The sequence below is a fragment of the Bos taurus genome, chromosome 18 (genome assembly GCF_002263795.3).
Source record: "Bos taurus isolate L1 Dominette 01449 registration number 42190680 breed Hereford chromosome 18, ARS-UCD2.0, whole genome shotgun sequence".
In the NCBI taxonomy this organism is placed as follows: domain Eukaryota; kingdom Metazoa; phylum Chordata; class Mammalia; order Artiodactyla; family Bovidae; genus Bos; species Bos taurus.
Window position 1 is genome coordinate 19933344 of NC_037345.1, and position 144179 is coordinate 20077522.

Consider the following 144179-nt stretch of genomic DNA (forward strand, 5'->3'; position numbering starts at 1 on the left):
CCATGGCTGCAGTCACCATCTGCAGTGATTTTGGAGCCCAGAAAAATAAAGTCTGACACCGTTTCCACTGTTTCCCCATCTATTTGCCATGAAGTGATGGGACCAGATGCCATGATCTTAGTTTTCTGAATGTTGAGCTTTAAGCCAACTTTTTCACTCTCCTCTTTCACTTTCCTCAAGAGGCTCTTTAGTTCTTCTTCACTTTCTGCCATAAGGGTGGTGTCATCTGCATAACTGAGGTTACTGATATTTCTCCTGGGAATCTTGATTCTAGCTTGTCAAGAATCTAGCTTTTCTAGCTTCCTCCAGCCCAGCGTTTCTCATGATGTACTCCGCATATGAGTTAAATAAGTAGGGTGACAGTATACAGCCTTGACGTACTCCTTTTCCTATTTAGAACCAGTCTGTTGTTCGATGTCCAGTTCTAACTGTTGCTTCCTGACCTGCATACAGATTTCTCAAGAGGCAGGTCAGGTGGTCTGGTATTCCCATCTCTTTCAGAATTTTCCACGGTTTATTGTGATCCACACAGTCAAAGGCTTTGGCATAGTCAATAAAGCAGAAATAGATGTTTTTCTGGAACTCTCTTGCTTTTTCCATGATCCAGTGGATGTTGGCAATTTGATGTCTGGTTCCTCTGCCTTTTCTAAAACCAGCTTGAACATCTGGAAGTTCATAGTTCACGTATTGCTGAAGCCTGGCTTGGAGAATTTTAAGCTTTACTTTACTAGTGTGTGAGATGAGTACAATTGTGTGGTAGTTTGAGTGTTCTTTGGCATTGCCTTTCTTTGGGATTGGAATGAAAACTGACCTTTTCAAGTCCTGTGGCCACTGCTGAGTTTTCCAAATTTGCTGGCACATTGAGTGCAGAATTTTCACAGCATCGTCTTTCAGGATTTGAAATAGCTCAACTGGAATTCCATCATCTCCACTAGCTTTATTTGTAGTGATGTTTCCTAAGGCCCACTTGACTTCACATTCCAGGATGTCTGGCTCTAGGTGAGTGATCACACCATCATGATTATCTGGGTCATGAAGATCTTTTTTCCACACAGTAGCATTGATCAGTATCTCATTCTTTTTTAAGGCTGAATAATATTCCATTGTATGGATATATTGCATTTTATTTATCCATTTATCAATTGATGGACATTTTGGTTTTTCCTACCTTTTGACTTCTGTGAATGTACATATATAAGTTCTTGTTTGAATTGTTTTCTCTTGGGTGTATCATAGGAATGGAACTGGTGAATTATTTGGTATGGGTATGGCTACCTTTTTGAGAAACTGCCAAACTCTTTTCCACAGTGGCTACAACATTTTATATTCCCACCAGCAATGTATGAGAGTTCCAATTCCTCCCCATCTGTGCCAACACTTGTTACTATTTATCTTTTTCATCATAGCCATCCTAGAAGACACGAAGTGGTATTTCATTGCAGGACACCAGACTTTTTCACCCTCAAGTCATTCAGTCATTTTCTGCAGGTTTCCCTTGGTGGGTTAATATCCTAACTGATGTGGTTTGTATCATTCAAAGGCAATTCTCCAGTGAAGAAAGTCAACTGTGAGCTGTTAACAGACCACACTTACAACAGCTGAAAAAAATGTGTCCAGTACACTTATTCGCTTAAAAGACTATATTGACAACCTAAATCACTGCAGATGGTGACTGCAGCCATGAAATTAAAAGACAGTTACTCCTTGGAAGGAAAGTTATGACCAACCTAGATAGCATATTCAAAAGCAGAGACATTACTTTGCCAACAAAGGTCCGTCTAGTCAAGGCTATGGCTTTTCCTGTGGTCATGTATAGATGTGAGAGTTGGACTGTGAAGAAGGCTGAATGCCGAAGAATTGATGCTTTTGAACTGTGGTGTTGGAGAAGACACTTGAGAGTCCCTTGGACTGCAAGGAGATCCAACCAGTCCATTCTGAAGGAGATCAGCCCTGGGATTTCTTTGGAAGGAATGATGCTAAAGCTGAAACTCCAGGACATTGGCCACCTCATGGGAAGAGCTGACACATTGGAAAAGACTCTGATGCTGGGAGGGATTGGGGGCAGGAGGAGAAAGGGATGACAGAGGATGAGATGGCTGGATGGCATCACTGACTCGATGGATGTGAATCTCAGTGAACTCCGGGAGTTGGTGATGGACAGGGAGGCCTGGCATGCTGTGATTCATGGGGTCACCAAGAGTCGGACACGACTGAGCGACTGAACTCACTCACTCACACTATGTCAGGCACTATATTAGATGTGCAAAGGATGTAAAGCAAGGCTCTGACCTAATGGAGTTAATCTTTTGCTGGAGAATTCCAACATTAATCAAATTAACACAGCAAAGTAAAACTGACAAATGCAAAGAAGAGGGAGTTGATTCTACAATCTATAGTAAGATTTAACTTAGGCAGGATGGTCAGAGAAGTCTTCCATGAGGAGTTAATGATCGAGGTGTGTTCTAAAGAATAAGTAGGAAGGAACTTGGTAACTAGAAGGACCAGAACAGCATTCTAGGCTGAAGTAACAGTGGTCAGAGGCCTTGAGGAGAAGGAATGTGATGTGTTCTAAAACCTGAAGGGCATATGGGTGTGGTTGGGAAATGCAGGCACCTAGTGCATTGAAGCGGAGAAGGCAATGGCACCCCACTCCAGTACTCTTGCCTGGAAAATCCCATGGGTGGAGGAGCCTGGTAGGCTGCAGTCCATGGGGTTGGTAAGAGTCAGACAGGACTGAGCGACTTCACTTTGTCTTTTCACTTTTATGCATTGGAGAAGGAAATGGCAACCCACTCCAGTGTTCTTGCCTGGAGAATCCCAGGGATGGGGGAGCCTGCCATCTATGGGGTCGCACAGAGTCGGACACAACTGAAGCGACTTAGCAGCAGCAGCAGTGCATTGAAGAAGCCTGGTGAGGTAGGTAGCAGCTACACCTACAGGATGACTCAAGGTATGTACTTTTATTCTAAGAGCAGTTGCAAGCAATGATGGAATTAAACAGAGATAGTGGCATCTGATTTTTTTTTTGTTTGTTTCATTTTGCTTCTTTTTAAAAAAGATTTATTTACTTTATTTTGGGCTGGGTGGGTCTTCATCGCTGCATGTGGTCTTTTTCTAATGAGAGAGAACAGGGGCTACTCTCCAGCTGTGGTGCATGGGCTTATCACTGCAGTGATTTTCTTGTTGCATGGGCTCTAGGCGCGTGGGCTTCAGCAGTTGTGGTGCACAGATTTAGTTGTTGTGTGGCATGTGAGACCCTCTAGGACCACGGATCAAATGGTCGCTCAGTTGGTAAAGAATCTGTCTGCAATGCAAGAGACCCCAGTTCGATTCCTTGGTTAGGAAGATTTACTGGAGAAGGGATAGGCTACCCACTCCAGTATTCTTGGGCTTCTCTGGAAATTCAGCTGGTAAAGAATCTGCCTGCAATGTGAGAGGCCTGGGTTCGATCCTTGGGTTGGGAAGATCCCCTGGAGAAGGGAATAGCTATCCACTCCAGTATTCTGGCCTGGAGAAATCCATGGACTGTATAGTCCATGAGGTCTCAAAGAGCTGGACGTGACTGAGCGACTTTCACTTTGTTTTTTACACTCCAAAGCAGATTCTTATCCACTGGACCATCAGGGAAACCCCTGATTTGTGTTTTTGATATCAATTTCCTTATGGTTTGGAGAACAGACTGGCATTATAGGAAATGTGAATCTTCAGATGAAACGAGTATACATGCCTTGCTGAGATTTTTCCATTGTCTTTGGTATCAGGGGGATGGATTCTTCCATTTGCAGGCCATGCTGACTATCCCTCATGGTGGTTTGTTTCCTCATTGGTTTGTAGTTTTTTTATGGTGAAGTGAGCTTCAGCAGAGCTTATTACCTATGAGAGCCCTGACTGCCTTGGACTATGAAAGTATTCCCACCAGATCTGATGTGGGACCTAGGGTCTCTGCATCGTATGGCTTGGAATTTGAGAGGGCACCATAAATAACAACCCTGTGTCCTATCTGGCTCAGAATCAGTTGGCATAAGCAGAGATTTCCCTACAATAGTATTGGTTTACAGATGGGAATATGGTTGAGGTTGGACAGCAATGGCTCAGATGCATGGAAACAAGAGGCCACTTAAAACTGCACCTGAAAATTAGGCTTACCCACCTAGTCACAAATAACAATAGAAAACTGCTGACTTTATTTGCAGGTGCTGTCCAGACCATTAACTGATAAACAGACTACAAGGTAAAACAAACAGAGTATGCTCTTAACAAGAAGAGATGAAGCATGTAAGAACTCCTCCTACCAAAACTCCTAGTTCATCCCTCCCCACCTTTTCCCCTTGGGTAACCATATGTTTGTTACCTACATTTGTGAGTCCATTTCTGTTTCGTAAGTAAGTTCACTTGTATCACGTTTTAGATTCCACATATAATTGGTATCATATATTTGCCTTTATCTGTTAGACTTACTTCACTTTGTATGATAATGTCTAGGTCCATTCATGTTGCTGCAAATGGCATTTATTCATTCTTTTATTATAGTTGGGTAGCATTCCATTGCCTGTGTGTGTGTGTGTGTGTACCACGTCATCTTTATCCATTCATCTGTTAATGGACATTTAGGTTGCTTTCATGTCTTGGCTATTGTAAATAGTGCTACCATGAACAGTGGGGTGTATGTATCTTTTCAAGTTATAGTTTACTCCAGATATATGTCCAGGGGTGGATTGAGAGCTTTAGTTGAAGTGTAAAATGTCCTGAGACCTAGGGGGAGATTAGAGAGTATTTCTTGAAGGAAGGGAGTCTTGAACTGGGCTTTGGCTGGTATGTCACTGTTTATTTAAAAAATATTGAGTAGCTACTACATGGTGGGCCACACTAGTGATGATAGGAATCGACAGAGGAAGATGATGGCATTCCATACTGAGGTTATAGATTAAGCAAGAGCCATTTCTGATGTGAACACTAAAAGAAGTAGTAGTGAATTATTTAATACGCTTGCTTGTAGCAGATACACTTGGTGCCCTGATATATAATCTTGACACCCACCATTCCTGTTGAAGAGTTTTGCTAGTAGCATCTGAGCATCTTTACCAAAGGCTTCTCTGGCTATGAGGGTAGGTGAGGCAGATATTAGTGCCTATAGGAGCAGCCCCAACCAATGATGAATAAAAGTTGATGTATATCCCAGTATATGTATATCTGGCCCCTTAGGTGGGTCAATTCTGAGATGTGTTTTCCTATGTAGGCATCAACTCCAGTTGCTCATAATGGAAATGACTCATTAACGCCCCTGGATTAACTTCTTTGACTGTTTCACTCCCCCATTGTCTACTGGCACTTCTTGAGATCAAACTCTTTAATCAAATACTTAAACTTACTTTCTTGAGACCTTCTTCTAGACAAGTTAAAAACATTTATCCTTCTATAAAGTAAAAGTCCATATTGTTATTATCTAGATAACAATAAAAGGTTATTCATTATATAAAAACACAATTAAATATCATGTTAAAAAGATAATTGCAAATTCATATTTGTTATATCATTTATCCATCAAATCTATTGAGCATTTTGGTTGAACAATGTTAAGCAAAAATGAATAGTATCAAACTCTGCTCATTGAATATTACTTTCATGTGAATAGTCATTAAGTTGACTAGAATAAGCTTGGGATTTTTGTTTAAATAGGTTTATCTTTCTTCCATTGGAATAATTCTAATAAATTTGTAACAGCATGATACAGTATTTATTCAGCTGCCCTTTATTATTTTTGGGGGGATAGGATTAGGAATATTTAAAGGTTTGTTGTTGATTTCTACCATTTTGTATCTTCCAAATTTTCCTACAGTGAAAATATTTAATCAAATAAATATTCTCTTTGCAAACATTTTTATTTTATTCTTCTAAAATTATGGCCCAAATTACATTTTATGGACAGAATATATAACCAAAAGTTCATTTCCTTGTCATACTTCATGAGAGACAAATCATGTTTCCCTCATCTTGATATCCACCCCACTCCCAACTTTTCCGCAGGATTTATCAAGAGACTTACATATAGTAGATGCTTGATCAATAGATACTGATTTAATTTGTTTTACTGAAAATAATCACTTTAGGTAAGCTTTATAAAATAGTTATTTTAAAAGATCTGGTCAGAGGTCACTCTTTCTAAAATACAATTTCCCAAGATTTAACATTGTAGGAGGGATGGTTAGTTAACCTTTCACCAAAAAGGTTTTCACTGCCCTTCCATGGGGTACAGTTGTTGGAAAGAGGCCACCCTGGCAGGGGCACCTTCCCCCGACTTCCTGCATCAGCTGCCCTTTAAATGTCAAACACAATCCACATGCCATCTAAGGACACTTTGAGCCTAAAGTGCCATTCTGAACGAACTGTGGAAACTGTATTGTCTTGGGGTCACCCATCATGCTTATTGTGAAGTTAGGACTTGGGCGATCCTCAAGTCTATTTAATCAGGGATCAACCTACTTTTGAAGAACAGGCTGGGATTATTTGACAGTGTAGTGCAAAGTTCCCTTCGATGGTGGTACAATCTTTTCATATCCTATTATTCTCAATGTGCATACACACAAATAATAATAATGATAATAGGTATTTCATTAAAGTCCAAATTCGAATACTTTACATAATAAGCCATTTTAATTTTTTCATATTCTATTCTAGACTTTGGCCACAGATAAATATCATTTTTTATGTGATTATAAATTTCCTATATTTTGTTCATTTCTTTTAATATTTTTGGGCAGCATTTTTTTCCCCACAAGGGTTTGCCCAATGCTTTTTAGAAAGATGTTAAAGATAAAATCCTTTTAGCTGGAATGAGTTTGGATCCTCTGTGCTGAAACCATACTTGGGGACTCAAAAAAAGAGCTACTTTTAACTTCTGTTTTCTACTCAAAGTAATGGCCTCCTGGCTCCAACTTCTTTCAGGGATTAATACATTTGGATGATTGTCTCAAGTGGGAGGGTGCCGTAGGAAACCAATTGTAGGGCCTCGGCACTTGGCAATGTTCATTTATTTGCCATTTATTCACTCATGCATTCATTCAACAAACATTCACTCTCTGTTGCCCCCCAGACAGTGGTTGGGATGCTATCTGCAGGTCAGTATTGGAGGCCCGAGATCATAAGGGATCAGGAGCAGGAAGGTGCAAGAGATGAATAAATACTAGAGCTGAGGATGAGTAACCAACTATTCTCAGAAAACAGAGGCACCAGGGGAGCAGAAACAAACAGACGACCCCAAGTACCAGAGACTGGGGCATAATGAAAGGTTTGTAATCTAATCCAGCAGATAGGCAAGAACTGGAGAGACAAGCCATAAATGCTCAGCAGACAATCCAGATCAAAGGGTGGGGTGATCAGGCATGAGGACCACAGATTTGAGGCAATAATATCAGGGATAAATCTTGAAAAGGACAGCAAAGACCTGCCTTGGTACAACTTCTTTCTTATTCTTGGTTTTGTATTTTTTTAAATTTTATTTTATTTTTAATTGGAGGATAACGACAACATTGTGATGGTTTCTGCCTTGGTACATCTTGAATGTCACCCCTATGAAGGCAGAAAGCCCAAGCATGGGACTTCTCTGGTGGTCCAGTGGTTGAGAATTCGCCTTCCAATGTAGGGTATGCAGGTTCAATCCCTGCTCAAGGAACTAAGAGCCCACATGCCTCAGAGCAACTAAGCCTTCATGACACAACTCCTGAGTCTGCACGCTCTTGAGCCTGCATTTCGCAACTGGCGAGAAGTCCACACACCTCAATGAAGAATCTGCATGATGCAGCTAGAACCAATACAGACAAATAATAAATATTTTTTTAAAAAAGAAGCCCAAACATGGTGTATCTATGATCTGCTGCTGGGATCTAGGTGAGTTTTATGGACTTGAGCCAGACCCCCTGGCTTTGAGTCCCATGTGGAAGCCAAGTGACCTCAGGTAAGTTATTTACCCTCCTCAGAGGGCCACAGTTTCTAGATCCATAAAATGATGGGGACCTATAAGTGCTTAGCTCATAGGGTTGAAATGAGGCATAAATAATTAATCCTTGTCCTTAAAAGAGTGCCTGACACAAAGTCAGTACTTATATAAAAGTTATTAAATAAAAGTAATACATAGTGAAAGAATGCATTTCTTGATAATTCTTGATTAATTTTTTTTGGTGTCCATAACCACCATCATTTTTAGAAGTTTAAACATCTGAATGAACTCATAGTCTTTCTGTCTACTTATCTGCATGTGGTTCTAACCATGGCTTCCATCCTCACCATGGTAACCACCATCTCCTACCTATTTTCCCCAGCACTGGGTGCCTAAACTATTGTGTCCTCTTCATTACTGAGCCAGTTTGAAGCATCTTTTCTTTAAATTTTATTTGATCGAAGTCTATTTTATTTGATCTAAATTTTATTTGATCGATTTACAGTGTTGTGTTCATTTCTGTCATACAACAAAATAATACAATTCTACATACATATACACTCTTTTTCATGCTCCTTTCCTTTATGGTTTATCACAGCATACTGAATATAGTTCCCCATGCTATGCAATGGGACCTTGTTTATCCATTCTGTGTAGAATACTTTGCGTCTGTTACTGAAGCATCTTTAGTAGCTGGGCCAGGCACTCAGTTGTCACATATCAGAGCCCAGCACTGGGTGCCTAAACTATTGTGTCCTCTTCATTACTGAGCCAGTTTGAAGCATCTTTTCTTTAAATTTTATTTGATCGAAGTCTATTTTATTTGATCTAAATTTTATTTGATCGATTTACAGTGTTGTGTTCATTTCTGTCATACAACAAAATAATACAATTCTACATACATATACACTCTTTTTCATGCTCCTTTCCTTTATGGTTTATCACAGCATACTGAATATAGTTCCCCATGCTATGCAATGGGACCTTGTTTATCCATTCTGTGTAGAATACTTTGCGTCTGTTACTGAAGCATCTTTAGTAGCTGGGCCAGGCACTCAGTTGTCACATATCAGAGCCTTACATTTTTTGCCTGTCTTATGTCTTTGAGCATTGATACTGAGTGATACTCCTTGGTTTCTCTAAAACCTCCAGATCTGCTAGCTGGTTCTGTACCAGCATGGCGCCTCCGATGATACCTTCCATTCAGAAAGTCATATCTTACTCCAGTCTGGTCGGGGGTGGAGACTTCGATGCAGGGCTCCTCACAGTCAGACTTTACGATGTAGCAAGAGGACCAACGCCACCCCTGCCCTAAGTTCATGCTTTTTTGAGTCAGGCAGGAGGCATTTCTTTGAAAATTCCATCAGGATGCTCTCGCTCCCGGGCCTTTCCCCGGATCCCAAGCCTGCGAAGCATTGCCAAGGAGGCCTCAGCTGCTTGGTGGAAGGCCTTACTCCAGAAAGGTGTCATCATTTCAGTGGGTAACAATGAACAGTAAAAGAGACTAAAGTATCGTACACTGCCACCTGCCGAGGCCCCTGAAGCAAGAATTGTGTGACGACTAAGGAAGAGGGCACAAAATCCACTTTCTTTCCTCTTCTATTTCTTTTACAGAAAGACTCTTTGTTTTTGTCATTCTATGCACGAGCTAAACAGATTACAGTAAAGAGAAATGGGGCAGGCCCAGGTATCTAGGAGATGGGAGAGAATTTGCATTCCAATTGTGGAACACATCAAAAGGCTATTCTTCCTGCCTCCAACTGCAAGGTACAGTTCAGTCTGGAGACTGTTTAAACAAGACCGTACCCCTTCCTTCAAATTCTAGCTGGGGAAGGCTCTCACGATGACCCAAGGAACCCTGGAAGGAAAAGGCAACAGCAGTGGGCACCCAGCTGGATTTGACAGTTGAAAACTGTTTATGTTATTTCCGTATTTTAGGCTGTCCCTATTTTCAAAAAAGAAGAAATGCTGTAAGTTGATTAACAAACTTGGCTATATCAAATGGTGACTTTTGGTAAAATAATGTACTCAACACACCCAACACGCACACACATACCACACAGTGATTGTCTGACTTCTCTTGTGGAAAATGTTGTAAGTTTTCTTTTGAGGAACAGGATGGAAAATGGGGCTGCTGCTAGGTGGTTCCCGTGCCCTCCACCTCCACCCCCCAGATGGTTCTGTCCAAGATGTTTCAGGGAGAGAGTACCTCCTTAAACACCCTGAATCCCATGGAGGGCCTCAGCCCTCATCTGCCCACCCCCCAAGAAGCACTCTGAGGACTTCCCTTGTGATCCAGTGGTTGGGACTTTGCGGGTTCGGTCCATGGTTGGGGAGCTGGGACCCCTCGTGCATGCCCTTCAGCTAGGAAGCGAAGGCATGGAGTCGAAGCAATATTGCAACAAATTCAATACAGAATTAAAAAAAAAAAGAATCTTTCTGCATGCTTTAATTCCAGCTCTTTTTTAAAAATTTCTTTTCCTTTTGAAAACCATAGACTTCCAACACAGACTTCCACTGGGAGCAAAGCATTCTCTGTTGGTTTGGAATAAACCTGAAAATCCTCTCCTGTCTCAGCTCCCCTTCACCACACACACACATACACACTGAAACCCAGCTCCAGTGCTCTGTCTGCACCGTCCCATTTCTGCCCCTTCCAGCAGACTTATTTCATAAAAACGTCAGCTATTAAGTTAACATTATTTAAGGGGCTTTGGGTTTTAGTTCCTGAATGCAACCTAAGCTGGAAGGGGAAAGGCCAGCCATGAAGGCCCGGCTGTATAAAACCTGATCCACAGAGGTACTAAATCAATGACCTGGCTGTGGGCTCCCTGCGCTTCTCTATTTATCATTGCAGCACCGATAAGGATCTGATTTAGAGTGAACCCTACTGAGGGTCCAAGTCCGGCGCAAGCTGTAATATGATCTGCGGGGGAGGGCTGATAACCCGAAACAATGTGAAGAAATCCTGTCAGATAAATAAAACAAACTGTTTGTCCATTAAATAGCACTGTCAGAAAGAGGCCAGGGAAGCGAAACAGAGCTAAGTTCAATTCTTTTATGGAGACACAAAGCCAGGAACACCTGAAGCAAGCTGGAAAAATAACCTCACTCAGAAATAAATGGAGAGGGTGTTGGGGAAGGGAAGTAGTGATCGGATTTAGTGAGGTCACTATAATCTTTGATCTTGGCAAATCCTGTACCCTCCCTGGAGCCTGGCCACAGTCATCTGTGAAACGGGACCCATCGCCTGGTGTTGCCCACCTCCCTGGGTGGTGGATGTGATTCTATGGACGAATTACACAAAATGTGTTCTGAAGAAGAAGGAAGTGACTCCAGGAAGCTCAGAAATGCAGATGCCTACAGAGGATGAACTGGTTACAGAAATGCTTGAATCAGAGAAGGAAGAAGAAAGTCTTCCTTGACTCCAGGGGCAACAGAGACTCAGTGCCATCAACATGGCGGCACCAAAACACAGCTCGCTGCCACCGAGTCTTCCAGTTTTCTTCCAAAGAAGTTCAAGATATGGATTTTAATGGGAAATAAAAATTTGAAGTGTTCACAGTGACAGTTAAGAACGTTTTAGAATTCTATGTGCTTAGTTTAAAAGTCCTTTGTATGTAGTTGAAAAACTATGGGCTACATGTGGCTGTGGTCTGTGACCTCTGGACAAAGGCAAGGTGGGGTTTTTCATGATTCCCAACATTGCTCCTGTACTTCATGCCAGACGGAACTTGGGGACATGAAGGGAGCAGAAAAGCCGCGTCTGTCCTCAAATCCACTGATAGATCTCACCTGTGTGTCAGTGCCTTCAACTCTGAGATGCCATTCTGCTGGATCTATATACCACCCCTCATTGAGCGCTGCACAGATTCTTCAGATAACAGAGATTCTCTCCTACTGGATATATTATGGTTTAACTGTCTCCTGAGCTTTTCATTCCTAGAGAACTTTGGCCCTGTTGGTATTTTTCAACGGAAGCACTGATGGCATTTTGTACAGACACTAAATGTCAATGGCTCCCTGGCCACCAACCACAAGGCTTAAGACAACCAAAAAAAAAAAAAACGCCCCTTTACTTTAAAAACAAGATGCAAAACAACCCTCTGCTCTTTCGCAGTTGCGGAAACCAGAGTCCCATTCTGGTTCTTGAAGAAGACCACAGATGGTCAATGTAACCAGGTCTCTGAGGTGGGCTTCTCAAAGAAGCCCAGAGAGTCTTTACTCTGTGAGTCCTAAGCTTCTTAGAATAATACAGAGCAAGCCAGCAGACAGGAAACAAGGGTTTTCTGGAGAAAAATCTGTGGCTTTGATTTCAACTCCAGGTTCTGAGTCACCAGTGTTATTTCTTAAACAAGCAGGATCCCGCGCATCATTCTGGCAGGCCTGAGGCTATAGCCCAGGGACATTTATTTTTATAGACAGCTTCACTGGTGAATCACTGGGCTTCCCTGATGGCTCAGATAGTAAAGAATCCACCTGCAATTCGGGAGACCTGAGTTCAATACCTGGATTGGGAAGATCCCTTGGAGGAGGGAATGGCAGCCCACTCCAGTATTCTTGCCTGGAGAATTCCATGGACAGAGGACTGGAATTCTCTGTATCCTGGTGAGCTACAGTCCATGCGGTCGCAAAGAGTCAGACACAACTGAGAAACTTTCACTTCACTGGTGAATCTAGATCTTTTTGACAGCTACTGCCTTAATCAAAGCATTAATACTTTCTTGTCTTTCTCAGACTTACTTGTTTTACAGAATCACCTGGAAAGCTTTACAAAATATGGCTCTTTAGGAACCAGTCTGGGAGACTTATTTGATTTGGCTGTTGGATCAAATTTTTACATAACACTTGTGAGTAACGGAGCTCTTGTATCTTTGCTATGTTTTTGGAGTGGTTGATCTGTTTATCCCCGCATTACAGATAGCAAAACTGACACCCAGAAATGGAACATGACCATTGTGTCCAAGGTTAGAATAAGAATCAAATGTCTTTGTCTTTCTCCCAGGGTGTTACCATCACCTTTTCCTGCAGAATCTATGGCCAACTTGCTGCATTCAAGCTGATCTTTGTTGGATAAAATTAATTTTCTGAAGCAGTGGTCATGGGGTATCTCTTTGTATTGAACTGTATTTTCTCTTGAACTTTGTGTTTGTTATTGAGTAATTCTCTTTCCCCATCAGGCAGGAAGTAGTTTCTGTGCTTCCTTGGCTTTGAGGTGATTTCTGGCAGAGCCCAGAAATCCAAAATCTTGGCTCATTGAGTAGCCAACCGCATGAAGATCAAGGAAGTTCCTCAAATCAAGGACGTAGTTCTTAGAGACTAAGGGAGGAGGAGATGGAGGTTCAGCATCAAAATTAAAATAATGAAAAATACAGATAATGTGAAATATTTTGCTTACCTAAGTCTTTAGACCCAGAGTCAGATAGGCAGTCTTTAATTGTGATATAAATGAGCTATTGGCATCTTCAATTTGAACCATTTCAGAAGAAGTTAGTCTTGTACTAAGGAGATAAAATTAAATACATGGAGAAAATGATTTTTTATTTTCAGGAATTCCTTAAATGAAAAAAAAATTATGTTCGTTCAAGTGAATATTCACAAGACCTAAAGAAGGTTAAGGAAAAATAAAAAAGGAATATATTGGTCCATAGAAATGGGAAATCCAGGAATACAAATGATTTTAGGCACAACCTAATCCAGAGCATCAAATAGTGTTATCAGGGGTCTCCTTGACTCTCTCTGTCTCCATCTCTGCATTGGCTTCTCTCCTCTGGTGTCCCTCTGTCTCCTGGGCCATATCCTCCCAGCCTAGCAATTCTAATGCAACCAGCACTTATTCTCATTGGTTTCCCTTGAAACGTAGGCCAGGTCCATCATAAGGAACAAGGTACAGAGAGAACATGCTATTTGGCCAGCCTTGGGTCATATGTGTATCCTGGATCCAGGAAGGTGGGGGTCTATCTATTTAATCTACATAGACAGACAATGGAGATACCCTGACTCCCAAAAGAAAAAGAGAGAGAGAGGGGTGGGGGGGGGAGCGGGAAACAGGACTGCTAAAGAAAAAAGGGGAATTGATCCTGGTCAAGAATGAACAACAGATGTTTCCTACAAAGGGAGACAAGATGGATGTAGGGAAAGGAACCAAGTCCATTTTCTTCTTTTCTGTCTCACATTAGCATTCATTAAATAAAAGCAAGAAGTCAAAACAGTGAAACAAACACCCATTGAGAATAAAACCAAAGAAAAGGCCCTTCTCTGGTAATAAAAAAATGCTAACTTGATATGTTTTTGAGAAGACTTTTTTTTTTTTCTTAAGAAACTACAGTAACTCAGCTTGGCTAATAAAGTGTTTGTCTAGTACATTATGGAAGTCTTTCGGGAGACTATTGAATCAATTAGAATGATTTGTAATTAGCACACCAACCTAATGACCGGGTGTCTCTAAATTGCTTGAAAAGAGTTTGCTCCCTTAAAGGAATTGTATGTCCCCTTTATGAACTTATTTACACTAGTAATATGCTTATTAGCCTCTTAAAATTTTTCCAGAAAATAATTCATGTTCAGATTCTGTGTGAAATATCAACAATTCTGAATTAAGTGATTTTGAACAACTGGAAAGTTACCATATTAATTAGAATGATTCCCCACCCTCCCCTAGGAAATTATTCACAAATGCCTATGGAACAGACAATCACAAACAAGCACTTTTTGGAAATTCTGATTGATATGAAGAAGCCATGTCTGATCCCAAAGCTTAAGAATGTTCACAAATATAAAACAGTGTTAAAAGGGCCATATACTTTTTTCAAAAGTCTTACAAATAAGATTGGGAATGAGCCTAACTGTTTTATAAATTCCCCAGACTTGAATGGGCAAACACTCATTCATGTGGTGCAATTTTAGTTTTTCAAATTTCTAGAACTCAATTTGAGAGCAGGGCCAACCCACAGACATATGGCATTTTGGTCAACAACAGAGGTTCTGAAATCAGGCAAAATCTGGATTCATATTCCAACTCCTTCCTTACTACTGCTGTGGAATCTTAGGCAATTTACTTCCTCTTTCTCAGCTTCTACTTTGTCAGGAAAATGGAGGTGATGGTCACAATAGCTTTGGCGGGGTTAAATTAAATATATCTTGCATATAGTAACCCCATATTGGTTGTATTAATAGAAAGACTCCCAGGTCAACAGTGTTTCAATCCTGGGGAATTAATCCATTTTCATCTTATTCCAGTGAATAACCTGGACCATATAGAAGGATCTCCATAATAGGCTAGAGCAAAGATTGGACAATGTAGAATGTTTAATAGTAGAAGTACAATTTCAGGCAAACCATGTTTGCAGCACCTCTTCAGAGAAACCAATGTTCATGCATTTGCTCATTCATTCTCTTATCCCATAAGTATTAATGCTTACAGATATTAATTTGAGCCTCTACTGTTGGGCTCTATTGGGCTAAATATTGGCAATACGGTAGAGGATAAAACCCATAAAGTAGCCATAAACTCTCAGAAATTTAACAACTTTGGTGAATTTCAACTTGTCATCACTTTTCTTGAGCAATGAAACTTGTGATACTTTGTCATATCCATCCAGCCCAGAATAGAGTATAAAACGTCTTCCCACCTTGTGATCATTGTTCAAAAAGCTTGTCCATGCAATGTGCTTAATGCAGGGCTTGCTCACAATGCCAGAAACAGCTCCATACGTGTAATGGTTTCAACTGCTACTAAGATGATCACTTTCTGATCTGTCAACATTTTTTAAGCACTGTGATGTTGTTGGAAATGTTGAACAGAGTTGGGCTCAGATCTAGGTCTATTTTATAACAGCTGATGATCTTAGGCAAATGACATAACCTGAGGTTCACTTTCCTCATCTATAAAATGAGTCATTTTCAGGGCCTTCTTGTAGAACGAGTGAAATATTGCATAGTATAGGGAATGTTGTAACTGCTCAGTAGTGGCATAATCATCAGAGTAAGTAAAACTTATGTTATCATTTTAAGTTGATATGGTATTTTCAGTTAGACATTTTCATTTAATGCTCAGAACAGGCTATGAGGGAAGGTCATGAACATTATTGTCATCAGTATCATCATCATGACTATTGATAAAATAAGGAGGGGTTCCATGATTTGCCCAAGATCACAGGGCAGTAAGTGGTAGGGTCAGTCCCTTGTCCTAGAAAGCATCACTGGATTTACCAGCAATTTTCAAAGTTGATCTTTTTCGCCTGACGAGTACACTTTTTAGTTGCACCAGCAATTCAACAATGACCAGGACAGGTCTGAACTGGCCCTTCTGGATGCATATTTTGGTGGGGAGAATAAAATTGAAGAACTGGGGACTGAAGAACCCATGCCTCTCTCCATGGACTGTGCCTCGGCTCAGCCAGCTGCTTCCTTCACTGTTTGATCCTCCAACATTCTTTCAGTCTGGCTTCCAACATCATTTAAACCATAGCCATGCTAAGATAGGAGCTCCCCAGGTGGCAACAGTGGTAAAGAACCCACCTACCAATGCAGGCAATATAAGAGACGAGGGTTTGATCCCTGGGTCAGGAAGATCCTCCGGACGAGGGCAACCCACTCCAGTATTCTTACCTGGAGACTCCCATGGACAGAGGGGCCTGGCGGGCCACAGTCCACGGGGTTGCAAAGAGTCAGACATGACTGAAGTGACTTATCAGGCACGCACACATGCTAACATATCTTCATTAAAATACTGATTGAAAAAATGCTGTTTTTGGAGAAAATTCCCTGAAATAGCTGGAGAAAAAATCACCGTCCCCCATACCTCTGGCCAAGCTTCTGGGGAATGTGAGTCCAGCCTTGGTAGGGATTCTGATTTTCAAGAAAAAAAGAGCTGATAATCTGGATTTTGATGTGAAATGAGGCTTCCTTGAGATCAGAGGTAAAGAATGCACCTGCAATAGAGAAAACTCAAGAGATGTGGGTTCAATCCCTGGGTTGGGAAGATCCCCTGGAGGAGGGCGTGGCAACCCACTCCAGTATTCTTGCTTGGAGAATTCCATGGACAGAGGAGCCTGGTAGTCCATCAATGGGGTCCATGGGGTCCAGCAATTGAGCACACCCATATTTTAAAATATTGACTCAAAACGAAACCGAAACATGACTATTGACTGGATGAGGTTTGAGGATTTCTATTTGTAATCTCAGCTGTAACCAGGGTTTTGATTCGTTTTAGAGGTTAGGGAACTGGGTTTTAGAAGAATGGGTTTACCAGAAGAAGAAGGCCAGGGGGACAGTTTCCTATGGCTGGGCTGTAGACTCTAGACTGTAGACTGGGGGCTGGGAAGAGCGCAAGGTAGTGAGGCTGGTGAGGCAGGCAGGGTCTAGATCACGGTTTCTGTGAAGAGCAGTGGGGTGCGGCTGACCCGGTGAGTGTACTGAAAACATGATGTGGTGATGGGAATTGACTGGAAGGGGCAAAAAGGTAGTTGAGAGGCCTCATAAGAAGCTATCTCAGTCATTCCAGCACATGCTTCTCTGATTCTCATCCTGACAGTGCCAACTCTGTACCAAGCCAAGGTAATTTTCTCTTGCATTTTGCTAGGTTAAGATGACTATCCTTCCACTAAGGACATAAGGGAAGATTTCTGGCTGCTTTCACAGCCTCTGACACCTCTCACCTACTCTGGTCCCCTTTTGGTTCTAATTTACTTTTCTCTCTAATTCTTTTCCCCTGTCTTTTCTTTTTACACCTAAATGCCAAATTTTCAACTGTGATGGAATAAGAATTAGGAACATGCTACATTAAAAAAAGAGCTTATCCGTAAATCAAACCTTCTGGCAAACACGAGGGTGTAGGTACGGAGTGTCATTTTCTTTTATATCTACCTAAGGAAACATTTTTCCCCCTTTCTTACTGCTGACATATTTTTTGAGAAATGCAGCCCTCGGGTTGTTGTTCTACACTCTTTGAAGTCACTGTGAATTGAATAAATTTGACGTTTGATGGCAAACTGCCATGAGAATTTAAATAACTTGTGAGAGATGATACTATTATTTTTTACCTATCATTTTGAATTCCTCAAGACCACCCCATGGGATGGTGGGGACACGTATTGGTTAACAGGGACCGTCCCTCAATGGAGGCTTTCACACTTTCGAGTCTCACATAAAATCCATGAGGTCTCAGACAATTCTCATCCTAGAGTCAAAACTTCAAGGTCATCATGTTGACTTGATGTCTTTGAAAGTAAGGGAATTGGGATACATTAAGGAAACTGATGAAGAAACTGTCTTTAATTGATTTCCATAAAGCAATGCTGTATTATAATGCAAAATGTGCCCTATTTAGAGGGGTTATTCAGAGGGCAGTTGAGTCTTTGTTGACTATATTGTGAAGTTATTATTTTTTCTTTTTAAAGTGCCCTCCATTTTCTTTCCCCCTTCTTTGCCCTTACTTCCTGCTTTGGAAAACTGAACAGACCTTGACCTTAAACAAGGCTAAAGGCTAAAACGTGTGTGTACGGTTGGGGGCTGGGGAGACTCAACTTTGGCTCGGCCATTTCATGCAGTGCTGGTGACGCCTGTCTGCTTGGGGCATGACACATTTTCCTGGTGAATCAGGACTTGCAACTGGTCCCTTTGCCACACACTGACTTTTTTGCGTGTTTTTTTTTCCCCCCTAAGATGGTAAATAAATCATTTCTTTCAGATTGGATAAAAAATGGGCCGTGCTGTTTCGCAGCCGAAGTCTTCCAGCTAACTCTGCGTTTGTACTATAAACTATACCAGTCAATTGTACATTCACGTTTAGATCTGGGCCAGATTTATGCCCCTGAGAAAATCCTATTTTTGCATGATTTAGACAAAAAAATGTGTCTGAACAGCGTTACCCAGCCTAATTTATATGAAACTGGGATTCTGCCGCCTGGGGTTTCGGGTCTGCTCTGTGAGACATGTCTGGTATGTGACTAAAAGACCAAGCAAGGAGGAGGCGGCAGAGGGGGACCAGAGCCCACTTGAAAGGGAGACGGCCATCCCCGCCAACTGAATGGGGCGTGCCCAACCAGCTGGGGAGAGAGGCCTCTTCATTGTGCTTTTATATGGGCCCTTGTGTACAACCAGAAAGGCGGCCCGCTCCCCAAGGCATGCTTGGTTGCTATGATCTGTTCCTGGGGGGTTGTGTGCATCCCAAATGGCAGCCCCTTCCTCGCCAGACAGGCGTGGGTTGCTCAATTACCAACGCATCCAGCATCCTGATACTCCATCCTTCCGGGGTCCCACCTGCATCCAAGTCAGTGTGAGAAAGAGGACAAGATTGAGGAACTGTCTGTCGCCAGAACTTAGGGATGGTTCACTGCCCACTGGAGGGATATCACTGGTCTCTTGCTTAGCAGGAGATGCTTGTGGAATTTTGGTTTTGCCTTGCTTCTAACTGTCAAAGTCCTCTTCTAAGGTTCTGGGGGTCTTTAATTGCTGTTCTCAGGAGCCGGGGTTCTGAATCTTTATGACATGGAGGCTGAAACCTTGCTCAACCCACACATCTTATAGCCTTTGGGGGACCCACCAAAGTGTCTGCTTTATGCCAAGCACTGTTGTGTGGATACATGGCTGGGGATCGGCTATAGCGGTAAGCAAGACAGATACGATTCTGATTCCAAAGGGGCTTACAGTCTGGTGGGAAAGGGAAATATGAATCTAATTATCACAAAAGAAATACGTAACTCAAAGGAAAAGCACAGTTATAATGGGAATGATTCAATGGGTGGTCACACAGGGGGCCATGGAGGGGATTTTTAAAGACGGGTATCTTAATCAGGGCACTGAGGGCTGAACAGAAGCCTGAAAAACCACTCCTAGGAGGACTCAGGGATGTTTCCTAGCTCAAAAGGGCTACCTCATGATCAGATAGAGTCAATGACTTGTCCAAGGACACTCAGCAAATTTTGAGCAGGGACACAGCCAGACCCTCTGAGCACTTGAGGATGTGCTTAACCATGGGGCTCTGCAGGCAAGTCACTGATCCCATTACCCAACTTTTCCCACTTAATAGCTCACAACTTGATCTTTTTGAGTCTTCATTTCATCATCTATGGATTGACAGTGATAAGAGCTGCTTCCATAGAGCAGCTACCCCACACCCCCACACCCAAGGCCAGGGGCGGTGGCCAGGAGGAGCAACCCCACGCCCAAGGCCAGGGGCGGCAGCCGGGAGGACCAACCCCATGTCCAAGGAGCCGTGGCTGCGCGGGCGCAGGAGGGCCTAGAGGAGCTATCCCACGTTGAAGGTCAGGAAGGGCGGCTGTGAGGAGATACCTCTCGTCCAAGGTAAGGAGCAGCAGCTGCGCTTTGCTGGAGCAGCCGTGAAGAGATACCCCATGCCCAAGGTAAGAGAAACCCAAGTAAGACGGTAGGTGTTGTGGGAGGGCATCAGAGGGCAGACACTGAAACCATACTCACAGAAAACTAGTCAATCTAATCACACTAGGACCACAGCCTTGTCTAACTCAATGAAACTAAGACATGCCTGTGGGGCGAACCAAGATGGGCGGATCATGGTGGAGAGATCTGACAGAATGTGGTCCACTGGAGAAGGGAATGGCAAACCACTTCAGTATTCTTGCCTTGAGAACCCCATGAACAGTATGAAAAGGCAAAATGATAGGATACTGAAAGAGGAACTCCCCAGGTCAGTAGGTACCCAATATGCTACTGGAGATCAGTGGAGAAATAACTCCAGAAAGAATGAAGGGATGGAGCCAAAGCAAAACAATACCCAGCTGTGGATGTGACTGGTGATAGAAGCAAGGTCTGATGATGTAAAGAGCAATATTGCATAGGAACCTGTCAGGTCCATGTATCAAGGCAAATTGGAAGTGGTCAAACAAGAGATGGCAAGAGTGAATGTCGACATTCTAGGAATCAGTGAACTCAAATGGACTGGAATGGGTGAATTTAACTCAGATGACCATTATATCTACTACTGCGGGCAGGAATCCCTCAGAAGAAATAGAGTGGCCATCATGGTCAACAAAAGAGTCCGAAATACAGTACTTGGATGCAGTCTCAAAAATGACAGAATGATCTCTGTTCGTCTCCAAGGCAAATCATTCAATATCACAGTAATCCAAGTCTATGCCCCAACCGGTAACACTGAAGAAGCTGAAGTTGAATGGTTCTATGAAGACCTACAAGACCTTTTAGAACTAACACCCAAAAAAGATGTCCTTTTCATTATAGAGGACTGGAATGCAAAAGTAGGAAGTCAAGAAACACCTGGAGTAACAGGCAAATTTGGCCTTGGAATACGGAATGAAGCACGGCAAAGACTAATAGAGTTTTGCCAAGAAAATGCACTGGTCATAACAAACACCCTCTTCCAACAACACAAGAGAAGACCCTACACATAGACATCACCAGATGGTCAACACTGAAATCAGATTGATTATATGCTTTGCAACTAAAGATGGAGAAGCTCTATACAGTCAGCAAAAACAAGACCAGGAGCTGACTGTGGCTCAGACCATGAACTCCTTATTGACAAATTCAGACTTAAATTGAAGAAAGTAGGGAAAATCACTAGACTATTCAGGTATGACCTAAATCAAATCCCTTATGATTATACAGTGGCAGTGAGAAATAGATTTAAGGGCCTAGATCTGATAGACAGAGTGCCTGATGAACTATGGAATGAGGTTCGTGACATTGTACAGGAGACAGGGATCAAGACCATCCCCATGGAAAAGAAATGCAAAAAAGCAAAATGGCTGTCTGGGGAGGCCTTACAAATAGCTGTGAAAAGAAGAGAAGTGAAAAGCAAAGGAGAAAAGGAAAGATATAAGCATCTGAATGCAGAGTTCCAAAGAATGGCAAGAAGAGATAAGAAAGCCTTCTTCAGCGACCAATGCAAAGAAATAGAGGAAACAACAGAATGGGAAAGACTAGAGATCTCTTCAAGAAAATTAGAGATACCAAGGGAACATTTCATCCAAAGATGGCTCGATAAAGGACAGAAATGGTATGGACCTAACAGAAGCAGAAGATATTAAGAAGCGATGGCAAAAATACACAGAAGAACTGTACAAAAAAGATCTTCACGACCCAAATAATCACGATGGTGTGATTACTGACCTAGAGCCAGACATCCTGGAATGTAAAGTCAAGTGGGCCTTAGAAAGCATCACTACAAACAAAGTTAGTGAAGGTGATGGAATTCCAGTTAAGCTATTTCAAATCCTGAAAGATGATGCTGTGAAAGTGCTGCACTCAATATGCCAGCAAATTTGGAAAACTCAGCAGTGGCCACAGGACTGGAAAAGGTCAATTTTCATTCCAATCCCAAAGAAAGGCAATGCCAAAGAATGCTCAAACTACTGCACAATTGCACTCATCTCACACGCTAGTAAAGTAATGCTCAAAATTCTCCAACCCAGACTTCAGCAATATGTGAACTGTGAACTTCCTGATGTTCAAGCTGGTTTTAGAAAAGGCAGAGGAACCAGAGATCAAATTGCCAACATCTGCTGGATCATGGAAAAAGCAAGAGAGTTCCAGAAAAACATCTATTTCTGCTTTATTGACTATGCCAAAGTCTTTGACTCTGTGGATCACAATAAACTGTGGAAAATTCTGAAAGAGATGGGAATACCAGACTACCTGATCTGCCTCCTGAGAAACCTGTATGCAGGTCAGGAAGCAACAGTTAGAACTGGACATGGAACAACAGACTGGTTCCAAATAGGAAAAGGAGTACGTCAAGGCTGTATATTGTCACCCTGCTTATTTAACTTCTATGCAGAGTACATCATGAGAAACGCTGGACTGGAAGAAACACAAGCTGGAATCAAGATTGCTGGGAGAAATATCAATAACCTCAGATATGCAGATGACACCACCCTTATGGTAGAGAGTGAAGAGGAACTAAAAAGCCTCTTGATGAAAGTGAAAGTGCAGAGTGAAAAAGTTGGCTTAAAGCTCAACATTCAGAAAACGAAGATCATGGCACGTGGTCCCATCACTTCATGGAAAACAGATGGGGAAACAGTGGAAACAGTGTCAGACTTTATTTTTTGGGGGCTCCAAAATCACTGAAGATGGTGACTGCAGCCATGAAATTAAAAGACGCTTACTCCTTGGAAAGAAAGTTATGATCAACCTAGATAGCATATTGAAAAGCAGAGACATTACTTTGCCAACAAAGGTCCGTCTAGTCAAGGCTATGGTTTTTCCTGTGGTCATGTATGGATGTGAGAGTTGGACTGTGAAGAAGGCTGAGCACCGAAGAATTGATGCTTTTGAACTGTTGTGTTGGAGAAGACTCTTGAGAGTCCCTTGGACTGCAAGGAGATCCAACCAGTCCATTCTGAAGGAGATCAGCCCTGGGATTTCTTTGGAAGGAATGATGCTAAAGCTGAAACTCCAGTACTTTGGCTACCTCATGTGAAGAGTTGACTCATTGGAAAAGACTCTGATGCTGGGAGGGATTGGGGGCAGGAGGAGAAGGGGATGACAGAGGATGAGATGGCTGGATGGCATCACTGACTCGATGGACGTGAGTCTGAGTGAACTCCAGGAGTTGGTGATTGACAGGGAGGCCTGGTGTGCTGCCATTCATGGGGTCACAAAGAGTCGGACATGACTGAGCGACTGAACTGAACTGAACTGAACTGAAAAGAAGTATGTAATGAGTTTGATCATAATTTTTGTTGTTTAGACACTAAGTTGTGTCCAACTCTTTTGCAACCCCATGGACTGTAGCATGCCAGGTTCCTCTGTCCATGGGATTTCCCAGCAAGAATACTGGAGTGGGTTGAAATTTCCTTCTCCAGGGGATCTTTCTGACCCAGGGATCGAACCCATGTCTCCTGGTTGGCAGGCGGATTCTTTACCGCCTGGGAAGCCCCTTGATCATAATACATGTTAGCTATTATTGTTCTTTATCCTATTTGGTCTTTCAGAGCAAGTCTATTAGATTGAAAGATAAAGTACTTCCTCACACCCATCCCCAAATCTTTTATTTTTAACAAAGAGCCACAAATGTTGCCCAATCAGGCAGACACACATTCATTCAAAATGTTTACCTATATAGTTCTTTATAAGGGGAAGGCATCATTTAAGGTGGTAGAAAAGAGAAAAGACATGGGGAAATGCGGTCCCTGAATTCAAGGATGGATTACCTGATTGAGGTGTCCCCAGGTTTCAGAGAATCAGATGTGAGGGCTGGTAGCATCCTGACATGCCACACTGGGGGCTTCCCCGTTTCACAGCTAGGGAAGCTAAAGCCTGGGTCAGGTGGCTCACATCAGCACTATGGTCCTGTGTCAGGTTTCCAGCTTGACCTCCCAAGGATACCAACCGGAGTCCTTTTGTCCTATGAATCTGCTTCATGTCAGTCTCCGCTGAACTGCCCTAGCAGAGTAGCCAAGAGATACTGGCTCTTTCAGGATTAGGTAAAATTGTATTAGTTCATATAAGACGGCAGTATAGGGAAGCTGGCCAGTGGGCTCAGGTTTTCTTTCTGAACATTTCTAAGTGAAGTGAAGTGAAGTCGCTCAGTCGTGTCCAACTCTTTGCAACCCCATGGACAGTAGCCTACCAGGCTCCTCCCTCCATGGGATTCTCCAGGCAAGAATACTGGAGTGGGTGGCCATTTCTTTCTCCAGCCCCTCCCAATCCCCTCCTAATTCCGTGGTGCCCCAGGCTGGGTCCAAGCCTCCCCAGAATGTAGTGGGTTTCTGGACTTACCAATCACAAGTTGGATTTACGTTACATAAGATGATGCATGTCTTAATCTCTTAATGGGGCATGAGGCAAAGGCAGGCTGCTTTGGGACTTCCTAGACAACTCACTTCTTTAACAAAGCAAACAAACATTTAGAGATACCAATTCTGGTTCTCCACAACCGGGCTGGACTTTTAGCTGATGGCTTAGGGGTATTTCCCGCCTTTCCTTGGGCTAAGGTTGTTCATTTCCTAACGGCATAGTAAACAACAGTTTCTTCCTATTTCTTTTACAAATGGATTTTCAGAGATTGGCCTGAGGAGGAGCCACCTTGGACCAAGGTGGTGAGGGGACAGGTTCAGTTGACAAAGGGACAGGGTCCAGCCTGAAGTTCCTTTCAAGCCCCCATTTGGGTATGGCCCAGAGGCAGGGACAGTGTCTGGGGAACTGGCTCAAATCACAGAAAGCTGACTTCCCAGCCTGGATGCCCAGTTCTGCTCGTAGCCTTGTTTATCAGCAATTACCCTGAAAGTCCTTCCTGTAATTAACCCCAGCTTTGCGGACACTGCTATTTGCACATCACTTCCCTCCCAAACACCGCCTCTTTGCCATTATTCCCTGGAAAGATGAGTCACTGAAGAAGATGGCTTATCTCTACTCAGTTTTTAACTAGTTTTGTCTCCCAGAGTCATTTGTTGATGATACACTTCCACCCAGGCACTCCCATCTCCCTTTTTCAACTTCTTTTCTAAAATAACATTTTCTTCCTTTCTGCTTTTACATTTCTTCCTCTCCCTCCCATAGCCTTTCATGCATTCAGGATGTAAGAGAGCCAGCATCAAAGCCCAGAGCCCTGCCGAATCCTCCTCCCCTATGGTAAGCATGCCCTTTCCCTGTCTGATCATTGACTCATAACCACAGAACGTCCCAGGCTCAGGATGGAGGAGAGGGAGGGCTGAATAAGCAAGGACCACGGTCTGCAGCCCCAGAGGAGACAAAAGTAGAGGATTTGTTGAACAGGGCTTTTTTTCCCCCTCCTTTGGGGATAATTGTTTAGGACAATCTGAATTGACCTAGTCCAAGGAGGGGAGGAGGGGAAAGGCAGCCATCCCCTGACCCCCACCCCTACCCCCACCACCATCAAATGGTAACTCCAACCAAGTGAGACTCATCTGCTCAGCCTCCAAATCCCAAGGCCAGACCAGTCCTGGGCAAGAGTTTTGATCGTATTATTTAATTTTAATTCAATTGAACATACATGGATCGATCGCTTACCATGTGCTGGGCACTGAGCTGACAGGTGACAGCCACAGGCTTAGACACTATGGAAGTTAAGTCCCCGTCCTTCAAAACAGAATGTGCAGGCCAAAGACAGCCCTGAGCAACCCCTCCCCGCCACCTCCCCCCCACCACCCGGTTCCTCCCTCCCCTTCTGTCTCCATTAAGCATGAATGGGCATCACATCTGTTTCTTTTCTCGCTGGAAAGCAAGAGGCAAAGACCCTAAAATGGGGACAGACCAGCACACACCTGGGTGGTCTTTAAATTAGAAAAAGTTTTGGCCGGAGTTCTTCATTTGGGTCTGCCATCTCATGCTTTTGATGGCTCTCTGCCCCTGTATGTTGGGAGAAATGGGATCAGGGTTGGGGGGGCTCGGGTTGAGTATCACTGGGGTCCTTCCTTCTCCTGTTTTCTCAAGCTCACACATATTCCTCCCCACTCTGTGTTCAGCCCGATTCTTCACTGAGCAGACACAGCATGGTCTGGGGCCCCAACAATGCCAGGGAAGAGGCAGTGGGGTTTTGGGGGAAGTGAAGAGTAGCCATTTTAATTTCAGGGTTTGTGTATAGTGGCTTTCTTCTTCAGAATCAAAGTGTTTATGTTAGGGTTTGGTATCATGTTATTTTAAGCAGAAGATCTAGGACCAGACTGTCTGGATTGCAGTCTGTTCCGTAGCTGTGTGGTCCTGGAAACTGTGCCTCAGTTTCCTCATCTGTAAAATGGGCATGAGAAGAATCCTGGCTTCATTGGGTTATTGTGAGGAACAGTGAGTTACTGCTCAGCAGTAAAGAATCTGCCAGCGGTAAAGAATACAGGAGCCACAGGAGATGTGGTTTCAATCCCTGGGTCAGGAAGATCCCCTGGAGGAGGAAATGACAACTCATTCGAGTATTCTTACCTGGAGAATCCCATGGACAGAGAAGACTGGCAGGCTATAGTCCATGGGGTCGCAAAGAACTGGACATGATTGAAGCAACTTAGCATGCACACAAGAAGTAAGAAGCCTGGGGTCAGTCACTCTCCCAGAGTCACTAGGTTCCAGGATGATTATAAGGTGTAGATCTTTCGTCTCCACAGGAATACATCTGATATCAGGCTTTCTTGGAGTAGTGTTGATGGATGAGTAATGAAAATTTTTAATGGATCATCTAAAATTCAAACTAATTTAACTGGATATCCTGTATTTTTTATTTACTAAATCTGAAAGCCCTACCTGGAGATTTTCCTCATTGATGACCAAAAGATTAGCTAGCTGTTCTGCATCTCGATCATGGACAGAGGTCTCCTGGGTTTCTGGAACTGGTTTTTCTCAGGAATAATCCAAAGCTCCAGAGCAGAAAACTTAGAACACAAGTCTCCTTGTCATCTCTTATACAGATAGTGGGAGTCATTCCAAAGTAATTGTCCACAAAGTAATTGTCTTCTTAGATGTCTTCCATCTAAGAGGATGGAAGAATATGCCTTCTAAAAGTTTTTTTTTTTTTCTGTGTGTGTGTGTGTATTAGGAAAGCAAGGGCCACAGAAGTGACACAATTGCTATAATAGCTCTGTACATCTGGGGTGTGTTGATGGGTCCTACGAACCATGTGATGTATAACATATATATGTCTTTCATTTTTGTATAATCATATAGAATGTTGAACTGTTTGGAACAATTGCCTGAAGCTTTCCGAGTTTCTTTGGCATTGTTAACTTTTTCTAAGTTACCAAAGGTTCTATTTCATTCATGAGTGGGTGAGATTAGGTAGAGCAAGAATCATATATGAGCATAGTAGGGTGTTTGCATGTTCAGATTTTCTAAGGGAGCCATCAAGTGAGCCTGGCTAGGCTTTTGTGATTATTATAAGAGGTCTGGCTGATAAAAACTATTAGGATTGCTTACAGTCATGAATAAAAAGTAACATTACTTTCTTAAATGCAGTTTATTAAGAGTGTCCATTTTATAGCAAATGCTTGTCACTGAGTCAAGTCATTCTTCATGTGTAATGTCAAGGAGTGAAGCCTGAGTAAGGAAGCTGTTTAGAAAATGTGTGTGAGGGTGTGTGTGTGTCTTTCTTTCTTTCTTTTTTTCTCCAAAGAGAGTGATAAGAAAAATTATTTAGTGTCTAGCCAAAACAGTGGTATAATTCAGATCCTAGTATTTATAGAGGCAAATTAGTCAATGCACCAGCATACTAATGTGATAGACACCCATCTGACAGTGGCAGGGGTGGGGCGCGGGGAAGCAGTGATATTTCTCCAGGTGTTGCTTACACAGACTCAAGGAGGGATCCTCAGGACAGAGCAGCCCCTTGGTTACTAATTTGAGGAAGAAGTTTCTTTAGGTTCTTCAGTTTAGTTCAGTTCAGTTGAGTCACTCAGTCGTGTCCAACTCTTTGCGACCTCATGAATCGTAGCACACCAGGCTTCCCTGTCCATCACCAACTCCTGGAGTTCACTCAGACTCACGTCCATCGAGTCGGTGATGCCATCCAGCTATCTCATCCTCTGTCATCCCCTTCTCCTCCTGCCCCCAATCCCTCCCAGCATCAGAGTCTTTTCCAATGAGTCAACTCTTCACATGAGGTGGCCAAAGTACTGGAGTTTCAGCTTTAGCATCATTCCTTCCAAAGAAATCCCAGGGCTGATCTCCTTCAGAATGGACTGGTTGGATCTCCTTGCAGTCCAAGGGACTCTCAAGAGTCTTCTCCAACACCACAGTTCAAAAGCATCAATTCTTTGGCATTCAGCCTTCTTCACAGTCCAACTCTCACATCCACATGTGACCACTGGAGAAACCATAGCCTTGACTAGACAGACCTTTGTTGGCAAAGTAATGTCTCTGCTTTTCAATATGCTATCTAGGTTGGTCATAATTTTTCTTCCAAGGAGTAAGTGTCTTTTAATTTCATGGCTGCAGTCATCATCTGCAGTGATTTTGGAGCCCCCAAAAATAAAGTCTGACACTGTTTCCACTGTTTCCCCATCTGTTTCCCATGAAGTGATGGGAATAGATGCCATGATCTCCGTTTTCTGAATGTTGAGCTTTAAGCCAACTTTTTCACTCTGCACTTTCACTTTCATCAAGAGGCTTTTTAGTTCCTCTTCACTTTCTGCCATAAGGGTGGTGTCATCTGCATATCTGAGGTTATTGATATTTCTCCTGGCAATCTTGATTCCAGCTTGTGCTTCTTCCAGCCCAGCATTTCTCATGATGTACTCTGCATAGAAGTTAAATAAGCAGGGTGACAATATACAGCCTTGATGTACTCCTTTTCCTATTTGGAACCAGTCTGTTGTTCCATGTCCAATTCTAACTGTTGCTTCCTGACCTGCATATCGGTTTCTCAAGAGGCAGGTCAGTGGTCTGGTATTCCCATCTCTTTCAGAATTTTCCACAGTTTATTGTGATCCACACAGTCAAAGACTTTGGCATAGTCAATAAAGCAGAAATAGATGTTTTTCTGGAACTCTCTTGCTTTTTCTATGATCCAGCGGATGTTGGCAATTTGATCTCTGGTTCCTCTGCCTTTTCTAAAACCAGCTTGAACATCAGGAAGTTCACAGTTTATGTATTGCTGAAGCCTGGCTTGGAGAATTTTGAGCATTACTTTACTAGTGTGTGAGATGAGTGCAATCGTGTGGTAGTTTGAGCATTCTTTGGCATTGCCTTTCTTTGGGATTAGAATGAAAACTGACCTTTTCCAGTCCTGTGGCCACTGCTGAATTTTCCAAATTTTCTGGTATATTGAGTGCAGCACTTTCAAAGCATTATTTTTCAGGGTTTTAGGTTCTTAGTGTTCTCTAAATGTTTTATTTATTTATTTATCTCTTTCATTTGCAAAGCTGTGAAGAAATCTAATTTCCTATTTGCTACATCAATAAGTTCTCATCCAAGTCCCCCCAGTAAATAAGTAAATACATAAATAAACACATGAAGTCATCATTTCTTAATTAGATCCTAGAAGCTATTTTACCAAAATTAAATTCCAATTTCTATTTAGAGTTGCTAGATGCTCTTCCAGCCATGGAGAGCTGGATTCTTTCTAAAGGAAGAATGAGCTGTTGGCCAGTGAATTCTCCAGGCTCTTTGAAGAGAGCAAGTGACTAAGTCGCAGGCATAGTTTGTGGAATGGCAGGAAATCAGTGACAAACTGTGGGAGATTAAAGAAGCTGGGGTTTAAGAGTTAAAAAGGAAGCCACTTTTGGACAGAAACTGTTTCCAACACATGTGCACCAATCCTGGGCCAACAATAATACAATTTGCATTCATCCTTTTACCTGCAAGAAAAGTTATTCTGTTTTCCTGCACTAATGGGATTGAGAATGTACCCTATTACAAATTATAAATAGTTTGACTTTAAAATATCATCTTTCCTTCCATCTAACTTTATCTAGTACTTTGGGTCTAACTCTTGGGAATAAGTCACTCTGGTTCAGCTTCTAGGCTTCGCATGAATCACCTGCTGCACAGGTTGCCTCCATCCCATTTTAAGATGTTTTACTTAATTACTAGGATGAGGAGATGAGATCTCCCTCTGTCCACAAGACGTGGTTACCTGCTAGCTTGTCCTTTTCTCTCCTACCCAGGAGGGCCCATCCTTTTTCTTCTCAAATCCTACTTAATTTTTGCATTTCCTGATTTTTATCTTGGGAAAACAAAAGCCAGCTGCAATCAGTTAAGGCAACAGCTGAAGGATGCTTGGCAGGTAGAAACCTTGCAGGTTTCAGCCTCCTATTGTGAGAAATGAAATGCGTCGTGTCGGGTTGCAGTGACTTAGGCACCTCCCGGCTCTTTCTCTTCTGCCTACACACACACACACACACACACACACATGCATGCACGTCCCTTTTCTCGCCTCTTGCCCAGCATCCCCCTCACTTCCTACAGCTGTATTTCTAATCAGCAGAAGATACATCTTGCTTGGAGCCAACCCTCCTTTTCTCTGCGCATTCTTAACCTCCTATCTTATGCATGGATCACTGGTTAGCTTAGAAATGCGCAGACACAAAGGAGAAGCTGACATTCGAGGTCTGACGGCCATAATGGCTGTTTATAAGCCTAATCCATCACGTTTAGTGGACACCTCCATTTTTGTCCCTCTGAAAAGGTATAAATAATAAAATGGGATAGCTCCAGCTCGGAGGTGCCTTGGTAAATATTTTAACTATTTACAAGATTGCACCAGTAACAAAAGAGGCATCTGTACCATCCACTGAGGGGGCCCCCAGTCATTAAAAGAGACCCAGATGGTTCCTACCATTCAACCAACAATAACATTTCTTGATGGCAGAGCTTTTGTGACATGGTTTACATTTTTTTTTTCCATATCACATTGGGATATTCTGAACCAGTCCCTTTTTCTTCACTGCCCCCAGCAACCTTTCTAAAGAAAATCTCCCTAAATAGGCTTTCCCTCCGAAAAGAATGAGGCTGCGGAGAAACACGGCAAATGTATGGTTCAAAGCCCAATTCAGAGACAAGTCTGAACAATTATAAACCAAGCCTTCTCCATGTCCAAATATTGACATGGGCCCACTCATTCTGTGGGTAAACACCCCCGTGGAGCCCCGGATGTGCCGTGCCATCCTGGTCTCTGTCTTATTTCATCTGAATTTACCCTTTCCTGCCAGGCCTAAAGAGAGTGCAAGGTGGGGGAGGACAGGGAACCTTAAGGATAACTTTGAAAGTTAAAGGTATTTCTTCTTTGCAGACATTATGCCTGACTATAAGGGAGGGGTGGCAGAGGAACTGTGAGGACAGCGCGAAGCTCTTGAAATCATTCAGCGACTAAGAATCCATTTTTGCTTTGAGCCTGAACTGAGCGGGTTGAATCTGCTGTATAGAGCTGCTTAGTAACTGGTGGAAACTTTGGTTCTAAGTCAACTTTTTAGTTACATAGAGATGGCAAAGAGAGATCAGAAGAGCAGGGTGACTGAGGCTCCAGGTTCTGGAGTCTGAGTAAACCCACTGATTTTTTTTTTTTTTAGTTGAAGTATAGTTGATTTATAATATCATGTTAGTTTTAGGTATATAACTTAGTGATTCAGTTTTATGTATGTATGTATGTGTATGTATATATGTGTGTGTGTATATATATATATATATATATATATATTCTTCAGATTCTCTTCCCTTGTAGGTTATTACAAAATACTAAATAGAGTTCCCTGTGCTATACAGTAGGTCCTTGTGGGTTATATATTATATAATGTATATATGTTAATCCTAACCTCCTAATTCAAGTCTCAGTTCTGAGATGACTGTGTGAATTACAGGAGATAATATATTTGGAGCAGGAGCCCAGCACTCAATAAAGGTGACTATAATTAATACTGACAAACCTATCTCAGAAAGATCAAATCTTTAGAAACTAGGAGATGAGGCAAACTGTAATTTCTGTTTATGCTCCCTGAAAACAGCATTGACATTCGAAGTTTCTTTGTTGGGGGTTAGGGAGGGGGACAAAAAATAAAACCATGTGACCCCCTCTCCAGGTCTTTGAGAAGCCTAAATTTTCATTTCTTTTCTGAAGGCTCCATTTAATTTTGGAGCTCCCGCTTTCCAAATTTGGTCAATAAAATTAACAGCCTCCTTTTGAGTGGAACATCACACCTCCAAATGAGCTCAAGCTGGCGCTGGGATTGTCCTGCGGAATGTGAGATTTACATTTCACAGCTCCTGGCCAAGTAATGAATGAATCAGAGCTCGTAAACAAACGATCCTCGCTCCCCTTGTTCTGTGGCCCCCAACGTGGGGTGTGTGCTGCAAAGAAAAATATTTATCCTGTTTGTGTGGCGCTGGGTTCCCCGAATGGCCCACCAATAAAACAACATTATAAAGGGCATTTCACAGCTGAGCTTGAGATTTAATAAACAGATGCAAACAGAAGGCCTTGGAGGTCAACAATTAAAAATAAACCAGCCCAAGGTTCTCCTTGGAATTCCCCTTCTCTATAAAGTCAAGAGGACCAGGCCCCCACAGCTGCAGCAGGGGCAGCTGAGGGGTGGGAAAGGTTTCCCAACCCCAGGGAGTGCAGGGAGATTGTACCTGTTCTCACTGATCATTCCAACAAGTCCCTTTCTAGCAAGAGAGGATGGCTTTGTTAGCTGATGAAACACAACTCATGGACCCCAAGTAGCTGGAAAATGGTACAGTAACCTTGATTGATAACAAATGCTGCATGTCAATGTCTCTATGTTCTGTGATGAAGACATTAAATATTAGAGCCAATGATTTGAAACAGTAGTGAATCAAAGCAGTTGGTTTTGAAATGAGTTTTATACTTAAATTTGAAAGTGTGTGTGTGTGACATTTGCAAAAATAAATGAAGTCACTGAATAAAGGCTGGACAGTTGACCAGAGTTACCCTCCAGTACCGCTTTCCCCCTGGCCCTCTGATCATTGCTCAGATCCAGACTACTCACCAGCATGGGCACCCCTGTCAGCGGTATCTTATTCCACTTTCCCGGTGCCACCTCTAGCTCCTCCACCATCTCTCCTTGCCTCACTTTTCTCTGAAGTTGCAAAGGTGGTAGTACCTGGTTGTTGGCTGAAAGCACTGGTTGAGGATTCAGTGAGGTTATCCACCCAAAGCTCTTAAGACAGTTTTTCTAAACAGCAAGGACTCAAAACTGCTAGTTCTTTTGAATAGTATCTGTATAGTCTTTGAGGCTCACCCTTTCTCCGGGATGGGAGAATTCCACTGTGGCAGGTCACACTCACCTATTTTGAGAAGGTGCTGAAGGCTGGTAAGCCCCCCATACTGACACCCTCATCTTCAGAAAATCCCCAATGCCTTCACAGCTAATGCCTCCTTGCTCCTCCCCACATTCCTCTGCTGATAAGAGGGGAAATGAAGGATGGGTTTAAAGATAACCATTTGCTATAGGGGCAGACCTCCCATGAGGACCCATCTGCATCTGGCAGGCAGCAGGGAGTCCTGTATCAAGTAGCCAACCACACAGAACTCTTCTCCAGAGCTATCCTGAGCATCCTCCTTGTGAATGGTCACCCTGATGAGTCTGATTTATGCATGTAGAAGCTTCCTGGACTCATTTTCCTCACACCAGGGGGATAGGGAAATGAATTTAAGTACTTGGTATTCGGGTGGGTTTCCCAAATGTACCAGGGGCTTCCCACACTGTCTTGTCACTCATCTTTGGGAATTTGGGTGTTTTCTGGTTATTGGGACCCTCTTCCCTTCAAATTAGTTACTTTGGAATTAAATAGACTTGAGTACAAGTCCCTTCCCTGCTTTATTCCCCTCACCTTTTAAAGAAACAGGATCCTTTTAAAGAAAAAGGATCCCCTCTTAAAGAGATGAGAATACCAGACCACCTCATGTGCCTCCTGAGAAATCTGTTTGCGGGTCAAGAAGCAACAGTTAGAACTGGACATGGAACAACAGTCTGATTCCAAATTGGGAAAGGAGTAGGTCAAGGCTGTGTATTGTCACCCTGCTTATTTAACTTTGATGCAGAATACATCATGCAAAATGCTGGGCTGAATGAAGCACAAGCTGGAATAAAGATTGCGGGGAGAAATATCAATAACCTCAAATACACAGATGACACCGCCCTTATGGCAGAAAGTGAAGAGGAACTAAAGAGCCTCTTGATGAAAGTGAAAGAGAAGAGTGAAAAAGTTGGCTTAAAGCTCAACATTCAGGAAACTAAGATCATGGCATCTGGTCCCATCACTTCATGCAAATAGTGACGAAACAATGGAAACAGTGACAGACTTTATTTTCCTGGACTCCAAAATCACTGCAGATGCTGACTGCAGCCATGAAATTAAAAGACACTTGCTCCTTGGAAGAAAAGCTATAACCAACCTAAACAGCACATTAAAAAGCAGAGATATTACTTTGCTGACAAAGTTTCATCTAGTCAAAGCTATGGTTTTTCCAGTAGTCATATATGGATGTGAGAGTTGGACCATAAAGAAAGCTGAGCGCCAAAGAATTGATGCTTTTGAACTGTGGTGTTGGAGAAGACTCTTGAGAGTCCCTTGGACAGCAAGGAGATCAAACCAATCTATCCTAAAGGAAATCAGTCCTGAATATTCACTGGAAGGACTGAAGCTGAAGCTCCAATACTTTGACCACCTGATGCGAAGAGCTGACTCATTGGAAAAAAAACCTGATGCTGGGAAAGATTGAAGGTAGGAGGTGAAGGGGACGACAGAGGATGAGATGGTTAGATGGCATCACGAACTCAATGGACATGAGTTTGAGCAAGCTCTGGGAGTTGGTAATGGACAGGGAAGCCTGGAGTGCTGCAGTCCATGGGGTCACAAAGAGTAGGACATGACTGAGCAACTAAACTGAAAGAAATAGGAAAGTACGAGAAATGTTAGTGAACACAATTCAGAATTAGTTTCTTTCTTTTCTTGATATCAAAGGCATATTTTCCTCTTCTGCAATTATGTATTAATCTTTTTAAGGAAGATCCTCTCTCAGGCACTTTCTCATCCACTTCTTAGTACAAGCCTGGTGGAGGGCTACTATCAACTTGGTGTCACCAAAAAAAAAAAAAAAGAAAGAAAAGTGGGTCTTCAGAGTTGATATAGGCCCCCTCCCAGTCACATCATTTTTAAGTAACAAAATTGGATATTTTTAATGCATAATTTTTATTTTTTCATTTTTATCTAGAACTGAACTTAAAAAAAACTGTAGTGAAATATAGCATTCATACAGGAAAATGTTTAAGCTATCAATGCATAGTTTAACAAGTAATCACAAGATAGCTGCCAGCGTGACTACAAGCCAGGTGAGGATTGAGAACTTCCAGCTCCTCTTTTGTCCCTTTCTGATCAGGATACTCAGAACAGATAGAGCCACTATTTCAACCTTTCTGATAATCATTTTCTTCCTTTATCTTATGGTTTTATAACCTATATGAGTATTGATAAGCAATATGATTTTCTTGAGAAAGACCCTGATGCTGGGAAAGATTGAAGGCAGGAGGAGAAAGGGACAACAGAGGATGAGATGGTTGGATGGCATCACCAACTCGATGGACATGAGTTTGAGCAAGCCCTGGTAGTTGGTGATGGACAGGGAAGTCTGATGTGCTGCAGTATGGGGTTGCAAAGAGTTGGACATGACTGAGCAACTGAACTGAACTGAACTGAAGTAATACAAGCTGCTAGAGATAATACTTATAAGCTTATATATGGTCCTGCCAAAAATAATCATTTTAACTCAGATTTCTCAAATCCCAAAATCTGAGTTCTTTTGATTATACTGGGTCTTAAGCTTTTTTCTTTTCTTTTTAAAAGTAACATCAGTGGAAGATGTCATGTAGAGTTAGAAACCACACTCTTAGATTATGGGTCTAAATGTGAAAATCCACCTATGGTTGCTATGAGCTTTCTCTGTATCATTTTGTTTGTTTTTTTATCTTTATTTTACATTTGAAAACTTCAGCTTTTTTTTTTTTTTCTGTTTACTGGGAATACTTCCAGTGCATGATATTCTCTTTATTTGTTTTACTTTCTGAGTCCTTTAGCAAAAATTATGAAATGGTCATACAGGAAAGATATCCAGATATCCAGATCAGTACTTCTTCTGGATCAACTTGTTTCCAGGGCTCTCAAGCTGATGACCTTTAGGGCAAAATTAATTAATCCATAGATATATTTTATTTAGCCGACAGACTTAATTTTTTTTTCCAGTAAACATGAAAAAGAAAACAGGGATTTTATCCCAACAAATAGATTTGAAAGCTATCTAGAACCATCAGAATATTTGCTAATGCTGGGCCTGTACTATTGCATGTCGAACATTTAATAAAGCAGAGAAGTGGTTGTCCTCTTTTGAGGGACACACAGTCTGTAACTTGCCATAGTCCCCACTATTCCCTGTTGCTCTCCCAAACTGAGACTGAGTATTGGTTGTCATTTATAACAGCCCTTGTGACACTGTTTTCTAGTGATAGAGAAATATTTCTCTGCATCCATGTCTAACAAAGATGGAAAAATAGATGAGACTGGGATCTAATTTATTTTTTGAGCACATTCAAAGACAAATGTGCAATAAGATCTTGTTACTCAGTCCTTTCTCACAAACCTTCAATGACTCCATGTTATCTATTAAATAAAGTCCAAATGCCTTAGCTCAGTATTCAATTAATTTACAGTCTCAATTCAAACCTCCTTAATAATGACATCTCCTGTGTGTGTGTGTGTGTGTGTGTGTGTGTGTATGTATCTTAGTTTCTAGAAACCCTATTTAAACCTAAACTTCTGGTCTGATTTCCACTGCTCATTTCACATGGTCTTATTTTGACCCATGTTGTTCTCTCCTTCTGAATTGTTTTTGTCCATCTTTCTTAAATGCCATTTATCTCCAGTCCCCTCTGTTAAAATCCTGTTCAACTGCTAACTTTTAAACTAAATGATTCTTCTTTTGTGATGCTTTCTCTGGGCCCCCCCTGTCAGTATTAATCATCTGTGATCTTTTGGATCTTCATCTAGGCATTGTCACTTCAAAGCAGTCTTTTTCTGCTTTGACTTGTTTTATACGATCATGCATAAAACAATAGCTAAATTGATTGGCTACTTACTTCATGTGAGGCACTATACTGTATGTTTCATATGTGGCTCATTAAATCTCATAGCTGCTCCCTGAGACTGCTGTGCTTGCTATCCCCATTTTATGGATGAGCAGACTGAGACCAGAGAATACTGAGGTTACAGCCTTGTTAGGGATGCAGTTAGGATTTTCAGCCTGGCACTTTTTTTCTTTAGACCCCTTGTACCTAACCATAGGCAAAATTGTCTCTCTAAACCTCTACTAACAGATAATCAGATGGGAATTGCATATCGTTTCTTTCTTTCCCCCAGATCATCCTAGCACAATGCTTTAAACACCATAAGCATACAAAGAATGTTGAATGAATGCCAGAATCAGTGGCGTAAAAAATGATGCCTATTTGCCTACCATCACCCTTTCAACATTTACCCCTCCAATGTTTCTTGGCTGTTTGAAGGTGGGCATCTGAAACAACAAAGCCAATCATGGTTCTCTAATCTCCTGGTAACACTGGGAAGCCCCAGGGTTGGACAAGTGGTAAGGGACAAGCCAGTCAGCACCCTTCTCTGGGACTTTTCAGTCTATAACCAAGAAACACCAGCAGTCTGTCATCAGTGGCGAAAGCTGTGGGGGGTCTTGGTGACCATGCTTCCTTCCATGCCGAAGAAGTCAAGCTCTGATAGTGCAGGCAGGCTCAGATAGCTCTTAAAAGAGCAGGCAAAGAAAATCTGGAATGTAAAACACTGAGAGATTCTGAATAGCATTCAAAACACTATCTGTTATCATCATTATTGTTGTTCCTAAAATAAGGCTCCATCCTCAACTTTCACCAAGTGTGGAAGGTCAACCTTTCCTGAAATCCATGAGCCATTATATTTTATTTTGTGACTAACCTAGCTTGAATTGCGTTTGTCACTTCCAAAACAGCACTGACGTTTCTAGACCGAAGTAGAATATGGACACAGATATAAAGGGGACACATTGTTTGTTTATAAGCCTACAATGGCATAATGCTCATGAGTTGAAACCTGAAACACTCGCTGTCAATGAACTTGCAAATAAGAGTCATTTCTTACTCACTTCTGTTTACTCAGCACATGGCCTTATGACTGGCACAGAGGAAGATTTCGTAAAAGTTTGTTGAACAAATAAATGGAATACTCAGAATTATGGAATGTTAGCAAAGTGCAATGACGGCATAGAAGGGAAATTAAAAATTCTGCTAGGATGAGGAACTGTGAAGGTTTGGGAAACCAGGGCTGGGGGTTGTATGTGAGCTGTCTTGAAGGATGTGTAAGTGTTAAGTGGGTAGAAAGAGAAGGCAGGATGGGAGTCCAGAGGCAAGTGCATATGTAAATGTGGGGGGCACAAAAGGGCATGGTGAGTTCTGGAAACCAGAGTAGTTTTATAAGATCAGATGAGGGTATTAGAGAAGGCTGGGAGAAGAGGCTGGTGAGATAGACTGGGCTGAGTAATGCAAATAGAGAAGATTAAATATTTACATAAGCTCATTAGTGATACTGTGCGCGTGTGACAAGTATGATTTAGTTTAAACCTCCAAGGTTTAAATACTCTAAGTGCAACTGTGTCTTTTTGAAATTGATTACATGACATTAATAGGCTCTTTCTCAGCTTCAGTGATGATCATATTCATGATTTACTCCCATCTCTCATCCCTGGGGTCAGGAACAGTCCATCCTGACCTCCATCCTTCCTTTTACACCTTCCTTAGGAACTAAAGATTAACTGCTAGAAACCTCCTGGGTTTTGTCCTCTAAAAAGGTAAGCAATTTTGCTTCCAAAGTTTTAACAGGCAAATTCCTCTTATTATGAGGAATAGTAAATAAAAGGATTCTGTGTCACAAAGTTATATTCTTGATCCTCTGCATCATCCGTTACACACAATTCAACAAGAATTATTTAAGAACTTGTAAGGTGCCCTATGGGCTCCCCAGGTGGCTCAGCGATAAACAATCAGCCTGCCAAGCAGGAGACATGAGGTTGATCCCTGGATCGGGAAGATACCCTGGAGAAGGAAATGGCAACCCACTCCAGTATTCTTTCCAGAGAAATTCCATGGACATAGAAGCCTGGTGGGCTACAGTCTATGGAGTTGCAAGCAGTTGTCAGTCTCTCTCCCACACGTCTTCACGTTTGACCTTGGACAGGATCACCTGACCTATTTCAGCCAATGAGATCGGATCAGAAAGGAGGTAGTAGAAATAGAATGGGTCTATGTGGTTGAGAATATACACTTGCACCCACCATCACTCTAAATAAGTCATGCCCAGGCAAGCACCTTTGGGCCAGGAGGAGAATGAGATTGGCCAACCCACAGGCACTTGAGCTGAATAAGTGCTTACTGCTCTATGCCACCAAGATTCTGTGGTTTTGGGTTACACAGATCAACAAGTAGGATAGCTAAAGGGTACAGCAGTGTGTGCTAAGACTATGTCAAGGGTTGGAGAAGCCCACCAGAATCAGGCCAAACTCTCTTTCCTATTTTGTTCCAAGGTAGCCTAGAGATTGGCCATGGGCCATAATGTTCTCTTAAGAATGAAAAAAAGACCAGAAAAATAAAAACCAAGGGAATGAACACCTCCCTAGAACCATAATCTTGTATTTTGGCAATTTCTTGAGCACCATGCCAGGCTCTATGATACGTGCTTTGGATGGATGATCTGATGGAACCTGAGTTCCTCTCTCAACCAGTCTCATGTCCCTGGGCTCTGTTTGGAATAATTGTGAGGCCCAGAGGGGGACCAGTATGCAGACTGTGCATTTTTTGGGTTCCTGTCTAGACCATTCAACCCCAAACTGAAATAGCTGAACTGAACAAGGAGCTGGGTCTGTAGGGGGTTGAAGTCGGGGAAAGGGAAGACTGGGAGGGGGAAGGGGACAGAAAGCTTAAAAATAGTGGGAAAACTATTGCATAAGGGCTTGGAGATAAACAATGCAATAGTTTCAGTGTCTCTTCCCATGACTCACATCACGGGTCTTAGGAGTGTGTGTTGGTTGTTTCTGAGTCAGGAAAAGGTATTCACTTTCCAGCAAAAGCAAGGGTCCCACGCCATGCAGTCTCTGGCTGTCTTATTCAGAGGCCAAGATGGGGTCAGCGTGGAACTCTATTAGTATCAGGAAAAGAATGTGATGGTGGATGACGTGCTCTGAGCTTTAATGCTGGGCAAGTCAGGGGAATAAGTGCTTTGCATAAATTACCGCCCTTTACTTCTGAGGCAAGTGTCACACATATTCCCACTGCACTAGAAACCTGGAGCTAGGGGAAACTAAATTCAAAGTCAAATGGCTCAAAGGACTAGAGTGAGGGTTCAGGATTAGAATCTATGCTTGTCTAAAGACTGAAGAAAGTCAGACACAGAAGGAAAATATCACTTTTATGTGGAATCTAAAAAAGGGGGGGTACAAATGAACTTATTTATAAGACTAGAGTCACAGATGTAGAAAACAAATTTATGGTTAGCCGGGGGTTGGGGGGATAAACTGGTAGATTGGAATTGATATGTGCACCCTGCTGCTGCTGCTGCTGAGTCGCTTCAGTCATGTCCGACTCTGTGCGACCCCATATGTGAAATAAATGTCTAATAAGAACCTACTGTATAACATAGGGAACTCTACTCAATACTCTGTTATGACCTATATGGGAACAGAATTTAAAGAAAGACTGGATACATATATATGTGTAACTGACTTAACTGTGCATCTGAAACAAATACAATGTTATAAATCAACGATACTCCCATAAAATTTTTTTGAAATAAAAAATAAATTTAAAGCTATCATTAGCAATTACACCTTGAAAATTGTTTCTTTTAATGACAAAGCAAGCACACCAAACAGAAACCTGTCAGGGGTTACCACTGTACCAGTTGGCGCCCAGAGGCCCTGAGTGAGCGTCACATGCTCACAGGGAAGTCAGTGGAGGTTAAGGACACAAACAGCCGCGTCTCTGAGGACAGGAGGAGGCGAGAGACAGCCGTGACTCAGGACCGGCTAGTTATCCAGAACGTGGACTCCTCTGCAGGCAGTTTTTTTGTGTGTTTGTTTTCTCCTTCCTCACTGGATGACAGGGGCTGGTGAGTGTTAGTTGCTCAGTCGTGTCCAATGCTTTGCTACCCCAGGGTGGATGGTAGCCCACCAGATTCCTCTGTCCATGGGATTCTCCAGGCAAGAATACTGGAGTGGGTTGCCATTTCCTTCTCCAGGGCATCTTCCCAACCCAGGGCTCAAACCCAGGTCTCCCACATTTCAGGAAAATTCTTTACTGTTTGAGCCAGCAGGGAAGCCAATAGGGGCTGGAGTTGGGGAGGAGGTTGGCAAAAGACCAAGTGGAAGCGAAGCCTCGTGTATCAGCATCACGGAAGAGCCTATACTATAGCCAGCTGTGGCCACAGTGCTACATGGGTCACACCCATGAGAAGGACCTGACATCACTTCTCTGAACAATGGCTCAGGGAGCTAGTACAACATTAGAAGAGCTGCAACTTTAGACTCTGGGGTCTATGCACAAGTTCCCAAAGGTAGGCTAGGAAATCATTTTATCAACAAAACTTTCCATCCCAAAGGGTAGGAGTCATTCTCCTAGTTTTTACTGCATGTTATCTAGGGAATCATGATACTTGAAAATCCTGGAAAATTCCATTGTGATTGTCTGTCTCTTAGGAGGAAGGCAGGAGAAATGGCAGAATCTCAGCAGAAATTAAGGCTACCATTATCCTGTTAGGCTGCACCTAAAATGATTTTGTCGGATTTTGTCTCATTTCCTCTCCTGTTGCAAATCTCTCAGGCATTGGACCTGAGAGTCATCTTCTCTGAGCTTCCTGTTCTGGCAAGAAGTTGGAGGAGACTTTAGAAATCAGGTGAGTCTCCTAGTTCTACATGCCATTCATTAAAACTGCTCCCAATGATCCCAGGCAGATCGCAGGCTTTGATGGGGAACTGAGCCACTGGGCACTTGCCAGCCGCTCATTTTAGTGGTGAAGACAGGGAGTCAGAGAGGAGAAGTGATTGGCTGCATATTTAACAGGGAGATAGTGGAGAACCCTTCCCGGAAGCCAGGCGACCCCACAGCCAGAGCCATGCTCTTTCCACTGTGTCATGTTGTCCCCTCCCTAGTCGCTTCTGGGGTGTGACTCATGGTGAGAGCGAATCCTTGGACTCTGCCCTCCCAGGGCTTCTTTCCAGCAAATGTCAGTTTCCGGTTTTGAGGAATGAAGGGAGAATTCCAAGAAATCAAATGTTTGTAAACTAGAGGACTTTGTGTTGTTTCTAGCTTAACCCCTCACTCACCAGTTCCATTTAAGCAAATAGCAGAGCTAGAAGTAATGGAACATTTTGAAGTGAGTCAGCTAGAGTAAGCAAGACAAAAAATCCTTATAGTCATAATATTGGGGGTGGAGAAAGTTCTAAATAGGTCTGGCACATTGAGTTTTGCCTTATTCTACCTGTGTGGCTGCTGTAACACCATAGAGGGATTTAAGAAATGACATTCTGTCTTACCCAGCACATTCATGTTGAAAACTGCAGTACATCAAGACTCTTTGCTTACAAGGAATAGCAATCAACTGAGACTAGCTCAAGCAGAATGGAGACAGTATTGAACAAATACAAAAGTCTCTTCCAGAACAAGAAATACAAAAGAATCAGGATGTAGCAAATTAGAGACAGAAGTGCTTCCATCTTTTCTTCCAGGGTGCCATGATGTCTTTCTTTTGATTCTCTTTATGACACTTTTTTATTCTTTCCTGTTTCTATCAGGTGGTACTCTTAGTCACAAAGAAGAGAAATTTTAGCTGTATCAGGAGGACAATATGACCTTACACTTTTTCTTTCCTTTTTTCTTTTATCAAAATATAGTTGATTTACAATGTTGTGCTAGCTTCAGGTGTATGGCACTCTGATTCAGTTTTATGTACGTGTGTGTGTGTATACATATATATATACACACATACTCAGTCATGTTCGACACTTTGCGGCCCTTTGAACTGTAGCCTGCCAGGCTCCTCTGTCCATAGGATTTCCCAGGTGAGAATACTGGAGTGGATTGCCATTTCCTTCTCCAAGGTATCTTCCTGACCCAGGAATCAAACCCACGTCTCCTGCATCTCCCTCACTGCCAGGGGATTCTTTACCCTCTGAGCCATCTAGGAAGCTTACACATATATATGAATCCCTTTTCAGATTCTTTTCCCTTATAGGTTATTATAAAATATTGAGTAAAGTTCTTGGTGCTACACAAGTCGGTCCTTGTTGTTCACCTACTTTATATATAGGAGTGTGTATATGTTAACCCCAAACTCTTAATTTATCTCTCCCCGCTCCACCCACAAATAAGATCAATTTTAGCTGTACTGGGAGGGCACTCTGGTCTTACCATTTTCATCCAGTCCAGGCTATGATTATACTTTGGTCACTTTGGCTTTAAAGCAGTGCCGGTGCGGGGCTGTGGGGTGGGTGGGGGGGAGGGGGCAGGGGAGGAAACCTGTAGCTTCTTCCTTTGTGTTCCCCAGGGTTTCATTCTGTACCTCCTCCTCCCATTCTTTCTGGATGCCCAGGAGAGCTGCCCTTGTAGAAGGGGGGAAACTGGGGTGATTGGAACTTTTTGTGTTTCATTTCAAAAGAAAAGTTAATTTTATTATGAGCAGATTATTTTGAAAGTGACAACTTTGCAGCTGGAAACTTCTTTTTTACTCCTTTAATCTTAATAACTACCACTCTTTGGATTGCTTATTATGTGGCAGGCTCTAAGCATTTCCCGTATGTTGGCTCATTTAATCCTCATGAAAATCCAATATGGAAAGGCATCTATGGGTCTCCCTTTGCAATTCAGGAAACTGAGGCACAGGGAACTTTTGTCCAAGGTGGAGGTGGGATTTGAACCCTGGCAGCCTAGCTCCAGAGCCTGTGCATTCAACTACTATGCTAAGTAAGCATGCACTTTGCACATGTCATCTATTAAATCACACAAAAGCCATGAGTGGTCTTCAGAACCATCCTGCAGATGAGGAGACCAAGGATCGGCAAGGTTAAATGGTTGGTCTCAAGTCACAGTGCTAGCAGTCCAAGAGCTAGTGTTGGCTTTCAAGTCCAGCTGAACACAGAGTCTGAGTTCTTAGACCTTGGACTTCAGCTTCTCACTTAGCACTGACACATAGAAGCTGCAGTCTTAGCTGAAGATGTGTGAGAGAATGAAAAAGAAAAAGGGGAAAAAAAGCTGTTTTGAGGGCTTAAAAAAACCAGAGCAAAAATAATAACCTGAAGCAGTACTCTGGAAAGAGAAGAAGGATTTTTTTTTTTAAACCCCAAAAACCTCAAACTCCATTTCGACGTATCTGAAACGGATGCATCAGAGAGAGAAAATCTGTTAGATATTGAGCCTGCTACAAGTTCCCAACAGCTGAAAAGAGTTGAGCTTCAAACCGATCATTGTCAGAAAAGCAAATACAAATTTGTCCTGGAGCAAAATAACTTTCAGAAAATCAGGAAGAGGCGAGATGGACAGTCAGTTATGAACATAAAACTCTTTGTACCCGACCCAATTAACCCTCACCCAAGGCAACCCTGTGCCTCTAAGCTATTCATTTAAGGGGTTTACGATTTATAGGCAGCCTTTCTCAGGGGAGGTCCCGCCTGGCTCTGATTTCACGTTTCACAGCAGCACATGTGTAATTCTGCTGCATCCAACTATGCTATTAAGCCAAGAACAGAAAAGGCATGTTTCGTAGGACGGAAAGAGACCGGGGAGTCCGAAGTCAACTCTGCTTCCCTGCAAGTGGCTGGGGAGAGCACTGTGAGACCTGCCTGTTTCTAATCCCAGGAGTGGGTCCGAGCGCTGGGGTGCTCCACCCTCTGCTCTCAAATTTTAGTCTTCATATTCAGCAGGTGGTATCTTATGACCTCCAGGTGCAGAAATAAACTCAGGAATGCTACCTTTGAGGAGTCAGGAAGACAAGAGCATCCAAGACTCTTCTTGGAGTTGTTTAGTCGCTCAGTCGTGTCTGACTCTTTTTGACTCCAGAGGGAAGACATTCCTAAGAGTTGGTGAGCAAAGGCCTGGAAGTAAAGCAGCCCGAGGAGCTCAGTCTACAGTAGACATACCTTCACCATGACTATAAGAAATAAATCTGTGAGGGGCACCCCAGCACCTTGAAGAGCTCTGTGGTCATTCTTCTCTGTAAGCCAGTCCTTTACAGTAGAGACTCTGGTCATTGAATTAAGAAGCCTAAGTGTACTGGGAGTAACTAGATTGTCCAGTGAAAGGGCCATGTGGTGACACTCAGTGGCCAAAGGCAAGGTGGGGATGGTTTCCATGATGGACAGTGGAGTCAAAGCCACAAGCAGTGTAGTCAGACTCCCACAGAACAATAGTGTTGGTTAGTTGATCATGGCATTTCTAGAAGTGAAATAGGAGGTCTGCTAAATTCTTTCTTGATCAGAAGACCAGCAGAAAAGTTCTAGGTCAAGTGAACAAATCTAATCTGAACAATAGAAACAGGGATTCATGGTCCTTCCTCGAGACTTGAGCCAGTTTATAGACCCAGAACCCCTTAAATAAAGGGGAGACTGAGCTCCTGGAGGGAGGACCCCAGTACACTGCACAAAATTATTCTGTTAATCGTTCTCCCACCCTTCTCCAAAGGGACCTATGGTGTCTTACCAGGCTGAGTGTGTACTGGGGAAAAGAAAATAATCAGACCTTTTAAAGACTACTGGATACTGGCTCTGAACTAACGCTAATTCCCAGAGACCCAAAACTTCACTGTGGTCCCTTACTAGAGTAGGGGCTAATGGAAGTCAGGTGATTGATAAAGTTTCAGCTCAGGTCTGTCTCAAAGTGAGCCCACTGGGCTCCTGAATGTATCCTGTGGTCATTTCCCAGCTCCAGAATCCATAATTGAAAAAGATACACTCAGCAGGAAGCAAAATCCCCATACTGGTGCCCTGACCTATGGAGTCAGGTATATTCTGATGAAAAAGGCCAAGTGGAAAGCTAATATGTGTACCTATGGCTGATTCATGTTGATGTTCAACAGAAAACAACAAAATTCTGTAAAGCAATTATCCTTCAATTACAAAATAAATTTTAAAAAAGAACTGCTTCCACTTAGGATAATAGGAAAGCAAAAGCCATAACATATTCCTGGAGGGACTGCAGAGACTACTGACACCATCAGTCTTGCAAGATGGCCCTGTTTTGTGGTGATTCCTACCACATCCCCCTTCAACCTGTCTGTTCGGCCTGTGGAACAGACAAGAAGACCAATGGATCTTGGAGAATGACAGGATTAAGTTTAACCAGGGGGTGACTCCAATTGCCAGGGCTGTACCAGATGTAGTTTAATTGCTTGAGCAAGTTAACATGTAACTGGGTACCTGATAGGTAGCTATTAATCTGGCAAATGCCTTTTTCTCTATCCCTGGCTCAAAGACCCACCCAAAGCACTTTACTTTCAGCTGGCAAGACCAGAAATACACTTTCACTGTCTTATCTTGGGGGTATATCAACTCTTCAGCCCTGTGTCATAATTCAGTTTGCAGAGATCCTGATAGCCCCTCCCATTACTCTTGTCCATCATATAAATGACATTATGCTGAATGGAGGGAATGCTTCCCTCATAGCTCAGTTGGTAAAGAATCTGCCTGCAATGCAGGAGATTCGAGTTCGATCCCTGGGTCAGTAGGATCCCCTGAAGAAGGAATTGTCAACCTACTCCAGTATTCTTGCCTGGAGTACCCCATGGACAGAGGAGCCTGGCAGGCTACAGTCCATGGGGTTACAAGATTCTGACACAACTTAGGGACTAAATCACAACCACCATGCTGAATGGATCTATGGAGCAAGAGTTAGCAACTACTACTCAAGACTTAGTGATAAGACATTTACATGCTAGTGGATGGGAAATATATCTGACTAAAATTCAGAGGCCTTTTACCTCAGTGTGATGAAATGCCTGCACATACACATATGAATATATATATATATATTTTTTCCTTTTTCATATTCTTTTTCATTATGGTTTATCACAGGATATTGAATACCTTTCCCTGTGCTGTACAGTAGGACCTTGTTGTTTATCCATCTGATATATAATACTTTGCACAGAATGATGCTAGTTTTCAGTGGGGCCCAGAGCAAGACAAGGCTCTGCAAAGGTCCAGGCTGATGTGCAGGCTGCTTTTTGGATCATATGATCCAGTGGATCCAGTGGTACTTGGAGTGGTAGTAGTAGGTAAGGATGCTGTCTGGAGGGCAAGCCCCTACAGGTGAATCACAGCACAGTTCCTTAGGATTTTTGGAGCAAAGCCCAGCCATCCTGGGTGGATAACTACTCCTCTTTTGAGAAAAAGCTCTAGGCCTATCACTGGGCCTTGGTAGAGAGTAAACCCACAACTCTGAGTTGCTAGATTGCCAAATGACCTGAGCTGCCACCATGAACTGACCATCTGACCCACAAGCCATAAAACTGGGTGTGCACAGCAGGCCTCCACTCTCAAATGGAAATGGTATATAAGATTGGACCTGAGCTGAAGGCACAAGTGAGTTAGATGAATGGGTGGTCCAAATACCATGGGCTCTGCTCCTGCTATGCTGTCTTCTCTCTCCCAGGCTCCATTGATGTTCTCATGGGGAGTCCCCACCATCAGTGATCAGCTGACAGAGGAAGAGAAACTTAGGTTTGGTTGACAGATGGTTCTGTGAAAGGAAACAGCTAAAGCATCACAGCCTGTTTCTCATACATGCCCGAAGGAAAATCCTCCCAGTGATCAGAACTTTGGGCAGTGTACCTGGTTATTCACTTTGCTTGGAAGAAGAACGGCCAGAGGTACAATTATATACTGAGGCATGGCCGTCATGTGGCCAATGGTTTGGCTGGATGGTCAGGGACTTAGAAGGAGAATGATTGGAAAATCGATGACAAGGAGATTTGGGGGAGAGGTATGTGAATAAATCTCTCTGAATGGGCAAAACCATGAAGACATTTGTGTCATATGTGAATGTTCACCAAAGGGTGACCTCGGCAGAGGAGGATTTTAATAATTGAGTGGATAGGAGGGTGACCTATCCAAGTGTTCGTGCTTGAAGAATCCCAGGGACAGGAGAGCCTGGTGGGCTGCCGTCTATGGGGTCACACAGAGTCGGACACAACGGAAGTGACTCAGCAGCAGCAGGAGGGTCACCTATCCTGAAGATACCTGTTGTCAATTCCCCCAGCCACCCCTGTCATCACCCAATGGGCTCACGAACAAAGTGGATGTGGTGATGGGGATGGAAGTTACCCACGGGCTCAGCGACAGGGGCTTCAGCTCACCAGGGCTGACCTGGCTACAGCCACTGCTGGGTGCAGTGGAGACCAACACTGAGCCCTGATATGAACCCATTCTCCAAGTTGACGAGCAGCTACCTGGTGCCAGGGTAGAAGTGCAGAAACCCAGCCCAAGTTTCCAGCCTGCTGCCTCGTGGCATCCAGACTTCTGACTTCAATGTCAACTCTTACCTGAGTTTCCAGCCTGCCAGCCTGCCATACATATTTCAGACTTGCCAGCCTCACAATTGCAGAAGTGAATCCCTGAAAATCATTCTCTCTCTCTCTCTCTAGATATATATATATATATATATACACACACACACACACACGTACATATATATGTATATATATAAAGACTTAGCATGCACACATATGTATGTATATACATATTTATATATACATATATCTGTATATGTATATATGTATTTATATGCTGCATGCTTGCTAAGTTGCTTTAGTTATGTCCGACTTTTTGTGACCCTATGGACTGTAGTCCACCAGGCTCCTCTGTCCATGGGATTCTCTAGGCAAGAACACTGGAGTGGGTAGCCATGCCCTCCTCCAGGGGATCTTCCCAACCCCAGGGATCAATCCTACATCTCTCATGTCTCCTGAATTGGCAGGGGGATTCTTTACCACTAGTGCCACATATGTGTGTGTGTGTGTGTGTGTATCCTTCACATGTATGCTTCGATAAATCTATCAGTTCTCTTTCTTTGGGGAACCCTGACTAAAACAGAGTCTGGAGTTTGGGAACTTGGGGAGAATGCCTTGTGAAAATTGAAGTTATGCTACCAAAGCCAGGGAAATACCAGAATCTGGCAGAAAGGCCTGGACCAAACTCTTATCTAGAAGATTCAGAGGGAGCCTGGTCCTACTGGCTGAGTGATTTTGGACCTCTGGCTTCCAAAACTGTGAGACATACATTTCTGTTGTTCTCAGCCACTCAACCTGTGGTGCTTTGTTAAGGTAGGACCAGGAAGCCATGCGGGTCTTGCTGCATTTCTTAGATGGTAGCTTGAACCAGAGGATTCACAGAGGATATGAAAAGCCATGGATGGATTTCAGGGTGTGTAACAAGTCAGAGCTGGAGGATTCTGGGAAGGCTTGGATGTGGGTAGAAGGAGGGGCATGAGTCTGGGAGAATTATCAGGATTCTGGCACCTCCTCATCTGCCATTTCTGAAACTCTGCCCCTTCCAACCCTATTGTATCCTAAGGATACTGTCTGTCTTCAGCAATATTCTTGATCTTTCTCTGCTCAAAGAACTAGAGTCGTATATGGACTGCATGCAGTTATTTTAAAATATAGGATATTTTGTCCTAATGTGGTGATGGCCAGGGGGGACCTGGGTGAGTGCCCTGGACTCTCTACGTGCTGATAGTCAGGTCCCCTTGAAAGCTCTTGGATGTAGCTTCTCCAGCTACAACACCAGGCCTGCTGCTCGCACTTGGCTGCTGAGCTGGCCAGAAAATTACTTTCCACATTCACTGTTAAGAACTACAATGAAACACTTGGACATTTCTTTGGATGTGATCATGAAAGTGAAAGTGAAAGTGAAAGTCGCTCAGTTGTGTCCAACTCTTTGTCACCCCATGGACTATACAGTGCATGGAATTCTCCAGGCCAGAATACTGGAGTGGGTAGCCTTTCCCTTCTCCAGGGGATCTTCCCAACCCAGGGATTGAACACAGGTCTCCTGCTTTTCAGGTGGATTTTTTACCAACTGAGCCACAAGGGAAGCCCAAGAATACTGGAGTGGGTAGCCTATCCCTTCTCCAGTGGATCTTCCCAACCCAGGAATGGAATTAGGGTTTCCTGTATTGCAGGCAGATTCTTTACCAATTGAGCTATAAGGGCAGCCCTTATGTGATCATATAATAGTTTAAATATAAAATGTAAAACTATACAACTTCTTGAAGACAGCATAGGAGAAAGTAGTGTAATCTTGGGTTAAAGAGTTTCTTAATCTATGACACTGAACACATGAAAAATGAGAGAAATAACCCATTGAGCTTCAACTATTGAATGGATAAGCAAAATGTTTGGTAAATCTACTTGATGGAACATTACTGAGCAATGAAAAAGGAACAAACTCTGGATGGACACAAAAACATAGTTGCAGCTTAAATGCATTTTGCTCAGAGAAAGGTGCTCAACCCCAGAGGCTACAATATGATTCCATTTAAGGACAGTCTGGCAAGAGCAAAACTTCTACAGAAACTCAAAACTGATCACTGATTGCCAGGAACAAGAAGATGGGTTGAATACAAAGGCTCAGCATGAAAGAATTTTAGAGTGATGGAATTATTCTGTAAGTGCTGGACACACAATTCCATGCATTTGTCAATGTCTGCACAACTATATGCCACAAAGGGAACATTATTTGTTATAAATTTAAGAAAAAAACACAACGAGGTTGTGGAGAGAACCTGAGAGGGAACAGAGACAAATGAATTAAACTTGGTTGCCAATACATAATAACCACACTGAAGAGAGTGGGGAAGAAAGGAACTAACCTAAGTAACTTTGGAAAAAATAGTGTTCTGACTGGATGCCATAAGGCTAGTGGCAAAAAAACCCTGCATATTTGGACACTGTTCTCTAATTAGTACATTAGTTTTTCCCAGGGGCAGAGTTAGCAATTCTGAAACTACTTTCTATGTATAACAGGGATGGAGAAATAAGAAAATCCATGGTAGATAGTGAGACATGGGTTTCTCACTGTCAGACGAAGAAGTTACATATGAGGAAGTGAAGAAGGCTAGAATAAACCCCATGGTGTTGGTTTAGAGTCAGCAGTATCAGTGAAAAAAAACAAAACCCTGGTTTTTAAAATTTGTATGCAGATAGACAGATACAGAAATTAATATAGATAAGTGTGCACATGGGTTAGTGTACATATACAGATGCCCATATCTTAGCTCTATCTTTTGAGAAGGTATAAAAAACAGTAACATCCCATATCAGTGAGGATTCCTAGTATCTAAAAATCCTTCTCCAGGTAAATGGACAAAAGCTCTTTGGAAAAGAGGCTCGTGGCAGGGTTTGGGCAAGGAACATGTAAGATGAACCTGGAGCATACTGTGGTGCCAGAAACAGTGGATTCGGGAAAAAAAGGAAGAGGTGCGTGTTAAAAGGTCACAAGAGCCAGCTGGAAAAATTCCCAGTGATCAAGGCATTAGGAAAAATGTAAGCTACAAATAAATAATGATTTGATTGTTGTTCTTGTTGTTTAGTTGCTAAGTCGCGTCCAACTCTTTGCAAGCCCATGGACTGTAGCCCACCAGGCCCTTTTGTCCATGGGATTTTCCAGGCAAGAATACTGGAAGGGGCTGCCGTTTCCTGTTCCAGGGCACCTTCCCGACTCAAAGAATCAAACCCAAGTCTCCCACATTGGCAGGTGGATCCTTTACTGCTGAACTACCAGGAAAGCCCCAATGATATGATTGCTGTAACCTAAACAGTGGCCAAGAACCTCCTGCCAATGCGGGAGGCATAAGAGACACGGGTTTGATACCTGGATTGGGAAGATCCCCTGGAGGAGGGCACAGCTACCCACTCCAGTATTCTTGCCTGGGGAATTCCCATGGACAAAGGAGCCTGGTGGGTTACAGTCCATGGGCTTTCAAAGAGTTGGACACGACTGAGTGACTAACATGGACATAGAGCAAATAAAGATATGGGGTATAAAGCACAACTCTTCTTTACAGAAGAATTCCAATTAATAAGTAGGAAGAAGAAAGAAAATAGACCATCAGCATCAGCATCACAGTGAAAACTGCTGTAGTTACGGTATTCTTCCCAATCAAGTATAACTCTAAGCTCATCATGGAAAATCATTATACATTCCCAAACTAGGAAGCATTATAGAAAGTAAGTGCCTGGGACTCTTCATAAAGGTTCCAGGTCATAAAAGACAAGGCCAGGCTAAGTAGCTGTCACAAATTGGAGGAGATTAAGAAGATGTAAAAACTAAATGTGATGTGGGATCCTGGACCGAATTGTGGAACAAAAAAGACATTAGTGGGAAAACTTGGAAAACCCAAAAGATGTCTGCAGATGAGTTGAATATTGTACCAATGTTAATTTCTTACATTGACAAATGTATTATGGTTACGTAAGATGTTAATAAAGCATGCTCAGTGAAGGGCATATGGGAACTCTGTACAATCCTTGCAATTCTGCTGTAAGTCTAAACTTAGCTCAAAAGAGAGAGTTTTATTTTCTGAAGCAACTGCTAGTCAATGTACGTTGCTCAAAAAATTGTTCTGAATTTCTACAAAGATTGAATTGCATGTGGTAGCGGCGACAAATATACCCAAATCACACTGTTGCAAATTAAGGGTACAATTAAGAAAAGGGAACTTTTGGGAAATCCTGTAGGTGCAATCAGCTAAAACTCCCCATAGTGAGAACTCAAATATTGTATTCAGAGTGAGAGAGTGAAATGGGTCTTTTGTATACTTTTTCCCATCTGTAAGGTTATATGAGTCATTTGTTGTAGTTTCAAGTAGAATTCACTTGTTTTGCAGCCAACACCTACCACTTTTTTTTTTTTTTTTTAATGGATTGAAATCTATTCTAAGGCAGAGGGTGGGGGGCGAATGGTAAACAGTGGAATATAAAATGCAAACCAATTTATGGTTTCCAAAAGGCCTACAGAGGCTGCCAAAAATAAAGTTGGTGGAAAACAGTTTACTAAATCACTAAAGAATAAAAAAGGAGGTTATATTACAAATCCTATAAATATTCTGAGAGTGGTAGGTAAAGCATGTTTAATGCTGATGAACAAAGTTTTAGCATGTATTGGAAAAACAGTTTCTAATATAAAATTACCGACGACTGGAAGTTATCTGCAAAATTTTATACCTAAGTGCTTGCAGATGTAATTTATTTTTCTGACAGCACCGCCTGTGTAATGAAAGTTGCTTTTAATAAAACATGAATGCAGTTAGGTTTTGCCAATTAGGTTCAGAGGAGTTGTAATCAGTCTGATTCAAGTTGATATGTGGCTCTTTAAATTCAGTGCTGACCCATAGAATGGCTTCAGTATTTCTAACGTGTTTGTGAAAGATGAACTCCCAAAGAGCTCTGACTGCTGGGGCAGAAGGGAGGCGGCTCTGGCTAAGTTGGTACAAAACCCTCCCAATGTGACTGTGGAGCTGGTGACTGTAGCAGATTATGTGCTCTGGGTTGAGTGTTAACACTTCAATTGACATGAACACAAGCTCATTCTCCATTTCATTTGTTTATGAAAACATGGGCAAACATTTAATGTAAGAAAACCTCTAACATCCATATATCAATGATCATTTATAAATCAGTCAGTCAAAAAAATTAATCCCAGTTATTGTGTTTACCTACGTCTTGATATTGCAGGGGATTCAAAGATACATAAAGAGGTATCGGGAGTTTGGGATTAACAGATGCAGCTATTGTAAATAGGATGGATATGCAAGGTCCTAGTGTATAACATAGGGATCTATATTCAATATTTTGTGGTGAAACATAATGGAAAAGAATATGAAAAACATACGTATATATATACTTGTATAACTGAATCACTTTGCTGTACTCCAGAAATTAATACAGTTTAAAACATTGTTTTTTTTAAAAAAAGATATATAAAGACAAATCCTTTCATCTTGAGCAACTTAATAACTTGTCATGAGAAAAAAACCTCAACACTGCACTTTTCTGGTGGAGGATGAGAACATCTGTATTTTGGACTTTTCATGTAGTTTACCGAAATTGTATAGTCAACAAACATGTATTGTGTTCGTATTATTTGCAGAAGAGAAAGTTCAGAGTGGTAGAAACTTGATTGGAGTAAAAGCCAGAAGACTTGTCTTCTACCAGTTGTTCTAATTTTTCCATTTAAAAATAATGAGAATAATTCTTGCCTTGCCTAACTCCCTATAATGTTTGGAGGACACAATAGAATGGTTTTAGGCAAAGTGCTTTGGAGTTTTAGATCTACTAGGGAAATGTAAATTAATTGCTAAAAGTCAGAATCAGAGAATCTCTGCCTTTGAAATTTTAGGGTTGGTTGGGAAGTTTGGTTGGGAAGGATGCTTGTTGCCCCCTCTTAGGTTATGGGTTCCATGCTAGGTCACATATTAAAGAATTTAATAGTTGTGATCTCAGGCCTTTTGGGTAGTGCTAGTCATAAAGAACCCACCTGCCAAAGCAGGAGACACAAGAGAGTTCTGGATTTGATCCCTGGGTTGGAAAGATCCCTGGAGGAGGAAGTGGCAACCTATTCCAATATTCTTGCCTGGGGAATCCTATAGACAGAGGAGCCTGGGGGGCTACAGTCCAGAGGATTGCAAATAGTCAAACACAACTGAAGCGAGTTAGCATGCATAGCACAATCTCATATTAATACCTGTCCTGCAAGGGTGAGGAAGTTGAGGCTTGGGATGGTGCAGACACTCAGATAAGATCACTAGTTAAATGCTAGTGCTAGCTTAGTAACAGCTGGGATACACTCTGGTACCATATCCAAAGCCCATCTGGTTCATCCTGCATCTCACCTACTTACTCATAAAGCCAGCTTAACTACGAAGAACCCAGAAGACACTCTGCATGAATGGCGCAGACACGAGTGCCATGGGAAAATTGACCAATTCCCTCCCCAGAGCTGTGGTTCAGGGTGCAATTGGTCAGTTTTTCCTCCCAAGTTCCAGCCTGCATAAGCTCTGTAAGAAAAGCTAGTATTTTCTTGCTATCTGCAGCTTCTACTCCCCAGACAGGAACTGAAACACGCCTAGCGGTCACTCATTCATTCCTACCTCAAGTTTCATCTTTTCTGGACCCCTGGGGCACTTCCAGGTTCTGGCCCTGAAACGGAAATCAACGTGTGAAATAGACACACAAAAGCAGCTTCACAGCTATTTTTGTTTCTGCCAGCTTGCCACAGTCCCATTGCCAGCCTATCTCCTCTTCTCAAGTTACTGGACTTCCAAAGCAGAAGAATAAAACAATGTTTTAATCCTTAATAAAGTGGCTCCAGCTCCCAGTTTGGCACTCAGGTAATGCGGGCAAGAAATGGAGGCTAGCTGGCTCCTGGCTAAGCCAGAGAAAGTGTTACTTGCTTAGTTGTGTCCCACTCTTTGTGACCCCATGGACTGTGGCCCCGCCAGCCTCCTCTGTCCATAGAATTCTCCAGACAAGAATACTGGAGCCAGTATCCATTCCCTTCTCCAGGGCTCTTCCCAACCCAGGGACTAAACCCAAGTCTCCCACATTGCAAGCAGATTCTTTACCAACTGAGCCGCCTGGGAAGCCAGAGATGATACCCGTAAATACAGCCTGTTAGGCTGAAGCATCTTAGACTCTCTGGGAGTTAGAATGAAGCATTTTTCTAACTGGAACAGCATTTTGTATTAAATTTATTTTTATAGGTTGAAATTATATGTCTCATTCAGTGCCTTTTAAGAGACAAGTCTGAACAATGCGAAATAATAGGTTATAGAAATATTCAAAATGGCATAAACAGAAGTAGAGCTGGAATTACGTGTAGACAAGATGAAAATTATGATGTTTTTATTCAATGTGGAGTTTGGTATTAATTTTGATTTTTAAAAATATTTCATCAAGCACTATTTTATTAAGATTAATAACACAATGCAACAAATGATTCTTTTATTAATAAGTAATTAATATTACAATAATGCATGAAAGGGCTTTTGTATTATTATTTCCATTGCAGAGTGTTTTGGTGTCCCTATTACATTTTGCACCTGAGGCAAGTGTCTCTGGCCTCCACCTAGTTTGTGAGCGAGACACACAAACCAACCCACAGGGAACAGGTGGACCTTGGAAGACATCTCATGTCCTTCTTCTGGAGTCAACTCAAAGAGGACCCGGGTGCAGTGGGAGGCTGCCTCTCTTGTCTCCAAAAAACCACCCATGCTCTGCTCTGGTAACCAAAACATGTTCTTCCACAAGTCTACTCTGGATGCAGAAGGAGCATTTCTATTAATTTAGTCTCTACATCTGAGACTATGGAAGCCAGTGCTTTTTTCTTTTTAGGTATAGTTGATTTACAATATTGTGTTAATTTGTGCTATACTTTGTGACCCCATGGACTATAGCCCACCAGGCTGCTCTGTCCATGGATTTTCCAGGCAAGAATATGATAGTGGGTTTCCATTTCCTTCTCCAGCGTATCTTCCCAATCCAGGAATCAAACCTGCATCTCCTGCTCACCAGCCAGATCCTTTACCTCTGAGCCACCTGGGAAACCAAGGACTCATTCCCTAAATGTATCTCTCCTGGAATGTGAAGTCAAGTGGGCCTTAGAAAGCATCACTACAAACAAAGCTAGTGGAGGTGATAGAATTCCAGTTGAGCTATTCCAAATCCTGAAAAATGATGCTGTGAAAGTGCTGCACTCAATATGCCAGCAAATTTGGAAAACTCAGCAGTGGCCACAGGACTGGAAAAGGTCAGTTTTCATTCCAATCCCAAAGAAAGGGAATGCCAAAGAATGCTCAAACTACCACACAATTGCACTCATCTCACACACGAGTAAAGTAATGCTCAAAATTCTCCAAGCCAGGCTTCAGCAATACGTGAACTGTGAACTTCCAGATATTCAAACTGGTTTTAGAAAGGCAAAGGAACCAGAGATCAAATTGCCAACATCCGCTGGATCATGGAAAAAGCAAGAGAGTTCCAGAAAAACATCTATTTCTGCTTTATTGACTATGCCAAAGCCTTTGACTGTGTGGATCACAATAAACTGTGGAAAATTCTGAAAGAGATGGGAATACCAGACCACCTGATCTGCCTCTTGAGTAATTTGTATGCAGGTCAGGAAGCAACAGTTAGAACTGGACACGGAACAACAGACTGGTTCCAAATAGGAAAAGGAGTACGTCAAGGCTGTATATTGTCATCCTGCTTATTTAACTTCTATGCAGAGTACATCATGAGAAACGCTGGACTGGAAGAAACACAAGCTGGAATCAAGATTGCCGGGAGAAATATCAATAACCTCAGATAGGCAGATGACACCACCCTTGTGGCAGAAAGTGAAGAGGAACTAAAAAGCCTCTTAATGAAGGTGAAAGTGGAGAGTGAAAAAGTTGGCTTAAAGCTCAACATTTAGAAAATGAAGATCATGGCATGCGGTCCCATCACTTCATGGGAAATAGATGGGGAAACAGTGGAAAGAGTGTCAGAGTTTATTTTTCTGGGCTCCAGAATCACTGCAGATGGTGACTGCAGCCATGAAATTAAAAGACGCTTACTCCTTGGAAGGAAAGTTATGACCAACCTAGATAGCATATTGAAAAGCAGAGACATTACTTTGCCAACAAAGGTTCGTCTAGTCAAGGCTATGGTTTTTCCTGGGGTCATGTATGGATGTGAGAGTTGGACTGTGAAGAAGGCTGAGCGCCGAAGAATTGATGCTTTTGAACTGTGGTGTTGGAGAAGACTCTTGAGAGTCCCTTGGACTGCAAGGAGATCCAACCAGTCCATTCTGAAGGAGATCAGCCCTGGGATTTCTTTGGAAGGAATGATGCTAAAGCTGAAACTCCAGTACTTTGGCCACCTCATGTGAAGAGTTGACTCACTGGAAAAGACTCTGATGCTGGGAGGGATTGGGGGCAGGAGGAGAAGGGGACGACAGAGGATGAGATGGCTGGATGACATCACTGACTCGATGGACGTGAGTCTGAGTGAACTCCAGGAGTTGGTGATTGACAGGGAGGCCTGGCGTGCTGCGATTCATGGGGTCACAAAGAGTTGGACACGACTGAGCAACTGATCTGATCTGATCTGTTCCCTTATCTTCCCCCTCTGGCCATTACTCTATTTTTCATCTGGATCATTGCAAGAGCCTCTTAAACATTTTCTTGATTTTCAGTGTTATCCTTCTATAGGCAAACTTACACCTTCTTGTAGAAGTAAAAAGCAAAAATAGACTATTTCTCTCTTCTTAAACCTTCTCAGTGACTCCACCACCCATGAGACAAAATATAAAACCTTCAGGTGTCATGCAACTCTGTGCCCTCCCCATCAGACCACCAAGCTATCCACCTCCCAACCCACCCAACCCCCATGAGGCAGCTAAACCAAAATCCCTATAGTTCTAGGAATTTCCCACAAGGCCTCAAACTTCTTTGTTTTGTCCTTGCTGTTTCCCATGTATATTTGTCATCCCATCAAGGTGTTTACTTACATTCCTTATTATATATAGTGGGGTTCCATATTATGTGGACATTAGGTTCTAATATCAGAGTGTGGGGCATCAAGCATTTTTTGAAAGAATTATCCTGAAAAATTCTTCATATCACCCGTAATATAGATGATACATGGTTTGGGGTATGAACAAAGCTGGTAGCTCTCCATGTGGAACAAGGACCTGTTTCTTCTGTTGACCATTGGTCAAAGTAGTCAAGTTATATTTAAAAATTCTAGAGACATTTAATTTGTGAGGGGGCTTAGCTTCCCTAGCGATGAAAAGAGAAAAGTAAAAATGAAAGTGTTAGTCACTCGGTCATATCCAACTCTTTGCAACCCCATGGACTGCAGCCCACAAATCTTCTCATACCCTGGAATTCTCCAGGCAAGAATATTGGAGTGGGTAGTAGCCATTCCCTTCTCCAGGGGATCTTCCCAACCTCGAACAAGTGTCCTGCATTACAGGCAGATTCTTTACTGTCTGAGCCACCTGGGAAACTTTCACTTTCACGAAATGAGAGCATTAAATTAAATCGTCACCAGAAATTGCATTCAGTTTAATATTCTACACTAAGAATTAAATACAAATGCCTGGCAGAGAAAATACAGAGATGCTATGTCCAGGGTTCTAGGCAGTTTGGAAGGCTTATTAAAAAATATTTAAGTGTAGCAGTATAGAGAGATTTTTACTCACTAGAACTTGATAGATCTGGGAATTCTAAGTAGGCCAGCTTGTAGAGTCTATTCCCCTCCCCCACAAAAAGCAGTTGAAGGAGGGGAACTCAAAGTTATTCTTCTTCGATGTATGCCAGGGAGAGACATGGGTTGGGAATATGGCCTTTTGAAAGGTGCTGAAGCCAGAAAGGAGTGGAGGGGTGGGGTGGGACAGCAAGATGGTGACAGACTTCTTGATACAACACGGAGCCCCTCCATACTTCCTTGGTCTCCAGGAAGATTGCCAAACTTACTAGCTATCAGATGATTGGATTTTTAAGGAAAATGACATAGAAGCTACAGTGTGGCATAGGTCTAAACCAAGCTGGCAATTGGAATGAAGCAAAAATTCAGGAAAAACCCTCTTAAAACACCTATGCCTAGAAAATTGCAAGAAATTGAAGAGGGAATAGAAGCTTAGCTAAATTCTGGGTGATTCAGATCAGTCTCCAATACCCCCAGCCCTTTCTGAAACACGCCTCTGAAACAAAGTGGGGCCAGGAGAGTGGGAGCGAGGTCTTGGAAAGCTGTGACTTTCTCTCATCCTGTTGAATTGATTTTCCAGAGTAGTGAGTTTCAATTCCCTCCAGACTACGTCCAAAGGGCGCTTTCTGTTCATGAGAAACTGTAGTGCTGGAGGAAACACAGTTTTAACTCTTTTTTTCCCCCAGAACTGTTACGACATTTTCCATTTGTGAGTTGTGGTTATGTTTCTTTCACGCTGCGTGCAGCTCCTGCTATCTGTAATGTAGCTCTGTCTTCTTGCTTTCTGCTTTCTCCTTAGACAAAGTCTGTAGTCCGGGGTAGGTTCTCCTTGTGGACAGGGTCTCACTTGGAGCTCTGGAGTCCATCAGCCCATCAGTATGTGTATCATATTGATTGAAGGGAGTCTTTCAATCCATCAACATGTGTACCATGCTTATCTTCCATTTTACATTGTGAAAGATACAAAGAAATAGCAGACATAATCCGTGCCCTCATATGTCTATTACTCAGGCAAACTTAATCATATAGAACAATAAGCAGACAGATAATAGATTTTAGGATTTTACAACTGGACAGAACCTTTGAAATTATCTAATACATCACTTGTTTTACAGGAGAATTGGGAAGGTTCTGGGACTTGTCCATAGGACCACATCACAGCAGAAGCAGAATCAGATTCCTCCTCTTCCCTCACCCCCCTCTCCATGCACTCCAGATCTGAGGCTGATTCTGTTAGACCACGGACAACACTTGACTCGTAGTGTGATTCCCTGATCTTATTCATTAAACATTTTTTTAAATTGAGGTATAGTTGATTTACAATGTTGTGTTAATTTCTGCTGTACATCAAAGTGATTAAGTTATATATATATATGGGTTTCCCAGGTGGCTCAGTGGTAAAAAATCTGTCTGCCAGTGCAGGAGATGCGGGTTCGATCTCTAGGTTGGGAAGATCCCCTGGAGCAGAAAATGGCTACACAGTCCAGTGTAGCATGAAGAATTGCCCAGAGAATCCCATGGACAGAGGAGCCTGGTGGACTGCAGTCCATAGGACCACAAAGAATCAGGCATGACTGAGGACTGAGCACACATGCACACATAGGAATGTATATATTCATTCTTTTTTAAAATATTCTTTTTCCTTATGGTTTATCATATAATACTGAATATAGTTCTCTGTGCTATACAGTAGGATCTTGCTGTTTATCCATTCCATATATAATAGCTTTCATCTGCTAACCCCAACTTCCCACTCCATAATTTCCTCCATCCCCCTTCTCCTTGGCAACCAGTCTATGCTCTATGTCCACAATTCTGTTTCATGCATATGCTCATTTCTATCATATTTTAGATTCCACATATAAGTGATATTATATAGTATTTGTTTTTCTCTTTCTCACTTACTTCACTTACTATAAAGTCCATCCAGGTTGCTGGAAATGGCATTATTTCATTCCTTTTTATGGCTGAGTAGTATTCAATTGTGTATATATACCATATATGGTACATGTCCTTCAGTATCCTTCATCTGTCGCTGGACATTTGGGTTGTTTCCATTTGGGTTGGTTGACTTGGCTATTGTAAAGAGTGCTGCTATTCAGCAGAGCCACGGACCAAACTTGAATTTCCACAGATGCTGGGAAGATCATGCATTGACCAACATAAGACATATAACTGTAACTCACCCATCCTGCTCACACATCATTGTTGTTGTTGTCCAGTCACTAAGTCGTGTCAGACTCTTTGCGACCCCATGGACTGTAGCATGCCAGGCTTCACTGTCTTTCACTATCTCCCAGAGTTTGCTCAGATTCATGTCCATTGAGTTGGTGATGAGCTTCCCGCTCATTCCCTTTCCCCTAAAGCTTTTTCCTATTCTTTTCTTTTAAATATATAATCTTCTAGGCCTATCTTTAATTTTCCTATTTTTTGGTTGAGCCACACAGAGAGATCTCTTTCTTCATTAAAAAAATAAAAATAGACTAGCAACTCGATTGATGGCATTGTCCCCAAACCCCGTGTCAGGGATTGCTTGGGGTGGTGCAAATAGCAACAAATTACAGTGTCCACAGGGGCCACCACGCCACCATCCAGCTGCAGGCACTGTGCTCATTTGACCAAGTAACCACACAGTACAGCCAGCTACTCTGGCTTTTCAAGAGAAGTTGGTAATCTGTATTTTGGGGTCAAATCTTCTAATCAAAAAAATACTGACCCATCATTTTAAAGGACAACACAGGACAAACAAAACACATCTATGTGCTGCATCTATGTGATTACTCATCCTCCCTGAGGCCACACTTCCCCACTTTCCTCTGGTGAAATGTAAGCATCTTAGTGCTTGGAGAGAGAGACTGAAAAAAAGAGTTTCTGCCCCTCTGAGAAGGGAAAGACGGATGGTCTTTCGACGAAACAGGAACAGCAGAGAGAAAGGAACACAGTCTTTGAAACAGAGTCATGTTGAAATCTCAGATCTTCCTCCTTGCTCTTGGTTTTGGGCACCAGCAGTCTTCCTCATTGAGTTGGGTTCCCTAGGAAATAGGCCCTGGAACTGTGATCTGTGTGCAGGAGGTGTGAGAGGGAGTGCTCTGAGGAGCACTGTGAGAGGGCAGCAGGCAGGCTGGGCAGAGGATGCGGTGACGCCAGTGGCCTGAGTTGACCCCACAGGGAGCTCTGGACAGGGGATGGTCCTAGAGAAATGTCCCCAATTAAGTTAAGGGGTCCAGGCCTTTATACTCTCACACTAAGAAGTCATAGGTAGGGGGCTGCCCCTGGAGAAAGGAAAAGCAGTCCCCTTCCAATTGCTGCAAGGGGTAAAAACTCTGTGAGAACCTGCAGAAATGAGATGGGGACGGATGTCAGGGGAGATTCAAGAGGGAAGGGACATATATATATCTAATGCTGGTTTGTGCTGATGAATGGCAAAAACCCATCACAATATTGTAAAGTAATTATCCAAGGTGAGCAGTCAGCACCCTTGGCAGCAAGGAGAATGAATTACCTTCATCTTGAAAAGAGAAGCAGTTCTTGGAGAGACATCTCAGCATCTGCTTCGACCTCCAAGCCTCAGTTTCCTGTTTGATGTGACAGGAATAAATATCCATATTTTCCTTGGACATTATACAGGTAAGATAATGTACTATAGGCAGTGACCAGCACAGGACTGGGCACATAGCCAGCACTTTATAAAATATTAGCAATACCTATGAACACAAAGTCATTTAAATTCAAGGATCAGGAACAGTACAAACAAAGGCTTGGAGAAGAGACAAGAATGACAAGTTTAGGATATTAAGAGAAGCAGAGAGTTAGAGGTGGTGGGTCTAACATGATTGACCAGTGGGAATACAGTGTGGATTAAATGGTTTGAGGCAAGGTGATAGAGATTTCAAATTTAACCAAAAGAACCAGGACTTGTGCAGTACGCATCGAGGGTCAGATATGACTATACCTGTGTGCTCAGCTTGAGACCGTCTTCCTCACGTGGCAGAAGATGACCAATGGGCAGCCGGCTGTCCTGTCTCTATACCTAATGAGGCAAGTGGCTTGGGGTGGACAGAAAGAAAGACTTATTTCAAATGGAAAATAGAAAGATGGTGGTGCTGCTTCCTAGGATGAGACATTGGTTACCCTAGACCTATGGATTGACTTGGAATCTGCTTTTTTATTCAGCGAGGTGGAAAAGTAACTTGAAACTTTGACAATTTGGTTGGGATTCAGACTTCCGTGGTGGCTCAGATGGTATATTGTCTGTCTACAATGTGAGAGACCTGGGTTTGATTCCTGGGTTGGGAAGATTCCCTGGAGAAGGAAATGGCAACCCACTTCAGTCCTCTTGCCTTGAGAATCTCATGGATGGAGGAGCTTGGTGCAGGTTACTGTCCATGGGGTCGCAAAGAGTCGGGCACAACTGAAAGACTTCACTTTCACTTTCTTGGAGGAGATTGCTCTGTTCTATCATGTCTCCAGAAGGGCGTGCATGTCCAGGACACAGAGTTGTTGTCTGCAGCAGAATATATGGAGTTCTAGGGAGAAGCTCAGAGCAGCCTGTTCTGTGAAAAGTTCTGGGAGCACCACATATTGGGAAGAAGTCAGCTCAGAGTGAGACTGGGCATCCACATCCATCTTGTAGCCAGCAAATAAAGGTGTATTTTACTGTTCCCACCCTAGGCTGTTCAGAGCCAATGAGATGGACCATATCCCATTTAACAGTGGCCACAGGTATTTCCTGGCAGAGAGCTCAGGTCTTGGTTATACACGAGCAGGAGATTACACACAGAACTCATTTATATACAGTTGATGAGACCTTGGAATCGCTCAACTGCAGCAATTTCTTCTTTTTCTTAATGTACCTCTTTTAAAATGTCACTTTTGATCTTGGATTGGAAAATGATTGGCTTGGAAGAGCTGATCTGCTTGATTCCCAAAGTACATTTTTAAAATATTAAGGGTATATAACTGTTGAAAACGTTCCTTCTGCAAAACCCAAGTAGCACTCTTTCTGCCAATCTCCACTCCCTTAGAGCAGCCCCTTCCTCTCATAATGAAGAAACCATTTTTTTTTTACAATGTTCATTATGAAATAAGGAATGGCTTGAATTATCTCACTCTGCAGGGACTTCCATTTCTCTGGAATATTCCACCTAATTAGCTGCCTCTACTGGTCAAGACTCAAGAAGATCGCCAGGGGCAATCTTGATACATTAAAAAAGTGCTTATAGCTCTTCTAACGATATCCTGAGTGAATATTTGGAATATGTCATATGTTTGCTGTTTAGTTGCTCAGTTGTGTCTGATTCTTTGCGACCCATGGCCTGTATCCTGCCAGGCTCCTCTGTCCATGAGATATCCCAGTCAAGAATATGGAATTGGTTGCCATTTCCTTCTCCAAGAGATCTTCCTGACCCAGGGATCAAACCCACATCTCCTGCATTGGCAGGCGGATTCTTTACCACTGAGCCAGCACTTCATGGGGCTTCCTACATGGCGATTTACAGAACCTGCCTGCCAATGCAGGAAATGTAAGAGATGTGAGATTGATCCCTGTGTCAGGAAGATCCCCTGGAGTAGGAAATGACAACTCATTCCAGTATACTTGCCTGGGAGAATCCCATGGACAGAGGAGCGTGTCAGGCTACAGTCCATGGGATCGCAAAGAGTCAGACATGACTGAAGAAACTTAGAACAGCATACTGCACACCACTTTGTATATTTGCTTCAGCAAATAAAATGTGGATGAATAGATTTACTTGATCAAATAAAGAAAATGTTGAAGAGGAACTTTCCAAACTTATTACCTGCAAATTTCTAGGAATGATATTTCAAATTAATACAGATGCACCTGGAAATTTAACCAAGGTGTTTCAGTGTGAAATATTTCCTGTTACCTGTCTGATTTGTATGCGTGTGTGTGTCTGAAGTGGACACACTGATGTTTGTGCTGTCTTATAGTCCAGTAAACACAATCGTGAGTATTCTCTGGTTATCCCAAGTGTGCAGATTCAAATGTGGGACAGGAAATTGAGCTTCAGGGAACAGAGCTGTTGCTTTGACAAGCATTAGCCGGCTTGCCAGGGACACAGGAGCAAACGTTCCCACCCCCTTCCCCGGATAGCCTGGAAAGATAACGGGCACATCAGGTAGTTACTTAAGTGGGACAGTTGGTGTAGGGTTACTGGCGTCTTTTCCTTTTAGTGCCCAAGGGCAAAGAGCATTGTTAATGATGCTTACACCGGAAAACAGGTTAAGAGGGTTGACACCAAACTCTTGGCGGTATTACAGTTTAACACTCGGTGTCCTCTGACTCAATGCGGAGATGCCACTTCACGCTTTGTAGCTTCTCAGAAAACTGAAATTTAGACGTCTGTAGGCGGGAGGAGTGGAATTGATGAATCATCTGTAGGGAAAAAAAAAAAAAAGATGAAATACATCTTTGTTTCTTTGAACTCAGTAATACCCAGTGCCTGAAATGAGAATGTCTTAATTACAGAGATTTCAAAGCAAAACCATAGCCTGCAGAAGGCAAGTGTGTTTTTACTGAGCATATTAACAATACCTTGAGAGTAGGTGCTACCATATTCTGAACACAAAGGATGTTTATGGAATTCAGTGACAGCAATTCTTGAAAACCCGAATTGTAACGGGCTGTAAAAAGTCTCACAGGACGTGACTCCTATGATCACATGTAACAGATCATTCTTTGCTTATCCATCCTTTATCAAGAAAATGCTATTTCCCCATGGGAGCCAAAACACAGCCTCCAAAAAATACAAAACACATTTACTGAAATGCATGTTTAATTTTAGACAGAAATAAGGAGAACCTTGAGTCTTGTTCTTTTCTACAATGAAGCTCATGCATGCATGCACCTCCAGGCAAGAACACTGGAGTGAGTTGCCATTTCTTCTTCTGGGGGATCTTCCCAACCCAGGGACTGAACCCATGTCTCTGACATCTCCTGCATTGGCAGGCGGGTTCTTTACCACTAATGCCATCTTGGAAGCCCGATTGAGCTCATATGTTGTTTTAAATGTGGTGCGATGGGTAAGACAATGGGTTTTGGAATAAAAGTTCTCTCCTTTCATTTATGTGATCCTGGCATAGTCATGATGTCTCCTTGGCAAAATGGGAGTGATATTGTTTCATTATCTTAAGGAATAAATAATACACAAAAAGCTGTTCACAGTCTAGTGCCTGGCATATAGTAAGTTCTCAGAAAATGTTGACATTCCAAATATTATTATTTTCAGGTCTACAGGGCATCTTCTAAAAGAAGGAGGGTAAATTTTTTTTTTTTCCATTTGCCTACATTCCTCTGCAGAAGAATCTGAAAGCAGTCTGGAACCTTTAAGAGCATCTGGGCCAATTCATCTTTTTACACCACACACAAAAGACCCCAAAAAACTAAGGGCCAGAGCATTAGGTTCCAAGTCCTGATATCCAAGGCAATAATCTTTCCCCACATTCCTGACAGGTTTAAGTATGGGATACATAAATGTTGTCAGAAAGTGGGGAAGTTAAGCCTTGGTCATTTCAGCTGATAACAGGGGTGAGTGTCAATACTGACTGTTTTACTAAAGTCGTTAGATGGGTCATTGCTTTAAAAGTTGTTTGTTTAGTTTTCTCTGGTGATCCAGTGGTTAAGAATCTGCCGATCCCTGGTCCAGAAAGATCCCACGTGGCACAGGGCGACTAAGCCTGTGCACCATGACTACTGAGCCCTCACTCTAGAGGCCTCGGACCTCAACTACTGAAGCCCCTGCACCGGGAGCCTGTGCTCCACAGGAGAAGCCACCAAATGAGAAGCCCACGCGCCACAGCTAGAGAGTTGCCCTCGTGCGCAGCACCGAAGACCTGGCGCAGCCAAAAAAAAATAAAAGAAAAAAAAGTTGTTTATGCACTGAGTTCAGATTATATATAAGTTTTTAGGTATGTGTGTCTGACTACCTCAGTGGGTGTAATTCATGCAGGATATAAACACTGACAGAGCGGCAGTCTTTGTCTGGATATCACAGTTTTCTTGTTTAAAAAGTAGTAGTAGTAGTGTTAGTTGCTCAGTCGTGCCCGACTCTTAGTGACCATACGGACTCTAGCCCGCTAGGCTCCTCTGTCCATGGGATTCTCCAGACAAGAATACTGCAGTGGGTTGCCATGTCCTCCTCCAGAGGATCTTCCTGACCCAGGGATCAAACCCAGGTCTCCTGAATTGGAGGGACATTCTTTTACCATCTGAGCCTGGCCCCAGATTCTTTTAGACTGACGCTTATGGGTGAAGATAGACTCTCACTAAAAAGCTCATGACAAGATAGCAAGAGATATATTTTAAATAAGAATATATTTTCCATGGAGTTTGTCAAATCTGCTAGTTCTGATCATACAAACCAAGGAATTAAAAATACATATTTGTAAGCAATGTGGGTAGATATTTCTAAATATGACATTTCTCCCAAAGAGTAGATCGAGAGAACAGATCTGAAACATTGGACACCAGACAAGTTAACTAAAGCTAATAAACACCAAGACAAGAGGAATAATAAGGTCTGACGCATTCTTGAATTTGAAAGATTTAACTGATGCAGGGCTGATCTAACTGTTGGCATGAACTCGTTCACCTCTGTTAGTTTGCAAGAACACAAAGCATGTTTGTTTTTGTTTTAGTCACAAAATTGTGTCTAATCTTTTGTGACCCCTTTGACTATAGCCCATCAGGATCCTTTGTCCATGGAATTTTCCAGGCAGGTATACAGTGGTTGCCATTTTCTTCTTCAGGGGATCTTTTCGACCCAAGGATCAAACCCAGATCTCCTCTGTTTCCTGCAGTGGCAGGAGGACTCTTTACCACCGAGTCATCTGGGGAAGCCCCAGACATGTTTAGACAGCCTCATTAAAGTTGTCACAAATAGCCACATCCCATATTTGGGAATCCAGAAATAACATCATGAACAAATCAACGCACCTCTAAAGTCTCATTATATCTATTTAAGATACATAATCCAAAAGTTCACATGTATCCCAGTGTTTATTGCAGCACTGTTTACAATAGCTGGGATATGGAAACAACTCAAGTGTCCATCGACAGATGAATGGATAATGAAGATGTGGTACATATATACAATGGAATATTACTCACTCATAAAAAGGAATGAAATTGGGTCATTTGTAGAGATGTAGATAGACTTAGAGTCTGTCTTATAGAGTGAAGTAAGTCAGAAAAAGAAAATCAAATATTGTACATTAATGCATGTATATGGAATCTAGAAAAATGGTACAGAGGAAAAATGGTCCAGTTTCAGAACAGGAATAGAGATGCAGATGTAGAGAATGAATGTGTGGACATGGCCCAGGGGAGTGAGGGGGTTGTGGTGGGATGATTGGAAGATTAGATCTGACATAAATACACTGTGCATTCTCAGTTACTTCCACCATGTCTGACTCTTTGCGATCTCATGAACCATAGCCCGTCAGACTCCTCTGTCCGTGGGATTCTCCAGGCAAGAATGCTGGAGTGGGTTGCCGTGCCTTCTTTCAGGGTATCTTCTTGGCCCAGGGATCAAATTTGAGTCTCTTGCATTGCCTGTATTGCAGGCAGAGTCTGCCCACTGAGTCACCTGGGAAGCCCCATAAATACACTACCATGTGTAAAATAGCTAGCTAGTGGGAAGTAGTGGTATAGCACAGGGAGCTCAGCTTGGTGCTCTGTGATGACCTAGATGGGTGCAATGGGGTGGGGGGGATGTCCAAGAGGGAGGTGATACATGTATACATATAGCTGACTCACTTTGTTGTACAAGAGAAACTAATACAACATTGTAAAGTAATTATACTACAAAAAAGAGAAGCAATTAGCTGCAAGTAAAAATCCCTAGCCATCAAACACTTAATGTCTCAAGAAATTTGTAGATAAACTCTCCAGAGCTGGTTCAGCAGCCAAACCATGTCAGAGCATTGGGTAGGCCTCTATGGAATTCTCTTGAACTGTCTCTTATGGTCTTAAAGATGGCTACCGTGACTCAGTCATCATGGTTGAGTAAGGCAGACTCTAAAGACTGTTTCCTTATAAGCCCCTGTCTTTTTATCTTAGCAGAAACATTTCCCCCTGAAAAGCTAGACTTCTCCTTATGTGGGTCCACGTCCAGCTTCAAGGAAGGCTGTGAAAAAGAGTGATTTGCCAAGCCAAAATGGGATGGCTGTAAGGAGATGGAGCAGTCATGTTTCATTCCATAGAACTGGACTCTAGACAAAATCAGGGTGATGTCAAGAAAGTGAAGATGGGCTCTTGGGTAGAAGCCACCATATTTGTCTTCTTAGTTTTTTCTTGCAGCCTCGGGTCAAGGTGTCAGAGAAGCTTAAAGGCAGAGGCAGGAAAAGATATTTTTGCAAGTTAACTGCCCATGATAATGGGTGATTCCCAACTAACTAAAATGACAGATTTTCTCCTGTAAGACAAACACTATCCAGCTACTTTTTCAGTTCTTCTTCACCTATAGAGTTTCAGAGGGTGTGTTGAGTTTCAGGACCTCCTTGCTGTAAATCACACTAGTGAGCAGTCCTAGTAATGACCACCTTGGAAGTTAATCTATGACTTACAATCCAATATGCTTTCCTCTACACAGCACTGCATAACGGACATGGTTTGGGGGAGAGAACTGAGCTACTAATGATTCTTTGGCAAAAGCTGAATTTCTCTCAAAGGCTTGAGGAATGGCTTCAGAGCAGGATAACTTCCAGTGACTGTACTTAATTACTTTTCTGTTTATTTTCCTGACATTGATTTTAATCATTACATTAATTATTATTTAATATTAATTATTTAAAATTGGATAATGGTGGGAAAGAAAACTAAAATAAAAATCACTCAGAGATAACTACTCTTACTATGTTAACATTTTTATCCATTTTCACATTGTTGTCATCTAAGTCACTTCAGTCATGTTTGATTCTTTGCCATCCTATGAACTGTAGCCCACCAAACTCCTCTGTCCATGGAATTCTCCCGGCAAGAATACTGGAGTGGGCTGCAAGCTCTCCTCCAGGGGATCTTCCTGGCTCAGGGATCAAACATGTATCTCATGTCTCCTGCATTGGCAGGCAGGTTCTTTATCACTAGCGCCACCTGGGAAGCTTTCACATTTAAGCACTTAGGTTTCCATATGAATTTATTTAAAATGGGGACCAAGTTGGTAGCTCAGCTGGTAAAGAATCCACCTGCAATGCAAGAGACCCTGGTTTGATTCCTGGGTCAGGAAGATCCCCTAGAGAAGGGATTGCCTACCCACTCCAGTATTCTTACCTGGAGAATTCTCATGGACAGAGGAGCCTGGCAGGCTGCAGTCCGGGGAATCGCAAAGAGTCAGGCAAGACTGAGCACACCACATACATCTTATATTTTTATTTCTGAATTACTGTTGGATATCCTATTATGATAATTATCTCAGTTTAACAAAATGTTCCTAGACAGCTTGATATTTAATGGGTGCTTAAAATTCTCTTTTAAAAATATGACTGAATTAAACATTTTCCTTTATTTTGCAGTGTGTTGGTGCTTTTCTAAGTTTCACTTTTATAATAAGTTACACTGTAAGAATATCTTTACACACAAATTTTTAATTGTAAATTTTATTATTTCTTTAGGATAATCCATTGCAGTAGAATTACTAGGTTAACAGATGTAATATTTTTTATTTGAAGCAGAATATAAATATCACAAATTTCCTTCTTTTAAATTGACATTATGACTTATATATATGATTATATATATATATATATATATATATATCAGATATAGAACACTGTCATAAACACTTTAGCATCTCAGTATTGATTACATATTACAAATCACTTTCCAGGAAGTTTGCTCCACTTCACACTTTTTCCATCAGAATATGCCATCATCATTCTCATTAAATGCTTGCCATCACTGACTCCTGAGGTAATAGCTTAAGATTACCTGTCAATTTAGTGAGCAAAAGATTATTTTACGTTGCTTGCCATTGTCTTTCTTAGCTATTTGTATGTCTAGTGTGAATTGTCTTTTCTTACCCTTTGCCATTAAAACTTGGCATGTTGGTGGCATCACAATTTTGTAAGAGTTCTTTAAATTGAGATTGTTAACTCTTTGCCTCGTGTTTATTTAAATACCCATTTTCAGTTTGTCGTTTGACTTTTAATTTTGTTTGTGTTGCCTACTGACAAAAAGTGTAATAATATATTTTCAGATGTATTTAGTCTTTTCTTTCATGTCTTTCGTTTTTTCTATTGCTTTTATGCTCAAGAAGTCCTTGCTCATCTTGAAATAATTTAAGTAATCACCTACAGTTTTCTTTCAGAGGAGAAAATTATTTAAATGATCTCAAGATCGTTTTTTTGAAATAAGTGCTTTGTTTCCCATTCAACCCTTTTGTCCATGTGTAAATTATTTTAGTAATGGTGTAAAAAGTGGTACTAATGCCCCATGTGGCTGCCTTTATATAAACTGAACTGTTTCAGGGTTTTCTCTTTTGTTCTTCTGAAACTGGCCATTGTAATTATTTTAGGTTTGTAATATATTTCAATATTTGGTAGGGCAAGTTTTTCTCATTGGTGTTGTTTTCCATATTTTCCTCCACAGGTCTTGCCTGTTTATTCTTCTAGATGGAAAGATGAAAACCATTATCATTTTTCTCCCCAAAACCCTGGTTGGCAATGAGCCTATGCAAATATTATCTTCTTAGTGAGAAGCAGCATTCATCTAGTTTCATATGCCAAAACCCAGTTTGGCCAAGACAGCACTCACAAAATGCTCCGTGGTATCCTCTGTTCCAGCCTCTTATGCAATAGGTTGAGCACTAGGTGACTGTTTCTAGCCAATGGACTGTAAGCAAAAATGACCGAAGGTATTTCTAAGACAAGAAAGTTGTAACTTGGAGCCCCTCTCTCTTTCCATTTTGCTGAGTCTTGGAAGCCATATGTTGACATGGCAGCATGATGCCTTAGAGAAACCCTGAATCCTAGGGTCAGTCTTAACCCACAGCAGGCCTTTCCTGAATAAGAAATACACAAAGTTTATTGTTGTGTATCTTTTTTTTTTTCTGTAATTTTATTCTCTTCTTATAAATATCAGACCCTCTCATTTCCATCTCTCTTCCTATTACACTGAAGTATCATCTTGTATTCCCTCTCTCATTCAGACCCTATTTCTACTCCATCATCAAGTCCTGAGCATCAACCTTTGATATTTACTTTAACTCCAGTAATTCTCACCACTCTCATTGCCAAAACCAAGATGAGTGGGCTTGAAAGCAAAGAGTTTTTCACTGCGGGATTACATGAAAGTTTTCCCAGGTGTACATAAAAGAGAGTCCAAAGCAACTGATTTCCCTGTTTTCTTTCTCTGAATGGATCTGCTTGACAAGGATGCTGAGATTATTTAGTCTTGGTACCCCTCCTCTCACATCTTTCCTTCCACAACAAAAAGTTTACTCAGCATCCATTTCTGAGCTTACCGTAACACCTCCCCTGGGGCGTGGAAAATCCCTGAGGTTCTTTGGTGAAAGGAACGAAAGGAATGCATCCAAGGACTGGGAACCATCCTTGATGAAGTCAGATTGTCTCCAATTCTCCGTGCTCAACAAAGTAAAGAAAGAACTAACTGAACTGATAGATCCTTGAAGCATGTTTTGAAGATCGATCAGCTTGTCATATTTTGGTATGTAACTCAGAGGTAGTTCAAACCAATGACAGATTTGCTACAATAAAACTCTTTTCATTTCTATTTACATATTTTTGTGAATACTTTTCTTAGCACTCGTATCAATAAAAATAAGAATTGAGATAGAATTGATGTTGAACTCTGTCTTGTTCTAGCAGCAAGTAAAAACCATTCAAGGGGAAAAAAAAAACCCATTAACCACCCGAAGAGATGCTTTTTTAATAAAGTTTAGTTTTTTATATCTAATCATTATTCAATAGCATTTGAAATGTGTTTATATTGTTGTAATCAATTGTGTGTTAGTAATTAATAGTTGATGGTATTATAATCAATTGTGTAATACGTTTGTGTTATTGTAATCAGTTGTGTATTATTATAATTAATTCTGCATTAGAATTTCTAATAATTCAATCAGAAAAATCACTAGTTAGAGGTTTTATGACCATAGGAATTGAAAAAATAAATCCCAATATTCACATGCATTTTTGATGTAGAGAATATGCTAGAATAATCAATAGAAGAATTTCAAATATTAAAATATATTACATCAGGATAAAAATTGCAGGGAGATGTAATGGAAATCAGAATAAAAATATGAGTTAAAAGATAAAGATAGAATAAAATATTTGTCATAGAAAAGCTTGTTAATGTGCTTTTAAAATGAATGCACACAGTAAATGGTGTTTAAGCTTTGGAATTTAGTTTCAACTGAATATCTTGAAAAGAGTAATATATTTAAAGTTTTATTTTAAATGGTCAATATTTATAATGAGCAGAAATTACCTTTTTGGTAACTATTTAATACTTAGGTTGAAAAATTTCAGATGTCAACTTAAAAATGTGGGGCTGTATTCATAATTTTTCAAAATCTTATTAGAGTGAACCAGAGAAAAATGTTTGAAGACTATCACCCTATAAGAAACAGATGAACCTATTTCCATGGCAGGAATAGAGACACAGAGGTACAGAACAGACTTGTGGACACAGTCGGGGAAGGAGAGGTTGGGGCTAATTGAAAAAGTAGCCTTGACGTACATCCCCCACCATGTGTAAAACAGAGAGCTAGTGGGAAGCTGCTATACAGCACAGGGAGCTCAGCTCAGTGCTCGGTGATGACCCAGAGGGGTGGGATGGGAGGTGAAGGAGAGCGGGGCTCAAGAGGGAGGAATACATGTACACGTGATTCACTTCATTGTGCAGCAGAAACGAGCACATTATAAAGCAATGATACCCCAATGGGAAAAAAAAGAAACGACTCTTGTCTGTTACATGTGCTTCTACAGTTGCCCCTCGTGGTTCCCTCTGCTTCTGTGCTCACCCTTCCCATGCCCAGTTTTTCAGCTTTCAATTCTCTGCTCAGCTCCCAGAGTGTTTTTTTTTTTTTCCCTTAAAGCTGAATCAGATGATGTTACTCTTCCACTCACAAACTCTCCAATGTCTTCCCATCAAATACAAACTTCTCACGGTCTACAAAGCCCTTGGTAGGTTGGCATCTCTTATCTTTGACTCCCTTCTCCTTATTCACTGGGCTCCAGTCATTTTGGACTATCTGGTCCTGGTACAGGCCAAGCTCTTTTTGCTCTCTGCCTATGAACTTGCTCTCCCATCAGCTTTAAGTCCTGTTTCTTTCCATCACTTAGCTGACACTCAGAAAGATTGTCTCTAATAATTTTATTACTTCTAATACAGTCATAACTGTAGCAACCTGCTTTGCAGGAGTGAAATCTGACAGCATCTGCCCCAGAGCCCTGGGCCCAGGCCACACTGTGTATCTTTAACTTTCTGCTTCAGGCCTGACATCAGGAACCCACTTTGCACACATGAGTGCAACACTTATTCCTCAGCGTGATCTTTGACATGTGGGGGTTAGGAGCACAGATCCCCTCCTCAGTCCCTCACCAGATAAGGCTGAGGAAGATTCTAGAAGCTCCTCAGAGGCTCCTAGGGGATCCAGTCCACAGCCTCATATCAGCATTCCTTCTTTTTCTGTGTTGTTCTTTCCAATCCCTTGCCGAGGTTCTCTGAACTCAAGACCCACAATAAATTAGCTGTGCACAAGACCTGTCTCAGGCTCCTTGGATGAGCCTAAGGCACTCAACAAATGTTGACTAATTGATAGATCTGTATATGAAAGTGAGGGCTTGCCATTTGCTGCAACAGAGTCATTCACAGTCGCCCCCTAATTCTGGCGTGTGATGGTGTCATGATTAAACACTATTAAAATAGTTCCAAATTACAAACGAAAAAAACAGGCCTTCTGGAATTGTTCCACAGGTTGGATTCTCAGCTTTTTCAGCAGAATGCCCTTCTCCTGCCATTTAGCTCCATCAATTCCAGGCATTGATTTCTCACTTTCCTAACCAACTAAATCCTCCCATTCATCCAAAACATCCCTTACTGGTGGAAAATCCACCAGGCCAGCAATAGAAACTAAGTATCACCTCCAGCATCAGTTTCAATAGGTTGCTCTTGGCAGCCTGGAGACCTGGATGGAGGGACGTGGGGCTGTGTGTGGACTCGGAAAAGCTGTCTGACTGCTTAGCCATGTCAGGTCAACGAGGACCTGGGAGAGGGGGTGGTGACAGTCCTGCCCCGTGATTGCCCTCCATACACAAGGCTGTCTGCTGAATTCCTTAACTGTCTTTCATGCTTCTTATAAACACTCTCCTTGAAAGCAGAGTTTAAGATTATTTTTATCAAATCATATATTTTGAGTTCACTAAGGACAACTTTAGACCTACTCTGTCCTAGCATTTTGCCTTTTACCACTATCATTTCAACATCTGCCTGCCCCCTAGCTCTCTCTTGGCATCTCAACCAGGGTTGTTTTTTTTTTTTTGTCATCCTCCAAAACAGCCTGCTGAGCTTAAAGAATTACAGTATTTGGTCCAAATAACCCAGGAAGACGCCACATGCATTTATGTGTTGTAAAAACAGAGGCTCCTAGAATAGCATGTTTAGAAATTAGAGATGGCAGACATCTACAGGTCACTGGTGGTCCTGTACAGGTTGGTTCAATGCCTGGTACTTTTACAGAATTTCTTTCAATATTTCCTATTTTACTAGATAACTATTTTACTAGAAAACTCCATTCACATCTTCTATGCAAACATATTTGGAAGGTCCTGGCCTCATTTGAGCTTATGTCAGTTCCTTGTCTTGACTTTAGTTCTCAGAATATTTTCAAGAGCATTGCCAAGTTACTCCTTTTGAACAACAATGAAAATAACACTTTAATGTGTTATTTAAAGTATTTAATGTGAATACTTACCCAGAAGGTGGTTCACCAAGGCAGTTTACAACACACCGAAAAGTTGGAAACCATCTGAATGTTTAAAAACAAAGGAGTGATTAAATAAGCTTTTGTACATCCATGACATACAATACTAAGCTGCCATTACGAATGAAGTAGATGCAAATTTATCAATTGTAAGTAATGACAATGAAGACTCAAAAGTGACAAAAGGATATTACAAAATAGTATGTCTTCTCAGCCCTGAATTTTGTAAGAAATGGTTGCTGAATGCTGAGATTATGAATGTCCTTGGCTTTTCTTTTTCTCTTATCTATACTTTCTAATTTGTCTATACTGAACACGTAGTGTCTTGTTATAAACAGAAAAAAAAATCATTTTAACAAGAAAAAAAAAAGACCTTAGTCATTTTTTTTCTTTAATTTTAATGCCTGGTTAAGAGTGGTCAAACTCCTTGAGTTCATTCAAAGACAGCCACTGAGATAGGAACTTTACAAATCAATATTTACCTTCCTGCTCACCACAGCGTGTGCTAATTGATAACTCCACTGAAGAATTTTCTGGAGTTGAATTGCCAAAGCCCCAGTAGGAGTCTTGCCTGTTTCAGTAAAAATGTCTTCCAGTGTTGTTAATTCTAGTTACATATTCTGTGTTCTGACTCTTTCAAGCTCTGGCAGGTTTGTGCCCCATTTAAGCGTCTGATATCCAGGTGCAGACCAGGTAAATACCTGTCCCCAAAGCTCTGCAAAGGCAGGGCTGCAGTCCTCAGGCTGCTGGCAAACCCAATCCCTCACTTCGTGGACAGAGGAGAAAGCTTCCCCTCTGAGGTTACCCCCATGGGGTTGAAGCATCTCTCCTGTGTTCCCCTGAGCTTTTGTTTATATCCCTTCAAACAAAGGCTCAGAAAGCCACCCTGGCAAAAAGGTGTGTCCAGCCGTGAGCATTTCTCCAAGGACTGCTGTGCTGTGTGTAATGTAATTCTTTCCCCTGGCCCTCACACCCTCTTTCTAAAAACCCGACTGATTACAAGTGTTGTTAAAAGTTACTGAACTAGAAAACAAACCACACTGGTTGTTTGTCACTAATTACAGATGGTACTGTGTTGGGAACAATTGTTCTGGTACCTCCATGTTTCTCTGACCCTCCATCAAAAAGTGGGCTGTTTCTCTTTGGCCATTCATAAGAAAAGATTACTGACAATCTAGAAACTTCTATCCGCTTTCTTTCCCATCCCAAACTAATATGAAACCATTTCTCAAGTATCAGCTTTTCAACAAAAGTCTTCAGTGGATGACCTTGCATCATGAAAAGCAATGCAGCAAGTTGGATCCTGAGATGTGCGCTCTCTCCTGATCATATTCCAGGGAAGGATATTGTCTAGGGATGATTTGAGGGGAGGATAGAAGAGGTCAGTGTTGTTCAGAATGCTCCTGTTTGGAGCAGGAGCCCATAAGTTAACACCATTGATTCTCCTCCTTGTCATTTTCCTGTGTGTGTTTCATGGTTAAGCAGCTTAGCAGGCTCTACCCTCTGGGTCTGCTGCCATCTTCAGAAAATCAGAATGAATTGTCTGGAGAAAACAAGCTGGATAGACATAATTCATGGTACGACTCTCCTGAGATGAGTCAGAAGGTATTTTTATTTTGTAACCACTCGAAAGAACCTGCATTATCAACAGCACAAAAATGCCGCTCACGTGCTCCATGTAGACCAACCTTATTTGACATGTTCATCAACCTCCAAGCCTTTAAGATGCCAGGCCACCCTTTCCGTGGCAGTCATCAACCTCAGGTGATCGCTAAAAGAAGCAGAGAGAGAGGAAGGAAAAGCCCTGTAATCCTCCCACTAAGGCTGGAAGAGACGTGGAAAATGGGAGAACACCTGGTCTCGTGCTTGCTCTGTGTTTGTTGTGGAAACAATCTGTTCATATTTAATGAGAAATGACATAAGAAAGCGTTTGTGGTTATCACTCTAGCTACTTGATCTCAAGAGTTGGACTTTCTCAGGTCTGAATGTAACTTCAGGATTTTAGAAGCAAGTGTACTGTGTAAAAGAAAATCGAGCTTACTGAGATAAAGATTGCCCACAGAACTGGGCCTGTGACCATCGTACCAGGGACATCTTGTCGTTGTGCCAAACCTCCATCTTTTCAGAACACTCCATTCTTGCCAAAGGGCCAACATCTTATAAAATGCTTTAAAAACATTGTATTTTAACAATGCCGAGCAGCAAAACGGTTTGCTTTTAATGGCCATCTGTACAAAGTCTCTTTTTATTTAGGAAAATCTATTTTAAATTAAATATCATAAGCCCACGAGCCATAGCAAACAATATTTTTGACCATATGCTCCGAATTAATATGCCAAACATTGCAACCTCTATTTTCTTCATAGAAAGGGGCCCCACCCTGATGTGGGGATGGGGAGCCTGGAGGGTAGGAATTTTCAATAAGGGCCCGAGGATAGGATGATGGCAAGGAACCAGCACCAGCCTTCCCAGCTTTATCCTTCTTCTGAATTATCTCAACACAGACCCACTTCCCTTTTAAGAAAGAAATTCCCTTCGGTCCATTTTTCTCCCTTGTCTGGAAACCTCATACCCAGGAATCCTAGCAATGCTGGCCACAGTTTAGATGACTTGGTAAAGTTGCTATAATTCCTTTCATCTGTTGCTTGCTTCATTCCTGGGTGATAGGGTTTGAAAACCAGTTCCTTTCATCAGGTGTTGGGCAGAAATGGAAACTCGGGGCTGAGGTCCTAGTGTGGGCTACTTCGCCCACTGCCCCCAGGGGACCTCCCAACTTGCCCTCCTCCAAATTCCTTCTGTAACTCTTCCATGCATGACGGTCAAAGAGTAACAAGGCTTCCTTGGGAGCCTGAGCCCCATGGCCACCAAGAACGCGACGAGCTGTTTGGTCCTTGACAAGGTAGGGAAATTAAGAGGATTCATGTAGAAGGGGGCTAGCTGCCTTTTGTCTTTGCAAAGGGAGCATCTGATTGTTTGGGGACTGGTTTCCTGGGAGCTATGGTGCCCTAAACCCAAGCATAAAAATCTGATCTTTTATAAGATCCTAGGGCTGGGCTGCACGTGGCTGGCACCTCTTCTGCAGGGGTGGTCACACCAGGAGTTGCTTCAGGCACTGGAATTGTTTTTTGTGTGGAGACTTAAAAATCCTCCAGCATGAGATTTGACTTTTTTGTTCCTGCTGCCCATGTTCCCTCCTTCCAGTAACTCCTTCCCCCTGTGTCCCTTTCTCCCATCTTACCCTGTTTCCTCTGTTTTTTACCTGCTTTTCTTTCCCCTCACTTTTTTGAGTCTCTATCTATACAACTTTGGGTGTTACTATAATTATTCTCAATATCAAGAATTATTGGTGACATTTTGATACCCACCAGGCACCATCAAATTTATAAGCGTCATTGCCAAACCTTACCAGGGGGACTTGGGGGTCCTCACCCCCTTGTTAGAGAAAATGGATTCTGAGTGAGGTCAGGTGAAATGCCTGAGATTACACATACCATAGTAGGAGGTTCTGTGGAGTTCCAAAGTCCATATTCTTTCTTCCACCCTTTAATGATAGTCACATTCCATGTTTGATCTCTTTCTTTGTAAAATGAGTTTTATGGCTCCATAACATTATTGGGTCTTTCTAACTGGGCTGTGTATTCATCCATGCATATCCCCCTTAGCGCTCTCCCTGTACTCTGTCTTCTAAGTTATAAATCATCTCCTGAGCCACGCAGCAGATGTGTTAGGAGGACAAGCTTTGGAGGAAGACAGAGCCGGGTCGAGTTCCAGGTCAGCAGTAAATAGAGGTTGCTGAGTTTTGATTTCATTTTCCTTTAAATGGGGTATTGTGTGTGTGGAGGTGGGGAGTTGCTTAAAAATAGGACTTCCGTCTTACTGTTGATATGCAGATGACTGAGACATTAGGAGCTACATACCTTGCCCAGGCGTGGTACACGATTAGTACTAATTTACTCCCTCTCAACCTCATCTTGAGACCTGCACCCCTTCACACTCCAGCCTCACCAACTGTTCTCCTTCCTTTCAAGGGCCCGGGCTCTTCCTTGAACACGTGTTTAGGCCATTGTTAGCGCTCACTTGACGTTTGCCTTTCTATCATTTTCCAAGGTTATATGCAAGTAGTTACAAGCAAAAGGAACAAAGTTTGGTTAATTTAGGTAAGAATAAATTCCTCAAAAGGATATTCCTCAAAAGTCTGCAAAATTAAAAAGAACCCAACATCCAGGCCATGGGAAAAAGGAAAATCAGGACGGCTGTTTCAGTCTTTGTTGTTGTTGAGTCACCAAGTCGTGTCCGACTCTTTTGCAACCCCTTGGACTATAGCCCACCAGGCTCCTCTTCCATGGGATTCTCCAGGCAAGGATCCTGGAGTGGGTTGCCATTTCCTTCTCTAGGGGATCTTCACAACCCAAGGATCGAACCTATGGCTCCCACATTGGCAGGAGGATTTTTACCACTGAGCCACCAGGGAAGCTTCATTGCCAGGTAATTAAGTGTCCCCAAACTCAATGGCATGAAACAAGAACAGTCCTTTATTTCACTTATGAATCTTCAGCTTGGACAGGGAAACCCCTCCATCCTGTGGGGTATCACCTGGCATGGCCCAGATGGGAGCTGGAGGTCCCACTTTCAATATGGCTCAGTCACATGGCTGGTAGCTGAGAGCATACCTGAACAGGGGAGCTGGGAGCCTTGGTTTCTTCCCACAGGCTTTTGAGGTTCTTTACAGTATGCCTAGGCTTTTGGTACTAGCTTCATTGTGATGAGCCTGGAACACAGAGGGTTCTGGAAGGCAAGTAGCTAGGTTCCATGGTAGCTAGGTTCCAAGGATCCCAAGAAAGCCAGCTGAATGTTATATTGCCTTTTGGGATGTAGCATCAGAAATCTCAGAGTATCATTTCCACTCATCATAAGGCCACTCACTCAGGTTAAGGGAGGGAGAATGGCCCTACATCTCAAATGGAGCAGGATCAAATTCACATTGTAAGAAGAGCAGGTAGGAGTGGAGATACTACTGCAGTAATCTCTGGAAAACAAAATGTGTCTCAGCTTCTCTGGGGAAGTTTCACAGTTCTATGTACTGTCATCAGTGAGCTCAGCATCTATTGCTAGTGTTCTTTTGTGTCTGATTTAAACTCACCTTCTAAGAGGGAGAGTCTGATTGGCCTGAACTGTGTCATGTGGCTTCCCATGGTCTTTAGATTGGAAGGTGTGATGGGGATGCCCTCTGGGATCACGGGACATGAGAGAGGTCAGTTCTGCAAAGGAAGAAGTACTGAGTAGGTCAGAACAACTTATGTCCACTCCCCCTACTTAATGCTCAGTTTAAAGGTCACTTCTGAAGGAGGCTGTCCCTGAATCTCTTCTTATTCAAGAATGCATCTCTGCCTTGAGCTGTCTCATATAAAATCTTCATTAGTTTGCTAGAGCTACTGTAACAAAGTACCACAGACGAGTGGCTTCAGCTACAAACATGGATTGTCCCACAGTTCTGGGGACTAGAAATCTAAGATCAAGGTCACTCAGGTTGGTTTCTACTGAGAAAGCATCTGTACCGTGCCTCTCCTCTAGCTTCTGGCCATTGGGTGGCAAACTTTGAAGTTTTAGATGCATCATCTAAACTGTGAAGCTTGTAGATGCATCATCCTGATCTCCAACTTCATGTTCACCCGGCATTACCCCTACTCTCGTGTCTGTGTTAAAATTCCTCTTAAAATAAGAACACCCGCCATATTGGATAAGAGGGACATTTTACTTCAGTATGATCACATCCTAATTATAACTTCAGAGCTTCAGTGACTTTAAAAGGTCACATTCTCGGGGCTTCAGAATGAAGCTAGGACTTCAACATGTGAATTTTGGAGGGATGTAATCCAACCCATAGCAAATTTATATCGAGAGAAGCAAAGCAAATAATTTTTCAAACACACATAAACATGTATTTATCCATGGCAAATAGATGGGGAAACAGTGGAAACAGTGTCAGACTTTATTTTTCTGGGCTCCAAAATCACTGCAGATGGTGATTGCAGCCATGAAATTAAAAGACGCTTACTCCTTGGAAGAAAAGTTATGACCAACCTAGATACCATATTCAAAAGCAGAGACATTACTTTGCCAACAAAGGTCCATCTAGTCAAGGCTATGGTTTTTCCAGTGGTCATGTATGGATGTGAGAGTTGGACTGTGAAGAAAGCTGAACACCGAAGAATTGATGCTTTTGAACTGTGGTGTTGGAGAAGACTCTTGAGAGTCCTTTGGACTGCAAGGAGATCCAACCAGTCCATTCTAAAGGAGATCAGCCCTGGGATTTCTTTGGAGGGAATTATGCTGAAGCTGAAACTCCAGTACTTTGGCCACCTCATGCGAAGAGTTGACTCATTGGAAAAGACTCTGATGCTGGGAGGGATTGGGGGCAGGAGGAGAAGGGGACGACAGAGGATGAGATGGCTGGATAGCATCACTGACTCGATGGACATGAGTCTGGGTGAACTCCGGGAGTTGGTGATGGACAGGGAGGCCTGGCGTGCTGCGATTCATGGGGTCGCAAAGAGTCAGACACGACTGAGCAACTGAACTGAACTGAACAGAACCTAGTCAGGTTTAAACCTTTTCCCATATTTGTTTCATATTTTTTGTGAGGAAACAAAACGTTATGGAGTTGAAGTCGCTGAGTATCCCTCCCCAGTTCCATCCCCCTCTCTCCCTCCCCAGAAGTCACCATCATGAGGAATGTGTATGCATCATTTCTATGGATGTTTTAACATCTGAAAAGGACCTAATATGAGAGAATCCAATATGCAATATTTTGAAATTTTTAAAAACTTTAAATGATTTCAGTCTCTTTGTGCCCTGTTAAGATTTATTGATGTGAATACATATAGCCTTCATTCATTTTTATCTACTGTATAACATTCTATTCTATGAATGTAAAATAATATATTCATACATAAAGGCCATTTAGGTTGTTTCCACAAATTACACTGAAACAAACCCTCTTGGACTTGTCTCCATGAGCATCCAAGTGGGAGTTTCTCTAGAGTGCCTGTACATCTTCAACTTTTCTAAATTTTGCCAAGTTGCACTTCAAAATGGTGATCCCATTTTATACCCCTACTGATGATATCTGAGAGTTGCCAGGCTCTATCTCTCCACTGACACTTGATATCATCAGAGATTAGAACATTTGTCAAATGTATAATGGTTTTAATTTGATTTGTCTTTCCCTGTTAATTCTGGAGGTTGAACAGCTTTTCATGTATTTTCTGACCATCTATATTTCAACCTGTTTATCATTAATCTTATCCAGTCAACATTCTTTGCTCTTTAGACTTTCTGGATAGGAAAGGTGCATTGACAATATCATCTCATTCTCTCTTATGCCCATTCTCTCCTCTAGTGTGCACAGTTCTTCCCCCTTTTTTCCTCAGATCTCACCTCAGAGTCTTACCTAGTATTTCCCAAAGTATATTTCTCAGGATTTAAATCCTTGAAATAGCTCACAACAAAAGGGATCTGTGATCAATTAAGTTTGGGGGAAAATTGCATGCTATACACTGTACATTTGGCATGTTAAAGGCCCTGAAAGGTCCTGCTGAGAGAAACCTGTTAAACTTTCTCACACCCAATGCTTCTCGTTTAAGTACAGGGTCTTCTTTTGAGTAAAACTTATGATCATCTTGTAAAACTAGTATTTTCTTGAATAAACACCCTTGGATTATTGCAAAATTTTGATTAATTTCCAGAGCTCTAAAAAGCTGGTTTAGTCAATTTTCTCTATGTTACTTTTTTGCCCCATTGCTTTTATAGAAGAGCAGATTTCTGGATTCCTACCTTTTTGGAAGTCTCGCCTTTGAGAAAAAATATGTTCAGACACACTTGGACTAATGCTCACTTCTCCTTTCTGTGATACCATCCATCAAAACTACATTTCTTTATTCTTCTCTTCTCAAATCTCTTTCCATTCAGGGTCTCTCTTCAATCATTTTGGGCCTCCAGGTAGCTTCCTAGTGTCCACACAAAATGACTGTAATTATGCGGAAAAGTAATACATGGTTTTTTCTTTTCTAATTGTATTATAAAGTTCAATATTTAAAATTTTTTTATTAAGTTTATTTACTTTTTTTAAAGTTCAATACTTTTTAACACACTGGTTGTATATTCCCAGTGTTTGTTAATAAGTGAGCTATTGGACTTCAGGAAACATTTTCCTGTAGAAACAACTTTTTACAACAGAGTTGATCAAACTTTTATGTGCATGTAGAATCACCTGGGGGCCTGGTTAAATAGCAGATTCTGATTCAGTAAGCCTGGGAGGGAGGGGGCCTGTGGGTCTGCATTTCTAAGTGGAATACCCATGGATCACAATTTGGGTAGCCAAATTCTATAAGGTTGTTCACCATGCAAGTATTTCCTCTATGGGAAAATGCACTAGGTTCTTCTTCTTTTTTTAATTTATATATTTGGCTATGCTCGGTCTTCGTTGCTGCAAGAGATTTCTCTAGTTGTGGTGAGTGGGGGCTACTTTCTGGTAGCGGTTCATGGGCTTCTCACTGCAGTGGCTTCTCTTTTTGTGGCGCACTGGCTCTAGGGCACACAGGCACAGTGGGTGGCACAGGTGCTTCGTTAACCCGCAGCAGGTGGGACCTTCCCAGACCAGGAATCAAACCCATGTTTCCTACACTGGTAGGTGGGTTCTTTACCTCTGAGCCACCAGGGAAGCCCTGCACTAAGTTCTAATGTGGGGACAATGTGTTCCTGAAATACCAGTTACAGGGACAATGCATGGGGGAAAAAAGCTTCAGATTGCCATCAAAACTACAGGTCATCCATGACAGAGGTTAAGAAGACTTGTATGGGTTGCTGTGTGAACCAATATTTGGGTGGTCTTAATGCAAGAATTGCAGTATTTGTAGCTGATTTTCACATTCACGTGAATGTGCTTCTTGGGAATCATTCCATCCAGCAAGGCCCAGCTCTGTGGTGAAATAAGCAGTATCTTGTGCACACCAATGTTCTCAGACCCTCTGGCATGGTGCTAAGAGGAGCTGAAAGTGGGCTGAAGGTTTGATTTCCCAGATTGGGATATCTGATGCCCTGGTGGTCCAGTGGCTAAGATTTCACCTGCTAGTGTAGGACACATGGGTTTGATCCCTGGTCCAGGGGGATCCCACGTGCCGCAGAGCAACCAAGCCCGTGCGGTGCAACTACCGAGACAGCGCGCTGCAGCCACTGCAATTCCAATCCTCTAGAGCCCGTGCTCCACAAGAGAAGCCACCACAATGAGAAGCCCTCGCACTGCAACTAGAGAGGGCCCCACTCGCCACAACTAGCAGTTAAGACCTAGCACAGTCAAAAAAGTGAAATAGGGTAGTAGGCTTTCCACTGACCTTAGAATAAACCCCCAAGCCCTGTTCATGGGCTGCCACATCCTCTCTGACCCCTGCCTGTCTCTTTGACCTTCTCCTCTACCAGCCCCTCCTTTGTTTGTGGCATTTGGACCCCCTGGGCTTTCTCTGTGCTCCTCAAATATCTTAAACTTTCACCTTTAAAAAGATCCCACTGGTTATTTGTCCTTGCTGTTTCAAGTCCCTAGGGAGATAATGTCCCAGATCTTCACCATGTTGGCTCTCAGCTCAGATGTCCTCTCTCCAGGGAAGCATTTCATGACCTGTCCATCTGCCATTGATTGACTATCCTCATTCTATTCATTGCACTACTACTAACATAAAATATCATACATATGCATAGAGTGGAAGCTATGTCCTCTTACCAGATTCCTATGCCTGGCTGGGGTGCCTACTCCCTAACTGCTGTGAGTTTTGACTGCTATTGGCCCACTCTGCACCCTTCTCTCAAGGCTCACTCTTTGTCAACAGGAGTCACCCAGCCCAAGGATGTAGAGGACACTATGACAGTAGACACTGACCCTACATGACAGCTTGCAATCAGTGACCAACTCGTTATTGTTCAGTTGCTAAGTCGTGTCTGATTGTTTGCGACCCCGTGGACTGTAGACTGCCAGGCTCCTCTGTCAAAGGGATTTCCCAGGCAAGAATATTGGAGTGGGTTGCCATTTCCTTTCCCAAGGCATCTTCTCAACTCAGGGATCAAATCTGTGTCTCTTGTGTTAGCAGGCTGATTCTTTACCACTGAGCCACCTGGGAAGCCCACACCCAAAACCCCAGGCCTGGTGCAGTGCCTCAGAGGGTGGTCACTCTTGGGGCTATGCAAGCTCTAAGCTTTCCCAGGACCATGTTGAGGCTGGACTCAGCTTTGCTCACCTTCATCTCCTTGCCTCTTCTGCCCTCTATACCTCCTTATTAACTTCCTGTAAGTCTCTTCTATGGTGTCTTAAATAAATCTTCATAAAAAGATGTCCTTTTCTTTATAGGGGACTGGAATGCAAGAGTAGGAAGTCAAGAAACACCTTGGGTAACAGGCAAATTAGGCCTTGGAATATGGAATGAAGCAGGGCAAAGGCTAATAGAGTTTTGCCAAGAGAATGCACTGAGCAAACACCCTCTTCCACCAACACAAGAGAGGACTCTACACATGGGCATCACCAGATGGTCAACACTGAAATCAGATTGATTATATACTTTGCAGCTAAAGATGGAGAAGCTCTATACAGTCAGCAAAAACAAGACCAGGAGCCGACTGTGGCTCAGATCATGAACTCCTTATTGCCAAATTCAGACTTAAATTGAAGAAAGTAGGGAAAACCACTAGACCATTCAGGTATGACCTAAATCAAATCCTTATGATTATACAGTGGAAGTGAGAAATAGATTTAAGGGACTAGATCTGATAGACAGAGTGCCTGATGAACTATGGACGGAGCTTCATGACATTGTACAGGAGATAGGGATCAAACCATCCCCATGGAAAAGAAATGCAAAAAAGCAAAATGGCTGTCTGGGGAGGCCTTACAAATAGCTGTGAAAAGAAGAGAAGCGAAAAGCAAAGGAGAAAAGGAAAGATATAAACATCTGAATGCAGAGTTCCAAAGCATAGCAAGAAGAGATAAGAAAGCCTTCCTCAGCCATCAATGCAAAGAAATAGAGGAAAACAACAGAATGGGAAAGACTAGAGATCTCTTCAAGAAAATTAGAGATACCAAGGGGACATTTCATGCAAAGATGGGCTCAATAAAGGATAGAAATGGTATGGACCTAACAGAAGCAGAAGATAATAAGAGAAGTGGCAAGAATACACAGAAGAACTGTACAAAAAAGATCTTCATGACCAAGATAATCACAATGGTGTGTTCATTCACCTAGAGCCAGCCATCCTGGAATGTGAAGTCAAGTGGGCCTTAGAGAGCATCACTACGAACAAAGCTAGTGGAGGTGATGGGATTCCAGTGGAGCTATTTGAAATTCTAAAAGATGATGCTGTGAAAGTGCTGCATTCAATATGCCAGCAAATTTGGAAAACTCAGCAGTGGCCACAGGACTGGAAAAGGTCAGTTTTTATTCCAATCCCAAAGAAAGGCAATGCCAAAGAATGTTCAAACTACCGCTCAATTGCACTCATCTCACATGCTAGTAAAGTAATGCTCAAAATTCTCCAAGCCAGGCTTCAGCAATACGTGAACCGTGAACTTCCATATGTTCAAGCTGGTTTTAGAAAAGGCAGAGGAATCAGAGATCAAATTGCCAACATCCGCTGGATCATGGAAAAAACAAGATAGTTCCAGAAAAACATCTATTTCTGCTTTATTGACTATGCCAAAGCCTTTGACTGTGTGGATCACAATAAACTGTGGAAAATTCTGAAAGAGATGGGAATACCAGACCACCTGATCTGCCTCTTGAGAAACCTGTATGCAGGTCAGGAAGCAACAGTTAAAACTGGACATGGAACAACAGACTGGTTCCAAATAGGAAAAGGAGTATGTCAAGGCTGTATATTGTCACCCCTGCTTATTTAATTTATATGATTTAATTTATATGCAGAGTACATCATGAGAAACGCTGGGCTGGAAGAAGCATAAGCTGGAATCAAGACTGCCGAGAGAAATATCACTAACCTCAAATATGCAGAAGACACCACCCTTGTGGCAGAAAGTGAAGAGGAACTAAAAAGCCTCTTGATGAAAGTGAAAGAGGAGAGTGAAAAAGTTGGCTTAAAGCTCAACATTCAGAAAACGAAGATCATGGTATCCGGTCCCATCACTTCATGGGAAATAGATGGGGAAACAGTGGAAACAGTGTCAGACTTTATTTTTTGGGGGTCCCAAATCACTGCAGATGGTGATTGCAGCCATGAAATTAAAAGATGCTTACTCCTTGGAAGGAAAGTTATGACCAACCTAGACAGCATATTCAAAAGCAGAGATATTACTTTGCCAACAAAGGTCCGTCTAGTCAAGGCTATGGTTTTTCCAGTGGTCATGTATGGATGTGAGAGTTGGACTGTGAAGAAGGCTGAATGCCAAAGAATTGATGCTTTTGAACTGTGGTGTTGGAGAAGACTCTTGAGAATCCCTTGGACTGCAAGGAGATCCAACCAGTCCATTCTGAAGGAGATCAGTCCTGGGTGTTCATTGGAAGGACTGATGCTAAAGCTGAAACTCCAATACTTCGGCCACCTCATGCGAAGAGTTGACTCATTGGAAAAGACTCTGATACTGGGAGGGATTGGGGGCAGGAGGAGAAGGGGACGACAGAGGATGAGATGGCTGGATGGCATCACGGACTTAATGGACATGAGTTTGAGTGAACTCTGGGAGTTGGTGTTGGACAGGGAGGCCTGGCGTGCTGCAATTCTTGGGCTTGCAAAGAGTCGGATACAACTCAGTGACTGGATTGAATTGAACTGAAGAATCCTCGTCTCAGACCTTATTGCTAGAGAACTCAACTTGGACAATCTGTTTTCCCCACTAGAGTCTAAACTCTAACCCTCCTCCCTCCATAGGAGGAGAAACTCAGTTTATTTTATTCACCCACATTCTCAGCACAATGCCTATTTCCTAATAGATGCTCAGTAAAGAATCACTGAATAAATGCTGAATGAGTAAATCTGGTTTTCCATAATCAGCTTCAGAGTAACCCTAACATTAGGGTTACAATCCACCCATCCACCCAACTCCACAAAAGGATATACTGGGCCGTATTAGAAACACGTGAATATGCCTTCCCGTGAAGTGCACTGCAAATTTGCTTCTCTTATTTTTATCCTTATGAAATGTGAACCCATAAAAAGCTGGGGGTGGGGTGGAGATGTCAAATCCCACCCCACAATACGCCTCCTTCAAGTATCTGATTACACAAAGTCCTCAAAGAATATGATTAATGTAACTAAGCCATATTCACACTCTGACATTCTTCCCAGCCAAACACATATTTTAACCTCATCCAGTCCCTTTCAACAAATAAGCTGTTTTGAAAATGATTTCCAGGGCGATGTCTGTTGCCATAGGAATGACATTAAATGAAAAGGACAGAAAATATAGAGGGTGATAAACTGCTTGCTTGGATGACACACTTGACTTGGAAGCCTGTGTTCAAATGAGGCATACATGCCAAGATTTTTATGAAAGACAAAATTAAAATGTATCACTATCAAGCTGTAACTGACAAGGTATTGTGTGGTGGGCTGTTAACATACTGCTCCATATATTCATTGTTTGTCATTTTACTGGCCCTGACAAAGGTCTCTCGGTGCTGTAAATCACACCATTAAATCTGCCACGAGCAACAGAGGCTGTTGGAAAGAAGAGAAAGAAAACGTGGTGATGAATCTTGGTTTCTGATACACGCCGGGTGAGCGATCCTGTCTTCCAAGGAGACTTCTCCCTTTGGGCTGACACTTTTATAAGTGTCAGATTGTTGGCTTTTGACCCCTTGAAAAGAGAAAAAAAAAGAAAAAGAACAGCGAAAGCTTGGTCCCTCCCCCTACTCTGTTTCCAATTGTGTCTAATTCTGCTGTTTAAGAAACATGCCCAGAAACTACTCCCCACCCCAGCCCTATGTATGCTTTTTGGGGGTGCAAGATCTCAGAGACTCTGGGGTGCCCTGTGGCTGGCGCTCTGCTAGAGCTGGCTTTTGTTGGTTACATGGGGGTGTGCTTGGCTTGTTGCTGTTTAGTCGGTTAAGTCATGTCCGACTCTTTTGCGACCCCATGGACTGTAGCCCACCAGGTTTCTCTGTCCATGGGATTTCCCAGGCAAGAAAACTGGAGTGGATTGCCATTTCCTTTTCAGGGCAATCTTCCTGAACCAGGGATTGAATCTGTATCTCCTGCATTGGCAGGCGGATTCTTTACCACCGAAGACCATGCTTGGGTTACCACGAGACTTTTCTCTACACTGGTTAAGACGTGTTTGTCCTGGAACTGGTAAATTTATAGTTTCTTCACACCTGCAGCTGCAGACCAATGTGATGTGTGACACCAGTGACTGCAGAACAAGATATCAAGCAACTTGGTACTGTCTCTTGGCTTCGCTGAGCCTCAGAAGTCTTGACTTCTTGACCTGCCCCTTTCTCTTCTTTCCAGATGCTGATGACACAGAAACATTGCCTAGAAGCTGGCCAGTCTGAGTGCTAGGGTCTGGGGAAAGTTGAAAAGTAAATCAAGATCTAAGTTGGAATCATAACTTCAAGGCAATGAGATGTGTGATTGGGCAAGTTATTAAATCTCTGTGGACCATAGTTTTCCTCATCTGTTTAGAAAAAGGGGGTGTTGGATTTCAATTACTTCTAAATTGTCTTCCAGGTCCAGTTTAGGGACCTGGAAGACAATTAAGGGACCAAGAGAGACTGTCTGGGCCATTTGACTGCCTCTGGCAAAGGCTTGTCTGTATTATCCAGAATACATCTCAATCAGGGGAGAGTCTAAATGAAGGACAATCAGGCAATGTGGTATTCTCGAAGGGGAAAAAAGGAAAAGAAAAAATACTACCTCCAGCATCTAAACTTGGGAGTGGGAAGATGAAAATTCAATCACGGGTTTGGAGTGGGAACAGTGTTTTCAAGATTCATTAACTATGACAGAGCTCCCTGCCAGTACTTCTCTGTAATATCTGCATTTATTTTTATAACACAAATGGATATTTTAGGCAATAGAGTTTAAAAGATCAGACAGCTTTCATCTACACACTTTGGTGCAGAATATTTTTTCCCAAAATCTTCTCTGCTAAGAACCACCTTTATGCTGTTTGAGGATCACCTTGTACAAAAATTAAGAGGGTTTTTAACATTTTTGAAACATATAATTTTTGTTTTGTTCAGAATTCTGTACATGCAGGCTTCAGATTGAGCAACCTATATATTGAGTTTGTAATAATCCTATAATTATAGATTTGAGAGAATGTTAAAATTGCTTATAATTGGGAAAAGTCTGACCGGTGAACCATGCCATCCTTTCATCGACTCCCTGTTATAAGCAAGCCCCACCCTAGCCTTCAAACTGCTTGGAGAAGCTCTTTTAAGATGCTCTTGTGATAAGAATAGACAAATAGCAAAGTGTGAAGTTTATATTTGGAGTTTATCCCTAGGCCTTGGTTCTGTTTCTGTAGTTAATACTGATTTGCCACTTTTCCAACGGAGTTAATCAGTGCTGGCTACTTAAGAGAACAGGTTCTAGAATCTGCCGTAGTTGAAGTCACAGCTCTATCGTTTCTTTGCTGTGTGACTTTGGGGGAGTCATTTCACCTTTCTGAGGTTTATTTTTCTCATCTCTAAGATATGGTTATTACAATTCAATGAGATAAAGCATGCTATACTTGATTTACTATGTAACAGGGGCATGATGAATTTAAATACCATTAGTTACTATTATTATTCACTGTAATTCTAGAAAATTCATGCAATGTTTCAAAACTTTGATCTGTTCCACCTATAAAAAAATGATACATATGCTGTCAGTTTTACAAGACTGATATTAAGTCAGCTGTAAAAACAGGACTCAAAGCAATTTGACATTTATGAAGTATAGATTAAAATAAAGAAGTGATGATTATTTTGATTTTATTTGGTCTTGTGTTCCAGACCAAGAAATCTTCAAGTGAGATAGAATGACAGCTTTAGTTATCACCAGATTCCTTGAAATTTTTTGAACATCATCAGATCAGATCAGTTCAGTCGCTCAGTCGTGTCTGACTTTTTGCGACCCCATGAATCGCAGCACGTCAGGCCTCCCTGTCCATTACCAACTCCCGGAGTTCACTCAGACTCACGTCATAAAGTACTAAGAGAAAAAAAATAAGTTACATCTAATATCCACAGCACTGGTCAATTAACAAAAGCTTGAATCTATGGTCTTTTTCCTTGTCAATTGTGGACAATTTTGTACTGAAAAGTTAAAAGAGATCTTTATGTTAGTAGGAAAAGATCCAGATGTGTGACGTTTCTAATCCTTATGCAAATTAAAACTATTAATATTTTCCCACGCTTAAGAAAGCTCCATCAAGAAAGATTATCTAAACCTATTTCACAGCATTGAAATATTCAAATATATTTAGAAAAATAGAGTATTCAAATTTATTTTCTATTTTAAAAAGTCAAATTCATATCTATTTAGACCTTTTTAAAAAACCAATAAGAGATGAACATGTCAAAAGAAAAAAAAAGAGTGCAAAAGGATATATATTGGGTTGGCAAAAAGTTTTGAATGAACTCTTTAGCCAACTCAATAATAAGCCAAAGGAAATACACATAACGGATATACTCACAGATAGTCAAAGAAATAAAAGTGAACATGGGGATGCAATTTTTTTCTCTTACCATTTTGGCAGAGTAGAGTGAGTGATGAGGCTGTCTAGGTCAGTGAGAGTTGATGGGAATAAGAATCTCATATGGTCTATTACTAGTGCAATTACCTCTGGGTGGTGACATTAAAGATGACCTTGATATCATTTTTTGAACTTAGGTATTCTCCAAAGATTTTTAAAAGATTCTCTGTGATAACCTAGACGGGTGGGGTGAAGGGAGTGGGAGACAGTTCCAAGAGGAAGGGGATATATGTGCACTTATGGCTGATTCACATTGTTGTATGGCAAAACCAACACAATGTTGTTAAGTAATTATCCTCCAATTAAAAATGCAACTTAAAAAAAAATAACTACTAACCAGCAAAAAAAAAAATGTTATGGTATTTTTCATTCATATATAAAATACAATTAACATATAACAAAATAAAGAGAAATATATATGCTTGTAAAAAAAAAAGATGCATTTATTTTATGGTGAGGAAAAAAATCGTAAAATTATTTTAATTTTCAAAAAGCATCCTAAAATGTATTTGATAATATTATATAAGTAGAACATTGATTCATAATTTTGTTTTCTAGCTTTTCAATGGCCTACTTCCTGTGCGGAGTTTTAGTTGAGTTAGAGATGTTTGGATGAATGTAGAGTCCTCATTCATCTCATACTGTCCCATTTCTCACTGTGGTTGGTTCTTTAATATCCTAAAATTTATAAGCCTCCATAGAGTTACTTTCATGTTAATTTACTTAGAATTTCCTTGAAGATGAAGTTATGTTCATCAACAGAATTAATTAAGTACCAAGAACAATTTTGCCTTATTTACATTTTAAGGAAAAATAGAGTCAAAATGTAAAATGTTCCTATTGGGAAAAGGCTGGGTCACATACTTAATTTCAGGGGCAGAAAAGACTAGGGGAAAATTCAGTTATGAATTGGAGGCTGATTCAGTTATGATAACTCTCCAGTTGGTGGTTTAACTTCATGCACATTAATTTTCTATTCACATATAGTCCAGTTGACATAGATGCAGGAGTAAAACAGGAGGAGGCTGTTCCATGTGGTCATTCAAGGGCCCAGGCTGATGGAGGCTATACCATCTTTATCACGAGGAATCCAAGGATGTCCACAACCAGGCATGAGGAGAGGGCAGAAGACCACTCAGGCAGTTTCATGGGCCAAGCTTAGCAATGGCCATTCTGCCTGCACTCCCCCAGTTATTGGAGTATTTGTCTCCTGACCACACCCCACTACAAGAGAGGGGTACTGATCATTGTAGTCTGTCCATGTGCCAGGAAGAAAGGGAATTAAGTGTGATGAACAGCAAACCACTCTGCCCCATCTCTAATATCTGGTATGTTTCATCAGGCTATTCAAGGCATTTGTGACGGTCCGAGGACTCAAATCAGTTTTCCTTCTTAAGGATTACCTCTTCTTAAAAGATTACCTCTTTTCTCCTCTCCTTGTTCTGCTTAGCTGTCTTTACACCTGCATTGACTCTAATACCTACCTGTAACTTTTCAGCTGAAAGATCTCTGAAGGCCAAATGCCTTAGTGCTTCACAAGGTGCCTTGTTCAGTCATTTTTGTAACCTCTGGCTTCTCTCCTGTCAGTGTGCGTGACTCAATTCTACAAAGGTTTATAGTGATCCTGCTGTAATGGTTAACAGCGTTGACTGAGTGCGTACTGTGTGCCAGGACTCTGCTTCATGTTTCACATGAATCGTCTAAAATGATCCTTCAAATCAACTGGTGAGGGTGGGGGGTTGAGGAGGTGTGTAGGTAGCCACTATTCTCAACTCCATTTTACAGGTGGAAAAACTGAGATTCATGGGAGTTTCTTGCCCAAGTTTGTCCATCACAAGCCAATTTTAGAATCCAGGCCTTTCATCTTCAAAGCCACTGATCCTGGCGGTTTTCCATCTTCTGTGGGGTGTGGCTAATGTTAGGGTAGGAGAATTATCCACCTGGATCAGAAGTGCACACTGGTCTTAGCAATTCATAAAACACACATTTTTACTTGTACAGAAATACTTGTCCCCCCCCACCCCACCCAGGACATCAAGCAAACCCTGCTTAGGAGGGATTCAGATATAGCATCACATGGCCTCTTGTTTTCATATGTAGTCAGATACTCAAATCAGTTCAAACTTCTTTTCGTGGAAAACTATTTTCTGTATAGTATAATTTTCCATAGTTCTCAATGCAGTGGTGAAATTGGATCTGCCCATCACCTGCATTTCTTTTCTTTTCCCAGGCAATTTTGAAAGAGGAGTAAAAGATCTTTTTTTTTCTTTTAATGTTAATCTTCAAAATTCTTCTGGGGCATATAATCCTGAAGTCAGCTTAACTGCAACCAATACTGATTGGTTTTTTCACAAGCAAACAAAAACAACCAACAGAAAGATAATTGACCAGTGTAAATTCCTTTCTGCTGATCCCTTTTATATAAAAACATATTTTTTTGATCTTTTGTTTTTAGTCGTATGAAGTATCGAGAGCTACATTTTGAAGAGAAGTAGGTTTTCTATACAACATAAGGAAATTACATAGAATGGGGTTTGGGAGTGCCATTCTATTTTTATTCATCTGTAATACATTTGCTGTATTTTTTTGGCCTGTGCTTAAAGAAGGCAGCACACAAGGCTATTCTAAGGAAGTACATCTAAATATAAGAGCAAACTTAATTGCTTAATTTCTTTAAAAAAGGAAGCTGTCAAATGAGCACATTACCAAAGCAACTTCCGAATTATCACATTTTAAAGGTGTCTCGATAGCTTGGGTAACTTCTGGCATAAATATTACATAGATATTTCTCATCAATTTAAATCAGCCAGTTTGATAGGATGCAAAATTCCATGAGCTTTCATTTTTGTCTTCCTATTGACTGAAAAAGTGAAATATAATTAGAAGCTCTGAAATCAGGCAGCTCTCTTACCTATATTATGTATAAAATTTCATTTAAAAGCACAAAAGCTTTGAAAGCATCTTCTTACAATCATCAGTGGCCATTTGTTGCAAGACTTAAGCAGAATCTTGACCCAAATGTCAAGATTTTTATCCCTTTATTTTTTAGTGTTCTTGTTGAACAGAGATCAGTGGAGAGTTGTTAGGAAACACGCTAAAGGAAACAAATGCTAAGCAGGCATTTTTGCTAGAAAAATCTCTCCTATTAGAAAAGTCCCCCCAGTCAGAGGAACTTCACGTGAAACATCCCTCTGCTCACGGAGTCTAACAGCAGAATCCTTCTTTCTCACAGGTGATTTCTCTCCCAGCTCCAAATGAGAGACCTTTCTGTGCTCTGCCAAGACCTGTCATCTGGGAACTCTGCTACCTAGATCTACAAGAAAATCAGAGCATCTTGATTTGATCAACAAACGTGTTATATTTCTTACCTGGTAGATAGGCTTTGGGGCTTAAACATTCTGTAGGTAAGGTTTCAAGGAATAGACCCAAACATAGCAGTGAATCCAAAAAGCCAGGAGGATCAAGATGGTACTGAAAATAAAAATGTAAGAAAGTAAACCTCCTGAGTGTGTAGTTGTTAATCCTACATGGTTGCTGATGATCACTTGTGACAAACCTATGCTTCTTTCCTACTCTAGACACTCCTCAAGGGTCTCTCTTAACAGTGGGGACTTGCCAAAGGAAATCTGAATGGGCTGACACTTGCTCTGTAGAAGTCACCAGATAGAAATTAGAATCAGGGAAAAAGGCGAGATGGTTGATGGTCTGGCAACACGTTTCCTGGTGACAATGTATCCTGAAACTAGTAATTTTAGTATGTGAAAGGAATTCAGCCAAGCTCCAACCTGAAAGACAGCCGTGAATGTTCTCAGCGAGAATCTCAGCAGGGCTACAGTTCCTTGTATTTTAGACCTGGGAATGATCCCCCTGAAATCTTGCCTTCTTTGTCGTCTAATTGGCTGCATCGGTAAATTGCTGGTGGTGAACTTTAAAGGTTATAGAGCAGGAATAGGCTGCAGCTTTACAGGAAGGCAGGTGTGAGGCCATTAAACATGCACTGAATCCCAGTGCTTTTAATCCCACTGACCAATTACTTGAACTTTAACTTGGAGCAAGTAACAGAAAACTGGGTTCCTAGTGTGTCCATGTGTATGTTTTAAATACATATGTGTTGCATATACTATAATTGATCATGAAACATTATTCATATATTTTCTTTCCTCTTTTTCACTTTTTCCTTTGACTTGCTTAAAATTGTTGATATGATTCTACCTTAAAATACTGGAAAATGCTTTTAAAATAACTTCTTAGAGAAGGTTAGTAAGAACTCAAGATTGGATGGAGATTTATACCAGATGAGGCATTTTCACTTCTAGTAATTCAATGTTTTTATATCAAGGATTCATGTGATCCTTTTACTTGAATTAGTTGCTCTAGAAGTATCTGCTTTTCTTTCACCCTCCCTTTAGTTTTAATGCTTCCATGAAAATATATAGAATTTATAAAAACATTCACAACAGAAATCCAATAATCAGTGTTCATTATCTAGTACATATTTAGCATTGTTTAGAAGATAAGGATTCCCTACAGAAGGAACTTTGCTTTCAGTTTGGAGGAGATATATATATATATATATATATATATATGTTGAAAATTAATTAGAAATAAGTACAATACAGTATATTATCAATTACCAAGATGAATAAAACACACGTTCAGTACTCTGTGATGTGCAGACTAGATAATTCTGGTAAGCTTTTTAGAGGAGAAGAAATTCAAAAGAAACCTAGCATGATGATTTTTGAACAGAAAGTATGAGATAAGCAGGAATGCCCTTCCTGAAAGGGTAAATAACTCAAGAAATGGAATCCCCTGAAATTTCCTTTTTGTCAGCAAAGGGAGAAGTTTTCTTTTTAAAGTCAATTTTAGGAACAAACGAGGCACTGTGGCTTTTTCACCATGGAAAGAAAAAATAAAGGTAGTTGGTTCATTTCTCTCATCAGTAGGGCTGTCTTGTGTTGTAAATCTTGGTTAAAATTTTAGGGTAGGGAAGTGTGTGATTTGGAGACCTGTGAATTTCCTGTAAAATAACTATTGAAAAGACAGAGAAGGAAGTCTATAGAAACCTGAAGTTGGCTGGAATTCCCTAAAGGATGTCTTGTTTGCCCCTCAGGTCTAAACTGGAGGCCAAAATAAGACTGGATAGTATGCCCAGTAGAAATCAAGGGGACCCAGCTGAACCCATACCAGTAGATAAAAATATGTCTCTTAAGGAATCTCCACTGTTGGTGGGAATGCAAACTAGTACAGCCACTATGGAGAACAGTGTGGAGATTCCTTAAAAAACTGGAAATAGAACTGCCTTATGATCCAGCAATCCCACTGCTGGGCATACACACTGAGAAAACCAGAAGGGAAAGAGACACGTGTACCCCAATGTTCATCGCAGCACTGTTTATAATAGCCAAGACATGGAAGCAACCTAGATGTCCATCAGCAGATGAATGGATAAGAAAGCTGTGGTACATATACACAATGGAGTATTACTCAGCCATTAAAAAGAATACATTTGAATCAGTTCTAATGAGGTGGATGAAACTGGAGCCTATTATACAGAGTGATGTAAGCCAGAAGGAAAAACATAAATACAGTATACTAACGCATATATATGGAATTTAGAAAGATGGTAACAATAACCCGGTGTACGAGACAGCAAAAGAGACACTGATGTATAGAACAGTCTTATGGACTCTGTGGGAGAGGGAGAGGGTGGGAAGATTTGGGAGAATGGCAATGAAACATGTAAAATATCATGTAGGAAACGAGTTGCCAGTCCAGATTCGATGCATGATGCTGGATGCTTGGGGCTGGTGCACTGGGACGGCCCAGATGGATGGTATGGGGAGGGAGGAGGGAGGAGGGTTCGGGATGGGGAACACATGTATACCTGTGGCGGATTCATTTTGATATTTGGCAAAACTAATACAATTATGTAAAGTTTAAAAATAAAATAAAATTAGAGGAAAAAAAAAAATATGTCTCTTATAAGAAGGACTGAGGTGTCTAATTAATGCACCGTTTCTTCCTCAGCAGTTCAGTTAAAAGAAAGGCCAACAAGAGAGGAAATGCTAGTAGAATATTATAAGCCTTCCTGGCCTTTTAAAGGAAACCAGAGGTAGCTGGATTGTAACAGCAAGCCTGGAAATTGTGGGAAAGCTTGGTTGGTGACTTTAGTCACTAAGTTGTACCCAACTCTTGGGACCCATGGATGGCAGCCCACCAGGCTTCTCTGTCCATGGGATTTCCCCAGGCAAGAATACTGGAGTGGAACATGAGTCAGTTGGTCCTGAGATATGAGTGAGCACCATTCCAAGGGATGGGCAATGGCCTCCGTTGCCCTCAGCCGATCAAAAGGGAGTTGGGTTCAGATCCCTGAATCCAGAGTGGCAGAGATGGGTGCCCCAAGGCATCCAGTGCAGTAATGCAACCAATCCCAGAGAAGCTGGTGGGAGCCCTGGAGAGAGTTCTCTTTTCTTTGTGAAGGGCAGGGCACCCTGGAACAAAATACTTAGGAATAAATCTACCTAAAGAAACAGAAGACCTGTATATAGAAAACTATAAAACATTGATGAAAGAAATCAAAGATGACACAAGTAGATGGAGAAATATACCATGTTCATGGATTGGAAGAATCAATATAGTGAAAAGGAGTATACTACCCAAAGCAATCTATAGATTCAATGCAATTCCTATCAAGCTACCAATGGTATTTTTCACAGAACTAGAACGAATAATGTCACAATTTGTATGGGAATACAAAAAAACCTTCAAATACCCAAAGCAATCTTGAGAAAGAAGAATGGAACTGGAGGAATCAACCTGCCTGACTTCAGACTATACTACAAAGCTGCAGTCATCAAGACAGTATGGTACTGGCACAAAGACAGAAATATAGATCAATGGAACAAAATAGAAAGCCCATACATAAATCCACACACCTATGGACACCTTATCTTTGACAAAGGAGGAAAGAATATACAATGGAGAAAAGACAATCTCTTCAACAAGTGGTGCTGGGAAAACTGGTCAGCCACTTGTAAAAGAATGAAACTAGAACACTTTATTTTATAACACCATACACAAACATAAACTCAAAATGGATTAAAAATCTAAATGAAAGACCAGAAACTATAAAATTCCTAGAGGAAAACATAGGCAAAAGACTTTCTGACATAAAACACAGCAGGATCCTCTGTGACCCACCTCCCAGAGTAATGGAAATAAAAGCAAAACTAAACAAGTGGGACCTAATTAAACTTAAAAGCTTTTGCACAATGAAGGAAACTATAAGCAACGTGAAAAGACAGCCTTCAGAATGGGAGAAAATAACAGCAAACAAAGCAACTGACAAAGAATTAATCTCAAAAATATACAAACAACTCACGCAGCTCAATACCAGAAAAATAAATGACCCAATCAAAAAAATGAGCCCAAGAACTAAACAAACATTTCTCCAAATAAGACATACAGATGGCTAACAAACGCATGCTTAACATGCTTAACAGAGAAATGCAAATCAAAACCTCCATGAGGTACCATCTCATGCTAGTCAGAATGGCTGCTATCAAAGTCTACAAACAATAAATGCTGGAGAGGGTGCAAAGAAAAGGGAAACCTCTTACACTGTTGGTGGGAATGCAAACTAGTACATCCACTATGGAGAACAGTGTGGAGATTCCTTAAAAAACTGGAAATAGAACTGCCACACGACCCAGCAATCCCACTGCTGGGCACACAATCTGAGAAAACCAGAATTGAAAGAGACATGTGTATCCCAATGTTCATCGCAGCACTGTTTACAATGGTTAGAACATGGAAGCAACCTAGATGTCCATCAGCAGATGAATGGATAAGAAAGCTGTGGTACATATACACAATGGAGTATTACTCAGATATTAAAAGGAATGCATGTGAATCAGTTCTAATGAGGTGGATGAAACTGGAGCCTATTATACAGAGTGAAGTAATTCAGAAAGAAAAACACCAATACAGTATATTAATGCATATATATGGAATTTAGAAAGATGGTAATAATGACCCTATATGCGAGACAGCAAAAGAGAAACAGGTACAAAGAACAGAATTTTGGACTCTGTGGGAGAAGGTGAGGGTTGGATGATTTGAGATAATAGCATTGAAACATGTATATTATCATATGTGAAATAGATTGCCAGGGCTGGTGCACTGGGATGACCCTTAGGGATGGGATAGGGAGGGAGGTGGGAGGGGGGTTCAGGATGGGAAACACATGTACACCCATGGCTGATTCATGTCAATGTATGGCAAAAATCACTACACTATTGTAAAGTAATTAGCCTCCAATTAAAATAAATTCCCTGGAGAAGGAAATGGCAACCCACTCCAGTATTCTTGCCTGGAGAATCTCATGGACGGAGGAGCCTGGTAGGCTGCAGTCCACGGGGATGCAAAGAGTCGGACATGACTAAATGACTTCACTTTCACTTCACTTCACTTAAAATAAATTAGTTAATTAAAAAAAATAAAAAGAATACTGGAATGGGTTGCCATTTCCTTCTCCAGGGAATTTTCCTGACCCAGGGTTTGAATCCGCATCTCTGAAAGCTTACAACCAATTTTATGATGATGTTTTCTCTAAAAAAATAAACCTCCATCTACAAATACAGTGTTTGGGGATAAGAGCTTCTGTTTTGCCGTGGAATAACATCCAAGGTTTGGGCTTCCCTGCAGCCCTCCCCAACCCCGACCCCATCTTCTAGAGTTTCTGTGTGGCTGGATCATTAAAGGGCAACAATGTTTCATCAATCACTGGGTCAGAAGGCATGGATTTTGGACTTTTTGAACATGACTCTGAATGGAAGACATTTATTGAATTTTTTGGTTTAGTTTGTTTGCGTGGTGGGTTATTGAATCTGATATCAAAAGGATAAGAGTAGGAGGAATCAATCTAAAAAAAAATAATAACAAACAGGAACCGGGAGTTACCCAGCCAATGCTCACTAAACTTTGAACCAAAATTACTTAGAGCAAATTCAATTAAGATAGGAACTCCCCTACCTAGGAGAGAAGAAAGCTCTACTGTAGGATTCCATCATGAAACAACTGTGTGATAACCAACAAATTATTTTCAGTCAAAAATAAAGATCACCATTTAAACACCACTTTAATTTCATCTACCCTACAAAATCTTGTCATGAGAAGAACCCCAGAGGTGACCTAAAATTTAAGATGAATTTAAGTTTTTTAAAAAATAGATGTTTATTTGTCTGTGTCTGGTCTTAGTTGCAGCATGTGGGCTCTTAGTTATGTCATGCAGAATCTTTTGTTGCAGTGCACAGGCTCACTAGTAGAGGTGCATAGGCTTAGTTGCTCTGTGGCATGTGGGATCTTAGTTCCTCAACCAGGGATCAAACTTGTGTTCCCTGTATTGCAAGGTGGACACTTAACCTCTGGACCACCAGGGAAGTCCCTTAAGATAAGTTTAGAAGCTAATATTTTAACCAGAGGCTTAAAGCCTGGCTTTATTTCTATCTCAAAGTACAACAATCAAAAAAATTTTTAAATATAATCCCTATACAACCTTGACAGATATATTTTGTTTTTAGTTCAGTAATTATTATTTTAAATTCTTGAGTGTTTACTATATGCCATTATAAGACCTGAAGGCAGCATTATATAATTTCCTACTCATTTCCTCCTACCTTGGGGAAAAAACTTTAATCCTTTTTATAGAGGGATGCTGAGAAAGAACAGGTAAACCAGGTAGCCAGATCTCAGCAAATAACCCTAGAGAAGGAGGACAACCCAGGTCCTCTTGATTCTTGAATGAGTACTGTTAATCATGACCATATCCTGCCCAGATTTTTGATTTAGAATTTTTTCTGGTTTAGAATTGAAAAAAATAAAATACTCTTTCTAAAGTCAAGGAATAAGGAAGATGCATAAAAATTCCAGAGAATGTGTAGTCAGATAATATGCAGTTTGTGATAAAATGAAACAAAAAGAAACTTTCAAGAAATATTTGATTTTTCCAAATGATAGTGAAATGCTGATAACATCTGCACATCTAAATAGTTGGAGTGATCAATTTGTCATCAGTTTCATTGCAAGATTTGTTTGAATGGAAATGTGTTCATAATCAAAGATAATGATTCCCCATGATTGGGAATGAGCTGGTCTAGAAAAATAAATTTTCTACATGGTTGATACTGACCCATCTAAGTATTAAACCTAATCACTTATGAAAGAAATACCTCTAAAACATACTCTATATTATCCTTGACTCCTGAATAATGTTATACTAAGTATTACTTTAGTTTTCTGATGATCTGTGGTCTTAATTAAGAACATCAGTTCTTATCCTGGCTGTAACTTAACTGAGGTGCACTCTGAGGCAATTGAGGTGCATCAGATCACTGCCCCTGTAGAACCTGGCCCTTTATCACTATGGTATTTATTTCTTATGTTTGCTTCTTCGTAATTTCCTTGTTTTCCTTTCTACCTTTCCCTTTTGTTCATCTTCCGATTCTACTCTTGCTTTTTCTACTTTTCTTTCTTTCTCCTTCCCATTCTTTGTTTGTTTGTTTGTTTGTTTTAATCTATTAAAAAAACATGTACTAGGAATATAAATTGGTGTATCCACTGTGGGTGAGTTTCCCTGATAACTCATTGGTAAAGAACCTACCTGCCAATTCAGGGGATGTGGGTTCAATCCCTGATTCAGGAAGATCCTCTGGAATAGGAAATGGCAACCCACTCCAGTATTCTTGCCTGGGAAATCCCATGAACAGAAGGGCCTGGGGGGCTACAGTCCATTGGGTTGCATGCAGTCGCGAAATGCTGGGCTGGATGAACCACAGCTTAGAATCAAGATTGCCAGGAGAAATAACAACCTTGGGTATGTAGACGATACCATTCTAATGGCAGATTGTAAACAGGAACTAAAGAACATCTTGATGAGGTTAAAAGAGGAGACTGAAAAAGCTGGGTTGAAATTCAGCATTCAAAAAATTAAGTTCATGGCATACCATCCCATCACTTCCTGGCAAATAGAAGGGATAAAAAGGGAAGTAGAAACAGATTTTATTTACTTGGACTCTGAAATCACTTCAGCCATGAAATTAAGAGTCCTGCACCTTGGAAGGAAAAATATGACAAACCTAGACAGCATATTAAAAAGCAGAGATGTCACGTTGCTGACAAAAGTCCATATAGTCAAAGCTATGGTTTTTCCAATAGTCATGTACAGTTGTGAGAGTTGGATCATAAAGAAAGCTGAGTGCTGAAGATGTGATGCTTTTGAATTGTGGTGCTGTCAAAGACTCTTGAAAGACCCTTGGATGGGTTGCAAGGAGATCAAACCAGTCAATCCTAAAGGAAATCAACTGTGAATACTCCTTGGAAGGATTGATGCTGAAGATGAAGCTCCAGTACTTTGGCCACCTGATGTGAAGAGCTGACTCAATGGAAAAGACCGTGATGCTGGGAAAGACTGAAGGCAAAAGGAGAAGGGGTGGCAGGGATGAGATGGTTGGATGGCATCATTGACTCAATGGAAATGAGTCTGAACAAACTCTTGGAGATAATGAAGGACAAGGAAGCCAGGAATGATGTAATCCATGGGGTCACAAAGAGTAGGGCACAGCTGAGCGACTAAACAAAAGTCTTCAGCTGTCAATTGTCACTTGTTATAGCTGCCCATGTGCCTCCAGAGTTAGTGCCTTCACGTTCTGATGTACTGTTTTCACCATGCTTCATGTAATATTGCCTAAAATGAGAATAAATAGCCTCTAAGTGAAAGCCTGAGAGACCAAGGGATCTATGAATTTTATGAGGCTTTATAGGATTTTATGAGACTCAGTAATTTAAGATGACTTTTAGCATTGGGCACAATACTGAAACCAGCACCACAGGGTGAAAAGAATGTAAAATTTTTCTCTCTTGTTTATCACCCATATGACCTTGGCTAAATCACTTTGCTTCCCCAGACTTTGATATTATCATCTGCAAACTGGGAATGTGGGGAGGATTCAATGATGAACATCAATTTCCTAGTCTAATGCCTGGAATTTTAAGTATTAAGTAATTTTACTATTTTGAGAGGGAAGAATTTTTTGTTTTCTTTTTATACAATTAGATTTTCAAAACTTACCTTGTTTTAATTTTTGGAATGATGAGACACAAGACATGGCTCATTGTGGAAAATCTGAAAACTACAGGCTGGTATAAAGAGAATGTGAGAAATTTTCTTGCAATATTTTTCTACACACATATACTTTTGTCACATATACAAAATATATTGTTCATTCAACCTCATTTTATAGATTTTTTTTCAAAAGCAAATTTTAAATATATCTGAGGTGAAATGCATAAATATTTCCAATTGTTAATGGTGTGCTGGTAAACTAGGTCTCAAAAAATAAATTAAAAGCTCTGGTTTGTAGCATTTGCCAATTAATATGGTTTAACTACTCTTATTATAGATATTAAGATGCCACCAGTTTAATGACTAGGTATTAAATTTCTGAATATTTACCAAATTCTGTATGAGCATAATGCTACTGATTATCTCTATATATTTAAAGTAAGGTCTTAGAGTCTTTTCCTTGTAGCTATTTATTATTTTAGTACCTTGCATGGAAAATCCTTTAATAATGACTTTATATGCCTTTGATATGAATTACCACTTTTAGAGTCTATTACATGCTTATACTTAACTAGAATCTGTTTCTAGATTTTCTGTTCTGATTTTTTCATTTATCTGTTTCTCTTGCAATTCTAGACCATTTAAATTATTTTGGCCTTATAATCTACTGAGCTCTTTGAAGATAATGATTATATGTTTTTATCACCATAACCACTGGCTCAAGAGAGATTTCTTATATATGGTAGTTTCTCAGAAAATATGTGTTCTTGTTGGTATATTTTACTTCCTGGAAAGATAAGTCCTTCAAGGAGGCCCTAATTTTCTAAGGTATGAATTAAGAGCTTACTGGATCCAGATGCTTAGTAACAGTTCTCTAGAATTTTGTATTAAAAAGAAGTCTTTGGACACATGTATGGCAATGGCAAAGAATGCTCAAACTACCGCACAATTGCACTCATCTCACACGCTAGTAAAGTAATGCTCAAAATTCTCCAAGCCAGGCTTCAGCAATACGTGAACCGTGAACTTCCTGATGTTCAAGCTGGTTTTAGAAAAGGCAGAGGAACCAGAGATCAAATTGCCAACATTTGCTGGATCATGGAAAAAGCAAGAGAGTTCCAGAAAAACATCTATTTCTGCTTTATTGAGTATGCCAAAGCCTTTGACTGTGTAGATCACAATAAACTGTGGAAAATTCTGAAAGAGATGGGAATACCAGACCACCTGATCTGCCTCTTGAGAAATCTGTATGCAGGTCAGGAAGCAACAGTTAGAACTGGACATGGAACAATAGACTGTTTCCAAATAGGAAAAGGAGTACGTCAAGGCTGTATATTGTCACCCTGTTTATTTAACTTATATGCAGAGTACATCATGAGAAACACTGGACTAGAAGAAACACAAGCTGTAATCAAGATTGCCCGGAGAAATATCAATAACCTCAGATATGCAGATGACACCACCCTTATGGCAGAAAGTGAAGAGGAACTCAAAAGCCTCTTGATGAAAGTGAAAGAGGAGAGCGAAAAAGTTGGCTTAAAGCTCAACATTCAGAAAACGAAGATCATGGCATCCAGTCCCATCACTTCATGGGAAATAGTTGGGGAAACAGTGGAAACAGTGTCAGACTTTATTTTTTGGGGCTCCAAAATCACTGCAGATGGTGACTGCAGCCATGAAATTAAAAGACGCTTACTCCTTGGAAGGAAAGTTATGACCAACCTAGATAGCATATTGAAAAGCACAGACATTACTTTGCTAACAAAGGTTCGCCTAGTCAAGGCTATGGTTTTTCCTGTGGTCATGTATGGATGTGCGAGTCGGACTGTGAAGAAGGCTGAGCGCCGAAGAATTGATGCCTTTGAACTGTGGTGTTGGAGAAGACTCTTGAGAATCCCTTGGACTGCAAGGAGATCCAACCAGTCCATTCTGAAGGAGATCAGCCCTGGGATTTCTTTGGAAGGAATGATGCTGAAGCTGAAACTCCAGTACTTTGGCCACCTCATGCGAAGAGTTGACTCACTGGAAAAGACTCTGATGCTGGGAGGGATTGGGGGCAGGAGGAGAAGGGGACAACAGAGGATGAGGTGGCTGGATGGCATCACTGACTCGATGGACGTGAGTCTGGGTGAACTCCGGGAGTTGGTGATGGACAGGGAGTCCTGGCGTGCTGCGATTCATGGGGTTGCAAAGAGTCGGACATGACTGAGTGACTGATCTGATCTGATCTGATCTGATCTGATTGTATATATTGCTGTGCAATAAGCTACTGTAAAATATGGAGGCTTGATCTATTAATTCCCATGATTCCATGGATGATTCCTCTCCTTGTTGCCTGGACTCACTCATGAGGCTGCATGAAGCTGAAAGATCAGTGTGGGGCTGGGCTCAAATAAGAAAGATAGGAGAGTTGAACCACTATCTCCATGTGTTTTTTCATCTTCAGTAAAGCTGGACCAGACTGTCTCACATGGTGGGAACAACATTTCAAGAGGGTAAGCCTTGATTGCAATACCTGTGATTGCTTATCAATCCTCTGCTTGCAACATTTTTGCTGATGTCCAATGGGCCAGAAGGAGAAGGAAATGGCAACCCACTCCAGTATTCTTGTCTGGAGAATCCCAGGGACAGAGGAGCCTGGTGGGCTGCTGTCTATGGGGTTACACAGTTGGACACGACTGAAGCGACTTAGCAGCAGCAGCAGCAGCATTGGCCAAAGCAGGTCACCGGCCAAAATCAGTGTTCATGTGAGAGGAAGCTATGTGAGGATGTGGGTACTGGGAGATGTAAACCATTGATTGCTTCACGCATGGGGGCATTAGACTATCAATCTACGACAACGTTTCTCCTTTTCCCATCTAGTCTGGTCATATGGTTGGCCTCCATGTAGTATAAATGGAATAAGTATCCAAAGAGCTGATTATAGATATTATTTTTTTAGATGAATCAATACTTATTATATTCTTGGCATATATTATGTTATGTACATGTGCTATTTACATACCATTTCCCAAAGGACTAAAGGATGGTTGCAATAAAAAACAGATACAATTTTAAGCATTAGAAATGTTTGAAATCCTTGAAAGCTAAGTTTGTTGTTTTAATTAAATATTCAATTTAACATGGAGCTTCCTAGGAATCAAGGCAAAAGTGTAGAAACACAGTAGGTCAATTGTTCTTCATTACTTACTAAAGAAAGCACATTGTCTTTATGAGTGACCATTTTTTCTTGTCTCTAAATACACAGAGTATCATAGAGAATGGGGTATTCCACAGAGCATAGCTGAGTTTGAAGAAGCATTATTTTGGTAATAAACACCAATGGACTTTTTAAAAAATAATTTATATTGGAGTATAATTGATAACAATGTTGTGTTAGTTTCACGTGTACAGCAGAGTGATTCACCTATACCAAAAAATGCATAAAAGTTTCCAGTTATAAAAAGAACAAAACAAAGCAACAAAGGTCTATCATTAAAGTGAGCTTCAGTGAAGATGTTTCTGACATGGGATTAAACTTTAGGAGAAAGGAAGGTTTCTGGTATGTTTACATAGGACAAATTTAGAGCTCTGAACACTCAAAGTTATCAATGCAACCTTTGACCATGGGGGACACCACCAGAGACACCTGGGCTGTATGCATCCACTGTGGGACCCCAATCCTTCCTGTCCACTCATTCTAGAATGTTCTGCCAAAACCTTTCATAGTTTTCTCTTCTTCCCTCATTCAGGTCTCTACTCAAATGACCCCTCATCAGAATTCTTCCCTGACCACACAGTTAACCACTCAATGTCTCCTCTAGCCTGCTCCCTGCAGATATCACCGGCCATTCCTTCACCCTGCTTTGTTTTTCCGCATCTTTGGTTGTTTCCTCGATAGCCAGCCCTGCAAGTGGGTACTGCAGTATTGCAAAGACTACAGCACATGGGCCCATAGTGATGTTTCTCTGGATGGAGACTTAACAGGAGTTGTGTTGGACTCTGGTTGATGACATTTATGAAGACTGGATGCATGAAATTCACAACAAGAAGAAACTGAGTCCACATCTCTCTTGCACAGAGTAGCTATTGCCTGTATTGACTGGGTCTGTTTGAGCCGAGGCACAAGGAGTGAGGTTGGTAAAACAGGGGCTATGTTTCCAGGAGCTATGGATCCCTTCCAAACTCTGTCACTCACCAACTGTGTGCTTTTGGCTTACTTCAGCCCCACGTTTTCTCAGAGGGGAAACAGGGATGATGACCTCGCTCTTTCACATGGTTGTGATGCTTCAGTAACGTAACTTCCAAAGTGCTTAGCACAAGGACTGGCCCACATTGTGGATTTTCTCTTTCTCGCTGCATATAATATGAAAGAGGCTGGAGCTGACAAAGGAGAGACCTAGCTGTTTTTCTTTCTGAAGGTAATTTATTGGACTATCCCAGGGATGTTTATTTTCTTAATTAGAGGTCATGAGACTCGAAGACCACTAATGAAGGACTTGGTGGCTGGGGAGCCAAGGGCTTTCCCCACTTCTTCCGAGTTTCTTCTTAGACTTAAAAAAAAAAAGGTCCCCTGTAAATTTTATGACTGCAGTGTCAAAAGTCTTCTATCCAAAACGCAGTAAATATTCTAATGAAGTCTGGAAAGAAAGCCATTTGTAATGGCTTGAGGCAGAGTATTAAGATAGCCTGTTTCTCGTTAGTCAGTCATTAGAGAGATCTAACATGCATGGGAAATGGTTTCCTGTTGTAAGTGCTTTAAAACCAAGTTTTAGGAAACCCCGTTTCCTGCCGGCTCATTTGGAGACAGCAATGTGCCAACTGGTCAGACTTTTCAGATGGCCAAATGGTTGCCTCCTCAGCTGCAATTGAGTTCAGCTGAAGCAGCCTCTGAGAGTGGGCTTCTTGTCTTGGGGGTCCTAGCAAGAAGTAGGAAGGTTCACAGGGGGAAGACATCTGGACCAGGCACCACTGGGGGCATTTTTCCTCCAGTTTTAAGTGCTTTAGACCTGAGTGATTCCCAGCATGAATCAAAAACAGGAGGAGAATCTTCCAGCCTAGAGCCTTGGTTGCATGGGTCTAGATCTGACAGATGGAGCTCATGGGGAAATGGTGGATAAACTCCCCTGTTTGGGAGGGGTAGGATGGCTGATGGGAGAGGGAATTCTTTTGACTACCTGATGTGTTGTGCATTAAAATGGGATTTTCTTAAACAAGGAAGTTCCAGAGACTTCAATTAGGATGTAGATGAAAGTATTTGCTAATCAAATCCATTTGCTTCTTTTGTGTGTAAGATGAGGGTCAATACTGTAAGTGGAAGCAGGAAATGGATGGATTGAGGAAGACCACACATTTCCTCACCTCCAGGAGACAACCTCTGTAACAACTGTCCAAATCTCAAATCAAAAAGGGAAATCCTTAGCCTCTAACCATTGCTGCTTTACCCAGGAGAGGACTCCAAATATACATCTAGGCACACCCTGCCATTCTCTGAGAGGGCACAGCCAGACCTAAGCCTAATATATATACTTTCTTAACTAATTGTCAGAACCATGCAGTGAGAAAGTACTTTTGTGAAAAAGTTGGCTTAAAGCTCAACATTTAGAAAACGAAGATCATGGCATCCGGTCCCATCACTTCATGGGAAATAGTTGGGGAAACAGTGGAAACAGTGTCAGACTTTATTTTACTGGGCTCCAAAATCACTACAGATGGTGACTGCAGCCATGAAATTAAAAGACGCTTACTCCTTGGAAGGAAAGTTGTGACCAACCTAGATAGCATATTGAAAAGCACAGACATTACTTTGCCAACAAAGGTCCGTCTAGTCAAGGCTACGGTTTTTCCAGTAGTCATGTATGGATGTGAGAGTTGGACTGTGAAGAAGGCTGAATGCCGAAGAATTGATGCTTTTGAACTGTGGTGTTGGAGAAGACTCTTGAGAATCCCTTGGACTGCAAGGAGATCCAACCAGTCCATTCTGAAGGAGATCAGCCCTGGGATTTCTTTGGAAGGAATGATGCTAAAGCTGAAACTCCAGTACTTTGGCCACCTCATGCGAAGAGTTGACTCATTGGAAAAGACTCTGATGCTGGGAGGGATTAGGGGCAAGAGGAGAAGGGGACGACAGAGGATGAGATGGCTGGATGGCATCACCGACTCGATGGACGTGAGTCTGAGTGAACTCCGGGAGTTAGTGATGGACAGGGAGGCCTGGCGTGCTGCGATTCATGGGGTCGCAAAGAGTCAGACATGACTGAGGGACTGAACTGAACTGATGGGCCTCCCTGGTGGCTCAGTGTTAAAGAGTCCGCCTGCCAATGCAGCACACATGGGTTCTATCCCTGGGTCAGGAAGACCCTCTGAAGAAGGAAATGGCAACTCACTCCAGTATTCTTGCCTGGGAAATCCCATGAACAGAGGGGCCTGGTGAGCTACAGTCTATGGAGGTTGCAAAGAGTCAGACGCAACTGAGGAATGTACTATGATAATTTACTATGTAAATTTACTAATTTACTATGATAATTATGTACTATAATTCACAAAATTTACTATGATAAATTTTGGGGGGGGAGTGGATTTTTCACTCCTTGCTTCCTCCATACTCTTGCCATAGCCTCATTTGGGGTAGAATTTATCCCTTGACTTTGGGCTTGGCCACATCCTTCTGCAGTGGTAAAGAATCCACCTGTCAATGCAGGAGACACAAGAGTTTGATCCTTGATTCAGAAAGATCCCCTGGAGAAGGAAATGACAACCACTCCAGTATTCTTGCTTGGGAAATCCCATAGACAGAGGAGCCTGGCAGGCTACAGTCCACAGGGTCACAAAGAGTTGGACATGACTGAGCGACTTAGAACACACACATCCTTGCTTTGGTCAAGTATAGACAAATGGAAGTACCAGCCTGAGCCTAGGTCTTTAGAGGTCATCCAGGTTTCCTCCTGCCCTCTTGCATTTCTGCCATCGCTTTCAGAAGAATCACCTAGTCTGCTGGTCCCAGAAAGATATTGAAAGACACATGCAAAGAGCAGAACCACCCATACTAACCCACAGACCACAGTGAGACACAGAGTCACTACAGTTGACCCTCAGACACATGAAAATAAATAATTGCTGTTTTAAGTCCTGTATTTGGGGCTGTTTGTTACAGCACAAGAGCTAACTGATAATTCTCCATTTTACAAATAAAATATGACTCAGAGATCTTAGTGGTAATTTTTCCAAGGCACAGATCTTACAGCTGGTTGAGTCAAGAATCAAACCTAGAGACAGTCAATTCTTAACCATTAGGCTAAACTTCCCAGAGACCCTCCTGCCCCCCCTCAGCCTATGGATAGGTTAGCAATTTCCAGTGTCTCATGGTTTGTTTTATGACTGGAACAACTGAGGGCTGGAATTGATTTGCCAACCAGGTTCTTACAGGCAGGGAGAGGCAGAGACACATAGAGAATCCATCTTATCCACTGTCTTGAGACCTAATGACCTAAGGCTCCCCTTATCAGCCTCTTTCTCTTAGACCCTGGCCTTTTTTCCACCTTTCCACATAAGCTGATTCTCAAGTGATGAGTACTTTCATTTTAACAAGGGAAACATGATTTTTATCTGTATTCATAATCCAAAGTAACCAAATTTTAATAGTTGAATCTCAGGTTAGTTGTTTAAGCAGTTGGGATGAAAGGTTCGGTCTGCCTAGAAACACCTTACACCAAAATCTCCAAGTAGCCACTGGGGAGGCAGGCCCTTGGCAGGAAGATGACTTCAAGAGAGCATCACAGATGGAGGGAGCCTTGGCCAGGGATCAGGAGATATTCGCTGAGGTATGTGCTGCTCATTCACTCTGTGAACTTGAAAGGCTCACACTCTCTCTGAACTTGAACTTCCCAAAAGTCAGAGGAGAGGTTGTCAGGAAGGCACAAACTTGTCAACCCCATTTAGCTTTCTCATGCTCTGATACTCCATCACAAACCACGATGCCCTAGAGGACTAAGGCAGAGCGGTATGTACAGAGCTCAAATTTCCCTGCTTTCAGAACATCAGATCTGAACAACCCAAGATTTCATGTCACTAGGTAGAGCATAGATATAATTTGAAAAAGAGATTTATAGGAAGTACAATAACAGTCCCCATTATTTATTTTAAAAATCTTATTTAAATAAAGATGGGGCATTTAAAGTTGTATTTGATTGAACAACTGTCCCTTTTAAAAAAATTTTCCCTGACAAAAGCTATGAATTATTAATTTCTGTCATTGTATTCACCGAACAAATGTAATTGCAAGTAAATGTCTGAAGTTAATGAAAAAATTAAGAAAAAAAGATTTCTTTATAAGAATTAATGCAACATTTCCACAAACCTTTTTGAAATCATGATTATAAAGCCTTGCGACATCTCCTCGGAGCTGCATATCCAGAGCAAAGGGGGTTGAGCTCCTCTTTCTCTGGCAGGAAGGATGAAAACATTTTATTAGTATTGTACTAGCTGTGGAAATTAACACACACAAGGATTCTAACCTTAACCCTCTCAAATATTTCTGCACTCATTTAAGTGTGTTTTTTGTCCATTCTGCATCATTGCAGGAGGTCATAACAGCTTTCCACCTGCTGTCCTGGCCAATGTCATCACCACTTGTTATATTTAAAAAAAGAAAAAAAATATATATATATTTGACTGCACCAGGTCTTAGTTGCAGCATCATGTGAGATTTGGTTCCCTGACCAGGGATCAAATCTCAGGTCTCCTGCATTGGGAGTATGGAGTCTTAGCCACTGAACCACCAGGGAAGTCCCAGCAGTCATGTTAATATGACACAATGAAAAGTTCTGCTTTAATTTCTTAAAGAGAAAAAAACGATAGACTAGGGTGAACAGGGACTGGATTTCTGAATTAGGCTGGCATTTAGCCTCAAAGCAGAGACTGAAATAATTTCACTCTCTACTCCTCAAATACCCCATAAGTAAGTCATTACCAACACTTAGATGGAATTAGAAATTGTCTCTCAATTCCATTTAATTTCCAGCTTTCTTGAGATAAACCCCACCTCCTACCCTCTAGTACCATTTATATTTACAATTTCCATGCAGTAGCAACAACTGCGAATTCAACACTGGGATATCTGGGTCCTGATTCAGAATGGGTCCTTTATTACTTTTATGACCTGGGACACAGGCAAGTCCCTACCTCACTTAGAACCACCATATCTATCTATCCATCTATCTATCTAGGACTTCTTTTGTGGCTCAGTGGTAAAGAATTAGCCTGCCAATGCAGGAGATGCAGTTTCGATCCCTGGGTCAGGAAGATCTGGAGAAAGAAATGACAAACCACTCCAGTATTCTTGCCTGGGAAATCCCATGGACAGAGGAGCCTGGTGTGCTACAGCCCATGGGGTTGTAAAATAGTTGAATCTGTCTAATTATTAAAAACATTGTCTTTTTATTTATTTATTTACTTTTTCTTCTGGCTGAGCTGCAAAGCATGTGGAATGTTAGTTCCCCAACCAGGGATCAAACCTGTGCAGTGTGGACAGGCAGAGTCTTTCCACTGTATCACCAAAGAAGTCTATGCTGCTGCTGCTAAGTCGCTTCAGCCGTGTCCAACTCTGTGAGACCCCATAGATGGCAGCCCATGAGGCTCCCGTCCCTGGGATTCTCCAGGCAAGAACACTGGAGTGGGTTGCCATTTCCTTCTCCAATGCATGAAAGTGAAAAGCGAAAGTGAAGTCGCTCAGTCGTGTCTGACTCTTAGCAACTCGGTGGACTGCAGCCCACCAGGCTCCTCTGCCCATGGGATTTTCTAGGCAAGAATACTGGAGTGGGTCGCCAATGCCTTCTCCGAAAGAAGTCTATAGAGCCCCATTTAAAAGTACTTGTCCTGCCTGAAGCATGTGGTCAACAGTGAAATAAAAATATAAAAAAGCTACTTTTGTTTTTGTTATTTGTTTCATCTTTTTGTCTCTGAGGAAACCCCAGCAGCCATTCACCTGTGCAGTCCTGTGACTTCTGCACCAAAATAGAGGTTGGAAACCAGTTGTCTGCGTTTCCCAGCATCCTTTGCAGTTAAGAGAGCTGTGTGACCCAGTCTGCCCAGCGATCCATTAAACTTCCTATGTAGTTCTCCAGACTTCTCTCTCTCTCTCTGTCTTTCTTATTTCCCAGATGAATGCAGGGTATCTAGTAGACTCCAAGTGTTTCCAGATGGCAAAGGTACATGATTGAAAGACACTATTTGAGTCACCATATAGAAGTCCACTCTGTAAGCACTCCATAGCATTACAGTATAAGCAACAAAGAAACCGTGATGGTGTTAAGCCACTGAGACGTGGGGCATTTTTCTGTATCAGTTAGTGTGACTTATTCTTACTCATTCACCAGGGTGAGCAGACCTATAGGGAAGCTTGGATTAAATCTACAGACAATACATGTCAAAACTGAAGTGAGTCATTTTTGCTGGGACTCCTTCAAAATCATTTTTTCTAGGCTAACTGACCACCAATGTGTGATATAAGGAGAGGTTTACGTCTGAAAAGTTCAGTCCCTGTGGGATAACTGCTGGAATTGTGGTGATCAAATAGGCATTGATAAGGGGCTTCCCTGATAGCTCAGTTAGTAAAGAATCTGCCTGCGATGCAGGAGACCCTGGTTCGAATTCTGGGTTGGGAAGATCTGCTGGAGAAGGGATAGATTACCCACCCCAGTATTCTTGGGCTTCCCTTGTGGCTCAGTTGGTGAAGAATCCTCCCGAAATGTGGGAGACCTGGGTTCGATCCTGGGGTTGGGAAGATCCCCTGGAGAAGGGAAAGGCTACCCACTCCAGTATTCTGGCCTAGAGAATTCCATGAACTCTATAGGCCATGGGGTGCAAAGAGCTGGACTTGACTGAGCAACTTTCACTTTCACTTTCAATAGGCATTGATAGGGAATCATGAGGGTGCTGAATCTTCATTTATGCCCTGCAGCCAACACAATCAATTCTGCCACTAAGCCAGGCATGGAAGAGGAGAGGGTCTGTGTGTGGTTTATGATTCTGAGATTTGCAATACAGGATCTTTCCTGTTCTCTCTAGTATTGCCAGAGCAACGTCAGTGACCAAATAGGGGCAAAGGAGAACCACATTTTGACTTTCTCTCTCTCCCCACCTCTCTCTTCTCACGCACTCATCTCCCAGATCTGAAGACTTTTTAAGCATAAAAAAGAGATGAACTGAAAAGGCATATTCCTATAATTTGCCCAAATGTGCACATTTCGATCTCTGAATAACAGAGGATGCAAATTGCCCCCAGACTAACACACTATACTTATTTAAGAAATCCTCTTACCTCTTTACCCTGAAGTCTCCATAAATCTGCCTGATATATAGATGTCAGGCATTTTCTGGCTGTTGAAACATGAAGCATGACATCAGCTGGGGATTAAGTTACAACTCATAAAGACCATGTTTATTTGCTGGTTCTGTTTAAAAATTTTTTCCAACTATCATTTTACTCAAATGGCCTCCTATTTTATGGGAAATAAAGTTAGAACTAATGAAGGAAACCCTTTCTGAGCTCAAAGAGATGTGCAGTCTGTGGCCATCTTCATTGTAACCAAATATTTAAATTATTTAGAGCTCATTGTGAACTATTATTGTCCATTGTTTTGACAAAATGGTATCATGAGTTGATGCAGACATGGGAGGAGAAATCTAAGAATCAGGAGAGAGAGATGTTAAGAATTAGAGGAAGAAGGCAAAATGCAGGGAAGGAGCCCAGGGTGACAGCTTCCAGTGCGGTCTCCCGTGAGCATCATTCACCTTTCAGGGTGCTCGGAGCCATCGGAGGCCAAGTTATAGGCGTGTACGCAGAAAAGGTTGCCTGTACACATGTGTCAATTGCCCAGAAACTGACCAGAGACCCCATTTCCAAACAGCTATAGCTGGTATGAGGGCTGCCCAGGTGACACAGTAGTAAAGAATTCGCCTGCCAATGAAGGAGATGCAAGAGATGCAGGTTGGATCCCTGGATGGAGAAGATCCCCTGGGAAAGAAATGGCAACCCACTCCAGCATTCTTGCCGGGGAAGTCCCAGGCAAGATAGATGAACCTGGAAGGCTACAGTCCATGGGGCTGCAAAAAGTCAGACGTGACTGAAGCGACTTAGCATGCATATATACACATGCATGGTGGCGCTAGTGATAAAGAACTCGCCTGTTAATGCAGGAGACATAAGAGACCAGGGTTCAATCCCTGAGTCAGCAAGATCCCCTGGTGGAGGGCATAGCAACCCACTCCAGTGTTCTTGTCTAGAGAAACCTGTGGACAGAGGTGCCTGGCAGGCTGCAGTCCATTAGGTCTTAGAGAGTCAAGTATGACTGAAGCGACTTAGCATGCAAGAATGCACACAAATATATGTATGTATATCATTTTAGATCAGCAGTGCCGCAAAGCCTCCTTGTCCTCTCCTTTTATAAAAAAGTTTTTATAAATTCTACAACTACTGGAGGAGGGGTTGTTTGTTTGCTTATGCTTACTAATTTGCTTGAATCTCTAATATTTCAGTGGAAATAATCCTGCAGGAGCTGTTAAAAGGCATTATTTATATCCTGTAGTGAATCAAATGAATTTTCTCATTGCCTGGATGAACAGGGCATTGGGCTGGCCTTTGAGACCTGAGTGGATAATGGGACAAAATTTCAGAAAGTAGAAGTGGGGGCCAACTCTAGGTTTAACTCATTCATGGAATGCCTCATTCTGGCTGAGCCATACACTAACACATTTTGCAAGGGTGGCATGTCCTACCCACCATGGAACACCATCCCTAATGTTTCGAGAGATTCCATATACTATGTTACTATGGGGTTTACTCATTATTGATTTAAGGTTCTAGCTCGGGGGTCAGCAAACTTCCAGCTTAGGGGCCAAGTCTGGCCCTCTGTCTACCTAAGAGTGGTTGGAGAAGAGGTCTAAAGAAGAACAATATTTTATGGTGTGTGAGAATCATATGACATTTAAAATCAGTCCTATTGATAAAGATTTGCTGGAAATCAGTCAGGCTCATCTGATTAGATATTGTCTATAGCTACTTTCACAATTCAATGGCAGAGTTGAATAGTTGCAACAGAGATTTTAGATCTGTAAAGACTAAAATATTTACTATTAGGCTCTTTACAGAGAAAGTTTGCCAACCCCTGTTCTGACTGGGTATTTCATGCCTTAAGAGACAAGGTGTCTATGGGGCTTTTGCATTTCCAATCTTTATTTATTAGTGTCATCTTTTAAAGCAAACCACATGCATTTTCCAAGCTGGATATTTGTGAGTGTGTGTGTGTATGTGTGTGAGAAAATAGGCTCAACAGAAAATTTACAGTTTTAACCATTTTTAAGTGTACAATTCAGTGGCAATAAGCATATTTACAAAGTTGCATAACCATCACCCTTATCCATTTCCAGAACATTTTTATCATCCCAAACAGAAACTCTGTACTCATTAAACAATAACTCTCCATTCCCCCCTCCTATCAGCTCCTGGTAACCATGATTCTACTTTCGATCTCTATGAATTTGCTTGTTCTAGATCCTTCATATGAATGGAATCATACCATGTGTGATCTGCCTGGCCTCTTCCTCTTAGCATAATAGTCTCAGGGTTCCTTTGTGTTTATTCAGAGCTGCGTTCCTTTTAGAAGACCGAACGGTGCTCTGTTGTGTAGATATGCCACCGGGCATTGATGTTCAGCCAATGCTACATTGCGTGGGATGTGGTTCTCCAGATTCTTAGATGTATGGCATCAGTGGGACTTACAGGCATGGGCCATCATGCTCAGGTCGAGGTTAAGGGCAGGGAAAGTGAAAGTGTTTGTCACTCAGTCGTGTCCGACTCTTTGCGACCCCATGGGCTATAGCCTGCCAGTCTCCTCTGTCCACAGGATTCTCCAGGCAAGAATACTAGAGTTGGTAGTCATTCTCTTCTCCAAGGGATCTTCCCAACCCAGGGATTGAACCCTAGTCTTCCATATTGCAGGCAGACTTTTTAACCATCTGAACCACCAGGGAAGCCCCCAACATTTCTCAGACACCTTGCAAACTGTCAATACTTAGCTTGAGGTCGTTCACAGTCTCAACACGAGATCATGCTGTGTTTCTTTCAATGACATACTATCTCTTGGAAGCTGGTTTTCCACAGTTGCTGTGATAAAAAGCAAGACCTGAAGAAACCTCAGTGTGGAACAGGAAATGACAGTGGCAGGAGCCAATCGGATTCCAAGACTTTAGAAGTTGTGCAGAGCCTAACGGCACAGACATCCCATTAGAAGTAATTGTGGGTGTTAGAAAATAAAATAAACATAATATGTTTTTCTTTCAATTTCTGTTTTTTTAATATGCCTACTAAGTTGTTGGGACATAAATGCTTATTAAGTTGTTTGGACCTGACTAATACATGGAACTATTAAGTATTTCTTTTGAACTAGGAGCACCCTGAAAAAATTACTGAGACGTGAAGAGCATATGAATTATGAAAGTGGATGAGCTCCTGATCTTGTGAGTCACGTATGTTACTCGTTATGAATATGAACACTTTTTAAATTACACAAAGACTCTGTGGCATATAAACAATTTCAGCAATGAGCAACGTCACTGCTGTTATAATTTAAGGATAATCAATGTGACACCACTGGCATCCATAACACAGCATTGATGTGCACAAACTTCTAATATAAGCCTAATTATGAGTGTCCCTTTGCATGAAACTAAAAATATTGAAAATGCTGACATTGGGGAGGTGCCCTTGGATCAAAACTCCTAAAGCAGTCAATAATCTATTATGATTTTCATTTTGCAGAAGTAGTGCTATTATTTCAAAAGGTCTCAGAAATCAATTTGGCCTTCAGTATATCTGTGTAATAATGACATCCTAATTAAAAATCCCAATCTGAGTAGTACAAAGGATGATGTTTAATCTCTAATCAATGAGCACCAAGTCGAGAAGTTATAGATGCAATAACCCTTTCTTTTTTTTAATGAACTTTACTACTTTTCTCACACTTGGTCTGCTTTTCTCCCTGCAGTTTTGGGAGTCTTTTCTGTCTAGAAACATAGCTGAGGAAGCTGAAACAATTTGGTACACCAAGCACATACATTAAAGAAAGAAACATCAAAGAACCATATCGTCAGGATGGTGTGTGTTTCTTTTTAATTGGAATTTATAATTGCTCCTAATTGTAGGACATGCTGTAAATGTTACTTTGAGAGGCTGAAGGAGGAGGTGGAGCCCTGTCCACTCCAGCCACATGAGCTATAACTTTGACATTTTAATTAGATATTATTTTGAAATATGTAAAAGGCATTTACATACTCAGCAAAACATATCCTAGATTGTATAATTTGCCCAAGAAGACAAGATGATACCCAATATAAAAAATAATCAACTTCTTGAAGGAACTGCAGAAATTCTTAAAAGGGGTGGAAGCAACAAAAACATGTTACCGTTGTGAACACATTAAGGTTTTCTAATGTTTTCTCTAAGCAGAGTCTAGCCATCCAGTGTCAGTTGGCAGCATCAGACTAGACAGAAAGAGGTGGGTTCTGTTGATTTATTGGCCCCACACACCCATCCTGCAGATAAAAAGAGAGGTCAGAGGAAGGTCAAGAATCTTCGCCTTGGAAGGAATTTCTGGTGCCATATTACTTGGCTGCAGGAGGATGATTAAAATGATCCCTTAAATTGTCTTCTCATGAGATTCCTTGCGCTTTGATGCTTCAATAAATTAACAATTTAGGACAGAAATTACAGGACGCCTGGGACAACCCACCCTCTAAGCTTTGCCATCATAGATTAGCTCGGGGGCTGGATGCAATGGAATTTACTGTTGATAGCCAGGAATTGGTGAAATGTACTTAATGGAACTCTTCTGGGAGGGAAGGGATGGGATGGAGTGCCCCATCGTTCTCCCCAGATTTAAACATTGCTGTAATCTTGCTGAATCCAAGATCCTACTTGAGACTGATAATTGAGAGGAGCAATGAGCTCTGTAAAATAAAATCTCCATGAGATTCGAAAAAAAGACAGGGTGGTGAGAGGGGAATTTTGTCATTTGTAAGGCTCTGGACTCCAGACTCTGTCTCAGCCATTGTGGGCATCGTGCCCTGGAGACCCTGTGAAAGAGGATGTCTATTTGGAGTGTGGATGCTCTGGCCGGATTTGGAGGCAATCCTCTGGTCGTCAGGCTCCATGGCCCACTGAAGGACTTACTGCCAAAATGTGGATCTGAACTAGAGGATGTGGTCATCACTGAAGTAAGAGACTGGCTGAGCCCCTTACTGAATCCTACAGGCGCCATATGACACATGACTGCACTGGTGGGAGGAAGATTTCTTCCTCCTGTATTAAGTTTAGGGGCCTAGCTTTGCTCTGGGAGGTTGGTTGTCTGCTAGGCAATCCACTTCCAGGGGTACTTGTGTCAGTGGCTTCCTCCAGCCCCAAAGGGGTGCCCCTGAATTATGTTACAGTACAGGGAGTGGCCAGGGCAGGGAATTCTTGGTGTGTTCATGGGCAGGGTGATGGCAAGGAAGAGAAGAATAAGAGAGAAATGTGATACAGATGTTTCGGTGGACTCTTGAGAAGATGTGACCACATTCTCCCAGCTCCACATCAGTAAAGCAGGTAAATCACATTGGTCTAAAATCCCAGACCTGAAACTCTGAGTAGCTGGGGCACTGGTTGGGTGGAGAAAGGGTGAAGACCCCCTTTTGCATGCCATCTTATTGTCTATACTTGGCTTGCCACTCACAACCCTTGGAGAGGCAGGAGTTCCTGGGTTAAAGAGGGTGGGTCCCTACTCTCTAGGACTGTTGAAGGCTGACCCTTGTGATGACAACAACCAGAACTCTGTTCCCCACTTCTTGCTTTTAACTGTTCATCACATGTAACCCCTGACATTCACTAATAACCACCGTGAGCTAGCTGCCTCTATAGGATGACTCCATGCCCTCCAGTACTGGGTACCAGATCTTCAGCGCACACTACATTCTGAATTTGCCCTGAAAAGCATGGCAATGTTCCCTGTGGAGTCAAGAGAGCACGAAGTCACTTCTGTCTGGTCCCCTCCCTGTCTCAAACATGAGAAGTTCTTTCCGTTGAGGACAGAGGTATTGGACAAACAGTCCCGGTGAGACTTCAGGGAGGAGGCACATTCTTCTTATGGACAGCTTATAAAAGCCCCCCTTGTGTCTAGGACACAACTGTACTCCTCTGCACACCTCAACCTAATTTCCTGTGGATTTCAGATCATCTTTTATTTCCAATTATGCTGCTGTTCACATTATCGATTTGGAGGATACAAATGTTGAATGACAAGAGAGAGAGAGGAAGCGGGGGTGGAGGGAGAAGAATTCCATTTTGCCTGAAGGATAAGATACTCGAAATGCCACCCCGCACAGCATCTCCGAAGCGTTCATCAACGTGGCAGAGGCTGGCTCAATTATCTCTGTGTCAGATGATTATCTGAGAGCTTAATTTAATCTCCATTATCCTCCCCCGTCATATTTCAATTAAATCTGCTATCAGAGTGTTAACACATCTTTGAACCTGCTATTTCTTCAGTTAATTTTCCACTAAGAGGTGCTGGAGAGTAACAGATGTCATAATTATGCAATTATTAAGTGTATTTGACACTCGTTCTCTCAGGATTCTGCGGTTGGGGTAGGAGCGTTGGAAAATTAATCTGATGACAATATGCTTCCGTTGTGATCCGTAACACCACTGCAGGCTGGGGCACTGTCCTCCGGCTGTTTCAGACGCTGCTGCCAAGAAGATGCAGGATTACCTGATTGTGCATCAGATTTGTTTCACTTTCATGCATCTGGTAAATCGGATGAGTTCATTAGGTGAGTGGAAGTTCAGAAACAAGTTTTCGTTTTTTTTTTTCCCCTCTTCAAGACCTCAGAAAGCACAGCAAGTACATCTTAGGATAGAGTGTAAAGTTAACAACCGTAGTGTGAAAAGTGGTTAATTTTGGCTTTAAAATCTTGAGATTTAGCGGGGGGTTGGATGTCAACTAACTGTATGACTTTGGTTACTATGTATCTTCTGTTTGAGTGTCAGTTTCGTGAGGAATGAACAGACTTGACTCTATGGTTTACCATCACTTCCAGTCCTACCATCCAATGAAAATGGATGAAAATTGTCTATCCTCCTGATAGATAGATAGATATGGATATAGATAGACACATGGATATAAGTAGATAATCTCTCAGTTTAGTCAGTTCAGTCACTCAGTCATGTCTGACTCTGCAAGCCCATGGACTGTGGCATGTCAGGCTTCCCTGTCCCAGAGCTTGCTTAAACTCAAGTCCATCAAGTCAGTGATGCCATCCAACCACCTCATTCTCTGCCATCCCCTTCTCCTCCTGCCTTCAATCTTTCCCAGCATCAGGGTCTTTTCCAATGAGTCAGTTCTTTGCATCAGGTGGCCAAGATATTGGAGTTTCAGCTTCAGCATCAGTCCTTCCAATGAATATTTAGGACTGGTTTCCTTTAGGATGGACCTGCTGGATCTCTTTGCAGTCCAAGGGACTCTCAAGAGTCTTCTCCAACACCACAGTTCAAAAGCATCAATTCTTTGGTGCTCAGCTTTCTTTATAGTCCAACACTCACATCCATACATGACTACTGGAAAAACCAAAGCTTTGACTAGATGGACCTTTGTTGGCAAAGTAATGTCTCTGCTTTTTAATATGCTGTCTATGTTGGTCATAACTTTTCTTCTAAGGAACAAGCCAAAAATAATGTCTCTCACTGTTTCCATTGTTTCCCCATCAATTTGCCATGAAGTGATGGGACCAGATACCATGATCTTCGTTTTCTGAATGTTGAGTTTTAAGCCAACTTTTTCACTCTCCTCTTTCACTTTCATCAAGAGGCTCTTTAGTTCTTCTTCACTTTCTGCCATAAGGGTGGTGTCATCTGTATATCTGAGGTTATTGATATTTCCCCCAGCAATCTTGATTCCAGCTTGTGCTTCCTCCAACCCAGCATTTTGCATGATGTACTCTGCATATAAGTTAAATAAGTAGGGTGACAATATACAGCCTTGACATGCTCCTTTCCCGATTTGGAAACAGTCTGTTGTTCCATGTCCAGTTCTAACTGTTGCTTCTTGACCTGCATACAGATTCCTCAGGAGGCATATCAGGTGGCCTGGTATTCCCATCTCTTTCAGAATTTTCCACAGTTTGTTGTGATCCACACAGTCAAAGACTTTGTCACAGTCAATAAAGCAAAAGTAGATGTTTTTCTGGAACTCTCTCACTTTTTCAACGATCCAACAGATGTTGGTAATTTGATCTCTGGTTCCTCTGCCTTTTCTAAATCCAGCTTGAACAATAATCTCTCAAAATCTTTATATATAGATGATATGGAGATAGATACAGATGTATAGAGATACAAACATATATGGAGATAAACACAATGTTGTATCTGTCAGAAACTATTTATATCCACATATCTGGTTCATGTGTAGGAAAAGAGCTGAAAATACATGAGGAAAGTTGAAGTTAGGAATGAATATGCAATTGGATGTAATGATATTTGGGGAAATTTCTTTTTGACATCACCTAAGTTTCTCTATAGTATTAAAGAACATTGGCATGTTCATAAAGACATGAGATCATTCAGGTGGAGCTCTTGACCTTTAAGGACAAGGAAACCACAGCCCAAAGGGGACCTACTCAAGCATATTACCTCCTGGTGACACGATGGGACCAGCTCACCCTGCTCCCAGTCTAGAGTCTTTCCTCTCTGCACTTGGTCTCATCATCCACATGGATCAGTTTTACATGAACTTCTGTGGTGTTGGAGAAGACTCTTGAGAGTCCCTTGGACTGCAAGGAGATCTAACAAATCAATCCTAAAGGAAGTCAGTCCTGAATATTCATTGAAAGGACTGATGTTGAAGCTAAAGCGCCAATACTTTGGTCACCTGATGTGAAGAACTGACTCATTGGAAAAGACCCTGATGCTGGGAAAGATTGACGGCAGGAGGAGAAGGGGACGACAGAGCGTGAGACGGTTGGATATTACTGACTTGATGGACATAAGTTTGAGCAAGCTCCGGGAGTTGGTGAAGGACAGGGGAGCCTGGTGTGCCACAGTCCATGGAGTCTCAGAGAGCTGGACACGACTGAGTCACTGAACTGACTGAGCCATCAGTCTGCCACAGTCCTTCTCAGATCTTCTGCTCCTCATTAAACCTGGAATCTCCCCCCTATTACTCCCCAGTGCTAATCCGTGTGCATAAAAGGTAAACAATGCATATTTTCAACCCAAATGACATATGAATGAGTGTTGCTTGGGACTCTTCATTGGAAGGAAATCCTATCTGGAGGCCAAATCGATAAATATAAGTCGAAATAAAAGAATCTGGTTAAATCAGTCTGAAGATATCCATAGTTTCATATGTTTACTCACACCCTTTCATACATGAGGGGTTTTGAGAAAAATCCTGGGATCCTTTGGAGGACATTTAGAAAATCATCATTTACGTCATAATTTTTGCCTAAATAGAATTTCACCAGATGGATGCAGAAAATTCATTTGACTCATCCTCTGATTTTGAATATCTAGGCTGTTTCTGATTTTTCATTAAAAAAATGATCTGCAAGAAAATATGTATTTGATTTTATAAAATTGTTCTTTTCATATGGACTGGGTCCTAAAAACCCTCAGTCACTGGGGATTCAGTGACTAAGATTCTCAGCTCCCAATGCAGGGGGCCCAGGTTCAATTCCTGGTTAGGATTGAACCAGATACCACATACTAGATCCCACGTACCATAACTAAGAGTTTGCATGCTGCAAGTAAAGATCCTTCATGCCGCAATAAAGATGGAAGACCCCAAGTGCTGCAACTAAGACCTAGAGCAGCCAAATAAATACATATTTTTAAAAAATTAGTCAGAAGGACTTGATGTGGATGCTTACATTTATTGGAGTCATGAGACCATTCTCTGGCATCTAGGTCTTTAGAAAGAATAGCTCAGGTCACAGAGGAGAGAGGATCAAGAGCTTAAATTAAGCCATCAGGTTTATCGCACACTGTCTCTCTGTCAATGTCCTGTTCCCTCTGTGTGCTGGCCGCAGGCTCACATGTTGCAGGCAGGTTTCTTTCAAGCAGCCAGGGAAGGAGCCAGCAGCAGAGGGTTTGGTAACATTTGCAAAAGGAAACTGTTTTTTGTTTTTTTCTTTTAACCTAAAAGCTTTCTATCAGGTATTTTGATATCCCCTCTCTGTTGTACACTCACCTCACTGTTTGTTCCTCCAGACTCATTCTCTCTTTTTTTCCACCTTCCTATTAAGTCGTTCCTTTGTTCTCTGCTTTCCCTTTGGAGACTATATCCCTTTCTTAGGGCTACACTGACGCAGTACCATGAACTGAGTGGCTGAAGACAAGACAAATTTATTGCGGCACAGTCCTGGAGTCTGGAAGTCCAAAATCAAGGTGGCCTCAGGGCTTTTCTTATTGTTTAGTTGCTAAGTTGTGTCCGACACTGTTGTGACCCCATGGACTATAGTCCACGAGGCTCCTCTGTCCATGGGATTTTCCAGGCAAGAATACTGGAGTGGGTTGCCATTTCTTTCTCCAGGGGATATTCCCAACCCAGGGATCAAACCTGTGTCTCCTGCATTTCCTGCACTGAAGGTGGATTCTTTACCATTGAGCCACATGGCCTCTGAAACCTCCAGCAAAGAATTCTTCCCTGCCTCTTCCAGTGCCTGGTGCTTGCCAGCAAACTTTGGCTTGAAGATACATTATTGCAATCTCTGCCTCCATCATCGCATAGCCATTTCCTTCCTATGTCCCTCCGTCTCTGCATCCCTTCTGTTTTTATATGAACACCAGTCATGTTGGATGAAGGGCCTACCCTGCCCCAGTACATCTTTATCTTAACTACTTACATCTGCTATGATCTTATTTCCAAATAAGGTCAAGGTCACATTCTGGGGTACTGGAAGTTAGGACATCAACATATCTTTCAAGGAACACAATTCAGCCCTTAATAGAAACACTGACAGCAGAGGGAGGTGGAGAGAAGACAGAGATTGGGGTATTTATTTCCCTAGGGTCAAGAGGATGTTTGTCCCCCTCTTCCTCTATTGAAGGCTTCATAACACACCCTAGCCCTGGGACTCCTCAGGTGGTCCAGTAGTTGGGAATCCTCCCTGCTGCAATGCAAGGGACACTGGTTTGATCCCTGGTCCTGGAAGATCCCACATAGTGCAGAGTAACCAAGCTCATGTGTCACAGCTACTGAGCCAGAATTCTAGAACTGGAAACCCACAACAAGAGAAGCCCCCTCAATGAGAAGCCCGTACACCGCAACTAGAGAAAACCCACACAGCAATGAAGACCCAGGGCAGCCAGTAAATAAGTAAATTAATTTGGAAAAATAAAAAATAAACCACCCTAGCCCCTGTCAGGGCTCTCTCCTGCAGCTTCTGGGAGGTTGGGGCTTCTTCTCTTTGTCCCTTCCGGTCTAGGGTCGGTAGTAACTTTCTGATTTTCTAGCCCTTCACTTTACCTTATTGGTTTCCTGTCCTCCAGCTCCCTGAGGTTGTCCTGTCTATACCACCTCCCTCGTGCAGAAAGTGGAGCTGAATGCATGTCACGTGTCACCATCGTGGCTTCTGTGAGCAGCGTGCGGATGGAAACCACTCAAGGATGCTGTTCACATGTGGAATCAGGTCAGCTGGGGGCATGGCGGGGCCTGAGATTCTGCATTTCTAAACATCTCATAGGCAATGAGGCGGATGCTGCCAGACCATCAAGAAAATGGCATAAGCCTAACACCTGGAATTAACAGCAGGGAAGAGAGAGAAGTCATGTATGGAACAGGCTGGACGTGAGCAGGAGTGTGACGAAGGTAGGAAAATTGCATCTTTTATAATGTCTAGAGGCAGAGGCCTTGCCAGACCCTGACTTCAGAACAGTAAATGTTTTGTGAGGTGGAACTGGCACCATTTTTGGGGTGGAGAAGTCAGAACCTTAAAAAATCACCATTCTTTGCTTCCTCTGACATCTTTTTGCTATTGTCTTAACCACATATGAATATCTTTTTTAAAGGCACACATATTGCCTTAAAAAATAATGCTTCACCCTCTATAGCTACCCTGGCCATGTCTGAAGACCAGCTTCCCCCAAGATCTCAAGGACTGGAGTGAGGTCTGGTGGGACTTGGCACTCTTTTCAGGCTAAGTGGACCTTCTGTAAACTGGGCAGGAGTGGAGGAGGCTCATCTTCTGGGGACCCAGCTGCTCTTTTTGTATCTCTGCTCTTAGAAAGATGGTAGCCTAACCCCAACGTCAATGAGCACCCCTCTTGGAAGGGGCCATTTTAGCTGCATCTCATCTCCCAGCAGTTTAGATTAGAGCTACTCAAGGTGGGGGCGGGCATGGACTGGTCCTTGCTCTCTCTTGCTTACTCATCCACAAAGAGACAGGGCTAGAAAATAAGAGGAAGCACTGAGAAATTTTTCCAGCCATTTGACTTTACTGCAACCGCCAAGGGCTGTGATGGAAAAAAAAGTTTCTGCAATGGGCTAGAAACAAAAGAAAAAGTCATGGTCTTTCACAGAGCCTTTGAGAAGCAGCTTCTAAAAGCCCTTATGCCAGAGAAGGGAAGCCAGGGCAGTTCTTGGATCAGAGAGCTTTGCAAGGTACCAGGACCTCCCCTTTCTTGGTCTCTCCAGTTGTGTTGTGTGGGTGACAGTCATTCTGCTCTTCCTGTGCTTTATGGGGAAGGTGGGCTTCCCAGGTAGCACTGGTGGTAAAGAACCCACCTGCCCTTGCAGGAGAGGCAGTGAGACACAGTTTCAATCCCTGGGTCGGGAAGATCTCCTGGAGAAGGGAATGGCAACCCACTCCAGTATTCTTGCCTGGAGAATCCCATGGACAGAGGAGCCTGGAGGGCTACATTCCATTCGGTCACAAAGAGTCAGACTCGACTGAGTGACTTAGTATGCACGCACACAGGGTTGTATACATATGACCCTCATGTCAGTCCTCCAGTTTCCCAGCAAACAGTAAAGGCACATGGTTGAGACACAGGGAGTATTGGCAGTGAAGGTATAGACCAAAGAAGAGGTGTGTCCCTGGAAGGGCCACCAAAGAAAAGTCCCGTTCGTGGTATTAATACTCACAGAACCCAGACAGCCACCTCCGACTCCATGGCAGAAACCCTTTCCCTTTCCTCTTCTAATCCCTCCCTTCTTTCTTTTTCCCCCTTTCCATTCCTTCAGTCCTTTTTGTAAAGCAAGCTCATGAAAGACCGCCCCTTTGGAAGGTTTCATATACGAGAAATTACTATTTTTATGTTCTCCCCCTTAGGGTACACTTCAGCACAATCCATACTACTGTGGGCATTTTTTTCCTTATAATACGTTTGTAGCCAGAATAGGGAACCAGCTTCGAGAAAATTAAACAGAACAAGAGAAGCCATGTGCCCCACAATTAAAGGAAACACTCCAAGTAGCAATAGGAACCCAACAGGACAGTGTGCCGTGCCAAGAGAAAAATGTGCAGCCGGAAAATTTGCCAAGTGTCTCTGATTTGTAAAGATTTTTTTTTCCATATTTAGGTAAATTAATGTAATTATTTAATGCCTCCTGCAATGGTAATAGGATTGTGCTTGGACCCTTTCAACATATGGTGCTGGCACCAAAATCCTCTTTGAGCAAGGAAAAAAGGTGGGGAGGGGGCGTATCAAGGCTTGGATTCCATTTGCCGGTTTTAATGTTGGAGGTCTGCCTGGCTCTCGGCCAGCTTTGGTGCGGGTTGGGGGCGGGATGTGGTGAGAAAACTAGGGCAGTTGATTCGGGACCTTCCACAAGTGGGTGGGGACGGTGGGCCTATGTCTCCCCCTCTGCTATTATCAGCGTTCCCTCCCTAACAGGTCTGCATGCTCAGTTGGGAAGCCTACCCTGTGGATCTGAGTCTCACATGCACGTCATCTCTTCTCTGAGACTCAGATGTAGAGAACAGGCTTGTGGTCACAGTGAGAGTAGGAGAGAGTGGACGAATGGAAAAGCAGCATGGACATATGTATACTACAAAGCGTAAAATCGCTAGCGGATGGGAAGTTGCTATATAACCCAGGGAGCCCAGCCTGCTGCTCTGTGATGACCTAGAGGGGTGGGATGGGGTGGAGGAAGGGAGGCTCAAGAGGGAGGGGAGGCCTGTATTAATTATGGCCGATCTGCATTGCTGTATGGCATAAACTCACACAATGTTATAAAGCACATTTTCCTCCAATACAAAAAATTAAAAAAAAAAAGGATTTCCAAAAGTTACTGAGAAGAGGAGGAAGCTGAGTTCCTTGACTTTCTCTTAGGTCACCTCATTTTCCAAGATGTCACCACTGCTAATCCCCAGATCTATGAGCAGGAATCCTCAGGAGGTTGTCCCCATCTCCCAAAGTCTTCCCCATGTGGCCGTCTCATCTACTTAAAACTGTTCATAGCAGATGGCAAATCCACTTAGACCCCAAATATGGATTAGCTCTTTAGAATACAGCCTCTATTATGTGAGATCAAAGTCCTCATCCACTGCTTGAGAAACAATAACAGAAAGAACAACATTTAATTTTTTAAAAACGGAGTGTTCAGTTTATATACTAAAGAGCACAAGATCAACTGCCTTTTCTGCACAAGGCTTATAATCTCAGAGGAAATGTGGTATCAGTATACATAAAGAGAAAGCCGTGGGAGCTGTGATGAATGGTGTGGCCTGGGCCTCTCTCTCCAGACCATAGAAAGTTGGGGAGAGAAGAAGGGATTCTACCGCCAAGTGAGTGAGCTGGAACTCACTTGGACTTGCTGAAACAGGTAGAAAAGAAAGATGCAAATCAGATCGTTGATGTGACACAATGCAGAAATAAAACTAGTGTGTTTGAGAGTTAGGGAGCAATGGAGTGTAGAACATCTTGTGGGAAGGAGGGAAAAATGAAGAAGCAGTCTCAGAGAACTGTAAACGTGAGTTTTCCAAGGACTTAAAAAAAATACCCTTATGTGTTCTGAGATTGCTAATACCTATTCCACTATGACAGTTTTCTCCTTATGACATCACTATACTCCATCACCTATCCATCATGTATGGATGTAAGGGTTGGACCATAAAGAAGGCTGAGTGCTGAAGAATTGATGCTTTTGAACTGTGGTGTTGGAGAATACTCTTGAGAGTCCCTTGGACTGTGAGGAGATCAAACCAGTCAAGCCTAAAAGAAATCAGTCCTGAATATTCATTGGAAGGACTGATGCTGAAGCTGAAACTCCAACACTTTGGCCACATGATGTGAAAAACTGACTCATTGGAAAAGACCCTGATGCTGGGAAAGATTGAAGGCAAGAGGAGAAGAGGACCGAGAATGAGATGATTGGATGGCATCACCAACCCTATGGACATGAGTTTGAGCAAACTCCAGGAGATGGTGAAGGACAGGGAAGGCTGATGTGCCGCAGTCCATGGGGTCACAAAGAGTTAGACATGACTGAGTGACTGAACTGAACTAATGCTCCTTCCAGGGCTTCACAGGTTGGTTTGGTATTGGATATTAGTTGCTCAATCATTTCCAATTCTTTGCAACCCTATGGACTGTAGCTTGCCAGGCTCCTCTGTCCATGAAATTCAAGAATACTAGAGCAAGTTGCCACTCGCTTCTCCAGGGGGTCTTCTCCACCCAGGGATTGAACCTGGGTCTACCTCATTGCAAGCCGATTCTTTACCTTCTGAGCCACCAGGAAAGCAGCAGGTGGCACTAGTGGTAGAGAACGTGTGTGCCAGTGGAGGAGATGTAAGAAGCATGGGTTCCACTTATGGGTCAAGAAGATCCCCTGGAGGAGGGCATAGCAACCCGCTCCAGTATTCTTGCCTGGAGAATCCCACAGATAGAGGAGCCTGGAGGGCTACAGTCCATGGGGTCGCAAAAAGTTGAACACAACTGAAGCAATTTAACACATACAAATGCATGCTCCTTCCAGGGGAATTCTTACTTCCCTCCAAAGATAAGCAATGAATTGATATTTATGTGGGTCTATCAACTGTTAAAGGAATTAGTCTCCACTAAATGGCAACCCACTCCAGTACTCTTGCCTGGAGGATTCTGTGGACAAAGGAGCCTGGTGGACTGCTGTCCATGGGGTCGCAGAGTCGGATACGATTGAAGTGACGTAGCATGCGTGCATGCAGTGATCCTTGGCCCCCACTGTTGGCCTTGGGAAGAGCCCTCTTGCTCTGATGGGAGCACCTTGGGCTGGAAGCTGGCATCTGCAACTGAGTGTCTCGGTGTCTGTGGAAGTGACCGAACAGGTTGCTTCCATGTCCATCTCAGATGCTTTGATGGCTGAGAGCCAGCAAAGCTGGATTGTGGTGTTCATGGACCCCAGGTTCTGATCAGAAAGCTATATTTCTTAGGCTGTAGGTCTGAAGCCCCAGCTAAGGCACCAAGGGAATGCTTTCAAGCCCCTGGGAACCATCAGAGACTCTAGACCATCTCTCCATTATTTCCAGGCAAATCCCAGACTCTGCAAATTTCCGAGAGAGGGGTCCAATGCTTTCTTGCCATACAACACTCCTCCCACCACTTTGGCTTTAACAGTCTGATAATGTAGAAGAGAAAGGGCTATACTTTAATAAAATACCAAGAATGAGGAGGACACAGGAGTCTGTGCTGTGGAAAAAATGATGTGAAGATGTGGTCAGCAAGACTCAGGGGCAGCTCGTGCTTGACAAGTATTCAGTACTTAGTGATTATCAGCTGAATGACTGCTGTACAAATGGATAGGTGAAATGTTGAGTCCTGGGTTCTGGACCTGAGCTTGTATTTAATATTTCATGATGTCAAGTCATATGCCCTCTAGGATTCTGTCTTTATCTGTGAAATGGGTAGACCCCTCTGTTTTCTTTGCTTCAACAATGACCAAATGAAATTATGGATGCAGGAGTCCTCCTACTGGAGCTGGTGCTGCTGAGGAAAGGGACGGCTATGCTCGCTGCTGCTCACATTGATTATTGACAGGTTCTCTAAGTTAACATCTGTCTGGCTATGATATTCAAAGTACCATCTAAACAATAGTGTGAATTTTTCCCCTTTACCTCTCCTGACACTGGATCTCCAAGTAGATCTGAACAATTTGAATTGCTTTTTCTATGAAAGCAAAGTAAAATACAGAGGTGAGAGATGACCAGTGAATACTGACCTTCCATCCTAGGATGGCTACTCCAAGTCTACCAGGACCCTTAATACCTGAAATTCAATTATCCTAATAATTGTCTCTATGGCCTCCCCTTTTGTGGTAGCTCTCTGGCCTAAAGAAGGTTGTAAATATAGAAGAATAGATCTTTGTACAGCATCTACCCCTTTCCATACATTCAGCAAATATTTTTGAGCTGCTGCTATGTGCTGGCCATGTGATAAGTGAAAGATATTAAATCCTTATTTGAAGAAGCTGATCGTCATGCTGGAATAGCAAATAGATATTTTTTTGAGAGCTAACTTCAATAATCTGGTAATTTAAGAAGGTTTCCGAGACCACATGAAGACAGATAAAAATGTCATAATCAATGAACAAGTTTTCCCAATGGGCATAGTAGGGATAGCAGCAACATATTTCCTTATATTAATAACCCTAAAGAAAAGGTACTAAACCCAATCCTGGGGCTGAATGTCACTCTACTGGGCTTCTCAGGTGGCACTGGTGGTAAAGAATCCACCTGTCAGTGCAGGAGACACAAGAGACTGGGACTTGATCCCTGGTCAGGAAGATCCCCTGGAGTAGGAAATGGCAAACTACTCTGGTATTCTTGCCTGGAGAATTTCATGGACAGAAGAATCTGGTGGGCCCATGGGGTCACAAACAGTTGTACATGACAGAGCACACACACACGCACATGTATGCATGCAAGCACACACACACTAAATCTCTAGGGCTGAATGTCACTCTACTTGGATAATAGCTGCTGTAAACAATTTCCCAGTATAACAGCTTCAACAAAATAGAAGTTAATTTCTCACTCGCCTAATGGCCAGAATGGATCTCCCTAACTGGTAGTTAGCTCACCTCCAAATGGTGACTCAAGGACCCAGGCTCCTTCCACATTGTGGCTCTGCCATCCCTGATGTGCCATCTAGGTGACTGCCCTCTTCTGCGGAAAACTGGTGCAAGGGGAAAGGGGAATGGTGGCCGTCACACTGGCTTCTCAAGTTTGTCGGTCTGAAAGAGTCACTCAGGGCTTCTGGTCCCATTCTTTCTTTTTGGCAATGAAATCTTTTTGTTAATTTCTAAAATCATATGAACAGTAATTTAAGCAGTGCTCGCCTTCTTTGCATAATAACTTTTTCTATAACTTGATGAATACACACACCTTCTAAGTTAAGATCAACATTTTACACTTTGTACTTTCAACGTCCTAAAAATCTCTCTCAAACGTCCTTGAACACGAAAGTATTCACCCATGTCACCTCCCGGAGACATCTTCAGCCTGCCCCTCGTCATGTCGTTGAGCTCTCTTGCACTCAGTCCCTCTGGTGGCACATGTATATTCCCAGGCGTGGTGGCAGTGTTGTCATATGCTTGATTAGCTGTCTTCTAACTACATCTAGTGTCGTCATTTTCTGCTTCCTTCCTGTGTTTTCCTCTTTCTTGGGCAATTCTTTTTAGTATCCTTTTATGGGAGAGACTAGGTAACAACACAACTACACCCGCCAGTGTTAGAGGGTCTCCCGTGGAGGCGAGGGTTGGCAGTGGCTCGCCCTGGGGACGGGGGCACTGGCAGCAGTAGTTCTGGAAGGTGCCCCTTCTCCTGGTCCTACTCTGTTGGTGAAATTTCATGAGCCCATGCGGATGCAAAGGACGTAGGCAAATGCATCCAGGGTCGAGAAGTAGATTCCTCAAAAAAAGTCCGCATCACCTTGGTTGCACAGGGAATCCTCACCTCAAACAGTGTCTCACTTTCTTCTAATCAAGCCTGCTTGAGCTCATTTTCTTCTTCCCTGCAGTGAGCCTGACTCTTCTTATTCAGAAACTGGAGAAAGTCCAATCCGTACCTCTCTATATAGAAACTATCCTCACCTAGTTTTTAAGTAAAGACAGTCGTTTCCAATTCCCTTCCACTTTGCTGCCGAGCAAAAATCCAAAGGCGGATCAATCCCATTTCTCCTTCGGGGTTCTGCCAGGTGTTGTCAGGAGGAGCTATTTAAGGAAAAACACCCAACAGGGTGTCCAGCCATAAAGCTAGCTGAGACTTTGCCCCAGGGGAGTGCCAGCCCTTGGATTTTTCCTCACTAAGCCACTCCTGAGACTTGGCCTTTACAACTGAATGTTTTCAGCCCTGGGACTGCTTACATAAACACGCTCTCCTAACAGCGCCTGGCAGCCCAATATAAAATTAATTTTACTGTATCTTGCAAGTCATATAGAGCCTTTATTGTAAAGGGCAGCATTAGATCTTTACATAAAGACTAGCAGATAATTTTATCTAATTTCATTGACTGTGGTTAAACAGTGGTTTCTTTTTTTTTTTCTTTTTAATTTAACCCCTTTTGTTGCTACTTACAAGGCCCCTTCTAATTTCTCTGTACTTTTTTTTTTAAAACCCTGTGCTTTAACTTCAGAGTCCTAACAATAGTCTGAAATGATACACTTGTGGTAATATTTCAATGATACCTCTTTTCTAGACACTAAACTGTAAGATGTATAAAACGACATTCTTCTATCTTGCACTCCACTCTGTTACTAGCACCAAATACAGTTCCTAGTATGAGAAATATGTGTTGAGGAGCTATTGCTTCTTCTCTTGGGGCCTCATGTTCTCCTCTGACCCTCAGTGATGCAGTGCAGAGGAACAAGAAAGACCCCCTAGTATGTCTGTCACAATGTGATTAGACATCAATAAATTTGTAGATACAGTGAATTTACCCTTATATGGTAAATACCTCCTTTGATCCTGATCCTGGGATATCTGGGAGTCAGATCAGAAAGGATCCCATAGAGACAACATGGGTATATCTCCTTTCTCTGTCTTAGATGGAAGGATATGATTGTGAGGAGCGTGTTTGACCCAGGGTATTATATGCACTTTAGGGATGGTGTGTGTGTGTGTGTGTGTGTGTGTGTGTAGGAACGAAACTCACAAATTCTATAAATTCAAAATATGAATCTTTGCGTTGGGGAACTGCATTATACCCAAGGTCTTTAAGAGAAGAAAGATAATGGTGAACAACACCTTTCATTTGGATTCCAGAGATATTCACAGGGTGGTTAGGTTGCTCTGTTGGTCCTCGAACCTCTCATTATAAGTGAGTCAGCAGTGGTCATCCTTACAGTATAGCTAAGTGGGGGCAAGAAAGGAGAAGGGATTTGCAAAGTCCCACAACCAGGAAGTATGGAAACAGGACAGGGGTGGGCAAGACTCATTCCCAGGCCTGTGTTTTGCCTGTTGTGTTGTCATATGGTTCTGAGACCCAAGACTCCCATGCAGAGACAATAACCCTGTGGCCATAGTATGGCCCAAGGTTCAGGGCCTTCCAGCGGTTTGCCAAAGCTTCCAACAAATTCTATCAACATTGACTGCTACGCCAATTCAGAACACCCATTCTATAAGACTTCCCAGTAGGGCCAGGCCATTTTGTTGGCTAGGTGCTTAATAGCCAGCACATACTTAGGACATAGTAGATGATTTTTAAAACAATTATTTTTGCTTAAAAAGTTGTTTTATTACAGAGTTTTGTTTGCTAGTATAGATGGCACCTATATTTCAGGAGATCAGCCCTGGGATTTCTTTGGAGGGAATGATGCTGAAGCTGAAACTCCAGTACTTTGGCCACCTCATGGGAAGAGGTGACTCATTGGAAAAGACTCTGATGCTGGGAGGGATTGGGGGCAGGAGGAGAAGGGGACGACAGAGGATGAGATGGCTGGATGGCATCACTGACTCGATGGACGTGAGTCTGAGTGAACTCCGGGAGTTGGTGATGGACAGGGAGGCCTGGCGTGCTGCGATTCATGGGGTTGCAAAGAGTCGGACACGACTGAGCGACTGAACTGAACTGAACTGAAGCAGCTAAATGTTTAAATTCTCCACAATAAAAAAAAAAATGGTTTCAGATGCTCTGAAACACCTCCAGGTAAACAATTTGAACATCATTAGGCTGGAGAATCTCAACAGGTCCCTCTTTTTCTAAAAGGCTCTGAGTCTGAGTATGTATTTATTGCACACATATTATGTTCCAGTCTTGGGGTGCTAAATTGCTTCAGTTGCATCCGACTCTTTGTGACCTTATGGACTGCAGCCTACAAGGCTCCTCTGTCCTTGGGATTCTCCAGGCAAGAATACTGGAGTGGTTTGCCTGCCATTCTCCAGCGGATCTTCCGGACCCAGGGATCCAGAAACAGAGGTAATTATAACCCAAACAGTTCTTTTTATATAGAACATTTTTCAGATCTTTCACTGTGAAGTGTTTTCATATATTGTTTTACTTCATCCTCCACCAAAACCCGTGATGCGCAGGTTACTATTTCCTTGTTTTACTAATGGGAAAACTGAGGCTTAGAAACCTTTAAGAATTTTTCCAAAGCCAATAAGAGTCAATTCTAGGACTAAAACCTGAATCTGTCCACTCTGGATTCCTTGCTCTTAACCCTTGGGCGTCATTTTTGTAGTTCCTTGAACCACTGGTTTGGAGCAGAACTGGTCCCCAACACTCCTGGTCCAGGAAGAAGATGGGGTGGCTATCTTCTCCTCACCACATGAGGAGAGTGGTGAAGGGACTCTGTGGTCCCTGGCTCCCCTGCTTTAGTCCGATAATGCTTCCCTCAAACCCACCCAGGCTGCTGGCATGGCTGCCAGGTTTCCTCCGCAGGGAGAAAGAAAGCCTCCCATTAGCAAGGGCTGCAGCTTGGAGCATCCCTGGGACGGGAAGCATCTGTTGCTGCTCCCATTGTTCCAGCTGAGAGCACGCTAATTGTCCTCTCCAAAGTTGGACCGCAGTCTCTTGCCAGAGGGAAATTAGGGACCCGTTTTCAGCAGGCTCACTGTCCTTTCCGCAGCTGTCAGCTGAAAGGCCCCAGGAGGAATAGGCTGATTCGGAGTGGGGGGAGGAGAGAGGTCCACCCTGCATCCTGATCTGTACAGAGAAGGAAAGTTAGCACAGCTCTGAGAAAGTAAGGCGCCCACCAGACACAGGCAGGCTGGCAACCACCATTCTTGATCACTACACTTGATTCCATGGCCTGTGTGATGGCTTGTGGTGCGTGCGTGCTGTCGTGTCCGAGTCTTTGTGACCCCGTGGACTGCAGCATGACAAGATCCTCTGTGGGATTAGCTAAGCAAGAATACTGGACGGGATTGCCATTTCTTCCTCCAGGGATCTTCCTGACACAGAGATGGAACCCACGTCTCCTGTATGGCAGGAGGATTCTTTACTGTTGAGTCACCAGGGAAGCCCCACGGCTGTTGGGTAATTAAGGAGCTCCAACGGAGGTAACGGGATGGAGTAAAAAGTAGAACAGGCTTGGAGGTCAACCTAAGCAGGTTTCAAATCCCAGCTTGACTATTCATTAATGATGACCTTGAGAAATCACTGTCGCTTATCTACCTTCCAAGGCAACTGAGAGGAGTAGAGAAGCCAATAAATAATTATAAAATATCTAGCAGAAGTTTGCCATGTAGCTTGTGCTCGATAAATATGATTCATTATTATTATTACTGTTGTAATTATACCTCTAAGTATTTAATCACGTGTGTGGAGATAGTCTACATACACAGGGTCTCCTAAGTGAGTAAAGGGAGTAGAAAGGAACAAAATCGTAGCATCATCCATATATATTCAAAAATACTTTGTTGTTTTAATTTTTAAAAATAATTTTTATACAAGTTTTAAAGGTGACACTCCAATTACAGTTCTTACAAAATATTGGCTATAGTCCCTGTATTGTACAATACTTCCTTGTAGCCTGTCTTACACCCCAGTACTGGAAACAAGTCTAAACATCTTGAAATATCAGTCAGTTCAGTGGCTCAGTCGTGTCCGACTCTTTGCAACCCCATGAATCCCAGCACGCCAGGCCTCCCTGTCCATCACCATCTCCCAGAGTTCACTCAAACTCACATCCATTGAGTCAGTGATGCCATCCAGCCATCTCATCCTCTGTCGTCCCCTTCTCCTCCTGCCCCCAATCCCTCCCAGCATCAGAGGCTTTTCCAATGAGTCAACTCTTCCCATGAGGTGGCCAAAGTACTGGAGTTTCAGCTTTAGTATCATTCCCTCCAAAGAAATCCCAGGACTGATCTCCTTCAGAATGGACTGTTTGGATCTCTTTGCAGTCCAAGGGACTCTCAAGAGTCTTCTCCAACACTACAGTTCAAAAGCATCAATTCTTCGGTGCTCAGCTTTCTTCACAGTCCAACTCTCACATCCATACATGACCACTGGAAAAACCATAGCCTTGACTAAATGGACCTTTGTTGGCAAAGTAATGTCTCTGCCTTTCAATATGCTATCTAGGTTGATCATAACTTTTCTTCCAAGGAGTAAGCGTCTTTTAATTTCATTTAGCTGCTTATGAGTTAATAAAATGTATCTTAGCCTGCTCGTGTCCCCATAGAGGTTAAACTGTGTTGCCAGGCTAACTCACTTCTCTGAAGATCTTGGAATAACACTCAACTTGCCATTTTGATGAAACTGAAGATTCTAAGACTGAAAAATAAGCATTTACCATTTGCAAGTGCTTGTCTGTGAGAATTTACTTGTTTTGCCATGAAAACAAAAATTAAAAACAAATCAGATGATTAGAGTAGACATAAAGCTACCTCTTCTTCCATTACCCCAAATTTTAATAGGTGGTTTATATGAAGCCATATTATTATCTGTATAAGTAAGTTTATACATTTAAATATATAGTATGTATATACCAATTATGTTCTACTGCTCTGCTTTTATATATTGGGATTCCTTATAAGATTTCACAGTTTAAAAATAAAGCTTGAGTGCCACTGATTTTCTTCATCCCCTTCATTTTGAAGATGGGACTCCAGGCATGGAGAGAAAGATTTGCTCGAGAATCACCAGTGCAGAACTGGGGCCAGTAACCAGGACATCCCCTCTTCCATCTTTTTCTCTGTGCACCCCTCCTCTTTCCCCATCACAATCAGTGTCACCGGGTTATCTCTGACCCCTGTGATGAAAACCCAAAAGACCACAATAACAGATTCATTGTAAACTCACCACCCTAGTTTAATGTTCAGTTCGTTTTTGATGAGTCTAGTCATCTTGTAGCCCTGTGGCAACATTTTGACTCAGTAACAGAGGAAAAAATTCATGGATGTGGGGACTCAACAGTCTAACATTTTGCCTCTCTGACCTCCTCAGAGCCCGGATTTCAGGGTCCCCTAAACTAGTCCTCTAGTGCTGGTTCAGTGAATAGTAACTGATTCCTCCCTCCCTCCTTCTCTCTCTCCTTTCTTTCCTCGCCTCTTTTTATCCTTCTTCAAATGTCAATAGAGTTCCTGCAGCGGTGAAACACTATTCCAGGTATGACAGAATGTTTAACAAAACAGTCCAGATGCTTCTACTCAAGGTGATCACAATCTATTGGGGAAGATGCATAACATCTAAATCAGTGATAATAATGCTAGTATAAAGGTACTGCAAATGTCAAAGATGCTCACACCTGCCTCTGCGGGGCACATTCTTCTCATGGTTCCCCTGACACTGAGGAGAGGGTCCCCCAAAGCAACACAGTGGTACCACTGCCACGGCAAAGGGCAGAGAGCTCTCTTGTGACAGGGACCTCTCATTACTCAGTAGTTTATCAGGTGCTCTGGTTCGAAGAGCATCTGCTCTCAGCTCCATTTAAGGAACAGCCCTAGATGCTTTCACTCATCCCCCACACGAACCTGGATTTATAGCCTGATGTCTTTAAAGGCAGCTTGCAGGATTCCATCCTGGCAGGCTTTCTAAAAAATTCTGATTTTTGTCTTAGAAGCACTTCTTGAGTGAGGTTGAAGAGTCCAAAGCTGGGAGGGCCGAGGAGCGTCTCTACTCACTGAGGGTAGATCAGAACTCACATGGCAGCCAGCTGAGACTACCATGGGATGTTCAGAGACCTGGCACCAAATCTCAGCTTCTTCTGAGTTAGGGATCAGGGGGCAGCTGCTCAGGACCCCTCTGGCAGATGCCACCTCATGACTACCTTGAGATGTTACCTGGGTTTGTCCGGACCATTTGGAGGAAAATGGCTGCCAAGGCACTTAGGGATACAAGATAGATAAGACTTCTCATGGAAACTGCTTTCCCAAGGGAGCCCCCAGATGTGATGATGGCAGAGTCCCCAGTTTCATGTATCAACTTGAACGAATAGGTCACTATTGTTTAGTCGCTAAGTTGTATGCGACTCTTTGTGACCCCAAGAAGTGCAGCACAACAGTCTTTGTCCTTCACTATCTCTCGGAGTTTGCTCAGACTCATGCCCAATGAGTCAGTGATGACATCCAACCATCTCATCCTCTGTTGTCCCCTTCTCCTCCCGCCTTCCGTCTTTCTCAGCATTAGAGTCTTTTCCAATGAGTCAGCTCTTTGAATCACATTAATCTAGGGGTTGCTGTGAAGTATTTGGTAGATGTGGTTAAACAGCCTATAATCGGTTGACCTTGACAATCTGGATGGGCCTCACCCGATCAGCTGAAAGTCCATAATAGAAACACTGAGGTTTCCCTGAGGAAGAAGAATGTGAGGAAAAAGAAAGTGTTAGTTCTAGCCTATAAGTTTCCAGCCTTCTGGCCGACTCTACAGATTGTGGATGTGTCAGACCTCAAAAATCACATAAGCTAATTCTTTGAAATAAACCCCTTTGTATCTACATATATATCAGTAAATATATCCTATGGTTATATTTCTCACGGAGAAGGTGATGGCACCCCCTCCAGTACTCTTGCCTGGAAAATCTTGCCTCCATGGATGGAGGAGCCTGGTGGGCTACAGTCCATGGGGTCGCTAAGAGTCAGAGACGACTGAGCGACTTCACTTTCACTTTTCACTTCCATGCATTGGAGAAGGAAATAGCAACCCACTCCAGTGTTCTTGCCTGGAGAATCCCAGGGATGGGGGAGCCTGGTGGGCTGCCGTCTATAGGGGCACACAGAGTCGGACATGACTGAAGTGACTTAGCAGCTGTAGCAGCAGCATATTTCTCAAGTAGAACCTTGATAATGTACCAGTCAATAACAGCAACAACAGCAAGAATAAGATGTGAATTTGAGCAAACTCCAGGAGATAGTGAAAGACAGGGCAGGGTGGCATGCTGCACGCTATGGGGTTACAAAGAGTTGGACATGATTTAGTGATTGAACAATAAAATAATTAAAAAGTTCATGGGAGTTACTACACTAAAATAAGGTTGGATCTAGAATAGCAGTGCTATTAAGAATCTGTTTCCTTCTTTACCATGTCTTACTCTTTCTGTTGTTTCTGGATCCATTTTCAAGCATCCTTTTGCAGTAGCAACATAGCCACCAATGGTTTAAGCAGGTGGAAGGGAAAGAGATATCCCCTCTTCTCAATAACTCCCAACCATCCCATCTTTTACTTGGGCTGGTTGTCAGTGCATCTGTAATCCACTGGCAAGATTTCCCACGGGAGGGACTGGAAAATTCCTAGTTCGGTTCAAAGACCTCTGGTCTAGCCAACATCCTGTGTCACTCTTTGCCAGTTTGGCCAGTGTGTCTGTCATGCCTGTTCCATGTCAGTACATCGATGGATGCTTCAAGAATCCATTGTTGACTTAGGGGAGCTGAGAAGAATGCTGAAGAGTTATGTGATACCACTTGGAGGTGGTTCAAAGCCAAGAGGTACTGAGGAAGCAGAGATCAATGGGACCACCCTAATTTCTGCAGAGTAGTTTGATTTTGCCCTTCTAACCACATGAAAAGATAGATGGGAAGAAGCTTTCATTGTAGTATCACTGTTTCCTCTACGACTCCTCAATGCTCAGAACCATGATATCAACTCAAGAAAGAGAACTCTCAAAAAATGTTGAACAAATCTTACTTATACATAGAATAGGTTTAAACTTGAAGTCCATAGAGTTTCTTTGCTTTCTGTTTATCTATTTTAACTTTATAAACCATATGCATAATATATGTAAAAAATGAAGGATATATGTAGTTAAAACCTTACACATAAAGGTACAGTGCCCCTTTAAAACACTTTTATCTTCAATTCTTGTCCCCTCTTACCTCCACAAAAGCAGTCACTGTTAACCAGTTTGGGATGTCAACTTCCAAATCTTCTTCCTTGCTTTGCATATAGAAAAATAATGCACTCCTGGAAAATAAATCCTATTGCTTAATGAGTGAGGGATTTAACATACAGAGTGTTCAACTGTGCATATTACTCCTAAGGCAATTTTTATTCGTTCATTCAACCTTGTGTCTTAAAGAAGACCCTGTGTTGACAAATGCTGATTCACTTCATTACATTTACCTGTTATTTAACCATCCTCGTATTGATGAACGCTTAACTCATTAACCTTTTTTTTTTGTTTTGTTTTTTATAATGAACCTTTTGTACATGCTTTTGTGTAAATGTATTTTTCAAGGACAGATACTGAGACATGAATTCCTGTAATACAAAGTGAGCCCAATTTAAATTTTAAAATATGTACTCAAATGAATCACACTTTGACAATGATGATGCCATTT

At 42.1% G+C, this 144179-nt stretch overlaps 3 long non-coding RNA genes across 5 annotated transcripts; 1 reads left to right on the forward strand and 2 right to left on the reverse strand.

Moving 5' to 3' along the window:
• Positions 1-59510: 59510 nt before the first annotated feature.
• On the reverse strand, positions 59511-81417 carry LOC112442283 (uncharacterized). Of its 3 annotated transcripts, none has more exons than XR_009491306.1 (6): positions 81291-81417; positions 76612-76665; positions 65885-66050; positions 63606-63699; positions 63156-63228; positions 59511-60591 (listed from the first exon to the last, which is right to left on the reverse strand). It is a non-coding gene; the product is annotated as an uncharacterized lncRNA (long non-coding RNA). The 3 variants fall into 3 exon arrangements; XR_003030334.2 differs by lacking the exon at positions 59511-60591 and adding an exon at positions 62181-62986; XR_009491307.1 differs by lacking the exon at positions 59511-60591 and adding an exon at positions 62184-62685.
• A 26-nt stretch (positions 81418-81443) lies between these two features.
• On the forward strand, positions 81444-96856 carry LOC101906708 (uncharacterized). Its single transcript, XR_003030335.2, has 3 exons — positions 81444-81616; positions 90280-90389; positions 96591-96856. It is a non-coding gene; the product is annotated as an uncharacterized lncRNA (long non-coding RNA).
• LOC132342805 (uncharacterized) lies at positions 96744-117483 on the reverse strand. The gene is made up of 3 exons (XR_009491308.1): positions 116779-117483; positions 113818-113901; positions 96744-96829 (listed from the first exon to the last, which is right to left on the reverse strand). It is a non-coding gene; the product is annotated as an uncharacterized lncRNA (long non-coding RNA).
• Between the last annotated feature and the right edge of the window lie 26696 nt (positions 117484-144179).